The sequence below is a fragment of the Mercurialis annua genome, linkage group LG8 (assembly GCF_937616625.2).
Source record: "Mercurialis annua linkage group LG8, ddMerAnnu1.2, whole genome shotgun sequence".
NCBI lineage: Eukaryota > Viridiplantae > Streptophyta > Magnoliopsida > Malpighiales > Euphorbiaceae > Mercurialis > Mercurialis annua.
Genome location: NC_065577.1, coordinates 33,402,826 through 33,547,004, shown reverse-complemented (window position 1 = coordinate 33,547,004; position 144,179 = coordinate 33,402,826). Strand labels below are relative to the sequence as shown.

General features: G+C 33.7%; 10 protein-coding genes across 15 annotated transcripts; 7 read left to right on the top strand and 3 right to left on the bottom strand.

Annotated features, from left to right (window-relative positions):
- Nucleotides 1–7,186: 7,186 nt before the first annotated feature.
- LOC126659843 (desmethyl-deoxy-podophyllotoxin synthase-like) lies at nucleotides 7,187–9,747 on the bottom strand. Its single transcript, XM_050353166.2, has 2 exons — nucleotides 8,727–9,747; nucleotides 7,187–7,874 (listed from the first exon to the last, which is right to left on the bottom strand). Exons 1-2 carry the CDS (start codon nucleotides 9,639–9,641, stop codon nucleotides 7,260–7,262), a joined length of 1,530 nt encoding a protein of 509 aa, XP_050209123.1. The 5' UTR covers nucleotides 9,642–9,747; the 3' UTR covers nucleotides 7,187–7,259.
- A 7,988-nt stretch (nucleotides 9,748–17,735) lies between these two features.
- Nucleotides 17,736–20,729, top strand: LOC126662353 (SHUGOSHIN 1). 3 transcript variants are annotated; one of them, XM_050356313.2, is made up of 12 exons: nucleotides 17,736–17,983; nucleotides 18,344–18,498; nucleotides 18,610–18,647; nucleotides 18,733–18,841; nucleotides 18,948–18,971; nucleotides 19,069–19,137; nucleotides 19,237–19,251; nucleotides 19,361–19,457; nucleotides 19,541–19,598; nucleotides 19,712–19,834; nucleotides 19,944–20,081; nucleotides 20,195–20,729. In XM_050356313.2, the coding sequence occupies exons 1-12, from the start codon at nucleotides 17,929–17,931 to the stop codon at nucleotides 20,484–20,486; spliced, it is 1,173 nt and encodes a 390-aa protein (XP_050212270.1). In that variant the 5' UTR covers nucleotides 17,736–17,928; the 3' UTR covers nucleotides 20,487–20,729. The 3 variants fall into 3 exon arrangements, with proteins under 3 accessions (XP_050212270.1, XP_050212269.1, XP_050212272.1); XM_050356312.2 differs by having other exon boundaries at nucleotides 17,738–17,983; nucleotides 18,335–18,498; XM_050356315.2 differs by lacking the exon at nucleotides 19,237–19,251 and having other exon boundaries at nucleotides 17,740–17,983; nucleotides 18,335–18,498.
- A 27,813-nt stretch (nucleotides 20,730–48,542) lies between these two features.
- Nucleotides 48,543–50,423, top strand: LOC126660824 (uncharacterized). The gene is made up of 3 exons (XM_050354515.2): nucleotides 48,543–48,756; nucleotides 48,956–49,315; nucleotides 49,834–50,423. The coding sequence occupies exons 1-3, from the start codon at nucleotides 48,706–48,708 to the stop codon at nucleotides 50,209–50,211; spliced, it is 789 nt and encodes a 262-aa protein (XP_050210472.1). The 5' UTR covers nucleotides 48,543–48,705; the 3' UTR covers nucleotides 50,212–50,423.
- A 7,856-nt stretch (nucleotides 50,424–58,279) lies between these two features.
- Nucleotides 58,280–77,222, top strand: LOC126660417 (pullulanase 1, chloroplastic). The gene is made up of 28 exons (XM_050353911.2): nucleotides 58,280–58,566; nucleotides 59,385–59,514; nucleotides 59,916–59,968; nucleotides 60,147–60,255; nucleotides 60,818–60,954; nucleotides 61,049–61,248; nucleotides 61,425–61,574; nucleotides 61,764–61,824; nucleotides 62,719–62,839; nucleotides 65,265–65,355; nucleotides 65,437–65,530; nucleotides 65,644–65,739; nucleotides 65,909–66,049; nucleotides 66,299–66,349; nucleotides 66,710–66,780; nucleotides 67,887–67,979; nucleotides 68,484–68,574; nucleotides 69,727–69,798; nucleotides 70,888–70,944; nucleotides 71,619–71,687; nucleotides 73,745–73,801; nucleotides 73,953–74,027; nucleotides 74,666–74,754; nucleotides 74,929–75,006; nucleotides 75,235–75,373; nucleotides 76,160–76,269; nucleotides 76,353–76,452; nucleotides 76,878–77,222. The coding sequence occupies exons 1-28, from the start codon at nucleotides 58,342–58,344 to the stop codon at nucleotides 76,980–76,982; spliced, it is 2,865 nt and encodes a 954-aa protein (XP_050209868.1). The 5' UTR covers nucleotides 58,280–58,341; the 3' UTR covers nucleotides 76,983–77,222.
- A 1,068-nt stretch (nucleotides 77,223–78,290) lies between these two features.
- On the bottom strand, nucleotides 78,291–82,970 carry LOC126660159 (PP2A regulatory subunit TAP46). Its single transcript, XM_050353508.2, has 9 exons — nucleotides 82,719–82,970; nucleotides 82,497–82,619; nucleotides 82,293–82,379; nucleotides 81,994–82,098; nucleotides 81,728–81,889; nucleotides 80,208–80,243; nucleotides 80,041–80,112; nucleotides 79,229–79,509; nucleotides 78,291–78,821 (listed from the first exon to the last, which is right to left on the bottom strand). The coding sequence occupies exons 1-9, from the start codon at nucleotides 82,797–82,799 to the stop codon at nucleotides 78,566–78,568; spliced, it is 1,203 nt and encodes a 400-aa protein (XP_050209465.1). The 5' UTR covers nucleotides 82,800–82,970; the 3' UTR covers nucleotides 78,291–78,565.
- Nucleotides 82,971–83,676: 706 nt separating this feature from the next.
- Nucleotides 83,677–84,120, top strand: LOC126661937 (uncharacterized). Its single transcript, XM_050355819.1, has one exon. The coding sequence runs from the start codon at nucleotides 83,677–83,679 to the stop codon at nucleotides 84,118–84,120; it is 444 nt and encodes a 147-aa protein (XP_050211776.1).
- Nucleotides 84,121–84,764: 644 nt separating this feature from the next.
- Nucleotides 84,765–88,108, bottom strand: LOC126660158 (putative pentatricopeptide repeat-containing protein At4g17915). Of its 4 annotated transcripts, XM_050353503.2 has the most exons (4): nucleotides 87,862–88,105; nucleotides 86,058–87,681; nucleotides 85,529–85,583; nucleotides 84,765–85,408 (listed from the first exon to the last, which is right to left on the bottom strand). In XM_050353503.2, exon 2 carries the CDS (start codon nucleotides 87,618–87,620, stop codon nucleotides 86,241–86,243), a length of 1,380 nt encoding a protein of 459 aa, XP_050209460.1. In that variant the 5' UTR covers nucleotides 87,621–87,681; nucleotides 87,862–88,105; the 3' UTR covers nucleotides 84,765–85,408; nucleotides 85,529–85,583; nucleotides 86,058–86,240. The 4 variants fall into 4 exon arrangements, with proteins under 4 accessions (XP_050209460.1, XP_050209463.1, XP_050209462.1 ...); XM_050353506.2 differs by having other exon boundaries at nucleotides 84,765–85,376; nucleotides 86,058–88,105; XM_050353505.2 differs by having other exon boundaries at nucleotides 84,765–85,356; nucleotides 86,058–88,105.
- A 13,421-nt stretch (nucleotides 88,109–101,529) lies between these two features.
- Nucleotides 101,530–104,826, top strand: LOC126661936 (uncharacterized). The gene is made up of 5 exons (XM_050355818.1): nucleotides 101,530–103,522; nucleotides 103,632–103,828; nucleotides 103,937–104,099; nucleotides 104,193–104,337; nucleotides 104,385–104,826. The coding sequence occupies exons 1-5, from the start codon at nucleotides 101,530–101,532 to the stop codon at nucleotides 104,824–104,826; spliced, it is 2,940 nt and encodes a 979-aa protein (XP_050211775.1).
- Nucleotides 104,827–123,870: 19,044 nt separating this feature from the next.
- Nucleotides 123,871–125,380, top strand: LOC126661935 (uncharacterized). The gene is made up of 4 exons (XM_050355817.1): nucleotides 123,871–123,896; nucleotides 123,962–124,609; nucleotides 124,659–125,186; nucleotides 125,344–125,380. The coding sequence occupies exons 1-4, from the start codon at nucleotides 123,871–123,873 to the stop codon at nucleotides 125,378–125,380; spliced, it is 1,239 nt and encodes a 412-aa protein (XP_050211774.1).
- Nucleotides 125,381–135,049: 9,669 nt separating this feature from the next.
- LOC126659963 (protein DOWNY MILDEW RESISTANCE 6-like) lies at nucleotides 135,050–143,521 on the top strand. Its single transcript, XM_050353296.2, has 3 exons — nucleotides 135,050–135,354; nucleotides 135,446–135,693; nucleotides 142,755–143,521. Exons 1-3 carry the CDS (start codon nucleotides 135,157–135,159, stop codon nucleotides 143,320–143,322), a joined length of 1,014 nt encoding a protein of 337 aa, XP_050209253.1. The 5' UTR covers nucleotides 135,050–135,156; the 3' UTR covers nucleotides 143,323–143,521.
- The last annotated feature ends 658 nt before the right edge of the window (nucleotides 143,522–144,179 follow it).

Sequence of the window (144,179 nt, the reverse complement as noted above, 5' to 3'; positions counted from 1 at the left end):
GACTTTTAGAACGTGTCAATTCAGGACATCACATTTCGTTTCTTTTCAAAAACAACATGCGCACGTTTTTAGATAAAATTTTGCTGACTTGGACACACTATAAGAAATTCTGTATTTGGCAGCAAATTTTTTTACAGCTAATTTTTTTTTTGCTGCTAAAAAACATTTTGCAGCATTAATTTCGAAAGCCGCTGCCATTAGTTAAGTTATAGCAGTATTTTACAGTAAATTTTGTTACCAATTACTTAAGGCAACGTTTTATTAGCAGCAACATGGCACAATTTGTTTTTGTTGCTATATGTTAATAGTAACAATTTTAGCACTATTAGCAGCAAAAATATTTGCTGCGAATTCTAGTATTTCTTGTACACCCGATGGGAACGCCACGAGTCATGCCACGTCAGCAAAAATGTCACTAAAAATATTTCGTGTTATTTTTTAAAAAGAAATGAAAAATGGTACCCTGAATTATCGCGTTTTAAAGGTCGTGTTAATTTTGCAATTTCGTGTAAAGGTGGTGATTTTATATATAATTAATCCAATTTTAAATGATGTCTTCTTCGTATTAAGTAACATTTGTTCGATGTAACGATAGATTATATTTCTCGTAGTGCACATAAGCTATAATTCGCCAAAAGTTGTTGAGTTATAACCTCTTGTTTTTGAGAAAATAGAAATTGCATTACTAAAATGAGATGAATAAAAAGATAACAATAAACGTTTAAAACCTTATAGCAGTAGCCGTAAAAACATTCAACCCCCAATAGTGCAACATAATGGACCACTAAATAATCAAAAGAATAATGCCATATAGTGTAGGCCAGCTTGCTCATAATTCATGCAGACAAAATCATATAAATATTGTGCCAAAAGATCAATAAATGTTCAAAAGTTTTTAGAAGTAGAGTTAATATCACACAAAAATTGTCTAGTTTTTCAAAACCCAAAAATAAAAGTTAACTACCCTCTGATTTGGATTTTTATCTTTATATTTTGGCTTAATTACTCATAACCCCCGATCTTCAATCCCTTTTCTAATTATACTCTGACGTATGAATTTTTTCAATTTTACTTTAATTTAAGTTTTTATGTTATAATTATATCTCAAAGTATTAAATTGGCCTCTTTTTATTTAAAAATGTTTAAAATGATCCTTCATTTTTTATATTATTAATAACATTAAGGTATAATAATATAGGATAAAAATAAAAATTATTTTATTTTATTTTTTAATAAAAAGATGTCAATTTAATATTTTGGGAACAATTAAAACACAAAAAGGCAAATTAGAGTAAAATTGAAAAAAATCGTATGTCAGGGTGCAATTGCAAAAAGGATTAAAGGTGAGGGATTTATGAGTGATTAGGCCTTATATTTTTATCTCTATATAATAAGTTAAAATTGTCGTATTTTATATCCAAGTGGAAAGCCTAGTAGCTGAAATAATTGTATTTCAATTAAAATATTCACATAACGGAAAGAACTCGATGACCTATTTTCCACTACTAAAAAAGAAAATTGTTTAATGGTATATCGCGATTTCAAATCTATATTGATGAAAGAAAAATTGTATCTATTAACAATTGTAATTTTATGTTATGTAACGAAAATTTATAGTTTAGTACCCTTTTTTCCTCTAAAAAAAATTTGATTTCTCTAGTCCTATTATATCAAGTTGTAGTGCTTTGACAATAGTATCAAGACATGGCAATATATGTTTATTGCTTACCATCATTTTTAGTTTGGCTATAAATTTCAGAAGAAACTTGCAAAAAAAATCTAATTTAGGTATAAATTGTCTATTAGTTAGGCTTAGTCTCATCAATTACATGATGCTTGCACCAGCTCCTCTTGTCGCAACTCATCACATGAACCCAATACCAATATCAGCAGTCCAGCCGACAAACTGAGGCTCAGTTCGTCATCCTTTATCAGCTAAGGTTCTTTACTTCGAGAACTACCCAGAATAATGGTTTTATTCGGGTCCACATAGGGCTTTTGCTAAGTATCATATGTGGAAGGGTAACTACTGCTCGTAAGAAGAATCGTTCGAACAAACGATTTGGCTTTCTCCATCTTGATCTGGAACAAGATTCAGGGGATTCTCTCTATAGATTGAACAATGTTTTTATTGGTTAAATGAGAATTAGGGCTTATATCTCCAAATTTCTGACCCCTAAACCTCATCCCATGCAACAAATTGTTTCTTCAGAACCTGCTCATGTCAGAAAGCAGGATTACTTTCCTTCTTTGAGAGATACGCGATCTTATGTCCAGGTGGTTAACAAGAGTCCGATTGTGTTTGAACCATCGATGTAATCGAATTGTAGTCATTCATCTACTGTCACGCTGAAGTTATTTTCAGATTTATTCAACGTTGCTTCTTACCTTAAGAATCATGGTGTCCTCTACGATACTTTTTCTCTACTTGGTGAAAAGTTTATTTTGCTGAATTTCTAAATGAGGAGGATAAGGTGCATTTCCAGAATTTGTTTCCTACACTTTCTGATTTTTTTGTTGACCTCAAACCATGAGAGGGAACGTTTAATTCGAGTGAGAGATCTTCTTGGATAAATATTTATAGAGTTCCACTGTTTGCTTGGGAAGGTTGTTTCTTCAGTTTATTGGCGATAAGGTTGGAAATGTTGTTTCAATTCATCCTTTACTAGCTTGCAAAGATCGCATGGACTCATGTTCAGTCCTTATTTTGACAACATCAGGATGCATCGATTGTGATTATTCCATTACAATCAAAAATCAGATTTTTAACATTCATGTTATAGAATATGACATTCCAGTTCTTAGGGACAACAATTTGGATGATACGTCTTCCTCAGACTCAGAAACAGAAGATTTACCTATGGAAAAAGATGCTAATATTATTAGTCCGGCCACTAACAATAATTCCCAAGGATCAGCTGCTTATTGCAACATCATAGCTGATAATACAGTTCACCATGACTCTCCAGATTTTGCTGCAAACCACAACATCAATATTGGTATTTCAGACCATCTCATGAATAGCCACGCAGTAGAAGATCCTTCTTCTAACAGTCCTCGATGAACTATATAAACTCTCGAGCTACATTTCCAAATCCGGACTCTTTTTTAATCATACAAAGGAAGAAAATTAAGTAAATACTCCTACAGGAATCCTATAATCTTGTTCTCAAAATTCAACCACGGTTGAATCTGATGGTTTGATCAAAGATTACAACTCTAAGCTTAATTATTAGTCTGAAGCAAAAAAAAACTTGGGACATTCGCATGCAATTGGGACTCTTTATAGCTAAAAATCAAGATGAAATCCTACGGTTTTTAACTCAAGTCTTGGACAAAGAGGTACCCTTAAGTTGATCTTTTTAGATTTGTTGTTAAGGTTTTTTTTTTCTTTTTAATGATGACTCATTTTAATAGCGTCACTTGAAATTGTCGTGGGGGTTTAACGTTTGCTAGAAAACAGCGTATTATCAGATCCTTGGTGTCTAAAAATAGTCTCTCTATCATTGGTTTGATTGAAACCAAGAAGGAATTAATTGATGATTTTCTTATTAATCATTTGTGGCCGACAAATGATTATGGCTTCTGCTTCTCTCCTTCTAATGGAGCTTCTAGAGGACTTCTTTGTATATGGGATTGAAATTCTCTATCCCCAACTCATATTGTTACGCAACCTCGCTGGATTCACATTGATTTTGAGCTTTCTTCAATTCAATTCAGATTTATTTTGGTTTATAGCAATACTACCTATGTTGACAGGTCTACTTTGTGGGATGATGTTAAACAGGAACTTTAGTCATATAGATTATGTTTTTTGCTTGGGGACTTCAACGAGATTATGCATCCAGAGGAGAGATGGAATTTTTTGGGTTATACAACTGGAATGCGGGATTTATAAAGTTTGTTCAGAATTCTAATTTGACGGAAGTTGAATTACATAGTCGCTATTCTACTTGGCAGAACAATATTTCGAGATCAAAGATTGATATGTGCACAAAATTTTACTTGATATTTTTACTATTTGGCCAAATTTATCGTTGAAAGCTCTTCCCAAAAGTTTTTCAGATAACATTCAACTATTGTTCTTATGCTACAGACTGGGGTCTGAAACCTTTTAAATTGATTAATACTTGGTGGAGTGATGCCTTTTTTTCTAATTTGATTAAAAATTCTTGGAGTGCTATTAACGTTAACCATCTGGGAGCTGATTTGGTTTTAAAGTTACGGGAACTTCGCAAGATTATCAAGGACTCGAACAAAAACTCTTATGTTAATTTAAATACCATGTTTGATTCTCTTTAGAATGAGATTGATACTTAGAATCGGAAATAGATCTCAATCCAAATTCAGATATGGATATGGTTAGATGGGCTGCTCTAAACGAAGAATTCTTTATGGTTTAGAAAAAAATAAGTATCTTTAGCATCAGAAATCTAGGACGGATTGGAACTTATATGCGATACTAGAGTTCGAAGACAGACACGATGCTGAACTCGGTGGAATTATCTCAGGACCTGTGTCTAAAGAGTCGAACTCGGTGGAACTATCCGGGGACTCACATCAACTAGTACGGACATAAGAAATGGTACGAGTTTGACTCGGTGGAATTATCTCGGGACTGTACCATATGGCTATGGTTAAACTCGGTTGAATTATCCTGGGACCAAACCATAAGGAACAAGTACAAGCGACTTATCAGAAGTGTAACTCGACATGCACGTATTAGGATAATACGATCCAAAGCACAAAACGTCCGTCGAAAAGTAAAGAAACAAAACGAGTAAAGACAAACACCAAACCATAAGGAACAAGTACAAACGACTTATCAGAAGTGCAACTCGACATGGAAGTGTTAGGATAATATGATCCAAAACTCAAAACATCCGTCGAAAACTAAAGAAACAAAACGAGAAAAGACAAACACCAAACCATAAAGAACGAATACAAGCGACTTATCAGAAGTGCAACTCGACAAGGACGGATTAGGATAATACAATCCAAAGATCAAAACGTCTGTCGAAAACAAAAAAAACAAAACAAGAAAAGACAAACACCAAACCATAAAACGAAACAAGAGATGTCAAATATAAAAATGACATAAATATATGGCTTATGAAAAATATATATTATGGTAAGTATATACGAACCTCAAAAGATATAAAAGATGAAAGTAAGTAAAAAATATATATAGTATGATTTAAGAAAAGCAATACTTTCTATATAAAGTGGTTTTTAAACGTTTTTGCCCTTTATTTGATATTACTTGTAATTTGGTGAACTCAGTCCGTTTTATACTGATCTTGTTGCTCCTCCCATTTTACAGGAAGAGTGTACTATGATTTGGAAAGTTAAGCTTCAAGAGTTTTCTTTCTCGAAAGTCATTTGTACAAGACGTGAAAGAAAGCTTTCATTCTACCAGTCTGTAGTAGTCTAGAGTCTGTTAATTATACTTTTATATAATGCGTCTGACTCTGATATTTATTATAACTAGGGTTACATGTATTTTGATATATGAAATACGCTTGAATAAGCAAAAAATTTATAAGTGTTTTCAAGGTTTGTTACGGGTTTCAGAGCTAATACTCCTATTGCCTAGCGTCGGTCTCGGCTTAATAATTTGGGTTGTGACAATTAGGTTGAATAGATTGATGATCTGCATTGCTGTCAGTAGAAGTTATTTGTTTTTTGAAGTCCATTTTTCAATTTTTAGTTTCAATTGAAGTCATTTTTAAAATTGGAGTGAAAAAAACTCAATAGACCTTTCATATTGCTTCCTATTTGAAATTTTTTATAATAAAAATTCAAATTAAAACAATATAAAGCAATATAACAGGCGTATTTGAAATTTTTCCTCTCCAATTTACACAAATGATTATAACTAACACTTAAAATTAAAAATAGGCTAAATTTAAAATTTTGAAAATCAGAATCATAAACGAAAAATGTCAAAAAGTGATATTTTTGGATGATTAACCTTATATATATATCTATAAATACTATATATAAAAGCATAGGGGGGACATGCATATTTATGTTATTGTCCTTAATACTTTATAAAATATAACTACTAATTAAAAATTATTAAAATAGTTATTATAGTTAGTACTATTAAAATAGTTATTATAGTACTTAGAATACTAACTATAATAAACTATTTATAATACTATATTAATTAAATAACTGTCCAGAATAATAACAAAAAATGACTACTTTAAATACTTAATTACTATAATTTTAATTATTATGTAATCATCTAAAATTCTAAGTAAGATAAACTATTTTTAATAAATTACTAATTAATTATCATTTATTTATTTTTTTACTTATTTTATCTAAAATAAGATAAACTATTAACAATTAACTATTATTTTAATTATTGTTTGATATTTTATACTTAAATATAATTTGTAATTGTAGAAAAAATTATTAATTAAATATAAATATAATTAACCTAATCTATAATAAATATAATTATCATTATTTGACGAGTCATATTACAGCTACACGTAAAGTGACGACACTAATATGGTTAAAAGTTTAAATGCTATCGAATCTTTTAATAATTATTTCAAGTCAAAACTCCAAAATGAATTACATGAAAAAATTATCAAATCTTAGAAAATCCACCAATAACTTTGATCGATCAACTCTTATTTTAAATTACAACATAAAAGAAAAAGGTCTAATCACTTAAAAACCCCTCACCTTTAAACTTTTTTTCAATTCCATCCCGACGTTGAAAATTTATCAATTTTACCCACTTTTAAATTTTCCGTTTTCAATTGTGCCCCAATATTTTAATTTTTGTTAATTTTTTTACTTAAATGATGAAATCATTCAATTAATTAAGTTTAAACATGAAATTAAATTCTTTTTTATTCAAAAAAGTACAAATAAGTCCTTTATTTTTAAAAACTAACTAAAAACTATAATCAAATTAACACTAATTTAAATTCTTAATTAATTTAACTAAATTTAAATAAATTTTAAAAATATACAATTAATATATGCGAGACATGGAGAATGTTTTAAACAAATTTCCAAACGCAAAATACGTTAATTTAATTTTTCAGGGTACAATTGAAACACAAAAATGCAAAATAGGGTAAAATTGACATTTTTTCAACGTCAGGGTATGATTGAAAAGGGGCTAAAAGGTCGGGGGTTTTTAAGACATTAGGCCAAAGAAAAAAGAACACACCATTATTAACCATGAAGTAATATATTTTTCTAGCTAAGATCAAGCTTACGTAGAACTTCTACATGCTGTTATGGTATGAGATTGGAACTAGGTATAGATCATTTTTTCTTTTACCAATTATGCCAAATTTCTCCATCATATCCAGTTCTTTTTTCTTCTTATTATCATCCGAGAGTTTCCAATCAAATTGGTATAATAATCGGGCGACTGTATGTTCTACAGTCGCCATGCCAAATACCATACCCGGACATATCCTTCTTCCACTACCGAACGGCAAATATTCAAAACTAACTCCTTTATAGTCAATTTGATTGTCAATAAATCTCTCTGGAATAAACTTTTCCGGTTCCGACCAGTAATTAGGATCTCTTCCGAGCGCCCAAAAGTTTATAAGGATTCTTGTCTCTGCCGGTATGTCGTAGCCATTGATTTGGCAATGATGGGCAGCTTGTCTCGCAGGTTGTAATGGAACAGGAGGATGTAATCTTAATGTTTCTTTGATAATTAACTTCATGTACTTTAATTTATCAAAATCTGCTTCATCAACTTTTGCACTAAAAACTTGCCTGACTTCTTCTTGCACTTTTTGCATCCATTTTGGATTTTTTATCATTTCTGACATTACCCATTCTATTAGTGCAGCTGTCGTATCTATCCCTCCGAATAGCATATCCTTCATAATTAATGTAAATGTATGAACTTTAGAACACAAAAAATAAAATGATAAAATGCTTAATTGACAAAATTTTAAAAATTCAATTTTTATTTTAAAACATATTTCAAACTTTTCAAAATATGGTCTCCCTTGATTGGGGGTAAATTCGCTCAATAAATACAACATTCCGGAAAGTAGCATCAATTTTTTATTTGGTTCATTTATTTGGTTCATTCTATTTATCTAAAAATTGAGGGTTAATAAACTTTCTTTTAATTAGGAAAACGACTTTTTTATAAAAAGTTGTATAAGTTTTACTTCCTTAATTAAATTGATATAAAATATAATTATGTTTCTAAATTTAATTAGCTTAACTGGTTATAATTATTGTTTTTAAAATTTAATTAATTTAAAGTAAAGTATAACTTTATGGTAAGTTGGTAAGTAAACAAAGTAAAGTGATAATTTATTTCACACATACCAACTTTCTGGACAATTAATTTTCGAAAAATATACTTTCCAAAAAAGTGTATAGTTTTGATACAAGGAGACATATGTTGCTATCCAAATCACCCATTAAATAACAAATGCTATGATGAGACATATGTTGAAAATATGAAGAAAAAAAAGTAGATAGGCTCTGAACTCATGGATAAAATCTATCACGTTATGACACGTTATTTAAATAATGGCATTATTATAATATTATTATCAAAAAACATAAAAAAATAATAAACAAAATTAAAATAGTGACACTATTTTAATAACATGTCATAATATAATATACTAGTTCACGGATGACGTAAATCTCTCTGAAAATATATAATTTTATAGAAGACCAAACAAATAGTGCATGTTGGAACAAATTACCAGGATAACCCCTTTGATATTGTCGGTGGTGAGCGGAAGTTCAAGGTTTCCTTGCTCTTGAAGATTCAGTAAAACATGAACAATGTCTTTTCCCTCCATATTTATCCCTGACGCAGCCCTGGAAACCTTATGTTTATTGACTATGTTCTGAAGAACAGAATCAATTTTTTTATGCAGTTTCATGAGTCTATACCGTATTCCAGTAAAAAAATGAAGGATTTTGGAAGAAGGGAAGAGGTCAGAGATGCAAATGCCTGTGGCCATTTTCAAAACTTCTTCCGCAATGGGGATAATCTCTTCCTGGTCCTCGCATTCGTCGCCGAACGTTGCTCTTGAAATGACAGTACATGCTAACGAGTGCAACATTTTGCTAAGGTTTACGGGAGATCCTTCGCGGGATGAGATGGAGCTGACGAGCTTCGTTACTGCTTCTTCCCGTACTGATCTGAGTGATTTTACACGACTCGGAGATAGCAGTTCTGTCATGCAAATTCTCCGCAGCTGCTTCCACAGGTCGCCGTAGGGTGTGAAGGCTATATCCGCCCCCTTATAGAAGATGATATCCGAGACTATGAGGGGAGGCCTTATTGCAAAGACGAGGTCATGAGTTGTCAGAACCTGTTTTGCAGTTTCTGGAGTAGAAATAATAACTACTGGAACTTGTCCTAACTGAATTTGCATGATGGCTCCGTATTTCTTTGCCCAACCCGCGAGTCTCCGATACGGTAGAGCTCCATTAATCATGAACTGGTGTAAGTTTCCTATTACGGGCAACTGCCGTGGTCCAGGCGGTAGGTTTAGAGGCTTGCTACTGTATAATCTGAATATCTTCCATATTATGGCCCAGAGGATGAAGGCCAAGAAAAGAGAAAAAGTTAGCATTGGATCGAATGAATGGGTGATTTGTAAACTCATTGGAGAGTGTTTGCAGGTAACTAAGCAGATTGTTTGGTTATAAATTTATAATGGAGGGCCTAGGTCCTGTTCAGGATTTTAAATGCATTTATGTGGCCATTTGTTTTATTGAGCTTGTATACAAAATTCCATTTATAATGGAATTAATTAATTTTTTTGATAATTTGGAGATGGTAGAGAGTTTGTGGGTGTTAGATTCCATCTTAAAATCAATTGGTATTAAGTGGAGGTGCCCAACTAATATTTAAACATATGTCAATTCACACACACAACCAATGTGAGATTTCCCACTTCAACACTCCCCCTCACGCACAGCGTGTCCGGGCCGAGCAACCAATCCCCCCTCACGCGCAACTCACGTAGACCGGGCCTATTCAAATTGTATGAATGGACAAGGCTTTGATACCATATTAGATTCCATCTTAAAACCAATTGATATTAAGTGGAGGTGTCCAACTAATATTTAAACACATGTCCATTTACACACACAACTAATGTGGGATTTCCCACTTCAACAGTGGAAAAAATCGAACCCACAATCTAGCAGTTTACTGCTTAACGCTTATACCATTTGAGATATAATTCATTCGTAATTGAATTCATTATTGTAAAAGTGAACTCTATTGATAGTGACATATTTCAGCAATAAGGACACTGTTATGAGAAATTAAACACCCAGCAATAAGGTCACTGGGGTCACCGGCCATTATAAAAATCTCACTATATTTCATTTTGTGATAAAAGGTTGCAAAACTTAACATTTTGTTATAAGTCTAATGCTTTAATACACTCGACCTTTTAGCCCCTTTCAATCATATTATGTCGTTGAAAATTAGTTAATTTTACTCTGTTTCGCATTTTCTCATTTCAATTGTACCTTTAAGCATTAAATTGATATTCTTTTATTTAGAAAAAAGTTACAAAAATTTCTTTTGAAAAGGTCAATTTAATACAAAAAGATCAATTTAATGCAAAAATAATCAATTTAAAGAATTTTTTGAACTTTTTCCAAATGAAAAAAGATCTTTGGAAAAAGATCAAGTTTAAAGATAAAACTGAAACAAGAAAATGCGAAATAGAGTAAAATTGACAAATTTTCAACGTTAAGGTAGGATTGGAAAGAGGTTAAAAGGTTGGGTGTTTTTAATACATTAGGCATTTGTTATAACGGGTAGCCACTTGTATAAAATTCAACGATTTTTGCACTAAAATACATCGTTTTTACTTACGTGGCAAACTGTAATTACAAAAAGGGATATAATTTAGTGATTTTTTTGTAATTCACGATAAATTCGATAAATTTTTTGTAACAAAATTGAGCTGAATCTGCCACAATTAAAACACAAAAAGGCAAAATAGGGTAAACTAAAAAAATTACAACGTCAGGGTATAATTGCAAAAGGAACTAAATGTCACGACCCAAAACTATTGAGCCGCAACCGGCGCTAGGGAACGGGAGTGGTAGCTCCGGAACCCGTAGCAAGCCTAAAATCACAATTAATTTTTCGCAAATATAATATAAACAAACAATATCCAACAACAGGAGCAAATATACATATATAACATGTAATCATACATTTACACCAACTGTTTCAAAACCTCGCGGGCTCTAGTTACCGTACCCTGTACGAACTGGCCTCGCGGTACTATATACATCAGTTAGTGCTTCCAACATCTCACCGGCATCTGGAGCCGTGGATCATATACTAAACACGTAGCCTATCAAAATGCATATAAAACAATAACAGCAGTTAATATATGTAATACCCCAAAATATTTTAAGGTAATTAAGTCGTGCCACGTGTCGGGATTTCCGATAAATTAAATTAAGGAGAATTTAATTTAATTATATCGGGAATTTAGAATAATTTTTATTAAGTGGATTTACGTGATTTAAGGATATAACTTCGAAAATTAATATAAAATAAATTATAAATCCCGTAATGGATTTTATTTCGCCAAAGTCCGCGAAATAATTTATAGTATTTGTGGTAAAAGTTTCGAGTCGATCGGAGAACGTTTAAAATTTGGACGCGGATAGGTTATGGACTAAATTGAAACTTTTGAAAAGTTTCAAGGACCAAAGTGCAAATTAGTCAGGTTATATATTATAACCTTCAGATGAAGGAATGAAGAATCCAGAGTCTTCATTCTTCATCTCTTTCTCATTTCTCTCGCTCGTTTTATACGGTTCCGACGCTCGATTCCGTTTCTCGTCCGTTTCCGACGTTCTATAACTCCAAACGATCGTATTTCGACGGGTAATCGCGGTAAGCTTGACGTTTTACCGTTTCGTTGATTATATTTTGAGTTATATCGATTTAAAGTTTTAGGCCACGAAACGAATATATCGTTTTAATCGATATTAGGATTGAATTATAGTGTTTTGGAGTTAGATTAAGCGTTTGGGGTGTGATTAAGCGTTTTTGGATCGAAAGCACGTCGGAAAAGCCGAAAAATTGGTTTCCGGGGCGAGGTGTGCGGCACGCCCGCATAGGCGGGCGATGCGCCCGCATAGGCGGGCGATGCGCCCGCATAGACGGGCGACGCGCCCGCATACGCGAGGCGTGCGTCCGCATAGGCGGGCGACGCGCCCGCATATGCGGGGCGTGCGTCCGCAGCCCGCGTGAGTCGGCGACTCGCCCGCACCGTAAATTCGCCGATCGACCTAGTTTCGAGAAATTTGATGTACGCGCATATCGAGACTTGAGATTTATTAATATTCGATTAGTTATCGATTAATTTGAAACGTTAACCTAACGAGGTTAAACGAGAATTGAACTAGAAGTGATATTTTATCCATAAACGAGTTTGATACCGTTTATTGGGATAATCACGTGAGAAGCACGATGGTTAATAAAGTGTGTCGAGTCTCGAGTCTAGAGTCAATCTTAGAATAGGATTCTAATACAAGTCAAATATTTTAAAATCTGTTTTAGATCCGGCGAGGCAAGAAGCAGCTGGACCAGGAGCTCGGGAAGCTTGACGTTTCTAAAGCCCCGACGTATTTTTGGATAAGCGTTTTCTGTGAGTTTATACGATTTGCTTTTAAAGTATTTAATTAAGCAATTATTTTATATTGCTTTATATTTGAATTGCATGATTTATATATTAAATCTTTAAGTGAGTTGCACATATGCTTGATTTGAAACCAGTATTGATCCGATGGAACGTGCTACCTATTGAGCGGCAATAGGACTGTGTGATCACCAGTTTTGATTTGATACAGCTGTGAATATGATTAAGTATATGAGTTCTGAAGGTAGATGTATGATTGTGATACGAGAGTGAACTCGGTTACAGTGTAACCTGAGCCCCGTATCTAGTGGGTTAGACCCACCACTGGGATTAAGAGAAGTGTCGCGACTGACGTGGTAGAGTGTGAATACTCCCGGGTCGGACTATTGGATAAGTTTTCCTCTGAATATATACGGTTAACATATTTGAGGATTAGGGTTTCAATCGGATCCTGTACTTGGCTGCATACGATTGATTACGATTTTATGTTTTATTTGAATACTTATTAGTAAATGTATGAACTCACTCAGTATATCCCCATATACTGACCCCTCACAGATTTCCTTTCAGGATAAAGACGCTTTGAAGCAACGGACTTCTATCCTACTCCCAGAAGTCTGTATTTTTGAGTATGTAAAGAAACAGTACTTTACTCTTAGAGCTGCAGTAGATAAGTATTTTGTCAGTCAGCTTGTAATATATAGTTTTCTGTAAATATAACTTTAACGTTTTAAAGTTTTAAACGCTTTACGCCTGCTGCGTTATTTATATTGTGATTGCCAGAGGATATGTGTGCCTGGCATGTGTGCTCCTGCATGACACGTGTTTATTTACGTCATGCATGACATTTATATTTGCGAAAAATTATTTTACGTTTTTAGGCTTGCTACGGGTTTCGGAGCAACCACTCCCATTCCCTAGCGCCGGTCTCGGCTCTGAAATTGGGTCGTGACAATATATATAATCAAAATAAACTGCTGACTAGGCTACTATACTATCGACACAGGACCACTACTGCAGCATTCACAGAAGTCATAAACTATCCTGTACAGATGACTTCTGCACTCCAAAATTAGCTTCTAGCTAGGTCCACAAGCTAAGCACCTGAAAGACATCAAAGGTGAGGGGTCAGTATTTGGGGAAATACTGAGTGAGTTGACATTTACTAACAGTATTAATATAAAAACATAGCATCGCATCTCAGGAAAAATATTAATATAAATATATAAACATGTATTTGATCCGTACGAAACTAATATCCTAGCATGCGACACATCTCTCGAATAATCATATATCATTTAATCCAATCGTAAATATCAATTGCGAGTCCAACTCGCTGGTGGCCCAGCCACTAGATACGGGGACTTCCAGGCTACACCGTAGCCGAGTTCACTCTCGTATCGAAATCATATACCCAATCGTAAATTTCATATTCATCAACAACTCCCAACTGTGTCAAGTCATTTCTCAATGCAAACATACTAGACTGACTCGATACTGGTGATCACACAGCCTATTGACACCCAATAGGTAGCTAGTTTCTTCGGATCGCATACTAGTTCTCGCATATAGAAATTAAATAACATATAACATCCAATCAATTGTGTATAATGCGATGCGTAAAAACAATGTATATAATTTCATAAAATAATTTCAATATATATAATACATGAAAGTAAAAGTACAACTCACAGTGACCGCAATCCAAGAAATGATATGATCGATCTGATAATACGCTCTCGCTAGTCCGCCTCTATTGAATTCACTACTTGTTGACACGTCTGATAGATCGTTAATAGTTAGACGTGATTCTCGCATTCTTATACGTATAATACTTTTAAGTTTTATGATTTAGTTTCATTTTATACTTGTTTACGTATTCAATAACTTTAGTCGTATAAACGACTTAGCGAATACTATTTCTCATAATTGAGAATTGCTTAACGTCCTTGACGTTTTCCATTATTGTTATTTATCTAAAACGTCGAGCTAATCTCGAGATTAATGATTCTCAAAGTCCGAAACCCGTCCTTTAGAGTCAAATTACCCAAAACGTCAAATGCCTAGATCAATTTCGGTTTGCATACGTGTGGAGGCGAGTTGGGGTGCACGGGTGTGCGTTTTGGTGGGTGCACGATCGTGCAACTGAGTACACGTTCGTGCACCTCAGGGGTACACGTTCGTGTACTTATTGTACACGTTCGTGCACCATGAAAAGTGCACGTTCGTGTACTTCAGTACACGATCGTGTACCTTGCTAGGTGCACGTTCGTGTACTTCAGTACACGTTCGTGCACCCGTGGTACACGGTCATGTACCACGTGCACAGCCCCGGAAATCAGATTTTCCGGGGTTTCTCCACAATCCCGACGTGCTAAACATACCCACGCTCAATACCCATATCTCGGTTTCATCGAAAACGCCATAATAACCTCAAAAACATCAAAATTCAACCCAAAATCATACTCCTATCCAAATCAGCCAATAAATCACGTTTTTGAACCAATTCTCGAGATATTTACCTCGAAATGAAGCTTAGGATCGATAGAGGACAAGATTCTGAAGAGATTGCCGCTTGAATCGCTTGAATCGGACGTCGAACGGTGAAACGGCGGCGAAATAACGTAATCGGCGATAATCTCTCAATTCTCTCGATGGTTCTCTCTGCTTCCTTCATTTCATATTTTCTTTCTTATATTGTTTGGCTAAAAGGCCACTTTGATCCTTGTTCTTTTTGTTTCTTATCATTTATCCTTTAAACTTCTCTTTTACACGATTTAGTCCATAACTAAATCGTTAAATTCTTTTATTACGACTTATACGTATTATTTATATCCTATAAATAATACAAAACCTGATATTAACACTTTCCCGTCAAAATCTAATATTTCTATTTTCGACATAAAGTGGCTAAATTACCACTTTGGTCCCTATCCCTTATTTTGGACTTTTCTCGCCATTTTCCCATTTAATTCCAATTCTAACTTTTATAATTGAAACATAATATAAATTTTCTCCGTAATAATCCTTTCTAAAACCGACCTGCTAAAACTTATTTATCGGAAAACTTTCCAATATCGCCACTTCCGCGACTCAAAACTGGACACGTGGTCCAATTAGCTAATTGATTATTTTGGGGTATTACACTAAAGGTGTAGGGCTTTGAGTGATTAAGCCAAAAAAATTAAGGTATTTTTTTACAGGACTTAGATAATAATTTACCTTCTAAATGTATATGATTAAAATTAATAACACAATTATTTTTTGAATTTAATTTAATCTTCTTAATAATTAATATTGATAAAAGTTGGTTATTGTTTTAATTGAAATATAAAAACAAAAATTTAATTAAAATAATGTTACTAAATTAATTAAAGTTAAATTTTATGTTGGTTATAAATAAAAGGCTTAATGTCTTTAAAAAACCCGACTTTTGATCTCCTTTTTAATCAGACCCTGACGTTGAAAATTTGTCAATTTTACCCCATTTTGTATTTTTCATTTTAATTGTACCCTAAAACATAAAATTGACCTTTATTCATTTGACAAAAGTTCAAAAAAATTCTTTAAAAATGGACAATTTAATATAAAAAGTTAATCTAATGCAAAAATGATCAATTTAGAGAATTTTTACCAAATAAAAAAAGGTCAATTTTATGTTTTATGGTAAAATTAAAATGAAAAAAATACAAAATAGGATAAAAATTGACTGATTTGCAACGTCAGGGTATGATTGAAAAGGGGATAAAAGGTCAGAATTTTTTAAAATACTAGTTTCGCATTACGTGCTATGCACGTGGCTCGTAACGTAACTCGTCAATGATAAATTTATTATACTTATATCAATTATTTATTTATAATTAATATTAAATTAGTTAAAAAAATTTACAAAAGTAAATATGATATATTCGGTTATTAAATATTTTTCCATACTAAATTTATTCTTTGGTTTTATAATAATCATAATTAAATAATTAATTTTATTTTATTAATAATATCTTTAAAAATAATAAGATAGAAATTCAAAATAATAATATATTGCTAAATATGGTATTTTAATTTTGTAGTTCAATCAAATTAAAAGATAGGTATTCCTACTAATTTGGAGACAATTTAGTTAACTTTTACATACAAAAACTAAATTGGAGATAATTTAGCTAACTATTCTAATTAGGACTTTAATTACAATAATGATAATTAAATAACTAATTAGTTAATGACTATAAAACCTTTATTTAGTATTAAACTGAAAAGGATTATTTAGTAAATTTGCCTGTCCCCCCCCCCCAATCCGTGCTTTTATATATAGTATAGATTAGACTTAAATAAAGTAAATTGGTATAATTATAATAAATCTAATTAATACTTAAATTAATAAGTTATGCTACGAGTAGGGCTGGCAATTCGTGTCATCGTGTCATAAACGTGTCGTGTACCTATTTATTAATAGACAGATTTCTCAAACCCGAACACGACCCGTTTAACTAATTGTGTCAAAATGTCAAACCCTAACTCGACACGCTTAATAAACGGGTTAACACGTTTAGACTTGTTTAACCCGTTTAGTAAAACAGGTCATAACAGATCACATATTTAATCTGTTTAACACGTTTATTAATAACCCATTTAACACAATTTCTTAATTAAATGAGTATAATCAAATAACAAACCTCTAAAATAATCATAAATCTTAATACAACAAATAACAATTAATAAATTATATGTATCATATGAGTAATATTTGGTCATATATAATTTAATTAATTAATAATATTAATATATAGATTTAAACGTGTCTTAGGCGGGTTTAACCTGTTTAACCCGCTATTTAACCGTGTCATAAACGGGTTGACCCGTTTATGACCCAAACCCATATAAACTTAACCCGAACCCGCTTAATTTCGTGTCGGGTTTACAGATCGTGTGCACAATTGCCAGCCCTAGCCACGAGCCACGTGTATAAAACTAGTCAATTTTAAAATTGAACAAATTAGTTACGTACAAAAAATAAACTCATTTGTAAGATTGTAAAAAGGAGAGAAATAATAAAAGAGAAATTCAAAAATCAGGTTCGGTCGGATGTCTTTGCTTCGGAAAGTCGTTGATCTATAAACACACTTCCATTTGTAAAAACCGTACATTTACCATTTTACCCTTCATATTCTTCATCCTTTTATTTTTCCCTCCTTCACACCCAAATTCAAATCCCATAGATGAACAAAACCCTCAATTTCGCCGGAGTCTGAGAGATTTATGATATTGCTCCGCCATGGACGGCGGCGAAGTTTCTCTTCTTAAAGAAAACCACAATGTTAATAATAAAGGTAAATATATTTTTTCCCTTCTTTTCAAATTCCAATTCATGCCAAAAAAAATTAATTTTTTCTTTCATGATTTATCCGTTAGGGTTTTGTGAAATTATTACTAGGAAGCAATAATTTAGGTTTATTTAATGCTTTTTTTTTTCTCATTTTGTTCAGTAAGTTGAATTAGGTTGTTCTTGTGTGTTTGATTAATTAATTAAAGTAAAATGGAAGTTGCAAAAATGTAATTCAATTGAAATAACCTAAGCTATTGTTGAGCATTTTTTTAAGATGGTTTGTTTTCGGAATTTAGGTTTGGTTTTAAAATTGGCATTTGTGTAGAGACTGAGTATAAATTATTGATTTTGGTAGGTGATAAAGTGAAAGGACAAGAAATAGCTAAGGCATCTACGGTTGTTGGAGATTTACCGAGGAAAACGCTAGGCGATATTAGTAACTTGCCCCAGAAAAACCAGGATATGAAACCTCCATCTGTTTCAGTTAATGCTAAAGATTATATTCATAAGCTCCATCAGGTAAATTTCTGTGTTTTTCTATGAAAAAATAAACTAAATACAATGTTTTTGTATCTGTTGCTAGTTCATTTTGATGATTATTATCTTTGTTTTATGAATGTTTTTGTCCAGGAAAATTTGACATTAGTGAAGCTACTTACGGAGAGAAAGTATCCTTTGTGATTGAATTTTATACCGATTGTTGTAATTTCATTTGGTATTCAATTGGGTGCCTTTTCTTAACCTGCTCAACAGTAAAATCATTCAATCACATGCATTTGAGTTGCAGAAACTGAAAACACAATGCCAACACGTCCAGCAAAAGAATCTGGAGCTCGCCCAATCAAACAGCCAGATAATGGCGGTAATCTCATGAAATTCCTAGGAACTCATTTTTTGATAAATTTGACGACTTCAGGCTCAATAGATTGCTGTACCAGACTATTGACCCAGTGCTTTAAATATTGCAGGAACTTAATACAAATAAAGATAGGGTGAGTTTCCAAATAATAGACATGCCTTAATTTGATTTACTCAGTTTGTTACTTTCTTTAGCCTTTTTAAGTAACAACACACTTTGTTATTTTTCAGCTCAGGGTGCTTCAACATGAGTTGGGATGCAAAAACAGCTTGCTTAAAGTGTCGAAATTGCAATATGAGGTAAGCTTATTCAGTGTGCTGCTTTCCTTGTTAGTTGTATATGCATACTCATCAGATTATTAAATATTTTTGTGACAAATAATCTCTTTGCTTCATAAGGAAAACGATAATACGGTAAGATGCCAATGCAATGTATATGATGTACTAAAGTAAGCCATTGTATATAATTTCTCTTTTTAGTGGTACCCTGTGCAAATTTACCCTTGTTTTATCACTGCTTTAGGGTGATACCATCAGACCTAGTGAGGTTGATAAGGTTTCTGAAGCGGAAAACAGGGACAATGAACTTAGCAATAAAAGGAGGAAGCAGCAGTCTAAATGTAATTACCATCCCAGCATGTTATTCAAAGTGATAGTAACTTTTTTCTGGAACTGACCCTCATGCTCTTATGATCTTGTGCAGCTTTGGACCTTACTACTTTAAAGCCAGTCGAAGCTAAAGAGAAAACTGATAAGCGTAGGTATGATCAACTTTTTCATGCAAATGGATCTCAAAACTGATACTTCCAATTTTTTTCTTTAGTAGAAAATTTGTCTGAACTCGCCTTTTTCATGAAATGCTTTGCATATGAAGGAAATGTGCTAAGTTGAAAGGTCGGAAACACGATTCAACTGATGATGCATTTGAGATAACGAAATCTTTGGACCTTCATATGGATGAACCTATTGAAGCTGAAAAGAAGGTTGATGTGAAGAGGTCTGTATCCATAGTATACTGCCGAGTGTTTAAGATCTTAAATAGCTTTATATTTTCTGGTAACTTTCACCAAGGCTTTAGAGAAATTTTGAAATGCTTGTGACGACAGGCTTTCTTTGAGAAGGCAATCTTCTAGGTTCATAGCCAGTGAGCAAGCCACAGCTGATGATTCATTTCAGATAAATGATGCTTTGGATCCTACTACGGTCACACCTCATCAAGCTGAAAATAAGGCTGATAATAAGAGGTTTGTTTGTTGTCAATATCTATGCTGTATTGAACTTCACTTTGTAGATGGTTTTTAATTTTCCGGCGCTCTCAAGCAAATATGGACACATGAAGAAATGTTTGTTTCAACAGGCTTTGTTCGAGAAGGCAGTCTGCTAGACTTAGAAGTCGAGAAGTTCAAGAATTAACTGAAGATACATTTCAGATAGATGATGATAAATTTCCAGTTTCTCCCCTGAATAAAAGTGATGCCCCAACATCTGTATCAGCAGTCAAAAGTGAACCTGAAGTAGGACAGAGTACCTCTGGATCTGAAGCCCCGGAACTAGGAAGGTTGTCTTTCCGACCTAAGCGTCAAGTGGCTGAAAAGGTTCAATCCTACAAGGAAACTTCATTAAATGTCAAGATGCGCAGACCTACGTGAGTTAGAAATCTTTCTCAAACTAACCTTACATTGGGCAGAGCAGGGGAGACCATTTTTTGGCATTCTTGATGGTAAGGTTTGAAAGAATTTCTTATTGATACCTGCTGCTAGTCAAATGCAAATGTTAAAGCTAGTATATTTTGTTCTATTATCATCTACGCTCGATGATTTAGCACCCAAAATCAATCTAGGTCTTAGGTGATTGTCCAGATTAATTGAAAAAATTGCTTGTTTCTCAGTTTACTGCTCTCTCACTCTCCTCTTTTTATTAGTTTGTATAAAATGGAGGGAACTTCTTCTGTCTTTCTGATATAAACAAATGGAGGGCATATAGCAGTTTGTTTATCAAACTTGTCTAGTAAATAAAATTACTTTAAGGAAGGTTAGCTGCTTGTTTATCAAACTTGTCTAGTAAATAAAATTACTTTAAGGAAGGTTAGCTGCTTGTTTATCACAATTACTCAGTTAGTAAATTGTGGATGTGGATTATGTGATAATCAAAGGAGAATCTTCGAATTGTTGATAAACTTGAGGTTGTAGGTGTCAACATTTTTGTACGAACTAGTGTTTGCCAAGAGTAGATTGGGGTAGGAAGACTGAATTGGCATTAGCAGAATCCTGAGATTCAAGAAATTACCATAAATAGTAACAATAATCTTTTGCAGTAACTGCATAACTCGAGTTGCTGTAAGTTCTGAGTCTTTAGATTATGGAACAAGGAGTAAAGATCTTGACCACTTCTTCATAACGTCGAGTTGCCCTTTGTTTCCTCAATTGTCCACCAGCCTGCATTTCATATTTTCAAACCTGGGTGTAACATGACAAAATAATAGTTTTTACCTAAGCATGTGATTTGACTGCTGTGTTGGATATATGGTATCAGATCAAATAGTGGAAAATCCCGAGTTTCATTCGAAGAATACTGACATTGAAACAATGCTGGCTGCATGTTATTTGCTGTAATGTCAAAGGTTATGTTTATAAAAAAGAAAAAACTGGCTGCAGACGTTTTGTTGAACTGTGAGATAAATACACTCTTGATTTCTGTTATCTTCGTGTTGATATTATTCCTGAATTTAGTTGCGGTTGGAGTGAATTTGATGATAAATCACCTAATCAATATTTGTTGATGAAAATTAGGCGATTTCGATTGGAGATGGCCTAATTAAAAAATGACACCGAAAATGTTTTTTTCTTTATTTTTTTTAATAATTAATATTATTGACATTTGGTTATTCAGTTAATTGAAATGAGCAACCGAACCAAATGATTATTTTGGTTTGGTTACAATTTGGCTCTATGTAATTCAGTTGTGGTTACAAAAAGATTAGAAAAATTTGGTTACTGTTACAAAAATGAGAAAATTTCAGTTAGGGTCATTTCGGTTCAGCGATCGAACCGATTGGTGCCCACCCGTAGCTGCTACTTTTATATACTGCTCTATGAACAAATATTTTGATAGTACAGATACATAATAATGTATTATATAATATACTATACAAAATCATGATAATAATTAAAATCAATGTATTTTTTGTTTTCCATTTCCTTTTCACTTTTATGCTTTTTGAATATGATGGATTGGGTTGAACGTTGTCTATACATATTCCAATTATTTTGCCAGTGCACAGTTCATACAGTAAAGTATAAACCTCCATTCTTTTAGTCACTTCATTTTGGGATGAGAATTCAATCTCTTTGAAATTACAGGCTGCGGTGCATAAATTCAGTCTAAAGATGGGATATTGCTAATTTGCTATATTCTCAAATTTATATGATGGGACATTAGGGGTATATTCAAGCCGCTGTCGTTACCAAGTTATGTCCACCTCGAGCTCAAACTCGATGGAATTTTACAAGCTCGAGTTCGAGCTGGAATGAAGTTAAATTCTCAAGTTTGTCTATGGATGACATTTAAACTACATTTGAGGTTACATGCATTTGAAAATTTTATTATAATATATAAGATTCAACCAATTAAAATGAGATATATCGAAAACTAAAAATATAGAAAATCGATAAATTAAGATATTTATATATTTATGTATGTAAGAGGTTTGCGAGCTTCACGAACCTCTTCAATTTTACTGAACTCAATTTGAAATTGAACTCAAGTAGCTCGAATTACAGCTCTATTCAAAATTTTGAGTTGAATTGACTTCGACTAATTCGTAATCACACCCATATATGACTATCAGATACCATAAGCATTTAAATTTTGGTGCTGCAGTTAGCTCCTTTACAAATAATATTTTCTTGAAAATACTTAACAAATTTTAGTGGAAAAAAGCAAATAATGACCATGGATCCTGACTTTTAGAACCTCCTTACAAGAAACTCCATGATATTTAAAATTGATCAAAGAACCTTCTAAAATTTATGGCGCTACTCAAGAAATTCCTTAAGCCAAAAAAATATTTAATGCTGTCTATTTTTTTGAGCGATCTAAAAAACAAATATGGTGGCGCCACGTCAGCCAACAAGTCATCAAAATATTTTAAAACACCCAAAACACCCCTAAAACTATTAAAATTTAATTAAAAAAAATAAAAATTTAACCCAACCAAACCTAACCAAACTCGAACCACCCCTCCACCATCGAGCACTCACCGCCGCCGCTAGGTCGTATTCTCACATGAGAAGACGAGCAGAGAAGACGATCACTACTCGTCTTCTTAAACCAGAGACAGCGAGCAGCGGTCGTTTTCTCAGATCTGGTCTGAGAAGACGAGCTTCTCATACCAGATCTGAGAAGTCGAGATGGTCGTCTTCTCAGGTGAGAAGATGACCAGCTAGGTCTTTGTCTTCTCACCTGAGAAAACGACATGCGACGGGCGGTAGGTGTTGCGGCGGTGGTTAGAAAGTTGAGTGGGTGGATGTGTTAGGCTGGGTTCAATTTTTTATTTTTAATTAAATTTAATAGTTTTAGGGGTATTTTAGGTATGGAAGTTGCTAGTCTCTAGCGGGCTTGGACTTCAGAGCCCTTATGACGTGGCAGACCAACAAATCTGATGTGGCAGATTGATGCTGAATTAGATAGGTTGATTACAATACATAATAATTTTCTACAACTAATTACAAATTTGTGCACTTTAACGGGGCCCAATTCCGAGTTCAAATGAGTCTGAAAATACAAAAACACTACTAGAATTAATCGAAACAGTTTTGGAATGGTTTCAAAGAACATAGCGCCAAAGAGGTGGCGGTGGCGCAACTTTGAATGGCGGTGGCGCCAACTTACTGTGGCGGCAGGGCCACAGTATGGCTGCAGTGGCGCCATCATTTCTTAATTCCGGGGGCATTTTCTGAATATGGGGTTTACATGCAAAAACGACAAAAAACGACCAAAATGCATAAAAAAAAACACTAAAACATTCTCGAATTGAAATATGATGATTGAAACTAGTTAAAACACCCTAAACACATGTTTCTAGGTTGATTTCATGGCAATCATGGCAAAAACAGCAGTTATAGCAATTATGCCGGTTTATGGCTAAATATGCTATTCTAATGACAAAATTTAGGCCAAACACATATTTGGATTCCTACACTATCACCTTTTACCAACTTGAACCTGTAATGAAAAATGTTAAAAATATGTCCTGCATTTTTAGAAACATCTATTTTAAGTCCTTATAGTTATGGGAGTTAATAGAATGTGGATGGCATTAATAACTAACAAATGCAAAATGCATAATTGGGCCCGCGTACTATAATTTTATTTCAAATTGAATCCCCCACTAAAAGATGTTCAAATTGAGTCCTTCTATCACATAATTTATTTTATTTTTAATTAGGGGTGTGTAAAAACCGAAAAACCAAACCGAACCAAAAATATAAGTTCGGTTTTAGGAAATTTCGGTTCGGTTTTTGTTTTGGGAAATTCGGATAAACCGAACCGACCGAAATTATGTATTATTTATTTTACTAATAATACAAATAATTGTTGTAGTTCAGTCGTAACATGTGTGTTCGGAATTGTTCAGGTCCTAATTTTGAGTCCCCTTACTTTCTTTTCTTTCTTTTTCTCTTTAATTAAAAGAAGAATAAAAATATACAATCTTCATAATGGAATCTGGGACCATTCGCATAGCAGCAGCACGCAGATCCACCAAGCCAAATTGATTATTTGAGATATATTAACAAAACTACTTTACCTACTGAACCGAACCAAAAAATTTTAATTCGGTTTTCCATCCGCCAAAAAACCGATCGATTCTTATATTTTGGTCGGTTTGAAAACCGAACCGACTGATGCACAACTCTATTTTAATGTTATTAATTGTTTTTAGCATTTTTGATATTGAAACCGTCTCTGACTACTAACAATTTTTTAAAATCTTAATTATTTTAATTTATTAATTTAATTAAATCAAAATAAATATTTTTAAATATACAATTAATCTTTATTTAAAAAAAATTAAATATATTAAAAACAGTTCGTCTTCCTCGAAATCCAATTTTAATTGGTTTGGATAAAAACAAACCATATTTAGTTCACACTAACCAGATCTGGTTCGTTCATCTTCCTCCCATAAAAGTCGTACCAGAGCGTTCGTCTTCCATGGAAGGAAGACAGCTGATTTGTCTCCTCCCATGAAAGACGAGCCAGAGAGTTCGTTTTCCATGGGAAGAAGACAAGCTAGAGTGTTCGTCTTCCTTCCATTGAAGACGAACGTTTTCGTTCGTCTTCCATCAGAGAGTTTGCCTTCCATGAGAGGAGGGCGAACCAGAGCACGTTCGTCTTTCTCCTATGGAAGACGAACCAATGCGCTCGTCTTCCACGAGAGGGAAGACGACATACTCGTCTTCCTTCCATGGAAGACGAACCAGATCTGGTTCGTGTGAACCAGATCTGATTCGTCTTCTTCGGGACGAATCAAGTTCGGTCTCGAGAAAGACAAACAATTTTAATAAATATTATTTTTTAAAAAAGTTAATTATATTTTTAATAATATTTAATTTGATTTAATTTAATCATTTAATTATAATTTAATAAATTTCGAATAATAAAAATTTTAATTTAGATTTATAGTGTAGGACTCTATTGGTAAACAATTATAGTATAAGGAACTAATTTGCAAAATTCTATAGTATAAACACCACTAGTCTAAAAATAAGTGTGTGTCTCACTCTCCAACGGAAGGAGACGGACGGAATTACATCATAGACTTATGAAAGCACAGAACATATATTTAACATATTTTCTAGCGATCTGAAATAAAAATCTAGTTAAGGATTGATAAATGTCAATACGTTATTAAATAAATCAAAGCATAGAAGTTGTGTTTTTTGAATGGTGTGTGCACACTATATGGTTCAGCCTCGGTGTTCTATTTTCTAGGTTTTATGTGTTTTTCTTTTATGATTATCTCTAAGATTTATAACAGTATTATTTATAGAAGTAAGGTTAGAGTTAGGATTTCTAGCATGAGTTAGGTTAGAACTGTGTTTTTCTTTTTTTTTAGTTAAAAGTCTATTTTAAACATTCAATTAATTAAATTTATATTTATCTATGTCTGCTATACAAAATATAGTAAAAAGATTGTTTGGTACTTAGAAGTATTAAAAATAGCTTTTAAAATTATAATAATTTGAATATGATCAATTTAGTACATTAAAATTATAATTTATTTATAAATTTTTAAGAGATTCTAATTAGTCCAATTTCTTGGATCTTATGCTTATTTTTAAACATTTTAAATTTTTTTTTCCTCTCCCCTCTCTCTCAAATATAAAACCCTAGCCGTCAAGCGTTTCTCCTTTTGTTTTTCGTTTCGGCTGTCGTCAATGGTTTATTTTTGCCGTTGCGGTAGCCATTTTTTTTTTATTGTTTTAGAATAAAATAAATAACCGACTCTTTTTCATCTTTTTTATTTTGGTTGATAAATCAATCGACGAGGCGCATCAATTTCAATATATATACAAATAAAATTCAGAGATGGATTAAGACCTTTCAAAATTGAAGATGAAATCGTTATACGTTATATTAGTTTTTTTTATAACTATTTTATAGCGATTATTTTTTAAAAAAAAGTTTTGCTGTTCTTTTTATATGAAAGATTTGTTGTTTTTTATGAAGAGTTTGTGAATCTTCTTTTAGACAAAAAAGGATTGAATTTTATTGTATTAGAGCAGTTATGTGATTTTGATTTTATTTTGTAAGGTAATCTGTGAATAAAGGTTTATATCTTATTTCATGTCAGGTTATTAAAAATAGTTATATCCTTTTTAAATGTTTACACCTGTAACTGTTTTTTATTATTAATGAAAGATTATTCGATTATCAAAAAATTAAATCAACGCAACACCATTCCAAAGGTGAAATGCGGGTCCTGCTGGTATGAGCTTCTCACATGCAAAGGTGAACAAGTTTGCTGACATATAGGAGCCACCGTTTTCCATCACCACCAAACCGCGTTTTTGCACGAAGATTTAATATGATAAATAAATATTCCCATTAAATTAATAAATGCCACTAACAATAAAATATTTAAAAAGAATGTCTTAGTAGAAAAATAATTTATTATAGTCCAAAATAAAAAGCTATATTGAAGCGAATATAGTTCGATTTAAGAATAAAAATAAAAATATATTTACATAGTAAGACCTTTTGCTCTAATTTGATTTTTTTTTTCTTCTACAAAATCAATTATGTATGTAGCTTATCTTTTATTACCTTTCACGAGACATTTTGTTTAAATTTAATTAATATCATGTTTAATTAAATTTCATTTATTTTTTTTATTAACAATTGATGGAAGACATTCTTCACAAAATTCAATTAATATTTGGATGTAAATGAATCTTTTTTTTATCAGACATAGAGAAAATTAAAAATAGTTATTATTTTTAATATATTATTCAGCTTTTAATTATTATTTTTAAAACCAGTCAAAATGACAAAATGGAGAGTGTCGAGATTGAACCCGCAACCTCGTGCACATAGAAGAAATTGGCCATTTAGACTAACCCCTTAAGTGCTATGTTAAAGAATTCACTCGTAAGAATTTCCTCCTTCTAGTGTAAATCGGATACCTGAACGCATAAATATTCATTAATATTTTTTTTATTTAGATGATATTTAATGTGGTAATTTTTTAAAATATATATTTCAGTAATACACTTTTATATGTCAGTTTTTGATTTTTCTTTTTTGATTTTTTTTATTTACGAAAAATACTTGTTTTTATTTAATTTCATAAATACCTTTTTTTGGTTTTAAGTTTTCACTCAATTTTGGTTTTCGTTTTTTTTAGTTCAGTTGACCGAACCGATCGATTGCACAATCCTTCAGTATTAAATAATTTATTCTCTTTTTATAATTTTTTTTCTTGAAAATTTTTTATTTGTTTATCGTGTTTTTATATATATATAGTGTTTTTATAGTGTAATAATAGTGTATATATAATGTATTTATGGCATTTATGTAGTGTTTTTATGGTCTATACCATAAAAACACTGCAAATATACAATAAACACTGCAAATACACTGCAAATGCACCATATATATACTAAAAAAAAGGTAGAAATACACCAAAAAACATAGATATCCCGAAAAACACCAGAAATACACATTAAATATATCAAAAATACACTATAACATAAATATATTATAAAATCACTACAAATACACCATAAATCATTTTGTTCTTTACAAAATCAGCAGCAATAAATAATCTATGAATAAGAGGAAGATAAAATAATTGTATGAATAATAAACAATTTTATAAACAAAAAAATTATAGACCTATAATAATTTATTTACAAAATGTTTAAATCATCACAAAAAATATAAAAAAATTACACAAATCTAAAAACGATGTCGAGAAATTCATAGTGCGAATGGAAGAGACGAACGGACTAGCGCGAACGGAAGAGATGAACGGAAAAACTACCGGAAACGACAAGAAATCTATTGGAAGTAGACGAACGGAAAAGCGAACAGAAAAGACGAACAAAAAAGCAACCGGAAGAGATAAACTGAAAATTAAAAGTAAAAGAAGAAGAAAAGAAGAGAGAAATTTGCGAGAGGAGAGAAAAAAGAGTGGTTATGTAAAAATTTAACCTAAAATGAGATAAGACTACTATATATAATGGATACTTTTGTAAATAAGTTGTAAAAATAGGTTGCGTAGGAAATAAGAGAAAGATGACAAAAAAATGGTGTAAATATTTTAGAAAAACAGATATTCCACAAATAATTCATATTTTAATCTCTTTACCTTAATTTCATTATTAATTTATATATTTTGAATAATTAATAAATGATCATATACGTTTATTTTTGAACAGGTTTAATAAGTATTATATCTTACAATTTTTTCGATGTAAATAAATTAAATCAAATATTTAATCTTTGAAGGAAGAAATCAAACTAAGTTAATCCCAACTCGTGATGGATAAATCCTATTAATTTCTTAAAACATGGATTCAATGTATTTGAGAGTTTAGTCCAATTGCTAAGTTTCTCATTATGAGATTGAAAGTTCGACCTTAATTTTCTATAGCCTATTGTTTTGCTTGGTATACAAAATGAACAATAACCACGTGTAACATCACTAACAACCAATCTAGTTTAGGTCCATCTCTAATATATAAAAAAATATAAAAAATTAAAATATAAATTGACCTTTTTAAAAAAAATATATTTTTTATTAGTAAAATTTACTTGAAACGCCTGCATATATTTGGTCTAGTTGTTTAAATTTCAGCCATCTGAGCGCCAAAAGTCGTAGTAGTTAAGGTTGGGTTGCTGGCTATTATAACCCGGAATTATCAGATATGTGAGTTTGCGGAAGGTTCCTATTTCAAAATTTAATATTGAATTTCGAATCACTATAGTGAGTTCTCAATCGAAAAAAAAAAGTACTTTAAACTCAGACAATTTTTCTATAATTTCTTACAAAAATAAGCAAACAAACAAAAGAAAGCTATCATGAATGAAACATGCAGCTGGTTGTATGCATGCTATGATGCTTACACGACTGTGATGTGTCGGATTACGATTGGACCAAAAATGACAAAAGTTACAACATGTGAGTGAAACTGTGGAAGAAGGTCCAAACGTGTTCCATAACATTGTTAAGAACCCCTCCCACCAATTTAGTTATTTAACCGATTCAATTAATTTAATCACTAATTAAATCGTCCAATATTTATATTATACATGAAACTCTTTTCAAATACTAAAGTTAATTATTAGATTTTAAAAAATAAAAATAACTAAATTATGTTTTTTATTTTTTTTAAAACAACTGACCAATTTTACAGTTCAATCAAAACCAACTCATACAATTTTTTTTTTTGATTTAAAGTAGTCAAATTTTATTTTTAATTTTTAAGAAAAAGTTAACTATTCAGCATCAATTCATTGTCGAATCTCACTTGTTTCTATTTTATGCATTTTATTTTTTATTTTTTTCCACTTTATTTCTAAGCATTTTTTATTTTTTATTTAATTCTTATAAAACAACAGTTTTATAAAGTCCTATTTCTTTACTTATTTTTTTTACTTTCGAAAGCAGTTTTACTTTATTTCTGAGAGTACACTGCACTTACGCATTTTTGTTAATATAAAAATTTGAACAAAGGATCAATTCACCCCCTCAACTTGGCACGAAATATCAAATAAATCATTTTTACCGTTTTTAGATAAAAACAGACCCGCAACTTGCGTTTTTGGGTCAAATCAGCCCTTTTTCTTCTCGCCCACTCTCAACTCCGTGTTTGAAACACACACTCTCTTGGTTTAAAGTCTGAAATAGTCCTTATCATTTTTAAAAATTACAATAAAAAAATATTTTTTTTATTATATGAGGAGGAGCAACTGCTGCTCCTCAACTCCTCGTCAGTGGAGGAGCACTGCTCCTACGGCGAGGAGCAGCCCTGCTCCTCACCTGAGGAGCACTGCTCCTCGTCGGAGGAGCAGTGGAGCAGACCCATATGAGGTTCTCCTCTTCACATTCAAGAGCAGACCCGGATGGGTTTGTTCTTAAATGTGAAGAACAGGCCCATCTGGGTCTGCTCTTCGCCGGAGCAGATCCAGATGGGTCTACTCCGCCGTTGAAGCAGCAGATGTAGATGGGTCTGCTTCTTCAACAAAAAAAATAAAAAAATTCCAGTTCCGGTGAAAAAAAATATTCCGACAGTGGTTTCCGGTGGAATTTGAGCGGTTTCCAGTGTGAGTGGAGGGTTAAATTGATATGGTTTTACATAGTTTAATGGTGGTGATAACCACTCTCTTTGGGTGTTTTTGATACAAAAACGCAAGTTGCGGGTTAGTTTGACCCAAAAACAATAGAAATGACTCTTTTGATATTTCGTGCCAAGTTGAGGGGGTGAATTGATCCTTTGTTCATAAAAATTTCATAAAACTATTTTCGAAAGTGTAAGAACTGAATAAAGAAAAAAAACTCTTAGGGACGAAATAAATAAAAGTTAATTCTATATTCAAGGACGAAACCATAATTGTTTTTTGGAGGGATAAATTTTTTTATATCATTCATAAACTATTATAGAAAATAAAAAAATTTAAATTAAATTTTACTAATAAAAATAATTTGAATCTAATTCAACAAAAAAAATATTAATTATCAGTCGCAAAATTGAACGTCTATTTTCATATCATAAAATTCATCGATAATTGAATTAATACTGTATATTTTTATAATTTTCTTTAATTTAAGTGATCAAGTAATCTGCAAGATACTTCCATTTTATTATGTAATTTCGTCTTTATAATACTCATAACTGAAAATAAGCGGTCCGTTGTTGCAGTAATCATAGAAAGAGTCAAAATGAGTCGAATTAACCTATCAACTAAAGGAATTGATTCCACCATTTAAAGATAAAACAATTTGATTACACAATACACTAGACTTAATGATTCTTTTTATTTGCTGAGGGTGCCAGTGCCGCTGCATGTCCCCGTGTATCTCCGTCCTTGTTCATATTAAATCACTTCTTTTATATTATTATTAATTTAGTCACGATTTTTAAAAGTTATCATGTAAAACCAGCATTTTTCAAAAAAAAAAATCAAATCTATCACCGGTTTCAATTCGGCGAATTTCAAATGAAAATTTATGATAGATTTGAAACTTTTTTAAAAGGTTGTGATAAAATTAAAAAAAGAACGTTTTCCGTGGTGATTTAATAATGTGATTAACTCTTATAATAATTTTATGCCACATCATATTCTATTAGCCTAGTTAGCAAAAGTTCGACGAATTTTAAACAGGTGATAGATTTGAAAAATTAAAAGGTGGTGATTTTATATGATAAATTTTAAAAATTGTGATTAAAATGAAAAAAAATTGTGAAGGTGGTAATTTAATATGGAATTAACCCAAAAATAAAAAATACATAAAGTTTAGGATATGTTTTGCCATAATTAAAATAGGAATAAGGTTAGGACTAGGTTTAGAGGTATTAAAAAAGCAAAATACTACTACGCTTGGGATTAAGATGATATAAAATTGATATTTATAGAGGCTCAAAGAGGTACTTTAAAAATAACACTACCAGTGGATAAAAGTAAATGATAGATGGAGATGCTACATTGAAATTAATATATGGATATGAAGTTGAAGTTGAAGTTGAAGTTGAGGTAGATGATAATTATTGATGGAGTCTGCCTTCTGAACTGGTGAGTAAGACCTGCAAAACAGGGTAGAAGCTAACCGGACGGTGGTTGTCCGATTAACTCTCCGATGCTAAAGTCAGTTTAGAGCTTTGAGCAGCGTTTTGTGTATATGAATGTAATTGTGATTATAGGCATAGCTCGTGCTCCTTTTATAGTAGTCGAATATACCTAGTAGAGTTGTATTAGGCAGGTGAATCCTACTTTGCAGGGATTCGGCGATATCGTAGGGATTCTCCTGATTTGTCGTGATCTACCTTAATCTGATAAGAGTCCTATTTAGGAACGTCTTCCTAAATAGTCTTATCTTCCTAAAGTAGAGCTTATCCTTCCATATATAGTGTTTGTGTCCGAATAGGACAATACTTCAATTCTTAGTCGATTACCCGAATCCCGGACCTAACGCGCTTTGCGCGGATCATGTGGGATTCGGTCTTCATTAGCATATCACCGAATCTTAAGGGATTCGGCGTCTCTTCCATATCTTCGGATCTTCAGGGAGAGTCCGGTATCATCTGAGAGTGGATCTCCTGTGACTCGGCTCCATTATATTTACTGTAGGATTCGGTATCCATCATTAGCCCCCCCGCAAGTGAGCTGAAGTAATTGGTATTCATGCCTTAGTGGATTTTAGCTCTTTTGGAGCTGAGTCCTATTATACGGGCGAGTCGCTTTGTATTCCGGGCGAGTCGTTTCATATGTTTGTGGGTGACGTTTCTTCTTTAGTAAGATTCTGCGTTGCCACGTGTTGTCTATCAGTAGAGGGTTGTGACTGGATGAATGACAAGTGTCTTCGTGTGCTATTAGTTGGTCCTTATTTGTAATTATGGGATCTCGTCTTTTCAGTTTCTTCGGTTTAGGCTATATAATTGCTCATTTTCTTTCATTTTCCTTCTTCTTCTATCTTTGCTCTTTCTGCAACTGTCAAAAACAAATTTCTTCAAGCTTTCTGTGGGTTTCCTCCTTCTGCTTTCAAGATTCCTCGTTTTCAAGTTGCTCCTTATCTTTCTTTCGATCCTGCGTATTTGCTTGCGAGGTATTTTACCTTTTCGCTAATTTGGTTTCTTGGTAGTTCTTTGCAGTTTTGATTTTGTTCCTCTTGTTCTTCTTGTTCTTCGTCTTTTCCTTTCTTTTGATCTTTTAGAATTTTAATTTCACCATCACTCCGTGTTTCCCCCCTATTTTAAAATTTTTAAAATGTCAGAAGTTACCGAGGGGGCGAAGGGTGCTCGTGACGAGCTAGAATATACCCGGAGCTCCTTGTCAAGAGAACAGATACTTGGTTTATGCCGAGGAATTTGGTTTTCCTGGGTCATATGTTATTCTGAGGCCTGGAAAATTGTATCGGGCGAATCATAGCACCGATTCGCCTTCCAAGATAGTAATTTTTCATGAGCAGCTTTTAGCGGGTCTTAGGTTTCCCTTAGAGTCTTTAATCGTAGAGGTCTGTCATAATTTAGGTGTTCCTTTGGGTCAACTTCATCCGAACGTGATTCGCCTTCTTTGTTCTTTTATGGAATCGTGTAGGGTTCGGATGCAGGAGCCTTCGCTTGCTCTTTTTAATTATTTTTATGTTTTCTCCCGCCGAAAGGGTGAGGAATTTATTTTTGCGGGTGGTCGACCGAATCGGTCTCTTTTTAGTCTTCCGTCTTCTTTGAAGGGTTGGACCCCTAAGTTTTTCTTGGTTCAACATTTCTCTTTTTCTTCTTTTTCGCGGAGTTTTACTTCTAGTAAGGTTTCGCTTACTGATGTACCTGATCTGACTGATGGGGAGAGGGACTTCGCCTTGTCTTTGTTGTCGGATTGTCGTTTTGATAAGCCCAAGTACAGCGTTCTTTTAGAACGATATTTAAGTCGCCGTGAAATACTTTTGGCGGGTCTTCCCTTAGAAGGTATTTTTCTAACTTTTGTTGTTATGTTTTTGTTTTGTAGGATGTCGACTTCTCTTGAACATTTGCTTGACAATTTTCATGTCGATATGACTGTAGATATGGGCGAGGTCATTAGCGGCGTTCCTAATCCTTCTACGATCGCCGTGCCGAATCCGTCGCCTGATTCGATGGGTCTTGATCCTGCTTCTGGCGATCAAGTTCCTGCTGCGACTTCTGAGTCGCCTCTGCTTCCTTCGAAGGAATCAGTTCCTTCTCTGAAGGAGTTGCCTACCGCCGGCAAGAAGCGTCCTGCTGAGGACCAAGCTGGAGCTTCTTCCAAGCGTCCCAAGAAGAAGAAATCTTCTGGGGTGTCTGTCGAGGAGGCACCTCGGTTTGCAGCTTGGGCGGACGCACAAAATCCGCCTCGACTTTCAAACGTCGCCATTCTTCATGCTTGCATGGAGAATATTATGATAAAAGAGGACATTGAGTCCATTGATCGCGAACATGGCGATAGTTTGGCTGAGTTCGCCTGTCTCGGCGGTTTTTCGTTATGCTTTTCTTCTTTTATTTAATATTATGATTTGCTTCTATATTTTTCTTATTTGTTGCTTTCTTTCGCAGGTGGTCCAGTCCATCGCTGTTTTGGAGCGCCGCCGAAGGGATGCGGTGGATCAATTGAAGAAGCTTCAGAAGGATTCTGAATCCTGGCTCTCCGAAAAACAAAAGATGGAGGAGGAGGCTGGCGAGGCGACTGGTCTGATCCAACAGCTAGGTCCTCCGTATCCGCCAAGACTCGGGAGATTTCCGCCTTAGAGGCTCGGGTTCGAACTTTGTCCGATGAAGTCGAGTCTCTAAAGTCTTCTTCAGATGCTCTCACTAAGGAGAGGGATGATCTGAAGAAAGAAGAGGGGCGTCTCCGCCGGCGTTTGGGTGACTCTGGGAGCTTTTATTCCCAAGTCATGACTCAATACCGGTTGGCGATCGGGGCAAAGCTGCGGGAGCAGAATCCTGGCGTCGATCTTTCTGGAGTCAATCAGTTGGATCCTGCTTCTTTGGCGAAGGAGGTGAAGGCGAAGCTTGATAAGCAGAAACAAGACGCTCTGAAGAAAGCTTAATTTTTATTTTCTTCTTTTTGTATTTTTTGCTTTTTTGTATTTTTTTTTGTATCGGATCGTAGGCGGATCCTTTGTAATTTTGCTCTGTGAATATAATGATCTTTTGACCATTGCTTTTCTTTAGTTGTAGAGTTAATCTAAACTCGTTTGTTATTTTGAGAAGTTAATCTAAACTTCTGTTGGTGTGATTTATTTGTAGGTCCGAACGGATCCTTTTATTTATTTGACTCAGACGAGTCTAAATTGTTTTTTAACTAAGATTCGAACGATTCTTGTTAAATTGTATATATTAGGTCTCGAGCGAGCCTATAAAATTTGCTTCTTATCGCCAAATCGCCTTTTTATTTCAAAAATGGAAATAAGTACATGCCATGAATTAATCTATTGATAATACTTTCTCAGGTGCTCTACATTCCAATATCTGGGTACCATGGACCCCGTTATTGTCTTTAGTTTATATGCGCCCTTGCCAGTAGCTTCTTCTACAATGTAGGGGCCTTCCCAATTAGCCTGCATTTTCTTTACTCCTGCGTTTCCTCTGCCAACTTCCGCGTTTCGTAAGACCAGATCGCCTTTTTGAAATTCTCTTGAATTCATTCTCTTGTTATGGTATCTCGCAGCTTGCTTCTTGTATGTGGCGGCTCGGATTGCCGCTTCATCCCTCCTTTCCTCTAGTAGGTCTAGACATAGCCTTGTTCTAGCCTCGTTAGTTTCTTCTTCTAGATAGTTTACTCTGATACTGGGTATGCCAATTTCTACCGGAATTACAGCTTCAGTACCGTAGGCGAGCCAGAAGGGTGTTTCGCCAGTTTCTTTTCTAGGAGTTGTTCTGTATGCCCACAGAACGCTGTATAACTCTTCTGTCCAGTTCTCCTTATACTGAGAAAGCCTCTTTTTTATTCCTTGTGCTATGGTTCGGTTGGTGACTTCTGTCATTCCGTTTGTTTGAGGGTGCGCCACCGAAGTAAATTTCAAATTGATCATCAGTCCTTTGCAAAATTCCTTGAACCGCTTGCAGTTGAACTGTTTGCCGTTGTCTGCTATTACAGTGTGGGGTATGCCAAATCGGCATATTACTTCGTTCTTGAAGAATTCCTCTACTTTGGCTGCAGTGATGGTTGCGACTGGCGCTACCTCTACCCATTTTGTGAAGTGCTCTATTGCGACGATTAGGAATTTCAATTGATGTTTTCCCGTTTCAAACGGTCCAACTATGTCAATCCCCCATGTGGCGAACGGCCAAGGGCTCTCCATTGATCCTTGAGGTACTGCTGGTACACGACTGATGTTGTCGTGTCTTTGGCATTTATCACATTTCTTGACTAATGTTTTCGCGTCTTCTTTGATGGTCGGCCAGTAGTATCCTTGGAGTATTGTTTTTCTTGCTATGGTGACTGCTCCTTCGTGTGCTCCGCATATTCCTTCGTGGATTTCTTTTAAGATGGATTCTCCTGTCTGGGGTGAGACGCACCTAGACCATGGATGAGTCAAGGAGGTTCGGTAAAGAACTCCGTTGTGAAATGAGTAGTTGGCAGATTTCCTGATGGTGCGGATGGCTTCGACTTTGTCTGTTGGTAACTCGCCGTGGTCTAGATATTTGATCAATGGGGTCATCCAGGAGTCGGCCTCTTCGATTGCCATGACTTCTGTTTTTTTGGTGCTTGGTGATTCAAGAATTTCCTTTAACTGCATTTTAGTGAATAGATCTCCGAGTTCCGATGCTGATTTGGCGATGGCGTCGGCTTCGGTGTTTTCCTCTCTCGGGATTTGAATGATTTCCCATTGTCCTCGTTGTGCTTCCAGCTGTTGGAGCTGTGTTCTGACTTGTCCCAGATATTTGATCATCCCTGTTTCTTTGGCTTGATACTCTCCCTTGACTTGATTTACCACCAGCTGGGAGTCGCTATAGATCTTTAGGATTTCCGTTCTTATTTCTAATGCGAGGCCGAGGCCTGCGATTAGGGCTTCGTACTCAGCTACATTGTTGCTGGCGGTGAATTGGATGTTTACTCCATATTCGATTCTGATTTTTTCGGGTCCTTTGAGGATGGCTCCTGCTCCAGCTCCTTTTTCATTCGATGCTCCATCTACGTGAAGTTCCCATACCAAGGCTGGTTTGGGCTGACCAGTCTCGGTTGGAGTTATTTCTGCTACAAAGTCTGCCAAAGCTTGTGCTTTTAGAGTCGGGCGAGGTTCGTATCTTATGTCGTGTTCGCTGAGTTGGATGGACCAGTGGACTAATCTTCCGGACGTTTCTGGTCGTTGGATTGCTTTTCGCAATGGTTGATTTGTTCTTACTACAACGTTGTGACTTTGGAAGTAGTATCTCAGCTTTTTGGCTGTGGTTAATACGGCCAGTGCCATTTTTTTGATCTCGGGGTATCGTGTCTCCGCGCCTTTCAGGACTCGACTAATGTAGTAGATTGGCTTCATCTCGTTGTCTTCTTCCCTCACCAGTATTGTTCCGATAGTCTCGTATGTGGTGCTGATGTATAGATATAGCGTCTCCCCTTTCAGCGGTCTGCTGAGCAATGGAGGGGCGACGAGGAACTTCTTTAATTCTTCAAACGCGTTCTCACAGTCTTCATTCCATTTAAATTTTTGTTTTCCTTTGAGGGCTTTGAAGAAAGGCAAGCATCTTTTTGCTGAGCAAGACATGAATCTACCGAGTGCTGTGATTCGCCCATTGAGTTTTTGAACTTCGTTTATGTTTCTTGGTGCCTTCATGTCCATAATTGCTTTGATTTTCTCGGGGTTCGCCTCTATTCCTCTTTGAGATATCATAAATCCCAGGAATTTCCCGCCTTGTACACCGAACGTGCATTTGTCAGGGTTCAGCTTCATTTCGAATTTATTCAGTATGTTGAATGTTTCTTCAAGATCTTTTGCATGGGTTTCCTCATTCTCGCTTTTGATGATTAGGTCGTCTACATACACCTGGACTCGTTTTCCTATCTCGTCTTTGAACATGAAATTCATAAGCCTTTGGTACGTCGCTCCCGCGTTTTTCAAACCGAAAGGCATCGCCGTGTAGCAGTAAGTTCCTCCCTCCGTGATGAATGAAGTTTTTTCCTGGTCTTGCTCCTTCATCTGAATTTGGTGGTAGCCTTGAGCTGCGTCAGCTAGGCTATACATCGCGTGTCCAGCATTAGAGTCCACGAGTTGATCGATGTCTGGGAGAGGGTAGCTATCTTTAGGACACGCTTTGTTTAGATCGGTGTAATTTACACACATTCTATTTTTTCCGTTGGCTTTCTTTACGATAACTACGTTAGCTACCCATTCGGGGTAGTGGACTTCTCGTATGAATCCCGCTTTCTCCAATTTTTCTACTTCTTCAGCGATTATTTTCTGTTTTTCTTCCGAGAACTTCCTTTTCTTTTGCTTCACAGGGTTCGCCGCTTCCGCTACATTTAGATCATGAGTAATGACTTGGGGATCTATCCCGACTATTTCTGACGCGTTAGCAGCGAAGGTTTTGACGTTCTTTTTCAGCATGGCCGTGATTTCGTTTTCGATCTTTGGGTTCATGGTTGCGCCGAGATTTACTCTTTTCTCCTTGTCGAGTTGGAGTTTCTTTGTTTCGCCTTCGGGTGCTGTTTCTTTTTCTTCGATGTCGTGATTAAGGATTTCTTCTATCGCCATTGTTTCGCCTGATTCTTTTATTGCTCGTTCGTAGCACTTCTTCGCCTCGGCTCGGTTTCCTTGTATCGTGATAATTCCTTGTTTCGTTGGTATCTTCATGGTCAATGCCTTTATGCTCGTCACGGCGGCTGAGTCGTGGAGGAAAGGTCTTCCCAGTATCACGTTGTATGGCAAGTTGATTTCTACGACACTAAACCATGTAGGTAATTCCTCGCTTTTCCTCGTTCTTCCTAGCTTGACATCGAGTGTAATTGTTCCATCTGGCTTAATTGGCGAGCCCCCAAATCCTACCACAGGTGTGGCATTTCTTTTCAGTTCTGCTAGTTCTCTTCCTAGGCTTTCGTAAGCCTTTCTTGTTATTAGGTTTATTGCGCTTCCTTCATCGATCAGGATTCTCTCAACGTTCCAGTGTTCGATGATCATGGCTACCACTAGAGCTTCGTTATGTTCTTCAGCTATTCTCCCGAAATCTTCCCCGTCAAAAGTTACTGGAGGGGGAGTTGAGAGTTCTGTTGCTTTCCGTTTTCTCTGTGACGTTTGATTCTTCAGGTTTACTCTTTCAGAAGTCATCTTCTTCAATGAGATTTGTTTTTTGAGTTCAGAAAAGCTCCTTCTTTTTGAAGTTTAGTTAAGCCTTTCCCACAGACGGCGCCAATTGATGGAGTCTGCCTTCTGAACCGGTGAGTAAGACCTACAAAACAGGGTAGAAGCTAACCGGACGGTGGTTGTCCGATTAACTCTCCGATGCTAAAGTCAGTTTAGAGCTTTGAGCAACGTTTTGTGTATATGAATGTAATTGTGATTCTAGGCATACCTCGTGCTCCTTTTATAGTAGTCGAATATACCTAGTAGAGTTGTATTAGGCAGGTGAATCCTACTTTGCAGGGATTCGGCGATATCGTAGGGATTCTCCTGATTTGTCGTGATCTACCTTAATCTGATAAGAGTCCTATTTAGGAACGTCTTCCTAAATAGTCTTATCTTCCTAAAGTAGAGCTTATCCTTCCATATATAGTGTTTGTGTCCGAATAGGACAATACTTCCATTCTTAGTCGATTACCCGAATCCCGGACCTAACGCGCTTTGCGCGGATCATGTGGGATTCGGTCTTCATTAGCATATCACCGAATCTTAAGGGATTCGGCGTCTCTTCCATATCTTCGGATCTTCAGGGAGAGTCCGGTATCATCTGAGAGTGGATCTCCTGTGACTCGGCTCCATTATATTTACTGTAGGATTCGGTATCCATCAATTATGAAGATAAGAATGAAATTGAGGAGGATAGTGATTTCAAATACTCTGAATATAACTCTGATCATAACTAAAATAGAGATAAGGATTTGTGAAAAGATGAAAATAAATTTATTAAAAGTGCCATGACTGGAAGTGAAGGTACAAATCGGGATATGAATGAGATTTATTTCAAAATATAATTTTCATGATATTCCGGGTTTAACGTTTTTGTATGTTTTCCGAATTGAGTTTATCAAATGTATTTTTGTTGTAATTCTATAGATTTTGAAAAGATGTTATATGAAATTATGAAAACATAGTTTTTATTTGAATGATTTAATATGGCGGATTAACTAATCGGATGGAAACGGGGAATTATCGTTTCTCCTGTAAAAAGTGGAACTTGCGTTTTGAATCGTTGAATTTGGCCGAGTTGGACATTTTCTAAAACTAATTTACAAATGACTTTGAATTACTTATTGAAAAAAGAATTTAAGAATTTATAATTGATTTTATTAGTGGAGCATAAAAACGAAGGCATTGTTGGTTCCAAGGTATATATATTTGTGGGAGTTGTTTATGTATAGCGATTAATGTTCAAGAGTTAGGTGTAGTTATATTTTATATTCTAATTCTTGTTTGTCTTTAGATCCGTCTACTTCTCGTGTAGTTATATATTTGTGGGAGTTGAAATATGTGTCGTCATTCAATGAATTTACATTATATTTATATTATTAATTAACTCGTATGATTTTTAACATGTTAAATGTTTTAGTACTATTTGGAACTGTTTAATTATCGTTGTTGAAATATTAGAACGTGCTACCAATTGGACATCAATAGGACTGTGTGCACACCAATTTTAGGTATGTGATCACATATGTGAATATGGATATGGATATGGTATTTGTTGTGATGTACTAGGTGGAGTTTCGGGCTCCCAGATTTACGATCTTTGGAATTATTAATCTACTGATATATAAATTCCAACAAACCTTTCAAACTAGTACTTTTTGTAATCGACTCTATAGCTTCTTCAATAAACGCTAGTTCTTCGACCAAGTTTTGAATGACTTTCTAGTCAGATCCTTCCTGCGTTTCGGATATAAAGTCTCATTCGAAACTTTAGACAAAGGTGATATTGATATATTGGACCCTTATAGTATCTCGTACACATTCCGACGATTGGCGAATGATAAAGCACAATCAAAAATCCGAGAATCCGAAAGAGGACTTACTTCTTTTCAATGGAAATAGGGGAAATAGAGCCTGACATGCCCGCCCATCAGGACTTGTTCTAACGAATGAGAGCGAAAAGGATCCCCAATCACTTTATCCAGGGTATCAACATTCAGAAGGGGAGGGAATCAGACCTATTACTAGTTTGGGAAAGGGAAGTCGAGCCCCTTATATTCGTCGATCTACGCTTTCACTTTAAGGTAAAGAAAGAATCGCGGAAGACATATTCTTTTTATTGGTTGAGTAAGGGCAAATTGCTCGTCTAAAAGCTTCTTCAATAGCCGTAAAAAAGTCACGCAGAATGCTTGGGGTTCCATTTGTTTCCGTTATGATTAAAACTTTAATACTTAATCGATTTTAAAGGTTTAGCTAAATAACTAATATGATATGAACTCACTTAGTTTTGACTGATCTCGTTGTTTTTTTCACTTTCAGATTTCCGTTATCTTTTGTGGAGCGTCCCTTCCAAAGTCTGCTTCTCGGAAATTCTTTCTTCAAGCGTATTTTATAATATTTCAAATTATATACCGCAGTAGTCATTACACTGTTTTTGTGGTTATCTCGGACTTGTCCGATTTTAGAATGTTTGTTGTATCATATTCGAATTTTTATGAAATTGCATTATGTTTAAATTGCATTTTTGATTTTTGGAGTCTAAATGTAGATTCAAGTATTTAATTTAATATTAGATAAGGTGGGAATCTTGATATGCGTTGAATGTGATTTTATCTAATATTGCGTATTGTGTGATTTTATCTAATATTGCCCTTAGGCATTGGTTCATGTCTGATTTATCTTGTTGTGGTTTATTTTGTCTTTTTCTATTAGGCTTCCTACGAGTTTTGAAGCAATAACCCCCATTCTCCAGCGCTAGTAATGTATCTGTGAAATTGGGTCGTAACAAGTTTGATTTCACAAACTAATATTCCTAGTTCATTTAAATAGAAGATTTGCAATTTACGATTCAATCTCTTAAATTTAGTGCTATGCACATGTATAATCCTCTGAATCCTTCAAATGGATCAATATAGCTCGTCACCTTGACATATTTTTAATAAAATCATCAATGAATATGCTTCATCTCATTATCTTTTCCGTTGTTAAGAAAAAGGCGTTTACGCCTATAAGTAAAATATAGTATTTTTGATAATGTGACTTCCGTTATATCGTTTTGCTTATATGGATGACCAAAATTAAATAATAAGTGTTTTTCTTATATAATTTTATAAAAAATCAGTAACCTAAATTGTTTAGCATCCGCAATTTAGTAGTTTGTTTTATTGGATTGGTCAAATTAGAAGCCGTTATACTTTATGTTTTGCATCTAAAGGGTAACATTATTTTCCAAAAAGAAAACAAATGCATGAAGAGTTAATGACCCTACAATTATCTTTTTTTTTTCTTTTAATTTTTTTTATTCAGCTCCTTTCTCTGACTCAAGGTTCAGGGATATGCGTCTACATGCACACGCCGTTTTTTCAAGTGCAATGGGAAAACAAAACAAAATGATAGAGATATAACTTTAGTGTTTTTTTTCAAAAATTAAAATTTCTATTAATAATAACGAAAATCACATGAACGATTTCTCAACATATTAAGTAAATTATTTTAAAAAAAATAATAAAAATAATAAAAATACAGTCATCGAATAAGATTAAACTAACCACTGAAAATCACCTAAATAGATAAGTTAAAATAATTAAATTAAAAAATTAAATCTAGTTAAAACACAATAATAACTTATAAATCTAAATAATTACAACAAGAAAAGTCATAAATCTAAAATTTAAGAAACAATAATCAAATTGAAAAAAATTTAAATTTGTAAGTTAAATCTTAAATTTGCAAGTCAAATTTAAATTAGTCTTTGTTTAAGATATAGATTTTAGCATGTTTGGTTGGAAGGTTGGACATTAAAAATACGTTGGAAAATTGATTAAATATTTAAATAACATTTTGAAAAATGTTTTAAAAGAGTTATTGTCAATGATTTGATTTTATCTAATATTTTTTACAACTAGCAAGACTCGAATCAAAAATGCTCTTTTATTTTTTTGTCGAGTCAATATATAAAATAATTTTTGGTTTGTTTACTTCTTCGTTACTAATATTTTCTAAATTAAATTAAAATTTATTTGATTTAATATTTTAATTGTATTTAAGTTCTATTTTAAATCTTAGTTATCTATATCTAAATATTAAGAGATGAAAACTGTGGATCAATTAAATTTTAAAAAATAGCACTTTATTCTTAATTCATAAATCACTAGTAATTTTTTTGTAGATGCAATTTTATTTTTCAAGATTATTCAATTTAGTTTAATGATGCCTTGGCTTTTTGATTTTTTAAAATCTGTTTAAATCTTTCAAAAATAATAAATCTATTTCAAATTTGATCAATTCGCTAAAAATTATCCAATTTTTCATAGTCTATTTGATATCTTCAAAATTATTTATCTAAATTATGTGGCATCTTATTTTTTAAGTTTTTTTTTAAATACACATTCAATTGCTATGAGGGTACAGTTAAATCGATTTCGGAAAATCAGACATACTCTTAGCAAATTGATTGAATTGGAATAAATTTATAATTTTTTTAAAAAAATTGTATAAACTTTTAAAAACATTAAAGATTTGGCATTCTTGGCACAATTAAACCATAAATTCTTGTAATGGATAGAAGCCATATAACAATATTTTCAGTTTCTTTCTTGTTTCTTTCAGTTTATTTGTTTATAAGGTTTTAATTTGTTACTTTCTACTTTATTATAGTTAGGCTAGATATAGGTTATCTTAATTGAATTGAATTTTTTAAGTCAAAGGTAATGATACTTTTTCCATCCAGTGTTAAAAAAGGAAGAAGCAAACATCATATGCATATGGATTGCAAAAATTAATCTTCTTTAAATATTTTTTTTTTATTATTATTTAAAATCTATGATTGAAACTATAAATAAATAAATATACAATTATTAAATATTTAATAAATTTCTCTCTAATAAATTTTAATATATCTTTATCTACCTCTTCCCAATATTTAATTAGAGAAAGTTGTTTTCAAGTATTATAAGAAATTAACCCATTTTTAATAGTCTTCTCCCAATAAAAAAAATTCTTAATAGTCTATAAATACATAAAAGAGAAGGGAGAGCCTTTGTTTTCTAGAATGTTCAAATCCTTGTTTTGACAAAGCATTGCTACAAAATAATATTAATTGATTAGTGCACCAAACTAAGAGTCAAAAAGAGAACAAATTGGCATATACAATAAAAATGAAAGGTGTTAAGATAGCTTTAATCATTCCTAATATTGGGATAGCCCTTCCTTTATCTTGATCAAAAGGATCCCTTCGCACACTTGTAAATTATTTTCAAAATTGCTATTTGGACTCCTAAGATAATTAAGTAATTTTTTATAACCATCTACTAATAAAAACTGTTAATAAAGAAAAACAAAATAGAGAGATAACTTATTAGGGCAATTGTGATAATATTTATTGATTAAAGAGATAGTATTTACAATACCATTGCAAAAGAAATTATAGCTAATAATAGAGACTACTAAATAGGAAGTATAGTAGAGATTAGTATTGAGAAAATATGAGAAATTAATTTTTTATAACATTCCTCTTCAAGAGAAAATATAAGAAATTAATTTTTTATAAAATTCCTCCTCAAGATGCTGCTGCGGAAGAAACATCAATTTTGTTATAGATTTGGAAAAGACAAGGTCGTGGCAGTGGCTTTGTTATAACATCTGTCAACTGATTACCAGATGAAACGTGAACCATTCAGAAAGAAGAAGTTTATCCAAGATCTCGAATAAAGTGATAGTCTATAGCTAAGTGTATTATGAGAGAATGAAATGTTGGATTATCATAAAGATATGTAACTCCAAGATTATTAGAATATATGCAGATGGCAGAATACGTAGCTGATGAAGTAATGACTTGATCCACTGAATTTATGCAGCTATAGAAGCACTAGCACGATACTCTACTTTGGTAGAAGAGCAGATAACAATGTGTTGTTATGTAGAACTCCAAAAAATGAATTAGAGCTCAAGAACATATATAATATAAGCCCCAACGGAGATATGGTCAGCAGGGTTGTCAGCCCAATCTGCATCTAAGTACCAATGCAAAGTAAGTGGTGAAGATGATAGAAGGCGAATTCCAACTGTCCGAGTTCTCTTAAGATACCGCAACAAACTTTTTATCACCCTCTAGTGATTAACTGATGGCTGATGTATAAACTGTGACAGCCTATCAACCGTAAATGATATATCTGATCTTGTCATACGAAGATGCTGAAGGCCATCCAGAACTTGTCGATACATAGTAGCATTGACCGCAGAGGTTCCATCATGAAGAGTGAGTGTTACTCGTGTTGCAAGAGGTGTAGATACTGGTTTTTAATCAATCATATTATATTTATGCAATAAATCAACAAGACACTTGTGTTTAGACACGATAACACCATCGACAGTTAAACAGACCTTAACACCATAAAAGAGCTTTAGCAGTTAACAACCTCATAGTCATTTCCTGTAATGAGAAGATCATTAACATATACTAGAAAATAGATAATGGTTGAGTGATAGAGAGAATAAACAATGAAGTATATGCATGAGACGTGATAAAATCAAGTGTAACACGAAAAGGTTCTTGGAGACGTGTTTTAAAGCATATATAGCTTTCTACTGACGACAAACATAATTCTTAAACCTAGGAACTTTCGTGCCTTTAGGTTGGGCCATGTAAACTTCCTCACTTAAATGCCCATTGAGAAAAGCATTATGCACTTCAAGTCGTCGAATTATTTTTGTTATGCAAGGCAATATTAAGAACATTACGAACAGTGACAATTTTGGATCTTTGGTAAATAATTATTAATTAAGTTCCGTGCAAATGCACGAGCTTACACTTAGTATTTATATAATTGAGAGGACCAATGGAACTCTCTTATTCATTCTCACTAAATATAATTTTCTCTTTAATTCTCAGCAAATAGAGTATTCTCATTAGTTTTTATTTTTTTTAAATCACTTTTTAAAATTATATTTATTTTAGTGAGTGTTCTAATTTATATTGACTTCTAATATTTACATATCATAATATCATAATGTTCTAATATATATTAACTTTTAATTTCTATAAATCAATTATTTATTCAATATTAATCTTCAAGAATAAAATTAATCTAAAATTTTGACAAACTCACATTTTATATAAAAAATTTATTTAAGAATATTAATATTAGAGATAGTAAATATTTTTAAAATTATTTATTTAGTTTATAATTATTTGAATAAGTGTTCTTGTCTATATTAACTTCTAATCTCTACATATCATAGTGTTCTAATATAAATTAATTTCTTATCTCTACGAATTATTTACTTTATTGAATATTAATCATTAAAAAAAAAATTAATTTAAAATTTTGACAAGCTCACTTTTTATATAAAATATTTATTTAATTTTTATTATTTTTATTATATAATATATTTAATTTTTATCTAATATAAAAGTTATTATTAACGTAGTATAAAAGTTATAGATAGTCAATATTTTTCAAATAATTTATTATTAATATATTATAGATAAATTAATATATGTGGTTCTAGTAATATCCGTACCGAACCGTACTGAACCATTAGGATCGAAATCCCATACTGAACCGTATCGAAAAATAAAATCTCCGAACTGAATCGAATCGATTATTGGTACCGATCCGGAGATTCTATTTTCACAACCCCCGGTTTTTGATTTTGTCCTGGAGATTCGCCGATCTCCGGACTTCCCTGAGCAGTGCTCACCCCAACTTCTGATTAGGCTTGGTAATACAGTTCTTGAGCCTTGTTCGCATGGAATTAGTATCAGTCACTACTTCAGAAGTGGTAGAGACTAGATGATTGCAAGTTGCCGAGGTGGTTATGTCTAGTGAAGAGCAAGAGACGGGATCTGTTTGGCTGCTTTTCAAGTCGTGCACGACAGTAGGCTGTTGTAATAATACAGTAGAGGGTGATGCAGAATCGTTAAGAACATTAAGAGCATGAGATGACAGTTGAGACAACCAAGACGAAGCAGTGACCAACGGTTCATGTGGTGAGAGTTGAAGGAGGTAGTAGAGGTGTGATGAAAGACATTTCAACAAATTTAACATGGCGAGAGATAAAAAATTTATGAGTGGCTAATTCAAGTGCTCCTCTCCCCTCTCTCTTCATCAAACCAGCCGCAGACTTTATTCACCTCCCACCCCCATTAATCCAGATTTGTAGTTTTTATATAGTTCCCTTTTGATGTCATCATAGTTTTATTCAAGTTTTTCAGTTTATTTAGTTTAATTTTCTGACCATTTTGGTCTAATTCTAGAATTTGTTTCTAGTTTTGTGTCTTAACTAGGTTAGATCTACTCTAATCTAGTTTGAGATTTGTATTTCTTCATCTTAAGGAGTTGAGATGCGAGTTTTTATGGTTCGAGATAATCGGATCTCTGCAATTCAAGTCACCATTTTCATCAGAGATTCTTTCAAAGTTCAAACAGTTGAGTATCGATGAATCTTGGATATTTCTACCCTTTAGTGGATACTTCTTTCGGGTCTCACAATGAGCCTGATTCATTTGACATCTCTCAATTATTTAAGTAGGCTATGAAATTACAGTGTTTACTCTTAATTGTAATTTTTTTTACCTGTATTTTCTGCTTTGTATTCTCTCCCTTTGGAAATTGTACTGTTGGCTTTTGCCTATTATAAATGAAATTTTCATTTTTGATAAAAGAACAAATGTATGCACTTTAAGTTAATGAATAGCCTAAGAAGATATATATTGACTAGAATGAGGGTTAAGCTTATGCTCAATGTATGGACAAGGCCTACAGTAGAAGACTACCATTGAGATAATTTGAGAGATTTTTTCTAACATAATTGTTTGTTTTTATTACAATAGAGAGAAGAATCTAACCTATAACTCTCAAGTCTAATTACAGTCTCTCTATTAGTTAGGCTATTCTTATTGATTTATGGTTTATTCAATTTAGTCCAAAGCCCTATAAAGTCCCCCTAAAATTGGAAAATACCCTATTTAAAATTCAAATACACTCTAAAAAAAACTAAATTTTAAAACATGACTCATTTGGATAAAGCTCAAGTTTGAGCTAACATCTTAATGGCCTACATTTCATATGAATGGGATTCAGCAGCCAATTGCCTTCCAAATTCACATTCCCTTCTTAAAATAAATACTAAATAGTGTTAGTACATAAAATATTATTGCATAAAAGATTTACACAACTTTACAACTTTTTTCTTTTAGACTTTAGTGTATTTGTCTCCTCCTTTATATCCCATCCCCATGATAACAAAAAAAAAATGATTTCATTTCCTATAAAAAAGTTGAAATTCAACAAAATAAAATTTATCCATAATTCTCTCTAATTCCTCACTCTTTTTTCTCTCTCAATACGAAAATGGAGGATCATTGTACTCCTCTAAGCTTGGCATACTTCTATCAAGATGAGGTAACTATTTTTACATTCTCGTAAATCTTACGATACAACTCGATATTATAATTCACTCAACGTTTTAACATTTCGAAAATATTTCCAAAAAGTATATTATAATTCAAACACTCGTAAAAATACCATTTTGCGAGTCTCCCGTGATTCCGTTTATGATTTAATAATGTTATTTGTCATTTTATTTTGTCGGATTCGACAGGGAATCGAAGAATTAAGGCATTGTTTGGTGTACATAACAGAGCTAGAGGCAACAGTATTTTCAGCAAAAGAAGAGATTAAAAAAAGAGAAATTGAGATAATTAATCTCAAAGATGTTTTAAATAAGACAATCAAACAAAGAAATGAAGCTCAGCAAGAATCTCAAAACTTAATTCTTGACAAACTTGTCCTTCAACAGCAGCTTAAAGAAGAGCAGCAGCAGCAGCAAGATACTCTTAATCCTCCAATTTCTGGCACTTGTAGCAGTGAGGAGGAAAGTGACTTCAACAATCACATTACTATCTCCTCTTCAAAATTCAATAATCCGCTTTTAGCGGCGGAACCGGAAATTTTTCGTAAGGTGGGTAATAATATAAAATAATATATATATGAAGTTTAATTACTCAAATGTACTCACTTTTTAGATATTTTTTGTTTATATATTAAATTTTCACAATTGTCAATATTTTGCTATTTTTCAATTTACAGGTTTAATTAATTGTATCTATTCTTTTAAAATTGGGGTTTTTCCGCTTGAGAAAGGTTCAAATATGTCTTTTATAATTATATTAGACACATAGTCTCAATTTTGAATATTTTTTAAAACATTAAGCGCTTATTTGGATTACGTGTCAAATATATATGAACTTTTTTTCATAGTAAAAAGATTTTTGTTTAGAAAAATGTGTATGATTAAAATTAAAAAAATTGAGAAACAAAGTAAAATTGACGATTTTGAAATTTTAGAATATAAAAATCGAAAGCCTTTATTAATATGATAAAGGCGGGCACAATTATATTATTAATTTATATATTAATGGTATTATTTAAATTTAAATTAAATTTATAAGATGAACAATCGTCTACGTTTCTATGTAGGTCCCACATTGTCGGATTTTTAATCGGCAACAATCCGGTGAGCTAGATGATGATGAAGTGATGGTAAAGTTAGCAGCAGATAGAGAATTACCAAAAAATGGTAAATTCTTACAGGCAGTGAAAGAAGCTGGACCACTTCTACAAACCCTTTTGCTTGCCGGACCTCTTCCACAGTGGCAACATCCTCCTCCGCAGCTAGACTCCGTCGAGATTCCACCGGTCACCATTTCTGCTCCGGCCACCGCGAACCATCGTCTGATTCACCAAGATTCTTTTAATAGTTATAGTACTCCTTGTCTGAGCAAGAAAAGGGGTGAAAGGAGTCCTGATTCTTGTTATTCTCCCATTAGCAAGTATCAAAAAATTAGTCTTCATTGATTTTTTTACGAGTACTCACTCCCCGGGTCGAAGTCCAAAATCATTGTTAAATCTCGGGATGTGGACAGACCGGTCTTCATTGATTTTGAAGTTAATTTAGACATAATTTTCTACTATATATTTTTAATATTTTTCATACTGTATTAAGGTGATCAGGATGAAATGTATGACTAGTTTAGTTTCATGTTCTTAGTCTGAAAATTTGTTTTGTTTTTTAGTCTCATATACTAATACTAAGATCTTAACTTCTGTAGCTTATGATATTATAGAGGCTTAATATTGTAAAATGTTATTTAATTTATAATCTTTATTTCTAAGAATCTAAATCTCAATAAGAACCAAGTTATAACTTCCTCAGTTTTTAAGAGGTGTCGTGTTCGAGTCTCATTTCCCGTCTTTAATTATATAAAAAAAGTTATTGATTTAAAGAAATTTATTTGTTTATAATTAGATAATATTCTTATATTTTCAAATGACTTTTATAATTATAATTTTTATTACTCTTTCTTATATAATTATTGCATTAAATATATAATTCAATTTACAAAATTAAACTCATTACTAGTAAATTTAATTAATATTAGTTGTATTAAATTCAATATTTTTTTTTAAATTAAAAAAGAAACACTTTCTGTTACTTTAGTGCGACAACCAACAAAGCATTATTTTTAGTTTTTATAATTATCATTCTAAAATAAAATAGTATATGTGTGTGCACGCGTGTGTGTGAGCGAAACTAGAGGAGCGGACTATCGGCTATCCCTTACCTCCTCTTGTATTTATTCTACCATTTGATGTTTGGATGTTTTTATTTAGTTCTCAAATAGTCACACCTTTTCCTTTTATATTTTATGTTAAAGTAATTGCAATAATTGTTATCGATAAATTATAATTGAAATATTATAAACGCTAAACAATAAATTATTAGGTTGTGGATTCAAATTTTTCCACCAACATTTCCCTCTTTTTAATTATATAAAAAAATATTGCAATAATTGTTAAGTATGACCATGCAAAGCAATGATAAATCTGGCCAGAAAATTTTCCGTTTATATGAAGCACACCTACCATTCTCATGGTGAGTGTCTGCAATTATTACTCCATCTAATTACATATGCCACTATCATGCCTAAATTTTGAGCTAAACCAATCACATATCCCATCAATTATATGATTAATAACACCTTCTTTTATGACATTCTTTTTAACTATTCCCAACTCTCATTCTTCCATTGTGCAGTTTCAGAACAATCTCCTAATCGATTTTTACGGAATAAATTAGGGGCTTTTACAATTAATTTAGGCTTATTTTCTTAAAAAAAAACCCATCTTTCATTTTTTCTTCGTTTATACTCTAACTTTATAAAAATACCATTTGTACCCAATTTTGGATTTTATATCTCATTACTACCCAAAAGCATTAAATTGTACTCTTTTCATTTGGAAAAGAATTTAAAACATACTTTTTCTATTTTAAAAAACACAAACAAATCCTTAAACTTAAAAAATAATCAAATATATCTAAATAATTAATTAATTTTTTTAATTTTATAAATAATTAAATAAATTAAAAAAATCCGGAACCAACGAGGAGCCGCGGCTGCTCCTTTTCCAATTTGGAGAAGGAGCGGCTGCTCCTTTTTCAAATTGGAGAAGGAGCGAGCTGCTCCTTAAAAAATTTTAAAAAATTATTATTATTTTTAATTTTTTTAAACAAGATGACATTTTTATACTATTAATAACATTAATATCTAATTAGTATATATGTTAAAAATGAAAGATTGTTTTAAACTCTTTTTTAAATGAAAAGAGTACAATTTAATACTTTTGGGTAGAGATGAAACATAAAAACTCAAAATTGGGTTCAAATGGTGTTTTTACAAGATTAGGATATAAACGGAAAAAAATGCAAGGTGAGGGTTTTTTAAGGAATTAAACTATTAATTTACTGTTTGTAAAATTCATATTACTTTATCCACTTATCACAAATAAATGAATTATTATCACCCTTATTCAATTATGAATTAAATTGATAATATAGACTAAAAATAAAATTATTGTAGAAAAAACTTCAGATAATATATTCCTATCATTAAATTAAATTGATGAATATGAAATTTAATATTCACCCAATAGAACTAGGTTACTGAATAATTTCCCATTTGAATATTTTATAAAATGAACAAAAATACAAGATAATATTTATCATTCTTTTATAAAAATAAATAAATTGAAATTTAATGTAGATAAAATTATGTTATCAATTTTAAATTAATGATTTTATTTAAAAATTGATATTCACAATGTAAAAAGTTGTTTATCGTATTTTTATGTAGGTCTGTCAAATATGTTTAAAGAACTTTTTACATACACTTTATTTATAATGAATCACTTCTATACAAGTGATCTTCACAATTTTTATGAAATTGCTTTTTATAAAGACTCGACTCGGATTAAAAAAAATTAGGATCAGATCCTTAAACTATACATGTTTCGTTTATCTGATCTTTAAACTATTTTTTGTCCTTATCTGGTACTTCAACTTAGAAAAAAATTATTTTTCAGTTTTTAATTGACAAAAACTACGCCGTTTAGAGTATCAATTTGCATTTTTACAAATAACGAAATAATGTCGCTTTTATTATTTAGGGACTTGAAAATGCGTTTTCACTAATTTTAAGGATCAAATAAGAATAAAAGATAGTTTAAGGATCAGACAAACAACACAGATATAGTTTAGGAATCTAAAAATGAATTATTCCAAAAAAATTATTATGTCACAAAGTATGACATGAGATCAAAAATAAATGCCACAAAACTACAGTTTGTTCACATGGAAATAGAGAGGAGGTCAAGGTCATTGGTTTTGCATGAGACCAAAAATTGTACAAGTCAATGAAAATCTATGAGCTAATTAACAAAAAGCATAATGGTTTGTTTATTTTCTCAATGACTAGTCCATTGCACATGCTTGTGTAGTTGTGTGTGTCAAATTCACCAATATTTGGACCCACACGCTATGCAATTAACAAAAAGATTAGCAAATAATTATCCTTTTCTCTCGCAAATTAAAGCTAAGATTGTATTATTTAACATTTGGGGTGTGTACGTACAGTAAGACAAATTATACCCACTTGATTTGATGTAAGAAGTATCCATTATGTCTCATAATAGGCAGACCAACTTAATCTTTCATCAAGATTTTGGATTATGACATTTGCTTAATTAGGATGACAAATAAGATTGGGGCTGGGCAAAAAGCGAATCAGACCAAAAAAATCGAATCAATCTGAACCGATGTTCATCGTTTGCAGTTATTCGCTCAAAATGATTTGATTCGATGTTAAATAGGTAAAAATTCAGAGATTGGTGTTTGGTTCGATTTGGTTTGAAGCTGCTATAAATTGAATTCTAACCAAAGAATTGACAACACTGAACCTTGCGAAACAACGTCGTTTTGACGTACACGTGCCATATGAAAGTCAAAATTCTAAGTGATCCAGTGCCATCTGGTTTTGATATATAAACCATTTTATATACTCTTTAACCCTAAACCTAATTTATTTGGCTCTCTTTCTCTCTCTTTTTCATATGCGCGCACACTCTTTTTCTCCAAAAAATTTCGTTTCTCTTCATTACAAATTATAAATTTCTTACTTTGTTGAAAAATTTGCTAACTCAAAAAAAATTATATTAATTTTGTGCTAAGATGATTTTGTATTATTTCCGTAACTTTCATTGATAGTTGTTTCCTTTATTTGAAATATATTCATTCAAGAAACAAGTTCTTGAAATTTCAAGTTACATTAAGATCTTAGATAAAATTTTAGTTTTATTGCGATTATATATGAGATTTTTAAGTTATATTGAAATTACTGTAGACACCACTTTTTCGGACATCGAAAAAATATAAGAAACTGAAGCTTTCAATGATATTTTCTAGAGAAATACGTCCGGGTGACAAGTTATTGATCTGTTTGAAGAAATTTAAAGGACTATATCGACGTATAACGACATATTTAAGGGATTGAAGTGTAATTGTCATAAATAATCCATAAAGGTTCAGAAACATTGCGGATATAAGATTTAAAAATCAAAATAATCCCGAACTTTTAAAAGTTTATGGGTCAATTTGATGAATTGCATGGTTTGCAGAATATTATGCATGAAAATTACAATTTTATAGTCATAAAAGTCTTTTCTGACATTTTCAAGGACTAAATTGATACTTTTACCGCTATTTCATTATCACATATAGATAATCTCAAAATGTATTGAGATTGTTTGAGAGACATGGTCGAAGCCCTTAATTTATAAAAACTTAAAATTATCTATTTGAACTCCTAAAACAAACCTTAAACACACCTTGTACAAACCATATTAACCCATAATTAAAATGAGGAGGAAATTAAATAATAAAAACATTAATTATTGATATCAAATCCTAAAATATCAACCACTAAATCAGCTTAAAATTAGCCCCCAAATTATTGAATTCAATCAAGAACAATCAAATCAATCAATTATCTACAAGTTACACGAAGATCATAACTGAATTCTTTGATAAAAAAAACATGAAAAGAGCCAAAGAATTAGAATGAAATTTCTGAGGATCCAATTACTTTTGAATACGTTTAAGTGATCTTTTTTTCATTATTTGTTGTGTTTTAGTAGTTATGCTTGTATTGCCTTTTTTGAGTTATTTCATATTTTTTATTCATAAATGATAGGATTACACTTTTGCATTAGATTCTTCTCAGTCAGAAAATTATGTTTTATGTTGTTTATATAGCTTAATAAATGTTCAAATTTTTGACTAATAATCACCCACCTCCTCCACCTTTACCCTAAACTTTCTAAACCCTCTATACTTTTAAAAATTTCCCTAAACCCCCTAGATTTTATGACGGCGCTCATTCACAGCCCTTATGGACGAAAATACCCCTTAGCACCATCTTTTTTTGGCGGCTGCAGTTCTTCAAAAAAAAATGGCACCATGTGTCATCTGACACGTGGAAAAATATCTAAAAAGAATTTGAAACACCCAAAACACCCCTACAACCATTAAAATTTAATTAAAAATAAAAATAAAAAACCAAACTAAATCAACCCATTCAAACCACCAAATTATCCAAACCAAACCGCCGCCTCCGGTCATCTTCTCAAGTGAAAAAACGACCAAGCTCGTCGTCTTTTCACCTGAGAAGACGACCGTCTTCTCATATCTGAAAAGACAGGAACAACTCGTCTTCTCACCTGAGAAGACGAGCTGATGCTCGTCTTCTCTATTTCTGAGAAGACGAGCTGCTTCTCGTCTTCTCTATTTCTGAAAAGACGAGCTGCTGCTTGTTTTCTCCACATCTGTTCTTGGAGAACAGATTTCAGATATGTTCTCCAAGAACAGATCGGTTTGGTCGGTGGCGGGTGGCGGTGAGCGGTTCGGGGTTGGCGGGCGGTGGTAAATAGGTTGAACGGTGGGTTGGGTTTGATTAAGTGTGGTTGAATTTGATTTGGTTTAATCTTTTAGGGGGTATTTTAGGTGTTTCAATTTTTTTGACATTAAATGACGTGTCAATTGACATGTAATGCCAACATTTATTTTTTCAAAAAAAAGACAGCCACCAAAAACGAAAGGGTAGTTTTGTCTATAAGGGTCGTGGGTGGCGCCGCCATAAAATCTTGGGGGTTTAGGAAAACTTTTGAAAGTATAAGGAGTTTAGAGAAGTTTAGGGTAAAGATCGAGGGGGGTGGGTGATTATTAGCCTAATTTTTTTTTTATATTGTTTTCCTCCGAGGGCGTTTCTCGGCGGCTGAGATTTAAAAAAAATTAATAATATTTGAAAATGTAAAGAAAAGTAAAATTGAACGTTTACCTTAGGTTTCTATCAAATATCTCGATCCCTTTCTGACATTTTCACTGAATAATCACAATTCTCTTTCGTTGGAGTTTGAATTGGTTGATAGTAATTGTTTTTTGTTTTTGAAATAAAAATAGAGTAAAGGGTGTTTAAGTAATAATAGGGACAATATTTTGTAATCCACTTAATATTTGATTTTATTCTATTTACTATTACCAGTTTTTATATTTTGTTGAGCTGACTCATTTCTATCTAACGTGGTGAAACGCGTGTATTCAAATATTTTGAAGCGTGTGAATGATATCTAAAAATACATAATCTAACCTCCAAAATATAGTAGTTTGACCTATAACACCTAGAACTATTGTTTTTCATATTATACAATCTAAACTTTTAATTTTTTTTCCATTTTTTCTCTCATAAATGCAAGTATTTAATTTTTGTCTAACGTGACTGTTTAGAAGCATGTAAAATGAATTTATACATGCTAACATGGAATATTTAAAAAAATATTAAATTGGAACTTTGATAATATTTTTATTATTTATTGGAGACGGTAAAAATTAGAAATAAATAGTAGAAATAAATGAAAAATATTTAAATTAATCAAGTAATTACATGATATTACTTTTATTTTTTACATTTCAATAATAATAAAAGAGTTTATCTACTTTTTCTAACGATGTTTATGAATTTTCAAGTCAAATAATACATAAAAGACATTACTCTTTACTTTAAACACGAGGAGTATATTAATACCTTTTCTAACATTAATACATTGTGTGAGAAATTAAATGGGAGAAAAATAGAAGTTTAAATGTGAAATAGAAAAAAGATAGTTAAAAGTTAAATAAAATAAAATGGGATAGTCTAACGGTCAAATTTTGACATATATTTCAACGCTAGCGCATATGTTATTCACGAACGATTTGATAGAATAAAGTGGTATAGATTTGGGGCTAAACGATTGAAATTCACAAGCCCTTTTTTAGTTAATAAGACAATGGCTCTATGCATGTCCGCACCTCCATCTGATTGTGCTCTCTCTTCCCTTTTAAATTTGCTAATCTTTAGTCCTCCTCCAATGCAGAGACCAGAAACTCCTTCCCCCATCCTCAACTTCTCCACCACTCCTCCTGTCGCGGAATCAAGATTGGTACAAGATGTAGAGCTGCGAGCATCGCTTTCTACCGCCTCGGACTTACCGACATCATTCGAATGACATTGCTTCAGTAATGAAAGTTTTTTCAAGAGGTTATAGCCTCTTCTAGTCTTGGCGTAGATTCGCCATCGCAACCATAAATGAGTGACATCAACTCGTCGGTATAAAAAGTGTTTACAATACAACTAGATAGCGACTCCATTTCAATTCAAATGGCCAAACAACCATACGTCTAAGCAAAATTGAGCATATCAGATTCACATAAAATCACTACTCTTTCGACCGAATATGATGAAGCCTAAACAATAGAATAGTTGTTTTTAAAATCAATAAAGAAAATATTATTTTAAAAAACAATTCACATTGTATATGATAATCGAATTTGCTATTTATAAATATTATCAATTTACTAGTTATACACACATAATTGAATTATATTTCTAATTCTATAGGGTTAAATAAAATAAAAAAATTGATTTATAATTTAATATAACTGCTATGCTTAGTGTGTGACTCGTTGGTTTTTTAGGGTCAGAATTAAAACAAAGAACTGACTTATATTATGAACGATTAAGTATAAATATATAACTAATAACCAACTCATCCCTTTGCATTATATGTATCCAAATAAACATTTAAGATATAGGCTTAATGGCGTAAAAAATCACAAATTTTAGCGTGTTTTGCAAATTTAACATAAATTTTTAATTTTGACAAATTAATACACAAACTTTTGAATTTTTGCAATTTTAGCACCGAACAATTTCCTTCAAAAAAATAGAGAAAAATGCTGATGTGTACACCGGAATAACCACTATTCCGGTGTCCACATCAGCATTTTTTTTACGGAAAATTGATCGGTGTTGAAATTGAAAAAAATTAAAACTTTGTGTATTAATTTGCCAAAATTGAAAGTTTATGTTAAATTTGCAAAACACGTTAAAATTTGTGATTTTTTACGCAATTAAGACTAAGATATATTGTTCATACAATTTTTTTTGTTTTAAATCAATTTTATTTTGACAGATTACAAACTCTAAACTATATACACAAATAGACTAACAGATTTGCTATTTGTGTTTGTTGTAAAAGCAAGAAACAAAATCATCAATGGCTATGATTCTCTCTTTACACTCTCTTCCACTTCTCTCATCACAATCTCTCATTACTCCATATTCTTCTTCTTCCTCACTATCACCACTACGGCACCGTTTCAATCCAAAGAAAATCAAGAATCAGCCACTCCTCAATTTTCCCTCCAATTCTTTCAAATACTCAATCCGCTGCTGTTCCTCTTCAATGCCTTTGCAACACTCCTCCACTTCTATTTCTCAGGTCAATAATCACTTCAATTGGGTATCTTTAGCTTTACATCATGTATATTAATTATGTCTTATTAAGCGTTATTTGCATATTAAATCCTAATGTTTTATTGTTTTAGCGATTTAATTCCATTCTTTAATGTTTGCAGTGCACATTCTAACTTTTTAATTTTTTTTTTGGCATTCTATAGTCTGTAGTCGTTTTCGCCAAATATAAATGCATAAAATGTATACAAAATGGTTGGGTTTTGTATAAAACGATCATTAAAAACGGCTACGGACTACAGAATGCCAAAATATTGAAAGATTTGAATGTGCAATAAATTTTTAAAAAAATGGGATTAAATTTTCTAAAATAGTGAAATAGTGAAATTTAATACAAAAAACTCTTTTTATTAGACATCTTTGAAGAGATTAATAAACTTTTGGTATCTGAACTTTTATAAAAATGACAATATAGTGTTTAACAAAAATTTATGTCAAACCGCTAAGTGAATTTATTGAATAATTACAAGTTAGTTGTTCCAGACAATTTATGTCCGAAAAAGATTACATGGCGTATGACGTGGCTGAAAAATACAAGTGACTAACGGGGTGTTTTACCTAATACCGAAACGAAACCGGCTAGAACAGCTAATTTGTAATTATTTAACAAGTTCACACACCATATTGATATAAATTTTTGTTGAGAATCATATTGGTATTTTTTAAAAATTCAGACACCAAAAGTTTATAATCCCTTTGAAATATTAATCATTTCTTATTTCTATGGTTATTTCAAGTTTTTTCACATTTGCATTGTATTGAAAGTAATGTACTTTTTAATTTCAGGATAGCTTGTTGTACTCAAGAGCTTTCTGGGTATCAAAATCTATGATTGCTTGGAGTGTTGATAGTTGTTCTTGCTTTCTATATGCAAGTCATGCTGCTTCTCTATCTGTTTCTAGTGCTGGTGTTCAAGGTTTGAATTTCGCTCTCTATGTAACTAATACAACCTAAGTAGCACGGACACGGACATCGCGAAACGGGACACTTGGACATGGGCTCGGAAAAATGGTGACATTTTAAGGTTTACTACATAAAATTGAAGTTTCGTGTCCGAAACGTCAAGCGCCCAAAACGGGACACCTAGACTGAATGAAGTGTTCGTGCTACCTAGGATACAACTATGATTTCTGAGATTTGTCTTGTTTAGTATTCTAAAGGGTAGTTTGGAAATTAATATTTTTGTTTTGCTAATTATGTTTTTCTTTGAGGCCAGTATATTCTCGTTTCAGAATGTAGTATAGTTTTAGGGAGCTAAGTTTGGGATTTATTAAAGTGATTGTTATTGGTAGGTTGATGAGAATCTAATGCTTGCAGGCCATGATGTGGAGATTAAGCTTGAGAAAGATGATGGTGGGCTACCAGAGGATGTAAGATAACTAATCCTGTTCAAAACTAATGATAAATTTTAGATGCAAGTTCACGACTGTTCTTGGGGTCAATTTGGTTCACGAATTTGAATGTTTTATCTTTAATTGATTTAACATGTTATGGCTTAACAATGAGTTTGGAGGGATAGCTTATAATTGGTCAATTTAATATTTCTAGGTAGTTGCAAAATTTCCACATATTCGGGATTACACAGCTTTTAAATTGCCATCTACTCTTGATGCGGAATCTCTTCTCAAATGCCAATTAGCAGTTGCGTCATATGAGGGTAAGTTCTTTGTGGAACTCACTTAATTATACCAAGTTGTGTGAATTCATCTTATCTGGAGTTATATAGTCATGGTCCATTGATTTATTTGATGGGAGAAGCCTTGGACCTGCAACCACGAAGGTACAAGTTTGATTGTCAAGAGCTCTCATTTGAGTAGGAAAATTTCTGAAATTTCTTCCTAAGATCACTTTTTTGTAGGTCCAAAGTCATGCTAACCTACAAATAGGATCTATTACTTTAGTATCTCATTAGTGCATAAGCAAATGAAATTGATATTACAATTTTAGACTTTTTCTTCTATGTCAAGTTCCTTAAATTATATCATTAATAGCTCATTATGTGGTATTGCACTTTGTTTGTTGCTCTTAGCTTTGCTGATTATCATGCCAGTCATTTATAAGCTATCAGTACATGAGAATAATAAGTTGTGCTATATTTAGATATTCTTTCTGGTTAGGTGTATTTTCTGGATATATATGTACACTTCAATGGTTTGTTACTCTATGTTTTTCATTCAGTCACTTAGGCTAACTATTCATGTTCTTCCTCTTTTAAACAGCTGATGGAAAATGTAGCAGTGCTACTGGTCTGCAGCTACCTGGTATTTTGGATGAATTATTCTCATATGATGGTCCCCTTGGTGCACATTATCTGAAAGATGCTGTATCACTATATCTTTGGGCTCCCACTGCTCAAGTATGTTAAGGTCTACGACTCATAGTAACCTGTTCTGTTTTTGTGCTTCTGTTGTCCTGTAAATAAGTAAGTATGATCTTTGTCGTCATAATAGGCAGTTCGGGTTTGCATTTATAGGGATTCGTTCAGCAAGGATCCCCTTCAAATCAGTCAGCTTGAGGAGATTAATGGTGTTTGGAGCATTCAAGGACCAAAAGACTGGGAGGGTTGTTATTATGTATATGAAGTATCTGTCTACCATCCTAGCACATTACAAGTGGAAAATTGCTATGCAAATGATCCATATGCTAGAGGGTACACTGGCTTTCTCAGTTTGCCAATGATTTTGTGACAATAGTTTAGCTGTTACATACTCAGAATTTGTCAGCATTACAAATCAATAGAACATGTGTACATTTGTGTCTGATAAATCTATTAGTATTCGTTCAAGCAACCAGCTTGTCATGCTAACGTAAACAATTTGTTATCAGGCTCTCATCAGATGGGAAAAGGACATTATTGGTGAATCTATCTTCTGATACTTCGAAACCTGAAGGATGGGATAACTTAGCGAAGGAAAAACCCAGTTTACTTTCTTTCTGTGACATTAGTCTCTATGAGCTGCATGTAAGGGATTTTAGGTAAGTACTGGGTTGTTTTATATTCATCTTTTCATTGACATATCTTCATATTACATCAAAGAAAGAGGGATTTTTAAGCGTCTCTTCTCGGTTAGAGAAAAATACTTGGATGCTTGTATTATATCCTGTTTACTGTACATTACATTGGATAACTCTTGAATTCTGAAATTATTTTTATCTTCTATTTAGTGCCAATGATCGAACTGTGCGTCCTGACTTTCGAGGTGGTTATATGGCTTTTACTCTTGAGGTACTTCTTCTCTTTTACTAGTAAATAGTTTTGGAATCTTTTTCCTTTGAAAGAACATCAAGGTTTTTATATTAGATAACTTCATTCAACAAACATCATTGAGATGATGCAATTGCTTTTACCTTTGTTATTATTTGCAGTTTAAAATGTTATGACTGGAAGGCGTTGTTTTATCACCATGAAATCTCAAAAATGGGTAGCATGGTACTAACAAACTTCACCAATTTCAAAGGGATGTTACATATTTCAAACGGGCTGTTATTGTAATTAGCTCCTGTCACTTTATTCATATACCATGAATTCTACTTGATTTTACTTCAAACGATAGAGCCTCAAACTCAATGGAAAAAGTCGGAATACCCTTTTAGGAACTCTTATTGGTGGTTGGGTTATCTCTGCGATCTTGTTTTAGTTTTGTGCTGTCTTTAAGTTGATTAATATATCAGGAATTAATTGTCTTTAATTTATGCATTTATGCTCATAAGTTTACTGCAGTTCATGACGTTTAGTTATAATTCAATGTGAATTCATTTCACATAGCTTGCAAGTTGTATATAGAAATGGTTCCATGATAAATGCCTGTAGCAGCAACCTTCTTATTTAATTGTGCAGTAGCAGATTTAATATAAAGTGCAATTTTACTCATGGTGGGGGGTTTGAAAGTCAAGTAGCTCTTATATTCTGAACAACAGAATACTTATAGCTGCTACCACACAGAATTTCTTCACGATGACTTCCTCTGATGTATGATTCAGTGACTAAGACATTCAACCACGGTAGAAATAAGAGAAAACGCAGTTTTAGTTATAATCATTTCCGAACAGGATTAATAAATTTCAAATAACGGATGTAAAATGTATTATTTAATTCTGGTAAATTTTGTTCTGCTTGAAGGATTCAGCAGGTGTACGTCATCTAAAGAAATTATCAAATGCTGGAATTACTCATGTTCATCTGCTGCCAACTTTTCAATTCGGTGGTGTTGATGATGTGAAGGAGAATTGGATGAATGTGGGTAAGCATATTGTGTTACGATAGCTAGCTGTTATAATATATTCCTATATCTTAGCTTAAATATTTAGTTAGTAGATAAATATAAGTCTCAGACTTATTTAGGAAGTAGTTTTATTTATTTCTTATTTAGTAATAGTATATGTTTTATTATTAGAATAGGATTCTTTTAGAACGTATTCTAATTAGGACTCTTTTAGATTACCTATTGTAATCAGGAAAGGATTCTTCTCTATTTAAAGAGAAGGAATTTGGAATAATAAACCAATCAATAAATTCAATTATAGTTTGAAAAGAGAAAGTCTCTTTTTCATTAGTAATAGGTCGCTCGAAGAAAGGAGGAAACAAAGGAAATCTAGCAGATTTCCCGGCGAACCGACCCGTGACGAGATCCTATTTGCGGGACCATAACAATTTGGTATCAGAGCCGGTCGTCATGGCTGATCAGAACCAATTAGCAAGCAAAGTCGAAGATTTAGAAAAGAGAGTCAGTCAAGAGATTGGCGAATTACGCGAGAGTGTCAAGGCAATAGAACGGATGTTGGAGCTGCAATTTTCAGGCAAAGAAAAGGTATGCGATAACAAAGTTGTGTCAGAAAGTGATAGCCAAAACTTAGTCAGGCAGCCAGTAAAAGATTTTGGAACATCAGTTGTGCCAAGATTTTCTAAACTGGAGTTTCCCTCTTACAATGGGAAAGAGGACCCTCTAGGATGGTTATATCGCTGTGAACAATTCTTCTCCAACCAAAAAACTGATGAGGGAGAGAGAGTTGGTTTGGCAGCCTTCCACATGACAGGTGAAGCTCAATTGTGGTTTTACAGACTTGAGCAAGAGGAGCCAAGGATTGCATGGGAACAATTTAAATCTTATTGTCTTTTGAGGTTTGTACCTCCATTAAGTAGCAACCCGCTAGGAGAGCTAATCAATCTCAAACAAGTAGGAACGGTGGAAGAATATCAAAGTCAATTTCAAACCCTACTTGCAAGAGCAACCTCAGTTCGTTCAGACCAACAGGTAGATATGTTTACTGCAGGTTTGACAGAGGCATTGCGAGTCGATGTGGAAATGCAAAATCCTCCAAACTTGGTGACGGCAATGAACTATGCACGAGCTTTTGAGAGAAAAATACAAATTTATCGTGGAATAGGAGAAAAGAATTTTCCTATCTCATTGGCAGCCCCAAATCCATTCGAAATTGCTACATCTTCAGCAATTAGCCAAGAGCAGAAAATCCAACGCCAAGGCAATAATGTTATATCATCACCTAATATGGAAATAGGAGTAGTTGCACCCTCAATTAAGCGTTTGACCAGAGCTGAAATGTCAGAACGAAGGGCGAAAGGGCAATGTTTCAATTGTGATGAACTTTACTCAAATGGGCATAAATGCAAAAGACTTTTTTGCCTCTTGCTATACGACCCGGAGGAAGAGGAAACCACCTGGATTGGTTAGAGCAGAGCTTGAGGACAAGCTCTTAGTCGAGAAAGGGAGTAATGTTACGATAGCTAGCTGTTATAATATATTCCTATATCTTAGCTTAAATATTTAGTTAGTAGATAAATATAAGTCTCAGACTTATTTAGGAAGTAGTTTTATTTATTTCTTATTTAGTAATAGTATATGTTTTATTATTAGAATAGGATTCTTTTAGAACGTATTCTAATTAGGACTCTTTTAGATTACCTATTGTAATCAGGAAAGGATTCTTCTCTATTTAAAGAGAAGGAATTTGGAATAATAAACCAATCAATAAATTCAATTATAGTTTGAAAAGAGAAAGTCTCTTTTTCATTAGTAATAGGTCGCTCGAAGAAAGGAGGAAACAAAGGAAATCTAGCAGATTTCCCGGCGAACCGACCCGTGACGAGATCCTATTTGCGGGACCATAACATATTGCTTGTGCCAAATAAATGTATCAGTGAATTATACTCTGCTTTACTTAAAAATATATTAATATGCTTTTCTAAACTATATTCCTTTCCAGTAAGATTATCCAAGAATTCCAAGGCCCTATTCTGCACATTTTTTCAAAGTAGATATTTTGTTTTTTTTTTCCTCTTTTTTTTTTTGAATTTTGTTAGATTTTCTGAAAATAATTTTTCTTAGACTTCTATGACCCAGAAGCTTGTCTTGAAAAAGCAGATTCTGAAATGTCAAAATAGATTAAAAGAAAACGAAAGCTGATTTGGAAAAGATGTGCCTAACTGTCCGTCAATCAATTTCTTGAAAAGAAAAAAAAAACAGGGTTTAAATCATTTTCTTTATATTCTACTTTGCCACTGGCATATACTTCATTGAATTAGTTTTTATTCCCTTCTATGTTTTGTATTTTTATCTTCAAAGTGTTTGTATGCACTTCTAATGTAGAATATACTATGGTATCAGAATTTGGTGTATTAACTTATGTATGGCATTGAGGCGTTTGCAGATGACAAGATACTAGAAAGTTTACCACCAGATTCAGTGGAACAACAAGCTCAGATCATGGCTGTCCAAGATAAGGATGGGTATAATTGGGGGTATGTTGCACGAACTAATGTTGTGAGGTTTATTGCAAGTTAATATCATTACAAATTTTACTGTGTACTCACTTTGCGAAGGTACAATCCTGTTCTCTGGGGAGTCCCTAAAGGAAGTTATGCTAGTAATTCAAATGGTCCTTCTCGTATAATTGAGTTCAGAAAAATGGTTCAGGTCTTGGACTTTTATTTTTTTTATACTAACTGCTTCCACAGTTTCACTTTCTATAGAAAGTCAACTTGGTTAGTTCTCGAGATTTTTCTCGTAATTATTCTTACTGATCGCAGGCACTTAACCGAATTGGCCTTCGGGTTGTGTTGGATGTTGTCTACAATCATTTGCATGGAAGTGGGCCTTTTGATGAGTACTCTGTTCTTGATAAGGTTGATCTGTTATTCACATGTCGAATAATGCTTTTTTAAATTCCGATGTTACTTTAGCTTGCAGTTTTTGATTTTGGCTACATGTAATTTTAATTTTGCCTAGTGATACATTTACTATGCTAAAGGTTTTATACCCAACTTGTATTATGACCTGATGTATTCTCTTCAGATTGTTCCAGGTTATTATCTGAGAAGGAACAATGACGGATGTATTGAAAATAGTACATGTGTGAACAATACTGCTAGCGAGCATTATATGGTTGATCGCTTGGTCATTGATGATCTTTTGAACTGGGTTGTTAACTATAAGGTACTAAATGACAATTTGTTATTTTCAAATATTATATTTTGAGAAAGCAACTTTTGTCCTGTTTGAATGCCACTTTACTTATTTATTACAATTTGTAACAATAACATTGTAACTTTAGATTGTGATATTATTAGTCTGAGGAGCTTATCAATGTTGCACTTTTGTGGCTTTTTAATCTTTTGGGGATTTTAACAAGTGCTATTGTAATATAATAATGGATGATTGTTTGTCTTTTTATTTCTTTGTCAGGTTGATGGATTCCGCTTTGACCTTATGGGTCATATAATGAAAAGTACAATGGTATTGACTTTCATTATCTCCTTTTCTTTTTCATTTTTAACTTCATACATAGTTTCTATTGGCATTTAAGTGTCTGGATATAGTTTATAAGTTCAGTTTAGTAATCATATGAAGTTGCTGTGATTTTTTTTTTCTAGTGCATCACAAATAAAATCAGTTGATCATGTAAGTAAACTTGCAGTAGAAATGAATAGGTAATCGTTGGATTTTGTTTCCATCCTGCTTGAATTATTTAAATGATGCCATAGGCCAAAATGTAATAACAAGTGTTTGAGTAGCCGATGCTCACAAGCATTTAGGTGTGGTGGTATCATAATAAATGCTCTGAAACTTGCAACTAAAAATTTATTGTGTGCATAGGTAAAAGCTAAACATGCACTCCATAGCCTAACACTGGAAAGTGAAGGAGTTGATGGTTCAAGCATCTACATGTAAGTCCAGAGTCATGAAATATTTTGGGTTTTATCATCACTTTTGCGTTGAAAAAAATCATTTACAGATAATATGGTTTTTAATTATATTAATATTAGTAATATTGTCACTATCTATGCTGCACGAAAATGAAAATAGAAATAAAAACGGTGAAATGGATTTTTTTTAAATATAAGAAACGGAAATGTGGAAAAACGCATAAATAATAACAATATAGGTATATTTAAAAATAGGTTTAATCATCAAAAAAACCCTCACCTTTTACCCCTTTTTCAGTCTCACCTGACGTTGCAATTTTGTCTGATTCACCCAAATTCGCACTTTTGGGTTTCAAATCCACCCTCAAGTACTGAATTGATCTCTTCTCCATTCGGAAAAAATTTAAATAAGTCATTCATTTTTAACTTTTTGTGTGGAAAAGAGTTCAAATTAGTATTTTATAAGGGTTTTTATGAATTTTTTCCGAGTGGAAAAGAGTCTAATTTGATTTTGAGGTGGAATTGGAAACCAAAGGTGCGAATTTGGGTGAATTTGACAAAATTACAACGTCGGGGTGCAATTGAAAAGGGGCTGAAAGGCGGAGGGTTTTTTGGTAATTAAGCCAAAAAATATTAGAAGTTGTAAAATTTTACAAATAAATTTTATGGTTTATTTATAAAAAATAAATTATCATGCAAATAAATTATTATACATTTACGATAATTAATTAAAATAATCATTTGAATATAATCAAAATTCAAGGTCATAATAAATGATAAGAGGGATTTTAAAGATTATATATTTAGAAAGAAAGAAGAGTTTTTGTTCATGGAGTGTAGGTAACGTGAATAACAAGGTTTGTGGTAACCAACTATTTTTTTTAATTTATAAGTAATTCTTTAGGTTGTACTTTCTAGGAAACGGGTATTTAATATTATTATTTACAGAAACGACAATGAAACAGTTCTGAAATGGTGAACCGTTGGTTCCTTAAGGTTTTTGTGCATCAAAGATCATTTAGTAGTTTGGGGACCATGCTTTGGGGAAGTGGATGTGGATTGTTTGTTATGCTTTTGATGCACATAAGTATGGCTCAGTTTTGCGACATTAACATTTTTCTTTGTAGATATGGTGAAGGTTGGGACTTTGGTGAAGTTGCTAAAAATGGTCGCGGAATTAATGCTTCACAGTTTAATCTCTTTGGCAGTGGAATTGGGAGGTACTGGTTTTATTAGATAAATTTCTAATTCTAATATGTTATCTTTTGCTTCCTGTATCAAGAACCAAGGTTCAGAATTTAAAAGTGAGCTACATAATATTGCATAATCAACATTTTGAGAGTTGAAGGGATTGTACATCATAATCTGCTTCACAAAAAGCTTGAGAATTTTGTGCTTGTCCGAAAAATGTTAAGATATCACATGGTTTCAAAGTTGGAACCTTTTTCTGGTACAACAACGAATCTCAGTTGCAGATGCCTAGTATCATAACTTGCTCTTCTATGAAAAAAATTGAAATTTGTGCTTGTTTCAAAAACTTGTAGATCGTCATGTTCTAAAGTTAAACCTTTTTCTGGTTTAAGAGCTAATCCAGTAAAGATGCCTAAAATCATTTCTTGCTTTTGCGTGAAAAAGACTCATCTCCTTGCTTGAGTTATTCATTTGCTTATTAGTTCTTTTTAAAGAACTTTGTTTTGTTCAAGAATTTGGAAATGTATTTTCAGTTTTAATGATCGAATTCGGGATGCAATGCTGGGTGGATCTCCATTTGGTCACCCTCTTCAGCAAGGATTTGTGACGGGTCTATTGTTACAGGTAATTAATTTTTCATTGCAAGACATATGTATCAGGGTTATGATCTTTTGCAAGAATTTCTTAAAGCTAGATATAGGCAACTGAAGAATATTTGGTCACTTTCCAGTTGCTTTCCTCATGCCCTTTGAAATTTGATCACTTTGTTTCTGGAAGATTTGTTGCTTGGCTCAAAGTCAATTCCTTGCATGCAGTAATGACCAATGATTGATGGCCTTGTTTGTGTTTAAATATTGAGACTGTAGAAATGACTGATATGGACTTTGAGTGCTCTGAAAAATTTATGTATTTCTTGACAAGTGAAGTATCCAGGGATTTCATTTGAGAAAGGAAACTTGTAATATGAGAGGATGGGAATATTTGTCCAGAGGTAAAAACATAAAGTTTCATTGAAGAGGCAAGCTAGAGGGGAACTAGGTAACGGTTAGGTGGGTGGGTCTGATTAGTGTGGGGCAGAAGACCCACCATCATCTGTATTAGAAGTTGGAACTTAAATTAAATTGAACAAATTCAACTAACACGTTTTGTGCCCCTTTTGTGGGCAAATGGGGAACGGAAATTTTTACTGATAAGCTTTAACTACTGAGATCTGCTTCGAGACGGCTGTTCTTATTCAACTCAACTGAGGTATAGGTTATGTATAAATGTTCTTAATGGATAATGAAGTTGTTTTCTTGCAATTTTGCTGAAGAAACCATTGGTTTTTTATTTTCATATCTGTTTGTTATGCATTTAAGGTTCTAAAAGTCAAATTCCTGATTTAGTTTTTTTATTATCATATTTTAGTTGATCAACTTATTCGTAATATACAATCTTAGTAACATATTCATCCTTATGTTTCATAGCACCAAAAGACAAGTAAAAGATTTCCAATGCTTAGTCTCTCTGCACTTCTTTTTTCCAGGGATTTAAATGGCAGCAATGATTTCCACTAAAAAGGTTTAATATTGAGTCTTGCCCATTTTTGTTATATTTGTATTGCAACATTTGTTAGTAAACAGCCATAAATTCATTATTTGAAATTTGTTACATCTTTCATACATCACATTGAGCATGAGATCTCCATATCCTTTCCAGAATGTTCCTGAGAATGTAATTTGACAGATTTGATTCTGGTTGTTGAGGTCATTAAAGTTAATTAATTTTCTTATGTAGCCTAATGGTCATGACCATGGAGGAAAAGACGCTGAAGAACTCATGCTTACCACAGCAAAAGATCACATCCAGGTTAATCATGTTAATTCTCTCTCATATTTGATAATGTTGAATGCTTGAATGAATGAATGAATGGCATTAGATTCAGATATTGGTCTGGCTGCCTCTCTCAGTCAATGTGTTTGGAACATGCCAGCATTGCGAAGAATTTGTTATTTAGATTAATGATGCTTTCCTTGGACAATAAATGATGTTGAATTGTCATTCTCTCTTTTGGGTAAAGGGTAAGGGTAATTAAAGAAACACATAAAGTCAAGATTCATCTATATTCCTGTCATCATGGTGTTAGTATTAGGTGATAGAATTTTAGTACAAACTGAAAAGAAAGTAAAGAACATTGTACTATCTTTTCATAATATTCACACCTGTTAGGTGACAACCGGGCAAAGATGACATTATTTTTAAATTCTGACAACTGAACCCACTGCATTCTTGCATCAAATTGCATGTGATAGAGAAACCCTGCATTAGTAATTGGATTTCCTTGAATGCTACTTTTAAAGGGCTGGTCAGCCGATAAGTTTGAGCGTGTAATGAATTGTTGGTCTTGTTTGATTTGAAACCCACACACTACCTTTCTGGTAGCCTGCCTAAAGAGGTACGCTGTGCCTGCACGCAGAGGTATTTGGTGCTGAACTACGCATTTGCACCTTGTGCAGGAACAAGTAGAAAAAGAAGAGCATGTTACCAAACTCGGTTCCTTTAGACTGATTCTCAGTTTGAATCTTTGGTTATTAAGTTTTTGATGCATTCTTTATTTAATGGTCGGGGAAGGGATGAACATTATTAAGATATTAATCTATTTCACTGTTGTTTGGTAGTCTAGCACCAACAAATGTGAAAACTGATGCTTTGTAACTCTTATTTCTTACATTCTTATGAGTTCTAGAACCATTTAATTTTAAAAAATTCAGCATAATTAATAGCAATGAGAAGAAAAAAATGCCACTTATTTTTCTGTGCCACAGAAGCATTTTTTGTCACTCGCATCTTAGATTTTATATTAAACTTATTCTATACTTTCTATGACTTTTATTCAAATTATCATAGATTATCATTTCTCTCGTAGCTTAGGGCTTCTCTTTTTCTCACATGGATCAGGTTGGGATTGCTGGAAATTTGAGAGATTTTGTACTAATTAACAGTGAAGGGAAAGAGGTACCTTTTCTCCTTCTGGATCTCGCACTATATTATGATGTCTAATTTTTGATATTGTCCTTTATATCGGCATGACAGGGCATACTTTATAAAATAACTGAACCTTATGCGTTGTTTGTTTCAACAAGTTTTCAAACTACATTAGTTTTCATGTCTTGCTGTGATGTGTTTACCATTGAATTTTTTTTCATTATTTTTGGTCTGATCGTGTATTATGCTCCTTATGTCAACTAAAGATCTTTTACTGAATCACCTGGGGTGGTTGAGGATCTGCTTGTGGCTTGTATCTAATGTCTCAGCTTTTGCTACTTGGTGAGGTTAACTTATGTCAAGAAGCTCTTGCTGTTTTTTCAACATGATAATTCAACAAGGACTAAAATGCATAGCACCTCTTATATTTTCAATTAAGGAACAAATTGAAGCCGGACCTTCTTTCTAGTAATGCTAAAAAGATAAATAACTACTGCTTAATCGTTTACTTAACTTTTTCTAGTCAATGTGTATGCAAATGCAGACATGTAGCTTTAATACTTGAACACATTCCAACCACTTTTGTCAGAATCAAATTTTCTGCATTTTCTACCTTAGAACCTTTTTTTCCTTTTGTTGCATTTCTTTCTTTTCTTTCTTGATTCAAATGTATCTTCTTATTCGGGTTGGTTAATTTTTGTCAGGTAAAAGGATCAGATATATCAACCTATGGTGGAGATCCTGTTGCATATGCTTCTTGCCCCACAGAAACAGTAAGTGTCCTAATTGGTACTGGTAAATTTATTTCTTATCAGTTTCAAGCATTTGTTATGTTTCCAGAGTTTGTTGCATTTTGCATGTAAATGTCAGTTTTATGATGTCCTAGCGGACATTGTGAATTTTCTGTTTCAAACTAAGCATTTGGCAGCCGATACTCTGCACAAGCAAGAATGTCACAAGAATATATTTTATATTTTGGAGAAAACAAAGGTATTCATATGATGATAAATGGTCCTTTAGTTTTGATTTGGTCTACGTTGTCAATAAGTCATTAAATCAGATCAGTGTTAGGCAAGTTGTGGGGCTCACCATACATCACCGTTGCTCAATATGATGAGTTATTATTAATTGTTAAATGCAGGTTCTATTTCAAATGCAAAGTATTTTTCTCTGTCATTTGTGATTTAATTAAATAAATGTAGACATGCAGTTATCATTTATGAACTTGTGTTGTATTTGATCATATAACATGTGGTCATCAACATATCGACAACACACATACTCTGACATATAAATAGAAAATAATGGAACTAGCAGGAACCAATTGGTTTTCAGCAAGACGAGTTTTCAACCCCACTTATATGGACACTGCTGTGAGTTTAGTGCAAAACACTCTGGCCATGGATTTCTTTTACAAAATTAATTCAAAAATAGAATTAACTAAGAACTATTAGGAGCATAAACGGATATTCAAATTAGTGCTTTGCTCTGGTATGCTGTCATCTAGAATTAGTTTGCTTTTCCAGAAGTACATGAAACAGCTATGCAATAATTTGAGTAGATCTCAACTTTTAATTGTTTCATATTTGATGCAAACTTCAAGAAAGAAAATCTTGACACTTGAAATTAATACACAATTTAGAATAACAGATCATCTTTTATTCATATTTTGTTTGAAAACTCAAATCCTAGTCAAGCTATGCTGGTTAAAATTCAACTTCTAAAGATTGAATGTCTCGAGCTACCTCGATAGTTCGGTTATGGAAAAAAATCGTCACGATGAAAAAAAACTCAACTTATTGATCTGAATTACAGTAATGTTTACATAAGTTAGTCCTTATATAGGCATCAAAGAAACCCTAATAACAAAATGATAAGGAAATTCCATTAATCCTTGTCTAATAAACTAGGAAACTAATCAAAATATCATTGTTGTAGCCATGGCCGTGGTCCAAGCCATGGAACCTTCTATTACATTGAGCTCTCATCACCTTCATACATGGTTTGCGTTGTGGGCACGGCATAGTGTGTGGCGCCACATGATGCAGGCACAGAACCTTTAAAACGCGCTATCTTGAGCTACAAATATCCATATGTTTTTTTTTCATAATTAGTTGGAAAGCTCAAGGTGTCCGATAAAATTTAGTAGTTTTAACCATCTTGAAATTCTTCCATCTTCATGGTCCTTTATGGTCAAACATTTTACTGCTCCTTCACTCGCTTTCTAAGTCCTCTCTCTCAAGCATAGACAATGTTGACAAGTTTAGGACATAAATAATTACTTCATTTGAAAGTTTCTGTCTTGATTCTCCATGACTAAGTTGAGAAATGCATCCTTCATTCTCGTAGTCTTTGATCTTGTCATAGGAGTTCCAATCTGAATCTTGATAATGGCTGAAAATTGATGAAGTTTCCAAGTTTCTAGACTGGTCTCTATCAAATCTAATTGTAAATAAGTGATTGATGTACTAAGCATAAGTCTTAAATATATATTTTGATAATTTTCCTGGTTAGGCATATTATCATACTTTTCTGTGCATGATGCAGGATATGAATTCTTTAAATGAATTGGCATCTAATGTTGTACCTGATTTGCTGGCATCTATCATGTTCACATTTTTTTTATTTGAGTCCGAACATGCTACAGCATCTCCTATCTGCACTGCCCCTATGCAGTATTTCTCTGTTTAATTGCTAATCCTTACCATTGCTTTAAATATCTAACAGTACTATTACAGATAAATGTTGATTAGTTACATGGCTTTTGCAGACAGATAAGAAAAGAGTTTATCTTTTATTGAGAATTAATTTAAATATGTTGATTTTCCAGATCAATTATGTTTCTGCTCATGACAATGAAACCCTCTTTGACATTGTGAGCATGAAGGTTTGCCCTCTATATCTTCTTACAACAATCTATTATCTCATTTTAGTAATACTCCATTTCCACGTCAAATTTCTTATGGGGACTGAGTATCTGAGCTCATTGATAATATGACAGAAAATTGTCTTTCTTCTAACTCAGCCCTTGCTTGTAGACTCCAATGGAGATTTCTGTAGATGAGAGGTGCAGATTGAATCATCTCGCAACAAGTATAATTGCACTATCACAGGTTAGTTTGCTTCTTCCATTTATTGATCATTTAAATCTAACTGTCTTCATTCGTCTTCTTCTATCTTTCATTATAATACACTTAGTCATGGAGAATCAAGACAGAAACTTAGTGGGCTTTTCCTCAACTTTTGTTCATCTCCTTTGAGATTTTAGAATGTCATAAATGCACCTTGTGTTTCTATTCTTCCCAATTTGTATGTGTCATGCATCCATTTATGAGGCTTTTAACTTGTTTAAGATATTTTTTATTTATGTGTCAATATAGAAATTTGTTCTTCGCTGGGGCAATTTCATGTTTAATGTGTTAGTTCTTGCATAGTTGGACGAGTTTGTGAATTCTTTTTCACAAACCATGTTAACGGTTGTAAATTATTTATTAGTATATATTGTTTTGTGGGCTTCACTTAACACTGGTACAAGGAAATATCATTCGAAAGGGTAGGAAGGTTTCCTCTTCTTTTCTCAACTTTTTTTCAATTAATTGTAATAATCTTATGATTTGTCTTCTTTACTTTGGGTGGAGGATTTTGGGGAATGAGTTGCAACATGATACTTGAGTTTTCATGTTTCTGTTGCTTATTATGAATGTGCTTATGAAGATTTGACATACTGACTTTATCTTTCTCATCGTGTAAGGGCATACCATTTTTCCATGCTGGTGATGAGATACTCCGTTCAAAATCTCTTGATCGTGATTCATACAACTCTGGTGATTGGTTCAATAGGTATCCCAATGTTGAATGATTGTTACTTGGACAAATCATAACAAGTATCCCATATTTACTATCATAAATTTACAGATTAAGAAGTCTAGAGTAATTTTGAATCTCCATGCTTGTTATGATGATGTGACAAAAACAAGTTTACAAAAATATTAAAGTTCGCTTGTAAATTCACAGGCTAGACTTCTCTTACAATTCTAACAATTGGGGCGTTGGCCTTCCTCCAAAGCAGAAAAATGAAAACCACTGGCCACTGTAAGTTTTTGTTCTCCTCGCTTTATGATTCTTTTTAATAACACATTGATATTTGTTTCTTTTTTTATCCTTTTCGTTTGCTTCTTTTCCCATTTTTGGACCTATGATCACCATTGTTCAGTATATAGACATTATTTATAGCATGTGCATGTTTTCGGTTGAACCTTTGTTGCTGGTTATACATCTTGATTGACAATGGAGTTGTCTTTCTGACGTTACTCTGATTAGGATAAAACCAAGATTAGCAGATCCATCATTCAAACCTCAGAAGCATCATATCCTTGCTGCTGTTGAGAACTTTGTAGATGTATTACAAATTCGATACTCTTCACCGCTTTTCCGTTTGAAAACAGCTAATGCTATCCAGGTAAGAACTAATCATTCAGGTACATGTTGAACTACTGTTAAGGAAAAACCCATTAATAGCCTTTGTTTTCTTTTGTTGTGATTAAGTCCTGCATGAAGATCATATCTTCTGTTAATCCTTAAATTTTAATTTTTCTTTTAGTAGGCCCTATGACAAAACAAACAATTGTTCTCTTGAGTCTCTGAACTTTCAAATGTATTTTATCAAAGCCTTATTCAAATTCCCGACATGCTAATTGATTATGAACTGTATTATATTTTAATTTAGGAAGTATCAAACATATAATTATGGCCTTAAAAAAATGTAAATTTATCTACAACACAAATGGAAGCAATTCTGCATCAATTCACCATGGCTGCATAAAAACTTTGTAAATGAGTATCCGCTTATTTTTTTTTTTCATTCCGTTTCTTGAATCTTGGTATCTCTGTATTTCTTCTGTTATGGCTGAGCGCTTTTTTCAAGAACTCTTGATTTACAGCCACTATTTTACCCTTTTTCTATTTCTTAACTATTACATTTTTATCGTTATAATATATCTTTATACACTATAGCTGTTGTTGTGCACTCTAGTTAATTTGAATATATGTTTTTTTATATTGTTTACTTGTAAAATTACATCTGAAAAAGTGACGAAATCTTTAACTTTCCTGCTTTCTAGTAACGTGGTTGTCCCTCTATTGATTTTTCTCTAGCTATGAATACAATGGAACATTCTTCTTCAACACTGTTACTTTTACCTTCATTTAAATAATTATATTGGTAATGACACAACATGACAATCAGGAACGGGTCCGATTCCATAACACGGGGCCTTCATGGGTACCTGGAGTCATAGTAATGAGCATTCAAGATGATCATGAAAGTTTCCCCGGCCTAACTCCACTGGATCCCATGTGAGTAAATGAATACCTGCACATTATTTGCTTAAACCGCCAATATTGTCCTAAAATGTGAAATCTGTTTCTTACTGTGACAGCTACTCATTCATCGTAGTTATTTTCAACACTCGTCCAATGGAGGTGTCATTTACCAGCCCTGCTCTGCAAGCAAGAACCCTCCAGCTCCATCCTATCCAGGTAATTATTCCTCAGTAAATGTCTCGTCCCCAGAATTTATTTAGAATGAACTATCCTTGTCCAGATTCAATAATATAACTAATCATCCAAAAATTTAAATCTTATCCATTTTCAACAATTCTTGCTCAACCTTTTGATTTAATCAATTTAATCTGATTCAGATAATTACATGTCAATTATAGTCAAATGTCCTATTTGAATGAATAGTACATGACTTTTGTCGATATGTGATCACAAACGGAAAATTTAGTTATGATTAAAATACAGCTATCCAGGGAAAATTTAGTGCAGGACTTTTTTTATTTTCATAACCAAAAGGCCAATTTTTTTCATAAATTTGAACTAAATCAATCAAACCAAAGAAATCAATTTGGTTTTTTTGTTTGATTTGGTTCGGTTTCATCATTCTGGAAATCTTGGTGCAGGTGAGATCTGGTGATGAAGTTGTGAAGAACTCAACATATGAAGCATCGTCAGGGACCTTCACTGTTCCTGCAACGACAACATCTGTCTTTGTCGAGCTTAGATAAATTCTATAAATTTTTGTTTGTAACGTTCACTACGGAAATAATCTGAGAATAATCTGCTGAATTGCTGAGTTGGTTCTCAGCTTGAGGTGACTTCTCATCGAGGAAGAGAAGGTTCAAAGTGACTGATCACGTAATCTTTTTATATGTTAGAAATAAATTAAACAAGTATGATTACTCTTTGTTGATATGTGAACGCAATGTCTAAAGAAAATATAGTGAAGATTGAGGATTTAATTGCTACGACGAATTAGTTATGGCATTTTGCTATAAAATTTTGGTCTTTAAAATGAGTTGGATAACCTGTTCTAAATCTCTGCAGTTTGCACCATTAAATAGAAAGGCAAAATAAATTTATCTACTCATAATTTTTACGTATTTGTATAATATATCACGATCTATAAATCTTGCTTGCTTAATCCATTTTAAATTTTTGCCAAATATACTTGCAACTTATTTTAAGCCGATAGATGCCGCATAGGATAATTTTTGTACATGTAGAGGAACAACAACGTGCCCTGTCAGTTAAAAATGAATTATGGTATATTTGACGAAGATTTAAAAAATGATCAACCAAACCGACAGTTTACAAATAGCTGTATATTTATCAAAAAGCACTAAGAGTATGGGTAGAGAAAATTATTTTGCCAAAATAGAAACAATAAGTCGGATTTGAACATAATTTTAAAGCTCATTTACTTAACTTGCTTGCATACACTTCAGTTAGAAACTTTGATATACAACTTACCAGCTACGCTGTGTTTCACTCATCACCAAAATCAGCTGGAACAGGATAACTGGTCACATTTGCTAAAAGCATCATATATTATTAATGATGATCAATAGTTTCAAAGTCTGTAAATTAAGAATATCTTCATCTTTCTTAAGAAAAAACTTGTTTATATAGAACATTCAAGCAAACGAGATCTCTAGGTGATGGAGGACGGAATGAACCTGACCAGGAGTATTTCTTCAATGGTTTGGCCACACCAACCCTATCATAGTTAGGAATCAAATCCCGAAACCCTATATATCGCCGCTATAAGGTGGTCTGGATTGAAGAAGGTTTGGGAGACAAATCAAAAGATATAGCATTTCCAAGCATACTCTGCATAAATACCATTCTCTAAAAAAAGTTCATGCAGGTTGCAGCAGATCATCAAGTTTCATCAGTCTGAAACCACTAGTGTCTTTTTCTATAAGAGTGTCCCAAGAGCATTAAGCTATCAGCATTTAACTGGTTAACAACTCTTCACGTGCCTTACAAACCATTTTCACATTGATTCTCTAATGGATACAACACGAAAGACGGAATCACAAGGAAAAGCAAATTTGGACCCCATATGTATTTGCTAAGCATGGAAACATACAGAAAAAAAAAAGAATTACGTGTCCTGATGCTGGATTTAGTGAAAAGTATGCTAAAAAGCAGCTTCCTATAATATAAAACATGATATTGTTTAAATTAGAGGACATGACAGAGACAAAAAAATTTGTAAGCCAATATCTCTGCAGAAAGAATTTAGGAGAATGTAGCTGAAAATAAGTTAAATCGTGATCAACAGAAACCACCTGGTGCTATCTCTTTAACCACAGGGGGTAAGCTTCTTATTGCCAGCTCCCCGAGGATTATCATCTTTCCAGTCATCCCATGCTCTTGCTTTCAGTACAGCATCATCATCGTCATTATCTTCATCTTCTTCCTCCCCTGTTTTTGGCCTTTGATCATCCTTATACCATCCAGAGTTGGCTTCTGCCATGAGTTCAGCATTTCTCTCTTGAAATTTATTCATCATCTCCATTTCCTTTAACCCAGCTTCTTCTATACTCATTGTTGGCAACCTTCACCAGAATATTTGCACATTAAATCAAAAAAGTTGCTCTTAAAGTCTGAATGGCAAAAAACGATTGTGGTTTAGCGGAATAAAACTTTCAAAGTCACCCCTAAGGGTGTGCATCCCGTTCAAACTAATTTTAAATATTTCCAACCGACCCAAACCAAACAAGTTGTTCAGTTTGTTTTTTAGTTCGATTCAGTTTTCAGCTTTGTTTTGCACCAAAAATGAACTGAAATGTTTTATCTTAAAACCGGAAAACTGGTTGTTTTTTATAATTTTAAACTGAACTGAACCAAATTTATCGGCTTGGTTCGGTTGTTGAACCCTAATCTCCCCCTTGCCAGAAGAAAAAAGACGGAAAGATTACTGCCAGCTAACCATCATTAATCAGGCAAACAACATAATATTTACCTGAAGTTAGGTTGGAAGACCTGCGCCATCATTCTTTCCCTCTCAGTTGTTCTACTACCACCAACAAGACTTGCTGGTCCAAATAGCATAGGCTGGTGCTTATGGTCATGTTCCTGTGAAACTTGTGCTCTTCCTTCTAGAACATCTTGAGCGAAAGTAGCACAGGTGATGGGTGGTGCTGGCTTGGTATATTGTGATCTAGCAGCAGCACCACGATGCCAAGCTTCTGCCTTTTCAGTTCGTTCATCAAGAACTGTCTGAGAAAATTCTTTGTCCCCTTCCTGAAATGTGAAGCAAATTATATAAAATTTTCCAATTCTTGACACAACAAACTGATCAGATGGAACAGTTGACTCAAGAAGACATGAAAATTAAATATTGTGATTATGCTCAGTTCAAAATAAGTATAGTACTAATGTAATGACAGCTAGTCATTCCAAATAATGATACAATTTCATACAAAGCAATTCTAGCTTTCACCATGCTAGCTTGCCATCAGAAAAACTTCAACTTCAGATGCCACAAAACTAATGAATACCAGCTGAAGGTGCAACTTAACTTCAGTTGCCACAACTTTGATTCATAGTCGCATCTGAATTTAGCTTATAGTGCCATTTCAATTTGCCAGTAACATTCTCTTCAGCAGAATGACAAAATAGACTATATTACTCTCGCATGTCTTGTAGTTCTTGAAAGATAAAATACACTATTTTTTTTATAATAGTGCTAATGGACCATCTTCACCACATTAAGAAAATCCACAAAACAAAGACGCATAAATATAACAAGCAAGCATTGAAGTGTAGAAATACCTTTAGCCGTCTTTCTTTTACAGCAGAAAGCATTTCTTCCTCTTTTTTCAACATTTCAAGCAGGTCAAACGCCTGTAGTTTGGTCACATTGCAATCAGTTTTGTAAGATAAAGCATTAATGGTCCAAAAAAATAAATATAAAACATCGTATTGAAATGTAAGGCTACCTTACAGATGGCTAAAGAGATGGTAATAAGCCAGGCCTGCACAAGAAACAAAGTAATACTTCTAAGTTCAGCAAGACCCAAGGTTTTCAAAAACAAGGAAGCTAAACAAATCCTCTTAAAGTACACGACTGATCGACTCATTGTCAAGTCAGATATTTCCTGTTTCTGAAATGTTACATGCAGACTAAGTTCTTTCAAACAACTAGAGATTAAAATATTTCTATTAATCAAAGGAAGTGTTTGAACCATCACAAGATAAACTGAAAATCAAAGTGATGACCATCATCCAAACCATAATTGATGCAAAGGTAATTATTATACAAATTGCATTCCCATAATCATAAGCAAAGAAAAGAAGACACATGCCATGCACATTGTTAGTTAAAATAAACTGCAAGGTAATTATTATACAAATTGCATTCCCATAATCATAAGCAAAGAAAAGAAGACACATGCCATGCACATTGTTAGTTAAAATAAACTGCAAGGTAATTATTATACAAATTGCATTCCCATAATCATAAGCAAAGAAAAGAAGACACATGCCATGCACATTGTTAGTTAAAATAAACTGCAAGCAGATTAAGAATTAGGTGGCACTACATGGATATCAACAATCCAAATAAAATTCCACTACTAATGTTAAGCCAATAGTCAGCATACTACCGATAGACTTCGTATAAATTATGACTCCTACTGTTTCATGTACACTCGATAACCAGGGTGAATGTATATGAAATTACAAATGCATTCAAATTTACATAATTTTCTAGTGACATATGCACCTAGCCAATAGTAAAACTGTAGTAAATATATAGCTAAAAAATTTATCATAAAGAGATTCTGTGTTCATGACTTCATCTTGTGTCCATGACACGCCTCCAAACACTTCCATGGAATGACCGAGCACAGTGGGGGTTGGGGAGGGCCTTGGGCCCCCCTCAACTTTTAAAATTTGTTTAAATTAGTACCTACTTCTTTTGAATATTGCTCCTAATACAATAATCTTGGCTCTGTCACTGGTTCCATGGATATGCTCACTCACCAGAAACATATTCAAGAATATCAGCAAGGAGTTGAGTCAGGAAGTATTGATACATACTAATGATATCGTAATTACTCGCCAAAAAATAAAGTTTCCAGGAAATGATCATTTGGTCTTAACCCACAAATGAGTGAACAAGATGATTTGAAATTCAGGTAGCACCATGTGATCCAAATGAAACACCAAAAGAAGCAAAAACTTTGGTTTGATTGCCAATACACTAAATTAAACAGTTTTTTTTTTTTTGGTTTCTAAGGTTTCAAGGACATATCAAAGAATAAGAGACAAAGACTTCAGACTTGTAATTTTATCTGTGAGGTGACATATTATGAAAGAGGCAACTAAATTCATATTTTGAAGTCAAGGAGATAAGATAAACATAAATTTTACAAATGTATTGAAAATTTAAAACATCATCCTCAAAACCCTTAAGCTTTCATAAAAGCACCACACAACGAAACAATTAACAACTAACCTCCCTTTCTTCTTCTCCACCGTCATCCAACACATCCTCCTCTCCAGCCTCAACTGGAGTTGACAAGGCAGCTGCTCGAGTTGAACGGCCACGCCTCTCCTTACGCTCCTCTATTTCTAACAACTTAGCTTGAGCAGCTCTTTGACGATTGAACCGTGCAATCTAAAACAGCATTTAGAAAAGTCATATGATAAACAGGCAGTCAACAACTTCAGAAATTATTAAACTACAAAGCACCAGAAACAAAAAAAAAAGTCTAAAGCTACCTTCTGGGCTCTTTTTTCAGGAAAAGAATTCGAACTCCCTTGAGAAGATGCTAGCAACTCCTCTTCCGGCACAAGTTCCATCGCCTCACAAAAAGAAAGGAACTCCTACAACATGAATACGGCGCTTTTCCCATTAATATCCTTTAACAAATCGAAAAGCATGAGAATTAAGTTGAACTGAAACCCAACTTAAATCAATTCTCACATACAGAAACTCTATAGCTACCGCAATTCAGTACTTTCATCCAGACAACAAAAAAATAATCGATAAAAAAAACAACATAATAAAAGCAACCGACCTTTAGCTTAGCCTGCGAAGCTTTTAATACTGGTATTCTATCATCTTGTACAATTCTTTCAGTCAGTTCAGCAAGATAATAAGGTACCTAAGAAAACAGTTAAAAAAAACTAAATTAACTCCTCCTATAAAACATAAACAATTAAATTAAACAAAAAAAAAATTCATATTTTACACTTCAAAAAAGAAAATGAATAAAATTTACCAGAATGTATTTTAGAACAGAAGTGGAAATATCCTCCCTGGTCTCATTAGCTGAGAATAACCCTAATTTATTTATCATATCCTCGCATTTATGCAGTGCTTCACACCCTTTCTTAACCGTTTCCTATCAATTCAAATCCACCAAATTAACACAAATTAGGTCAGAAATTACTTTACAATTACTGCAAATTTAATTATTGTTAGAGAATTAGAGATTAAAAACCTGATCAGCACTGGACTCCGTGGCGGTTGTATGGATCTTTTGAGCTTGCTCGAACAGAGCTGGAAGAGGAAGCTCCTCCATGGAAACCCTAATTTCTGAATTGAATTGAAATTCTAGGGTTTTGTTTTGGGGGATTGAAATGAATTTGGGATTTGAAATTGAATTGGGAATCTTATGGAATTTTGAATTGGATAACTAACCAGAAGTGGTAAAAGAAAAGGAGTTTGAAGAAGATGGAGTTAACGATTGAGTATGGTCGGTTTTATAATATATTGAATGTGATCTCTGTCCAATACATTTTTTATTGGTTAGTTTAAAATTTAAAAAATTTAAGAAAAACCTATTTAAATATTTATTTTTAAATTGCAGGCAATATTAACTTTGTTTGAACTAATAAAAATAAAATAATTTTTTTCATTAGTTTATAAAAAAAAGTAAAAAATTGGTTGTAACAGTGAGTTTTTCTACAATGTATAACTGTTTGATTTAAAAAAGAAAATTAAAATGTTCAATTTTAGAAATATTACAATAATTTTTTTAAAATTTTTTTCTCTAATTATGTCAAAATAAATAGTGTAGAAAATTTTACTATTAATAAAAATAATGTGAAAAAATAATAATTTTTCCACAATAGATACGATGATTTGTATTATAAACATTCTAAGTTATATGTTTGTTTTTATTTTTTAAAAATAATTAAACAACTAAAATAGTTAGATATAAATATATGTAATTTTTTAATATGTATTTAAATAAAATGAGTTTTGTTTAATGGAAAAGCATATTAATAAATATTTTTTAAAATTAAAAATGAAATCATGTGATGTTTTTAAAATAGTAATACATTTCTTTTTTGTTTTAGGGAATAGAAATACAATTTTATTGGCTGACAGTTGAAAAAGGAAATTAGGAAGCAACTTGCTCAGGTTCACAATTTTAAAAGCATTCAAAAACAAAAATGGCCACGCTAGGCTTCAGATCGTTCAACCACACACAAATCCCATCAATTTCAAAACCAATTATTCATCTTCCTCTCAAAACCCAGCTCAAATTCCATAAAACCCAATCAAAATCTCTTCTCTACGCAACCAACAACGACCAAATCCAAGAACCCACTAACCCGGACCCGCAAACCACCGGGTCACCGGAGAATGGCGGCGACGAAGAGAATGATTTGAAAGGAAATAGAAAGGATCCGCTGTTTAATGTGAAGCTGGGTGATTTGTTTCTGGACCCGGATCCTGATAACATATTGGCCGTTGGATTGACGGGTATACTGGCTTGGGCGAGTGCTCAAGTTCTGTGGCAGCTTTTTATTGTTTCATTTGCTATTCTCACTGCTGCTCTTAAGTATTCTTTTATTGCTGCTCTTCTTGTTTTTATTCTTATTACTCTTCTTTAATCTATACATTTTCATTTTTTAAATGTTTATTTGAATTCCTCAAAATTCCTATTTTCAAGCGCTTTTTTAATTGTCCGAAACGTTGTGGGAGGAAATGAACCGACGATCTAGCAAAATAAGGTCCATCAAGTGCATTTGTTCAAATGAAGCCGGCCAGTATTGAAGTGTGATCTTTTGTGTTTTTAGCGATATAAGCATATTTTTTAAAATGTTGGATTACGTATTCGACATTTTTTAGCACATGCTGTTTTCTATGAAATTAGCAGCGTCGAAAAACGAGATGTGTTTAAAACGCCAAATTTAAAAAGAATTGGATGTCTGATGCAATTTAATTGATATTGTGTCTAAGTCGCTATAAACGCGAAAGGTTATAATTTAATATGCAAATAACCGTTCTTTTAAATCAAACAGTATATATTTTTCATTCAATTCAATTTGTATCAAAAGTGATTTGAAATTTCTTCTCCTGCAATCTAACCAAACTACAAAACTGATTATTTTTTTAACAAAATTCACACCGAAATTATTCAGTTTGATTCAATTGTTCTATTTGGTTATGTTCTTACACTCCTAAAAGCAGTAATTACCCACGGATGATCATTAGAGGCAATATATATACATGTTTCTAAAAAAATGAGAAAAAATTTATACCAAACAAAACTTTGTAATCTGATACAGTTAATTTGAATTGCAACATCTGGAAGATATTGTTCTATAAGATTTAATGATCGTATAAGAGTAGATTTAATTCCAACATTATTTCCCGGAGCTGACTGCCAATTTACATACCTAAAACACCAAACATATAGTCCCGTCTTGGAGATCTTTTAATGTTGTCTGTACAAATTTCATTAATTTGGCGGAGTTTGCGCAAGTACATTTTGCTGTTGTAAAACGAAGACAAGAAAGTTGTCTCCTCTACCATTTTGACTACTGCTTGTACCAACTCGGCCGGTGAGCGACTCTGAACTTCTGAGCCATTTTGCAGATTAAATTGTTAGCTAGCATAAATAGGGGTGTAAAATCGAGTAATGCCAACTGACTTCGACCAAGCCTGGAAAAAAGTCTAGATATATCTACCAATTTTTTTAGGTAAACATCAAAATACCATGCAGCTTGAATCATATAAAAAGTCGCAATTTCGACCACGAGGTAATGCAAAATGAGTCTTGCACAAGAACATTTCCAAATGTCAGATGGAAGCTTCAGCACCAACTTGAATTGTATTCTTCGTTTCTGCCGCCAAAACCAATAATCTTTAAAAGAATGGATTTCTAACATAAAATTCCTGTTATTATTCAAAAGTTTGATGAGACACTTGAGTTTTTGTTTAAACTGTAAAACCAAGCAATTATTATTTATAAGCACCGATTTATTATAATAAATACATCAGACAAGAGAAAGTTACCTGCAATTGGAGAAAAGTGGCCCACCGCAATTAAAAATTAGCCTTGGATAGGTTCCTGCAGATTTAAAACACCATGTTAAAATTATTTAGTGCAAACCATCAAAAAGGTCGAAGAGAGTAAACAGATGCATAGAGAGCATAAGGATTAAAAGAAAGGAGGACTACGGATGCTGCTAAAAAGATCAAGTTTAGGATTGAAATAACTTGAAACATTTTGATTCACACCAAATTGTACATGTGCCATCAAATGTCTAAAATCAGTTTGTCGATATAGAAATAGAAAAGAAAAGCTGAAAAATACAATGGCTTAAAAAAGTATAAAATACAAGTGCGACCATACTACTTTCACAAGGTAGTTTCTATGGTAATAACCTCCGGTAGGTATGTTCGTAAAATAAATAAATAAATAGAAACTTGAGCAGGTTCTATGTTAGTGAAATTATTGCAGAGTTCTCACATAGCAAATGATAAATAGTACCGTAAAATAACTAACAATACACAAAAAAATGATAAGTCAATTTTCATTAACCTGAGTCTTGTATCCTGAATTCGCATCGTGACAGAGCAGAAAACATCATGGTAGATAACAACATGGGGCGTTATATTTGGCACAGTGCTGGCAAGCTTCAAACCAAAAAGAACGATTACCAGATTTACTGAATTTCTCCAGCAAATTATTCTCCAGACTGCATCTAAGTGGCCAACAAAAAAATCATTGATGTACAATGAATTGCATTTCTGACTTAAGCTTCCTTGCTTCTTTATGAAAACCAGAATAACGAAGGCCATCAATAACAGCCCGTTTAGCTGATGGTAATATTCGCAAGCCCCTTTTTAAACAAGACAGCAAGAGTTTGGATGCACGACGGAAGCTTCTAGCCTTGCAAAGATTGTGAACCAAGGAGGTGTAAGTAAATGAATCCTTTGTTTTCATTGATTTAAACATCTCTAAAGCTTGATCGATCCTACCTTCTTTGCATAAAGCATCAACCATACAATTTGAAGCAACCAATGGTGAACTGAAACCTATCATGTTCATATGCTGCAAATGACGTTTTGCACCCGAAGTATTACCTGTCCTACACAGCCCATTTATCAAAATTGTGTGAGTATATTCATCACATTCTAGACCTTCTTTTTCCATTTCATCCAGCAATCGGTACGAACCATCCAAATTGCCTTCTCTACAATACATATTAATCAGAGTATTGTAAGATGCTAGATCATGTTGAATGCCCTTTTTTATCATCAACTCCATATATTCAGCTGCCTCTTTAGTCCTACCACTCTTGATTAAAGCACCAACAACTGTACAGTATGCAAAACCATCAAAAGTATAACCCTTTTCAAACATCTCTTCTAATATCTCAAATCCCTGTTCAAACCGTTTAAGCCTAAAACAACATTTCAAAACTGTAGTATAAGTTATAACATTTGGTACATATCCTGATGCCGCAAGCTCTTTAAATATTCTCCTTGCCGCACTTAATCTCCTAATTTTACACAACCCATTGATAAGAATATTGTAAGTGACTAATTGTGGAACAAAACCATATACTCTTTGTAAATTCCTGAACAGCATCAGTGCATGACTAGTATAACCATTTTTACAAAGACCATTAATCATAGTATTAATAGTAGTTGGACATGGGAATATATGATGAAGACTATTATCCATAATATACCCGAAAACCTGGTTTGCTTTTTCAGGATTTCCTAGCTTGAAGAAGCAATGCATCAAAGTATTAAAACTCCAAACATCAGGAGCGATACCCTTATCAAGCATTTCGTTAAACAAGTCAAGAGATTTCGACAACAAGCAGTTTCTAGCAGCACCCGCTATCAAACAATTATAAGTAACAACATCCGGTTTTATACCAGCTTCTCGCATTCTATGAATGAGCGAATACGCAGCATCAAAACCAATAAGACGAGAGTACGCATCAATGAGCGTATTATAAGTGACAACATCCGGAAGAACTCCTAACCTTATTCCATCGATAATAACCGACTCTGCTCTGTTCAATTGCTTAACCTTGCAAAGAGATGCTATATTTATGTTCAGTAATTTAGTCGATAACTTACCAACCATTCTACAGCATATACACCTGACTTGACGAAGCAATTGGGCAAGTCACTCAACATCATTCTTCCTTCAAACCATAATTTAAACTTACAGTAAGAATCATGGAGAAAGTGAATATTAATTGAGTGCTACGAGATACTAAGTAGGTAGCACAGGCATGAAAAACGAGATACTCGAACATGGACACGGCAAAACAGTGTTATAATAACTGCATATAATTAGGGTAAGAGAATTAGAGATTAAAAACCTGATCAGCACTGGACTCCGTGGCGGTTATATGGATCTTTTGAGCTTGCTCGAACAGAGCTGGAAGAGGAAGCTCCTCCATGGAAACCCTATTTTTTGAATTGAATTGAAATTCTAGGGTTTTGTTTTGGGGGGATTGAAATGAATTTGGGATGTAAAATTGAATTGGGAATTTTATGGAATTTTGAATTAGATAACTAACAAGAAGTGGTAAAAGAAAAGGAGTTTGAAGAAGATGGAGTTAACGATTGAGTATGGTCGGTTTTATAATATACTGAATGTGATCTCTGTCAAATAGTACATTTTTTATTGGTTAGTTTAAAACTAAAACTAAAAATGAAAAATTTCTTAATTGGTGAAACTACAACTAAAACTAAAAATGAAAAGTTTTAAAATGTATTTTTTTTACTATTAAATGATGGCAATATTAACTTGGGGTTTTTACATAAATACCGAAAAAAATAGAGAATATCTACAAAGATACTAACCAAAAACTCTCTCTACAAATAATAGTATCCTTTAAAAAATATTTACAAAAATGCTATTTTTTAAAACAAAAATACATTTTTTTTCATAAAAAATACAATATGTATAAATTTAAAATAAATTTTGTGTACAAATCAGATCATATATGTATACAATTTTATTGTATATAATTCGTATTATATACAATTTTTAAAAAAACAAGTTCGCATCTAAAATATCAGATATGATATTTCATATCTGATTTCATATTTGAACGAGAAGAAGGGGAGGATAGTCGCGGTGTGTACGGGCAGAGAAGGAGGGAGCGACGACAGCAGTAGGCGGAGCAGCGGCGACCACGACGAGTAGAGGGTAACAGCGGCGGCAAGTAAAGAGCAGCGGCGGGTGGTAGATCATGGTGGTAAGTTTGTAAGATGAATATTAATTTTAATGGTGGGTGTTAATGGAAGAAAAGAAAAAAAAAATTAGGGTTTTAAGAGAAATCGCCAAAGGATTTATTTTACCTTTAATTTGTATGGTGAATTTTACCTTTATTTTTTTTCAAATCTACCGGATTCCGGTGGCCACGTCAGCAAAAAATACACGGGAAATTGATTTTGATGATAGATTTGAAAAATAAAACGAAAGGTCATAGTTTTATATGAAAACTTTTAAAAATCGTGATTAAAATAATTTTTTGTGTAACGTTCGTATTTTTTTATGAAATTAACCCTTTTGTAAATTAAAAATTTTTGTTGGTATTGTTTGTAAATAAAAAAATGAGATGGTATTTTGATAAATATTTCACTCTTTTATAGTATAGAGTGTAAATTTTTCTATTAACTTTGAGCTCATAAAAAATGTACAACTCTATAGAAACAAATATTTTCAAAAATATAATTAATATTTTAAATTTTCATAAATTTGTTTTTATTTTATTAAGGCTTAAATGCGCCAAAAATCACTAACTTTTGCGTGTTTTTGGTATTTAATATAATCTTTTAATTTTGGCAAAAAAAGTACATGAACTTTCAAAAAATTTACAATTAAGAGCACGTGTGTGTTTCCTTTGAAAAATAGTGCAGTTTTACATCTAAAACGGCGCCGTTTTAATCTGAAACGGTGTCGTTTTAGATCCAAAATGGTGCTGGTGTCTTTAATTGTAAAATTTTAAAAATTCGTGTACTTTTTTGCCAAAATTAAAAGACTATGTTAAATACCAAAAACACGCAAAAGTTTATGATTTTTGATGCATTTAAGCCTTTTATTAAATACTATAATTAATTCAGTTTTTGAAAGAATGAAAATAACTAATGAATTTTAAGATAATATAAAAAATTAATTTAAAAAATTATAATTTATTAAAAATTGGGAGGTATTTAAGATAAAAAACATACAATTTATATTAAAATAAATAGAATACTAATTAATTTATACTATTCGTTGTTTTAGAACAATTATCTATTTTATCATTTTCACATAATTTAAAAAGATAGATTTTTTATATATTTATCTTCATTTTCTAGTATACCTTCAATAAATATCATATCAATTCATTTATTTGTAAAAATAATAATAAATAATAGAATAGAAATTGAGTTAGTGATAAAATTAATTTTTTATATTGTGATTTATTCAAATAAAAAATATTTAAGAGCAAAAATAAAGTGAAGTGTTATTTTAGAACGGAGAATAATTTCTTAATTTTACTACAAATTTAAAAATATAATATATATATATATATAATATATATATATATATATATATATATATATTATATATAATATTAAGAGGACCAACAGAGCTCTCATATTCAATCTCACCAAATAAAATTTTATCATAAGTTTCTACTTATCTCAAAGCTACTTATTTTAATTTGATTTTTATTAAAATTTAATTAAGAGAATTTGTAACCTACTTAAACTTCTAAACTATATGAAATAACTATGATGTTCTATTATCATTTTATTGAAAATTGGAAACTCAAAACAAATCATAGGATATTAAACTCCTTGAATCATTCAAGTCTTCTAAAATTACAAAAAAGTCACTAAAGTCAATTTTCTTACAAAAGTTTCACCAACGTTAACAACGTGATGTCATTGTCACGACCCAAATTATTAAGCCGAGACCGGCGCTAGGAAATGGAAGTGATAGCTCCGAAACCCGTAGTAAGCCTAAAACTACTAAAAAATTCGCAAATAAAAACATAATGTCATATATAAAATGTTTTCAGAAAACTCTTTTAGATAATACAATTATTAAAATATTATATTAAATTTTACATTCAAAATAAACTGTTTGAAATCAATTCACACATTTTATACTGACACCTACTGACTACTGCAGCTCTATGAACTCGTAGTCTGTACAAGTCAATCGACTTCTAGCACAACGAAAACGGTTTGTCTGATCCGACTCTGATTACCTGAAAAACATCAGAGTGAGGAGGTTTGTATTTTGGAAAATACTGAGTGAGTTTACGTTTACAGATGGTATTATCATCAAAATCATGTTAACATTTAACATACTTTTAAATACTCGAATAATCAATTCATAGATCAAATATCAAACAACACCCAAATATACGATCCGGCTGAAACCCTAATTTAAAGATCCGTAAGAAACCAACTATGGAATCTAATGAGTTTAATTATAGTAGCATCTGGACCCGGAACAAAGCCACCGTCGCCACAAATCTGCGTTGGGTCTCTGGGCCTGGAACAATGCCACCGTCGCCACAGCTTCCCTTTAAGTTCTGGCCGGGCACTAAGCCACCGTCTCCATCTGATTTAATACCTCATACGAAACTCTAGGACACAAGATTTTCTAACCTTAGTACTGGTGATCACACAGTCCTATTGACGCCCAATAGGTAGCACGTTTCCTCGGATCGTTAGAACATATTCATCACATCAAAGCATCACAAATCAGATTGTAAAACATACAGCGTTAAAGATAACGGAATAGGCAAAGCATATAATGTAATAGCAATAAAGCCTTCAACTCATATAAACAATACACAAAAGTAAATTGCAAACTCACTGAAACCGCTATTCCTTATATCCGAACGTAAGCTCCAGGAGACTGGCCCGTCATTCTTTGTCGAGCTCCTTGGTTCGTCATACTCGTAGCTCGATAGCCCGTCAAATCTATCATAAGATTCTATCGTTAAAACATATACTTAAAGAATCTATTCTGACGATTATTCTAGCCACCAAACATGACCAAAAACATAAAACATAAGTCGTCGCGTTCTAAACGTATCTTTCTTGATATCTATTACCAAATCTCATTCTTTTCTTATCAATTCTCGATACCACCTTGACTTTGTCTTTAGGTTTACATAAGTAAACCAACCATGATTATAACATTACTCTATTTCTTTATTCGAACACATTTCGTCAGCGTATCATGCTTATTTTTCGTCATCGGAGGCTATTTTTCGCTCACGGGAACCCCCAGAGGTCACGATTGAGGTAGGGCACGTCGTGCCTATCCATTTTTGGAAAGGGCACATTGTGCCCTTCACCTTGCACGTCGTGCACAGTGCTGGTGCACGACGTACTGAAATTCAGCACGTCGCGCCCCCCTTCGGTTGCGACTTAAACGGCGTTTCCAGACCATTTCTGATGCTCCAAAACACTCAAAATCCATACTAACACATACCCAAATCATTTGAACATATAATCCATCCTTTTACATTTCAAAAACATCGAAATAACGCGTTTTCTGAGTGTTCGATTCAACCGTATTAATATCGAACTAGAACAGCCCACAAACCTTTAAATTCAACAACCAAAACAATGATCTTACCTTAATTTGATGCTCGTGATTGATAGAGAATCAAATTCCGAGAAAATCGATATAAAGAACGCGCGATTTGGACGAGAAACGGCGAAACGACGGCGGATCGAACGTTTTCTTTCTCTTGCTCTCAAACTCTCTGGATCCTTCTGATCCTATATTCATTTCCTTATTCTTAAGGAAATGTATATATATCTTGGAAAACTTTCCACTTTAATCCTTCATTTCTTTAACTTAAACCAATTCTCTTTTAAATTTTTATTTTAACCAAACGGTTAATTATCCGCTTTAACTGGATTACATACGAATTATTTATATCCAAATAAATAATACTAGCCCAAAATTATTTTTTTCTGTCAATAATCTTCTAATTGCTATTCTCGAGGCTTAATTGGCTAATTTACACTTTGATCCTTGCAACTTTTCAAAAGTTACAATTTAGTCCAAAACGCATCCGCGTCCAAATTTTAAAAGGTCTCCGATCGACTCGAAACTTTAACCACAAATACTATAAAATATTTCGCGAACTTAGGCGAAATAATTTCCATCACGAGATTTGTATTTTATTTTATAATAATTTTCTAAACTTTTCCTTGAATTCCGCTAATATCGCTTAATAAAAATTATTCTAAATCCTCAATACTATTAAACTAAATCCACCTTAATTTAATTTATCGGAATTTCGACACGTGGCACGATTTAAGTATTTTAAATATTCGGGGTATTACAGTTATTCTCCCGTTTTTTACCCTTTTTTAAACAGAACTCTGCGTTTTATGCTTACCTGGCACGCCAGAATAGTCTAACAAACCTCTCCCCTCCATGTCAGCATAATTAGATGGTCACATCACATTAAACAGTAATTAAGAGTAAACAGTAATTCAAAATGCTCCTTTTATTCTATAAACACTAAAAATGAATTCCCTCTTTTCTCTGTTCTTCTGTAAACCTAGTTGATTTGCTCACTTAGTTCAGTCCTTTGTTTCTTCGCTGCTATACCCTAAAATTGATTTCCCTCTTTTCTCTTTGTTGCATCTTTTATTTTATCAAGTTGTCTCTTTAAGTGGAGACCCTGTCTGCAGAAAGGATGAACCGCGATTGGAGACCCCGTTGAGAAGGATCTCCAGGTCCAATTTATGGTAAGTTCTGGGTGAGAATCAAGTAGATTATAAAGATGTGGGTGAGGATGAGGGTGTAGAACCTGCTGAGGTTGCTGGTGCGAGTGAGAATCAAGCTGCACATGTTGGTGGTTTTTGTGAAATTGGAGAAGTATATGAGTAAATCGATTATCCATTTTGTTGTTTTGAAGCTTTGCCGTTTGATTTTACAAGTTGAGTTCTGTGGAAAAATAACGATTTCCAGAATTTAGGATTCTTTGTTGATAATATGAAGACTCAAACAAAACAATTAGAGAAGAATTGATTATAAGAATTACAAAAGAGATGCAGAGATTGAGTAAGCTAAGGAAGAACTAAAGACACAAAGAAATTAGGGAAGAATTGAAGACACGAAAAAATTAGAGAAGAAATGAAGAAATTAGGGTTCTTGCTGAGGAAATTATGTTTTTGGGGAAAATAGAGGTGAGTAATTTAATTTAGGAAATTGGATTTTTGAGGTAAAATAAGTGAGTAAATTGATGAATATTACGGTTGCAAGTTTTATTACCGTTATTAACACCACCAATTAAAGAGTGACTTAATGATGTGGCAAATGGGTTTTGGATGAGCTGGAATGAAAGCGCTTTGTTGGACAAACCCGGTCAGCCATCTCATCAAAAAAGGGAGAGTGGCACCCCGTTATAACAAAATGTTATCGTTGGTGACACTTTTGTATGAAAATTGACTTTAGTGACCTTTTTGTAATTTTGAAAGACTTGGGTGATCCAAGGAGTTTAATATCCACAAATCATACTTATGAAATTTATTATAGGACAGAGAAAAAAAACTTTCAAGCTAGCAACATTCATATATACATGTGATCTTATAATGAATACATCCAGTAATTGTCGTGGAACCCACTTTTGTTCCATAAACAAGGTAAATTGTCCCAACTACAAGTATAGCTTTAGGATTTTGAAAGTTTATCTTGAATCTTAATACTTATAGGTTTTTTTTGATATCTTATCTCTTTTCTTGATTTCAATTATAAGCATTATCTTCTCTTCTTAGTTTCTAATCGTTGTTCAATCACTTATTGTATGGATTGAACGTATGAATTATAATTCATATTGGATACCGGAGTTCGGTTGCATTTGATCGACCTATTGAAGAGAAATACACACACTCACACGCACACGCACATGTATATATATATATATATATATATATATATATATATATATATATATATATATATATATAAGCCGACATCTCTTAAGCAGTCAACCGTATTATTAGAGAATCATGGTTCATACAATCACTAATCTTATTCATGAAAATAATAGGGTTAATTACATATAAAATCACCACCTTTACACGAAATTGCAAAAATAACACGACTTTTAAAACGTGGCAATTCAGGGCACCACCTTTCATTTTTTTTCAAAAATAACACGGGCACATTTTTAGTGGCATTTTTGCTGACGTGGCGTGACACGTGGCACTCTCATCGGGTGTTCAAGTCAGCAAAATTTTATCAAAAAACGTGTCCATGTTGTTTTTGAAAAGAAATGAAAGGTGATGCCCTGAATTGACACCTTTTAAAGGTCGTGTTATTTTTGAAAATTCGTGTAAAGGTGGTGATTTTATATGTAATTAACCCAAAATAATATCATTAACACATTTTCTAATTATTTTTATATTAATTTTAGTTTTTTTATATATTTGGTGTAGCTTTGAATTTCTTTTGTGTTAGCACATCCATGGTTTGTGCTCTTGGAATTTCATCTTTATTTGAAAATTTTGAAACAAAAAGTTTTCAGTTTTTATAGATTTAGAAACGAAATAGCCAAAAACAATTACATGTTGTAGTTTCTTTATACATTTGAAATAGCCTTTAGTTTCTTTTGTGGTAGCATATTCATATTTTGTGTACGTGGCATTTCATTTTTATTTGAAAATTTTTGAAAGGAAACATTTTCAGTTTTCATAGATTTAGAAGCTATATAACCAAAAACGAATTGTATGTTGCAGAATTTGAATTACTCACTTTTTTTTATATGTTTAACTAATATCAAATGTTGTTTTTTTTATTTACATGTGTAAAATTTTAATATTATCTAATTGATTGCTTAAGGTTATTATAAGTTGCAGATTAATGAATATAACACTAAACAGAGAAAGAATTTAGATTTTAGCTGAAAAAATGAAACTCAATAGATGCGTTTTATTTTCAAAATTCAAAATAGAGAAAGAATTTAGATTTTAGCTAAAAAAAATATTATATGTTGATAGAGTCGATCTCCATTAAATCATATGACAATTATGATTATTTTAAAAAAATATGTAATTTTTTGTTATTCTTAGCAAATAAAATTCTCTTAAGTTTACACCTTTTTAAATCACCTATTTAATATATTATTTTTAAATGGAATTTCAATTAAAAAAATTATAATGTTTTTACTAAATGGATAAGTTTTCTAACAACAACAACCATATAAAAACTAAAGCTGTATCTTCATAACAGTGGTTGAGTCGCAATGGAATATAACATTACCACTATATAAATAAGGGTTAATCCGTATAAAATACCAAACGTTTATGAGTTTTGTCAGTTATAACCAAACCTTTCAAAATTGTCTAGTTTAACCCATTTTGGAATATTTAGAACCTTTTCTATCCATTCGCGGAAAAAATTAAAAAAATTGACATTTGTGAACAGGCGAAACTAGCCGATTTTGATTGATTTCGCTAGAAAATGTTTCAAACATCTCATATCAATCAAAATCGGCTAGTTTAGCCCATTCACTAATGACAATTTTTTCGATTTTTTTCGCAAATGGCTAGAAAAGGTTCTAGATATCCCAAAATGGGCTATACTAGACAATTTTGAAAGGTTTGGTTATAACTGACAAAACCCGCAAACATTCAAATCGAATGGGTATGTCAAAATGCACAACATCATTCTAGATGCTGTTTTGTCTATCGCATCTACAGAGAAACACACATTTATATGTCCAAGCAGTGATATATTGACAGAATTGCGAAACAATAATTGCACTCAAATTTCTTTGCCATTCTGTGATTTCAGAATTTTACCGGATCTCGTTTAGAAACTTTCAAGTTTAAATGTCAAAATGCAGAGCTGTTGCTGCTCTGAACTGAAGATATTTCTTTCAAAGTCTCTGATTCATTTTTTGAGGGAGTTACGAAGCTCAAAGTGTTGGATCTTACTAGAATGCATTTTAGGTGTCTTCCTTCATCCATCAAACTCCTAACAGACATGCAAACCTTGTGTTTATATCGTTGTCATTTGGATGAGTTATCTATCATTGGATAGCTTAAGCAACTCAAGGTCCTGAGTTTTGTTGACACTTATATGGTTGAGCTTCCCAAAGAAATAAAGCAATTGACTCAGCTCAAGATTCTAGATTTAAGCAATTGCTTCAAATTGAAGGTTATTCATGCGAATATATTTCTCAAAGCTGATTATGTTAGAAGAGTTGTATATGAGCAATTTTACGCATTAGGAGGTCGACGGTAATGCAAGCCTTGAAGACTTGGAGCATTTATCTCACCTTACAACTTTGGAAATGCAGGTTTTAGACCTCGAGATGATACCAAAGTATTTCTTCTTCAATTTCAAAGGATTGTAGAATTATAGAATAGCCATAGGGGGTGTTTGGGGCCCGAGAGTGAATACTAATAGTGAATGCTCAAGAATATTCGAGCTCAAGTTCAAGACGAGCATTTATTCAAAGCAAGGGGTACTAAAATTATTGAAGGAAAGTGATGATCGACACTTTTGATGAAGTGTGGGGAATTGAAAGTATGTTGTATGATCTTGATGGGGATGACTTTCGGCATTTGAAATATCTTGGTGTCCAAATGATCTTAGGATTCAACATATTGTGTAGCACCTGACTAATTGCTAATTTTTTTTATTTGCAGGTTTCTCTTCCTAAGTTGGAGAATCTTTCAGTAACATCAGTTGGTTGTACAAACATATGGCAAAACCACCTCTCCATAACATCTTCAAATTTAACAAGCTTGATTGTTAAGAGCTGCCATGATTTGCGACATTTATTTACATCTGCAATGGTTAAAAGTCTTTTGTAACTCCTAAAAATTAAGATACAAGATTGTGAGCTCATGGAAGAGATAATTCTCGAAGAGGACTTAGAGGCGAAGATATGTTTCCTTAAGCTGGAAAGCTTGTGGCTTACGAGTCTTCCGAGGTTAAGTAGATTTTGCACTGGGCATCCAATTGAATTTCGGTCTCTTAAATAATTGCTTATTAGGAATTTCTATCGTTTGACTACCTTCGTTGCCGGTACCCAACAAGTTAACTCAGATGCAAACAACATTCTCTTTAATGGAATGGTGATGCTATCTCTTTGTCTTTCATAGTCTTTGTTTTTCGTCTTTATCATTATTTTTTGTAGGGTTAATTACATATAAAATCATGACTTTTTTGCATCAAGTTTCAAAAATAGCATGACCTTTAAAAAGTGTTAATCACAGACTCCACCTGTGGTGTTTAATATCCGCTTTTTGTCTTTATCATTATTATTTGTACTAACTCGAATCAGCATTTCAGGTTGGGTTTCCTGAGTTTGAGAAATTGGATCTTTCCTACATGAATAACTTGGCAAATATATGGCACAGTGAGCTCATGCCTAATTCCTTCTGCAAACTAAAAGCCTTGGATATTGATTCTTGTTATAAGCTTTTAATGGTTTTTCTTTTTCCACCTAATGACTTGCCCACATTCCAACCACTTGAGAGTTTGCACATTTCGTATTGTGATTCCCCGTAAGAAATATATCAATTCCAAGAACTGAATGCTGCAGAAGACACAAATGTTACAGTAGAATTTAAGCTCACAGAATTGAATATCTTCGTACTTAATAAACTGAAGATGATATGGTAAGGATCCACCAACAGTTTTTAGTTTTCAAGAACCGAAGTCGGTGGAAGTTAGGCACTGTGACGATCTGAAAAATATATTTCCAACATCCAAAGCTACATGCCTTTCTCAGCTTCAAAGTTTAGAAATCAAAAGATGTGATGGAATAGAGGAAATTGGAGCAAAAAGTGAAAGCTTAGGATCAGATCCTTATTTTAAGCTCCCTCAACTCACTTCTCTTACACTTAATTGTCTATATGAATTGAAGTGTCTGTATCCGGGGAGGTATAGAGCCGCGGAGTGGCCAAAGTTGAAATATCTGAAGTTGATTGAATGTGGCAGCGCAATGATGTTTGGTTCGGAAGAAAAAGCACAAGGTGATGAAGAAGGTGACAATGTCTCATTTCAACCCCTTTTTATGTTTGATAAGGTAATCATTTCTTTTTTACATATATGACTGTTTAGAAATAAACTAATATTTTAGAAATATATTTCTTTTAAAATTTTGATATTTTGGCTCGTGCAGCTCAATCACGACTTGGAGATATTAACACTACGCCGCATTGATTTGATGAGAATAGAGATTGATCAATCTCTCGTCAACTGCTTTTCCAAAGTAAAAGTACTTCGACTGGAAGTCTTAATGCACGAATCAGTCACCGCTCTGTTTGGTTTCCTCATATTAAAAATATTATTTTGATTAATTGGTAGGAGTAATTAATTATAGATTGGTGAGAATGTAACAATCCACATGCTTAAAGGATGTGCTTAGCTTCAACCATGACCTCATAACTAGAAATAGTTAATAGGTGGTTGAACCTTCACACTTATTAACTCATTTATATTTGTTCTCCTAAATAATGTGGGATTAGCTTTAACACTCTCCCTCAAGTGCAATCGGGACTGGACATCCGGTTGTCACTTAAAATTGGAACTCTCTCTGAAACTGTAATTGTGATTTAATATGCAGTCGCAACACCGGATCGGGCCGCTGGACTAGACATCCAGACAAACAACCGGCAAATTAAGAACCTGGGCCAGACCCGCTATGATACCATATTAGAAATATTATTTTGATTAATTGGTAGGAGTAATTAATTATAAATTGGTGAGAATGTAACAACACACATGCTTAAAGGAGGTGTTTAGGTTTAACCATGACCCAATTTCATGGATCGTGACCGGCGATAGGGTATAGGTATGGTCGAACCGAAACTCGTAACAAGCCTCGCGGATAACCTTATATACAAATAAACCTGCAAGAAAACCACTGCTAGGGGAAACCGATACTCCAACCTAAGTCTAGCAGTTTATACAACAGTTCTAATATCATAAGTTGATAATAATTCGAAACTACGAAACATGCCTCATGTATGTATAAATAATCGAATGTAACATGCCAAGGTATAATAACATAAAAGTCGTACCATTACGACAAACCAAGGTATATCAGACAAACAATACTAGTTCTACTGCGGTCTAAGAGTAAAACAGTTGACTAGTCTAATAACATAAAAAGACCTCCGAGGAATCAAAGGATCAGAGATGACCAACGCTTCGAAAATCAAAAACTTGGAAAAATTGGGAAAACAACGGGGTCAGATATACTGAGATGAGTTCATAATGCTATTTACATTTATTAAGTTTAAAACCCTTAAAACAAATCCTTTTATACTAATATATATTTGATTATGGAAAACAGTATTGAAATAAAATTCCAGAGTAATATCCCAAAGTATTATCCAAAGTAGATGGGAACAAATCCTCATCGATTCCTGATAACGTAGCACATCTAATAGGGGCAAAGCAACCTCGCCAAGAACAGAAATCGCTAAGTCAAGCATTTCACCGACCTGATGACAACCTCCGACCTTCTCCTAAATCACAGATCACACGACTTGGGGGGTCACCGGATCGATGGGCATTCGAACATCATCCGAGGCATTTGTTTTCGATAAGGTCGGATCGAAGATCCTGTCCGGGCTTCGAGATATACCCAACTCAGAAGCTAGAAACAGACGAGTGGGATCCGAACATTCCGAGCTTCAGACCGTGACCGAGCTTCGAGACGAGAGACGTAAAAGCTCGGATCATACGACCCGAGCTTCGAGATACTCTCAAGCGCGAGAACTAGAATCATGTGAGTTTGGTCCCAAGAAATCCGGGCTCCAGGGCCTCCGGTAGTGGTGCTGGTTTTGTGCCTTTGTATGGATTAGAAAACTATCCTAGGGCGAACCCTTTCACCTCAGATGCTAGCCACACAAACTTGTCCACCCCAGGAGCCACCGTGCCTCAGAGTTTCCTGCACAATACGTTGCCTCCCACTCAACTCAGCTTTCCGGTAGACGCTACGCTGGTGACTACGGGAACAGGAACAACTTCTGGGCAAGATGTACCTCCGGCGGTCTTACAAGCTCAAGAATATTTAGAATACATGGCTCTCCAACTACATCAGGCCCAACAAATGCATTTTGCAGTTATGGCCCAGTATTACCCAGGATACAACCCCACGGCGATCCCTGTTCCTCCACCTCCTCGAGCTGAGTTTCGGGACGATCGTCCTCCGAGAGAAGAAGGTCGGAACGACCACCCTCGACCAAGACCAAGGGGCCAGACAGAGCATCAAGCGCCGAGAGGCGAAGATCACCGTGATGCTAATTTGCCGAGAGACGAAGGTCGGCATGACCGCCCTTTTCCGAGAGACGAAGGTCGGAATGATCCTCCTCCTCCTCGAAGGGAGGGGGTGCAAGATGAGAATCCGCCACCGGGGACACAGCGCGGAGACGCTGGCTTGGGGAGGGGAGACCCAGACCCAGAGGTAGATCCTCTGCGGACCGCGAGAGCAGGAGTTCCACCGGTCAGGAGAAATGGGGCTGAGAGTGTTCACAGCTCGGGGGCAGCGTCACAACATCAGAAAACATTGTGTGACGAAGTCACTCGCCTTGTTCAGGCCGAGCTAGATAAGCATAAAGGGCACAAGGCAGAATCTCGACCTTTCACTACTTGTGGCATTGCTAGCCCGTTGTCAAAGGCTATATGGGACGACCCATTCCCAGATAAGTTTAAATATCCACCTATTGACAGATATAACGGTAAATCCGACCCGATGACTCATTTAAGTTGTTTCCAAATTGCCATGGGAGTACAAAGTGTTTCAGATGCGACGGTTTGCAAAGTGTTCCCTTCAACATTGAGTGATGCCGCGCAAAAATGGTACCAGAACCTCAAGGAGGGCTCTATCAACAGTTTTAGGGAGCTGGCTATGGCCTTTAAAACTCATTTTGCTCCGAGCATCGAGCGAAAGAAAAGATCCAGTGATTTGAAGAAATGCTTTCAAAAGCAGGGAGAAAGTTTGAAAGCTTATATTGCTCGGTTCAATGCCGAGGTTATCATGATAGAAGATTTGAACGATGATACTGCCATTGATGCTATGAAAGACAACACCAGCATGCAGGTCTTCCGAGATAGCTTGATCACCAATCCGGTTGACACTTACACCGAGTTGATGAACAGGGCTTGGAATTATATCAACCTCGATGAGGAGAGACAAAGGAAAGTTTATGGGATGGCTAGCTCGGTTCCCAGTAAACCGCAGAGCACTCCGAGATCTAACCGTAGTCAAGATCGGTACCGACCTCTGAACGAGACTTCGGGATACAGGGGAAGCAAGTCATTTAATGCTCAACTCAGTCCGCCTAGCACGGGACCTGGTACAAAGCCGAGTTTCAGCATTGGGGGAGGTACGGAAGGATACGTGGACCGAGCAGGGGTACCCAGACAATATGTACCGCTCAATACTCCGAGGGAGCAAATTTTATCTTGGATCAAGCACAATAACGAGGAGATTCGTTATCCCCCGAGGCTGGTGAAGGACGGAGATCGGTCCAAGTTCTGTGAATTCCATGATGGCTATGGCCATGAAACAGAAGAATGTGGGCGCTTGCGAAGTGAGATAGACAAGCTGGTTTGCCAGGGACGATTACAACACTTCGTGGTTGCCAAGGAGGGTCAAGACCGAGGAAACACGAGGGTCAACTCGGTCAGGTCGGAGCCCGGAGGAAGCAGGGAAGCCCAACCCCCATCGAAGAAAACACAAGTCACAGGGGTGATTAACACAATCTCAGGAGGAACCTTGGAATCTGAGTATAGCCGAAAACGCAGAAAGAAAAAACAAATGATGGTCATGTCAGTGTCTACAGGATCGCCATGGCCTAGCATTGTTTTCGGGCCAGAGGATGCGAAGGGGGTAGAATTTCCCCACGAAGACGCTTTGATTGTATCAGCTATTGTTGGATCGAAATGGGTAAAACGACTGCTGGTGGATGATGGTAGCTCAGTTAACTTATTGACTTTGTCAGTATTTTTGACGCTGGGAGGATCCAAAAATGATCTTAAACCAGTGAACATCCCCCTCCTGGGGCTGGGTGGAGCTTCGGTCTGCCCAGAAGGCAAGGTCGAGCTAGACTTGGAGCTCGGAGTCGAAATACCTCAGGAGGATGGAACAGAGGGTATCCTGGCGGAACCAACACGGAAGGTACATTCACTTTTTATGATAGTTGACATGCCTTTAGCGTACAATGGTATTCTTGGTAGACCTATGTTGTATAGCACAGGTGCAGTGACTAGTATACGTTACTTAATGATGAAAATCCCAGTGGAAAATGAGGTCATAACTATTAGGGGAAATCAAACCCTATCTCGGCAATGTTACATGGCAACGATGGGCAGCACGGTGGAAACGATGAACATCGATACACCGGAGCTGCTCCTCAGAGAGAAAAAGGCTCAGAAACCCCGGGAAAACTTAGAAACAATTGAACTAATAGAGGGCTCTGAGATGTGTGTGAAGCTGGGAGTAGATTGGCCAACCGAGCACCGAGAAGCTATCATAGCTCGGATAAAACAGTACGTGGAAGAGTTTACCAACAAGCCAGAGGATATCGGGGGGGGGGGGGTAGTCCCGAAGATAATCTCGCACAAGTTAAACGTGGATGCTAAGTGCAAGCCTGTCAAGCAAAAGAAAAGAACTTTCTCTCTAGAGAAACATATTGCTATCCGAGATGAAGTGGAGAAGCTTTTGAAAGCCGGGTTCATCAGGAAAGTGGATTACCCGGAGTGGCTGGCCAATGTGGTTTTAATCAAGAAATCTAATGGCAGATGGAGGCTTTGTATAGTTTTCACTGATCTAAACAATGCCTGCCCGAAAGACAGTTTCCCTCTGCCGAACATCGACCAACTGGTAGATGCAACGTGTAGTTTCGCAGTCTATGCATTCTTAGATGCTTCTCAGGGATACCACCAAATCCCGATGAACAAGGATGACGAGGAAAAGACAGCATTCACCACAGATCTGGGGACATATTGCTACAAGAAGATGCCTTTTGGTTTGAAAAATGCTGGGGCAACCTATCAAAGACTCATGAATCACGTTTTCAAAGATAAACTGGGCAAGAACGTCGAGGTTTATGTAGACGACATAGTCGTGAAATCCAGAGGGATCGAGGATCATGCGGGGGGACCTGGCAGAAACTTTTGAAAAGCTGAAGAAGTTCAACCTTAAGCTGAACCCGGAGAAGTGTGTTTTCGCAGTACGGTCTGGGAAGTTTCTTGGGCACCTCATCTCAGAGAAAGGTATCGAGGCAAACCCTGAGAAAATCAAGGCAGTAATGAACATGAAAGCCCCTAACTCGGTAAAAGAAGTACAAAAGTTGAATGGAAGAGTCACGGCGCTGGGAAGGTTCATGAGTTGTTCGGCCAAACGATGTTTGCCATTTTTCAAAATCCTGAAAAATACAAAGAATTTCAAGTGGACGGAGGAGTGCAACGCAGCTTTTGAAGAGCTGAAGGTTTACCTCAGCACACCCCCGGTGCTAGGTAGACCAGAGCCAGGAGAAATCTTGTACTTATATCTCTCGGTGAATGATGAGACAGCATCGGCAGTCCTGGTCAAGGAAGATAAAGGTGTGCAAACCCCAGTTTACTATCTCAGCAGAGTCCTGAAAGGCCCGGAGGTCAGATACCCAAAGATTGAAAAATTTGCTTTGGCATTGAAAGTGGCAGCAGAAAAGCTAAGGAGATATTTTGAAGCTCACATTATAGTAGTACGGACAAACCAACCTCTGAGAAAGGCATTGCAGAGGCCAGAAATGTCAGGACGACTGGTCAGCTGGTCGGTCCAGTTGGGAGGATACGACATCCGGTATGAACCGAGACCTGCTCTGATTTTATAGCCGAGACCACGGCCAGTGATCAAACTGAGGAAGCTGATGAACAACTTCTAAAGTGGGTCCTAGAAGTCGATGGAGCAGCGAATCTGGAAGGATCTGGAGCAGGCGTGGTCCTGAGAGGGCCTCACGGAGTTACACTCCGGAGCTCGGTAAAATTCGATTTCCCGGCGTCCAACAACGCCGCGGAATATGAGGCTCTGCTAATCGGATTGAGAATGGTAAATGTGGTCAAAGCCGAGCATGTAACGATAAGGAGCGATTCTCAGTTGGTCGTTTGTCAAATTCCGGGTACTTTTGAAGCTCGGGATCCAGAGATGCGAAGATACGTTGACAGAGTCAAGTTCTTCTTGAACAAGATTCAGGAGCTCGGGGGAAAATGGGTGATAGAGCAAGTTCCCCGCTTGGAAAACCAAGAAGCCAACGTACTGGCCAAAGCAGCAACAGGGGATGAAAAGATATAAGGGGTCCATTTCTCGGTTCAAAAGCATTCCAGCATCGACAATCATGAAACCATCTTCCTGACCCAGCCTTTGGAAAATTGGATGCAAGGCATAGCCCATTACCTGATGGACGGGACTCTGCCGGAAGACAGAGACAAAGCATACAAAATCCTGCGACAAGCCCCGTACTATGCTTTTCTTGACGGAGTCTTGTACAGGAAGTCATTCACCCATCCGTGGTCGAGATGCCTAACGACAAAGTAGGCAAGACATTGGTTAGCCAATCCCAAAGTACTTACCGGTGCACACAGTCTCGATACAAGCCTATCGAGTAGCTCGTTCCAATTCAGATCCATAATCCTTAAAACAGTTCATAAACATTTGATATACTAAAATAACTTGTGGTACTTAATAAAACGGTAAATAACACTACAAACTCTCTGCTTGCTTATCCACGTGAAATCCTGGCAAACAGCTAACTCTGCGTAGACTCCGAAGCACGAGCAGTGACGGGTCTAAAACATTATATAAGTTAATATCCGAACAACCCCTAACTCTAAGAATACTAGACACCACATAGGACTAGCATCTCAAAACACAACCAAAGTACAACCAAGGTAACCGAAGTACAACCAATATATATCCAAAGCATTCCATTCAAACCAAATAACAAAGTTAGGAAATTTAAGCTTAGGTGAGTTCTTAGCTTTGAAAACGAAACCACTGTCTTAAATACTTAAATAGTTTTTTCAAAACAATTACAGTTCCCATAGTAGTGTGTTAGCTTTAACTGCAGTATAGCTCAACACAACATGTCGGGCGACACAAGTCTAACCCGACCCAACCTTAAACCAAAGTAAAAAGCCAGAGTTTAAAACCAATCCTTAAATAGAAACCAAAGTCATTTGAAATAAGAACTCATTCCTTAACTTAATAATGCCAAAAACATAATAAGCAATTTAGCCCAAATAGCTCGCCAACACTTGGCAAGTAACACCCAAGGTATATACACTTAAATACATCATTTAAATGGAATCAATAAGATTCAAACCTTTCAAGATTCATCTTGAAACGAAAATAACTTAGCTAAACATATCAAAACCATATAGCACCTTACATGCCTTATATACCATTTAACCAATGTTAACCACAACCTAAGATAGAGCTATAATCTATTACAAGTTAAAACCATCATTTTAAAATACTTTTACAGCCCTTAGTAACTTGATTAAACCCCACCCTAAGTAAGCCACATAACTAGACAAATAACAATCCAAGTCATTGAATAGATTAACCAACAATTAACACCCAATGTAATTGTCTTAGTTCCTTAAAAACAATCTTTTGAAAACATTTCTAGCCACTCAAAAAGATTCGAAAACAGTGAATTGAACTTGTTAGAACCACAATTGTTATAGTACTTTAATATAACCAAATCCTCTAATATACCCAAGGTACAATTTGCATCTAATCAACCTAAGATCAAGTTTTGTAAAGTTTCCAGATTTTATTAAAGTTCAAAACAGAGTTTTCAATCCAAAAACATCACCCAATTGATATACTTAATCGTTAAAACAATTATCTCAATTCACCCAATGTATAAGTGCAATCATAAGCCATTTATAACTACAAATCATGATTTTCAGAATATATAAATCATGGAAAACAGAAAATAGATTACATAGAACCCAAAGTATGAATCTACCACAACAATCATCAAATTCCTAAAGCAAAGCATAAGGGAAAGATTACATACCTCATAAATGGGCTAAGAACAATCAGAAGAGAAAACCCAGAAAATATAATATCCAAATCAGCCTATAATACCATAAGACGAAGAAAAATGAATGGAAAATTCGATAGAGCAAGATTAAAGGATTTAAACCATGAAACAATTGATGAAAACACTAACCAAGGATCCAAAATATGCTAAGGAATGAAGGAGAATAGTTTTCAGAGTGATATTGGTCGTTTAGGGTTTTTAGAATTTGAAGGAAAAGTTTTTAGGTCGAATTAAGGGGTCTTTAAATAGAAAACGCGATCTGCACAGTCCCTACGTCGCGGCCGCTACAGCCAGTATCGCGCCCGCGATACCTGTCGCGCTCGCGACACTCCTCCCATCACGCCCGCTAAACGCAACTGCCTCCGATGAAAAATTCGATTTTTAAAAACGAGCTCGGAACCGCTCCAAACTCCGAGGCCACACCCAAGACACTTCAAAAAATAAAAAGGTTTGGAACCTTCGAACCACGATTCTAAGTGGTCAAACCACTCAAACAAACCCAAAGTACCCTTTAGGCTTAACAGAACTAGATGGAAAAAATACGGGGTGTTACATAACTGGAACTAGTTAATAGGTGGTTGAACCTTCACACTTATAAACTCATTTATATTTATTCTCCTAAACAATGTGGGATTATCTTTAACACCTCAAAACACTATACAGTCTGGAGGAACTTGTTGTTTACTATTGTCATTTAAAAGAGCTATTCTCAAATGAGGATGCAGTTTATATGCCGCTGAAACGTTTGACCATTGTCAGCGCTCATGATTTAAAGCATATATGGAAGTGTGATGCCAAATTGAAACCAGTTACTCAATATCATGAGAGTCTGACAATTGAGAGTTGTTCCGGGTTAAGCCAAAGAGTGCAATTAGCATCATCCTTCCAAAATTTAGCGATTCTAAAATTGGAATCTTGTGATAGTTTGAAAAGCTTGTTAACTGTCTCGACAGAAAAAACGATGGTAAACCTCAATGAAATGCGCCTAAATTATTGTAGTACAATGACTGAAGTGGTGGAAAACGATGGGGATCAGAATGAGGATGAGGTGGTTTTAAAAAATTGAAAACTATACTTCATAATTTATGGAGCCTCTCTAGGTTTGCCCCGGGGAATCATGCCTTTAGTTTCCCATTATTAGAAGAAGTATTAGTTGATGGATGCCGTCAGATGGAGATTTTCTCTACCGGAGTCTTGAGCACACCAAAGCTACATTCAGTTAGAGATTCCATCTCTACAGATAATCAAGTTTGGGAGGGAAGCCTTAACGCCACAATCTCTCTGTAATACCCCGTATTTTATAAGCTACGTGCAGTAAAGGTTTTATTAGCCGGGAATATGTAAATTAAATTTAAGCGTAAATTTAATTTATAAGTATCCCTAAAATTATATCGTAATAATAGGAGTTTAAAATTTAAATCGAGGATTTAAATTTTAATAAAGTGATATGAACGGGATTGATAGAACAGAAAATACGACTGGAGTCGTAAGATAAAAATATATTGATAATTAATATATCAATATACCAGTCTAATTGGAGAGTTTAATATTTCGGATAAAATCCCGAAATTAAAATGTCGAAACTCGGAAGTCTCGACGTGTTATTAATGAATATAAGTTTATATATATATATATATATATATATATGTGTATATATATATAAATTAAAAAAAGAGATAAGAAGATGTGAGCGGTGAGAAGTGGAGGCCAAGGTTAGAAAAAGGGCAATTTTAATCCCTAAACTTTTATTTCAATTAATTTTAATTATAAACTAATTAAGTATTATTCGTTAGTTCAAATTAAAATAAAATAATTTATAAGTCCCGAGCGAATAATTTTGGTGTCATTATTCGCGAAATAATTTGACGAAGCTATCGTCAAAGTTTCATGAAATTTGGACGTAGAAAGTTTAATCAAGTGGAACTGATTTGGACTTAATAAATCTTCTGGGATTTATTAAAGATAAAATATAAGTCGGATGAGAATAAAAATTATATTTTTATTCTTATTATATTTTATTAGATTTTTGGGTAAAATTTCACGAAATTTGAAAGTCGTTTCCGTTTGAATTACGGAGGATCAATTAAGAATTTGAGTTAAAGTGATAATTTGGCCAAATCTTATATAAATAACATTTCAAATGAAATGTTGGCCATCAGATGCCATTTCTTTCATGAAAGATATGGAGAGCTACTTAGCTCTCTGTGTGTGCGCAGAAACTTAGGGTTTCGTGCGATCCGACCGTTTCTCAATTCTAACTCTGTTTTTTCAACGATTACTCGAGTAATCGAGGTATTAATCCTGTATTAAACGTTTATTTTAATATATTTTGATATATATCGAATATATATACGTTTATAAACGGTTACCGTATCGAATCGAACGTATACCTATTATTTTTACGTTTCAAGTGTGAATTTGGATAGATTGGATTTTGTATACGTGTTAGGAGCGGAAAAACGAGGTTAAAAGCACGTCGGAATGGCCCGAGGATCGATTTTCGCGGGGATGGCCTGCTGTGCGCCCGCACAGCAGTAGCTGTGCGAACGCACAGCAGTGGCGTGCGGACGCACATCAGTGGCGTGCGGACACACAGTGACTTAGCGGGACGTGTGCGTAGGGACTTTTCCGGACTTTTTCGGCGGACTTTCGAGGGGCGATTCCGAGATATTTTTGCCTAGTAACTCGACGTGTTGTCTGACCGAAACTAAAATATTTTAAATATATATTTTTAAACCTAAGTCAAAGACTTTTAAAATGAGATTTTAAAAGTAAAATTAAACGTTTAAAAAGGACTTTAAAAGAGTTAAAGTCGGCGTTTAACCAGTTTAAAAGATTTAGCAAACGATGTTGCTAAATAATTAGTATACGACTATGAATTGTTTTGGCAATCAAGTCTATACAATTAAATGATTTAATTAGATATTGTTATACCTAAAAGGACTTATAGAGTAAAGTCTAAATGTTTTCTTGAGATGAAAACAGTTTAAATAATTTTAAAAAGAACGAGAACATAAGTGTTAAGTGTTATATATTTGTGTGATTTGTCTGGACCTAGGTTTCAGGACCTAGATGCTTATACCAGAATTGGGTATTGATGTATTGTCTTGTGTGTTTTGTATGTTTGATCCGACTAGCTGTCCAGCAGTCAGACCAGGACTCAGGGGAGTCTGTCACACATATGGCGGTGCTAAGTCGTAACTTAGCAGTACTGTGAGTTTACGTGTTTACTTTTGAATATCAGTATTCAATTATTTTAAATCCATAAATCGCAGTAGTATAAACTAGCCAAGAGAGGTCCATTGGAACGAGCTACCTATTGGGCGGCAATAGGGTTGCGTGATCACCAACACCGATTTTTAGATGTACTTCTGTCGAGGTATAGAGGTATGCATGTCGTGTAAGTCATTGGGAAAGTAGATGCCCTGACTTCACGGGTAAACCCTGAAACGACAGTAATACAGCTACGGTCGCGGAATAAACCGCGAAGGCAGTTTCTGATTACGGTCCAGGTACCAGAGATACAGAATTGGACGGCAGTGATTCAGTTAACAGTCTTTATTTTGTTGTCTATAGGCTCGTGAGATGAGTGTGTCTGTTAGAACAATTGTGGACTAGGGTTTCAGATGGATCGATAAATTGATAATATTTTATATATATAACTGTTTTATATATATGATGCGATTTTGGTATTTATCTGTAAACTGTTTACTCACTCAGAAATATTTATATTTCTGACTCCATTGTTGTTTCCCCATTTTTCAGGAAACGAGTTTTGAGATCAGTCGAGCTTACACATCCCTTCTTCAGGAATGCTCTTCTCTGTTATTGTACATATGATTTTGTACTCTTAGTATGCCGCAATAGTATAAATGTAATGTGCTAGAAGCCGTGCCACTAATCCTTGTTTAGATACTCTGATAGGATCTAGTGCACTTGTGTATACCTAGTGGGTGGCTGCTTAGTGGCATATTGTATCTAGTTACCGAGTCGGCCTCGTGTGTTTTTGTGAGGGTCAAAAACAGTATGCTTTATATACGCCGGCTATGTGTAACCGGTCCGCTGTGTATTTTAATATGTTTAATACCACCGTTGCAAGACGCAAGGTGTCCGCTTATTTTATTAAACATATTAACAGTGGCGTGTGGCTGGAAATAGGGCTGCCTGTGTGTTAAGGCAAGCGAAAGATAAGTCCCTGGTTTCCGTAATCACCACGCCAGGTTTTCAGAAGAAAGCGAGGGTTGAGATAACAAGGTTATCAAACCAGTACTTCTGAAACCATGTTTTGCTTATATGTTTATTTCAAAAATGTGTTTGCGTTAAACGAGAAAGGTTTTAACGGTGTTTTCTGAAAACGGATCGTACGCGAGGTACGATCCACTAATAATATTTGCAAAAAAATTCTAGAGGTTCTAGACTTGCTTTCGGAACAACCATTCCCATTCCCTAGCGCCGGTCGTGACTTGAGTTAGGGTGGAATTCGGGTCGTGACAATTTCATATCTGTTTGCGGGGCGTCTCCTATCATAAGGGTGTATATTTGTTTCTAATCTCTTTAATTTAAATGTGTTTGAAATATGCATTTACTCAGACTGTGTCATTGTTACTTTTGTAACTCGAAGAGGTACATTTGAAAATCATCGTAGTATATAAGGAATAATTGAAAATGAGGTACATTTCTTTCTCCCTCTCTATTATTCATTCCTGTCTTTGTCTACTATATGACTAAATATATACATTCGTAACATGAGGTGTTAGACTATTCATTATTTTAAGACGATGGGGACATTAGTGAAACTTTTCGGATGTTAAGAGTTCACTTAGTCCTGTTAATTCTTAGAGCATAGATGATCGATTTTTCTTTATAAATAATTTGGTCATATCACTATAAAAAATCATCGAATTGTTTGTTTTTTTTTTAAATATTTCTAACTTTAGATATTTTTTGCCAAAACTAAAATAACGATAAAATGATATGTTGTTTGTCCAAATAGAAAAAAAAAACTAAAATTGTTATTTTGTAGTTAGAGTTTTAATTCTAGTAATGTATATGTATATACTGTTTTTCGCTATTGTTCGGTGGGATGCAGAAAAATTGATCGAAACTTAAAAAATAGATCAATAAATTTAATTCGATGAAGTTTAATTTATAAAAACAAGAATTTTTGTTTGTTTTAATTATAAACATAAAAAAATCAATTGAATTTTAATATAAAACTAATTAAAATAACAAATCAAATTGATCGGTTGGATCTGGTTCAAAGTTTCTTTTTTTGTGTTTAATCTGAAGTAAATATACACGCAAATTGCCCGCACGGGTTTGGTCTAATGGTCCAAATCTCAGCCATCTGGGCGCCAAAGGTTGCGGGTTCGAACTCCGGCTACGTCCTCTTTTAATATGGAATGGTTGAGGTTGGATTGCTGGCCATTATAGCCCGGAATTATCAGGTATGTGGGTTTGCGGGCGGTTCACGTCCCGTGATTTGACAATGATATTGAGTTTCGGCTCATTAGAGTGAGTTCTCGTCACCAAAAAAAAAAATATACACGTAACCGTTGCGTTATATCATATGTGTTATAAACTAATAATATGTTCGTTATGTGTAATTTTTAATGATTCAAAAAATAAATACTAATAATTAAACGATGTTTTGTCGCTAATGTTTATTAATTTGTTGTAGATATAACATGACATAATATGAGATAAATGTGAACAATGTTTATTATATGAGATAAATATGAACAATTTTCAGCAGTCGACTAAGAACCACAATCACCGATTTCATATCCATAAGGACTGCCTCACCTTTCTTTCCCTGGACCATATTAGTTAGCATCTGATATACGTTGAACCTTCATTCACGTTGGACCTTGATGTGACCAAGTAGATATAGTTTGCAGATTATTTAAAATTAGACCTAATCATTTATAAATCTAATTTTTTTATTTTGTTTATTAATTATAATTAAGTTTTTTCACTTTAATAACTATATTTAATTTTAAAGTTTTATTTTAATTATGATTAAAATTAAAAAAATTATTTTTTAAATCCAAACGTTTGCATTTTTTTAACAAATTATGAAAATTATCTAATTTCTAAAATTTAATATAAATATTTGATCACAATTGATAAAAAAATTGAAAAATTTAGTTTAGAAAAAAGAATTTAAAATTTTGAACATATTTATAAAAATATTTAAATTGGACATAAATATAAAAATAATCAGAAAGTTTGGTTGAAGTTTACAAAAACAACATAAACATATGAATTTTGAAAAAGATCAACTCTTAAAATTACTTTAATTTGATTTAATCCTAACTGGCTCAGTTGAAATCACTAAAATAAACAATACCGGATTGTTCAAATATAAAGATTCTCGACTTTGCAAAATATAGACTCTCAAGAACAAACAAAATTTGGTGGTTTGTTTATTTTCTTTTAAAATTATATATCGCCATAATGATAGTTTTATTTTTTAGGTTAGGTTACTTTTAAAATTTAAACACTTGCGTATTGTATCAATTGCGATTAAATTAATACTATATTCTATAATTATATTCAAATTTGAAAAATTTAGCCATTTTATCTATACTTTTAAGTTCAATTTTTTAAAATCAAAATATTTGCGAAAAGTGATTGGAAATTTTTATCTCCCGTTTTGTGGGGTTTTCTCTCTCCTATTCTAGGGTTTCCTAGGATTAGGGTTTTATCTTCTTTACTGAAGCTTTTCCTTCGGTTTTTCCGAGTTTGTTACGTCTGTGTACGTGTTCAGGGTATTCAAAGTCAGATAGGGTCTGTTACTGGTTAATACTGAGATGGAGGAGGGACTGGTTGAGGCTTGTGCTCAGCTCAGGCTAACAGATGAGGAGCAAACGGCCATAAACCTCGAAGACGTGGTTGATGATATTACAGAGGAGAAGTCAGAATTCTGCGTGGTGGGGAAACTTCTGACGAAGAAACCCTATAACCTGAATCATATGAAAAACGCTCTTGCCAGCGCTTGGCGTCTTGCTAAGGATTTAATCTCAGGGATGTTGGAGACAATCTGTTTATATGCGAATTTTTCTCGAGGGTGGATAAGGTGAGAATTCTTCGTGAAGGTCCATGGCACTTCGACAAACAATTGATTTTGTTCGAACCTTTAAATGGGAATATGCAACCAAATAATCTGATGTTGATAACGTGTCCGGTGTGGGTTCGCATCTATGATTTACCACTTAATTTTAAGGGCAAAGTTGCAGTGGGGAAAATAGGTACGAAAATTGAGAGGATTGTGGAAAGGGAAGAAGAAGAGGGGAAAGGGTGGAGCCGGTATAGTAGAGTACGTGTAGCTATTGATACTACAAAACCCCTTATGAGAGGCATGAAAGTTATTAATCCGTTAGGCGAACAATGTTGGATCTCGTTCAAATATGAGCGACTTCAAAACTTTTGCTATTGGTGCGGAATGCTTGATCATACGGAAGCGGAATGTGAAGTTAAACCGGAGCAGATTGAGGTATCGGAATGGCCATATGGACACGGTTTGCGTGGTACTCCTCGCAAAAGGAAGTTGATGGGGAGTAGATCATCGGGTTTTGGAAGCAGAAACTATGATGGAAATTCAAGTTCAGCATTGTTTAATTGTCCTATGAGGGAAACTGTTAGACGTAATCTGATCTTTGAGGAGGAAACACAAGGGGAGGGGAGGGAAGCCACTGATATCCAATTGCCCAAGAATGGAGCTGAGTTACTGCATGGGACTGTTGCTGCCCATGACACCCATGCAAAAGTTACTGATTTAGAAGGGGTAATGGAGGGATTTGTTGAAGTTAATATTAGCCAAGGTCACGTTGACATGGCTATGGAGAAAAAACCAAGTAACAGCAACAAGATCCAAGAGGGTAATCAGCCGGTTAGTAGTGGCAAGAAAAAGACATGGAACCGAAACAAATCTTCTCGAAAGGGGGAGAAAGTGGGGAATGATGGAGATGGGACAATGGTTTCTACCAAACGGAGCCACGTTTTGATTCAGGATGCACTAGATACGGTTAATCTTTTCTCAAAGAGAGTCAGAGATGGGTTATCGGATCAGTTTGGACAATTCGAGATATCGGCGGAGACTGGTGAGCAGTCTCGCCGGACGCAATGAAAATACTAAGTTGGAACCTCCAAGGTGTGGGGAATCCTTGGACGGTACGGGCGCTCAAATTTATAATTCAAACTAAGTCCCCAAATATTTTCTTTTTGATGGAAACTAAACTTACTCGTTGTGAGTTCGATGCTATTTGTAGAAGTTTTATGTTTTTTAACTCTTTTATTGTTGATTCGAATGGGAGAAGAGGCAGTCTCGCTTTATTTTGGAATAAATCGTTAGATGTCACTATTAATGATTTTTCTGACAACCATATTGATTTTTATGTTCATGATCTGGCCTTGGACCTGAAATGGAAGGGCCTGGGTATTTATGGGTGGCCTGAGGGGAATAAAAAACACCTTACTTACGAGCTAATGAAGCAGTTATGTGATGATAGAAGCTACCCTACTCTTTTGTTTGGGGATTTCAATCTTTTTCTGTATAACAATGAGAAGCAAGGTGGTAGAATCAGAGACCAAAGGGAGTTAGTTGAATTTCGATCTGCTATTGACGACTGTGGTGTAGCGGATTTGGGTTTTGAAGGGCACACTTTTACCTGGACGAACAGGAGGGCCGGAGAGCAACTGATCCAAATTAGGCTGGACAGGTTTTTCGCCAATGCTAAATGGCAGGATATGTTTTTGGAATGGCAGGTGTCTCATCTTGCAAGACACCAATCGGACCACTGCCTTATTTTGCTCTCTTCCAAATCAGAAGGTCAAAAAACTGCTACCAAACCGTTTCGGTTCGAACAATTTTGGATGCGCCACGATGGGTTCGATGAATGTGTTGTGCAAGCTTTGGGGAGATGAGGGATGTCGTGGTCGCAGTTTTATGGACAAACTCCGAGATTGTGGTTCTAGTTTGAAAGATTGGGCCTATCATAAAATTGGTAGCGTGAGGAGAAAGGTTAAGGAGAAATTCGACGAGCTAAAAGACCTGCAGGAAAGGAACGGTGACGAGATTCATGATGGAGATGTCGATGTTCTTCAGGCTGAAATTAATGAGATGTTACTTCATGAGGAGATAATGTGGAAACAGCGTTCCAGAGCGGACTGGTTACAAAGCGGTGATAGAAATACCAAATTTTTTCACCAAAAAGCTTCAAACCGAAAGAAAATAATCAGATTCTCCGTATCAAAGACGAAGCGAATTGTTGACAGAGCGGTGTAGGCGTGAATCGTGTTGCTGTTTCCTATTTTCAGCAGCCTTTTCAAACTTCTAGTCCTTCCAATCAAGATGTGGTCATCAGGTGTATAAATTCGGCCATTTCTAATGAACAGGCTGCTGATATTGCAAGGCCGTATGATGTAGGAGAGATCTCCCAAGCTCTTCAGCAAATGGGACCGTCCAAGGCCCCGGGTCCGGATGGAATGTCGGAAATGTTTTATAAATCTTATTGGAATGTTGTAGGCCACGATGTTGTCAAGTGTGTGCAAAGTTTTTTGGAGAGTGGGGTTATGCCTGACAGAATGAACCATACAAACATTGTACTAATCCCTAAAATTGCGAAACCAGAGTCTATGAAAGACTTTCGGCCAATTATTGTGTGTAATGTCATTTACAAACTAATCTCCAAGACCTTAGCCAACAGACTAACGCAGGTTCTTTCTACTGTTATTCATGAGTCACAAAGTGCATTTGTCCCAAGTCGTCTTATTACGGACAATGCGCTCGTGGCTTTTGAAATGTTTCACACAATGGCGAAGAGATCGAGAAGTAAAAAGGGTTCAGTCGTGATTAAACTTGATATGAGCAAAGCTTACGACAGAGTGGAATGGTCCTTCGTGGAGGCTGGCATGAGGAAAATGAAGTTCCCTGAGCACTTTGTTCGATTAATAATGGTGTGTATTCAATCGGTGTCGTTTTTAGTCATAGTTAACGGACAAGCTCATGGGCTGATTCATCCTACTCGTGGTCTGAGGCAAGTAGACCCGCTCTCTCCGTATCTATTCCTTTTGTGCACTGAAGGTTTTTCGGCGTTATTGAGGAAGGGAGTGGAAGATGGCGAGCTGACAGGAGGGAAAGTGTGTAGAGGTGGTCCGACGATCAATCACTTATTTTTTTGCGGATGATAGCATTCTTTTTGCTAAGGCCAACATCCATGAAAGTAGGTACATAAAAGAGGTTATTAGCAGATATGAAAGGGCCTCGGGTCAGATGGTTAATTTTGACAAGACCAAGATGATGTTTAGTTCGGGGGTTCAACAACAGACGCGAGATGCGATTGGGAATATCCTTGCTGTGAGAGAAGTGAGATGTTTCCAGAAGTACCTTGGCATGCCGACGATGATAGGAAGATCAAGAAAGCCAATTTTCGCCTTTCTTCGGGATAGACTTCATAAAAGTATGGCGGGTTGGAAAAAGAATATCTTATCGAAAGGTGGACGAGAAGTGTTGATAAAGTCTATCGTTCAATCCATTCCGACCTACATGATGAGTGTTTAGCTCTACCCGTCTCATTTTGTAACGATATGCAAAGTTCTACTGCGAGATTTTATTGGAGTGGTACGGAGGACAAAGGGAAGATTCCATGGGTTAGTTGGGACAAGGTGTGTAGAGCAAAAAAGCAAGGGGGGCTCGGCTTCAGAAATTTACGGGCTTTCAACCTTGCGATGTTAGCGAAGCAAGTTTGGCGACTGTATCAGTTACCAGACTCATTATGTGGTAGAGTTTTTCGGGCGAAGTATTATCCGGGGTCTGATGTTCTTGCTGCAAATGTTGGTCGCAGATCTAGTTACGTGTGGCAAAGTTTCGTTGAAGGTAGGAGAGTGTTGTCGTCGGGGCTCGCTTGGCGTATTGGTAATGGGCGGTCGGTTTTGGCAAAAAGTGACAACTGGATTTCAAATGCCAGTTACATGAAACCGATAGAAGCAACTGAATTGTTAGATGACTGCCGCGTGAGTACTTTCATTGATGAAGTAAACAAATGCTGGAATTTTGATAAGGTTAAGCAGGTGTTTACTGAAGAGGATGCAGTTAATATTTTGCAGATTCCCATTAGCAGTAGGTTGCCTCCAGACAGGCTTTTTTGGCCTCACAACAAGATGGGAACGTTTACTGTTAAATCAGCCTATTATTTGGCTGTCAACATGGCTAGGAGAGATGAAGCGGGTTCGTCCAATGTGAATGATAATGCAGCTATATGGAATAATATCTGGAAAGTTTCAATTCCCCCAAAGGTTAAACACTTTCTTTGGCGTCTGGGCCACAATTCGCTAGCATGCAATTCGAATTTGGTGAACAAGAAAGTTCAGGTTTCAGTTTTATGTCTGAGATGTCACACAGAAGAAGAAACGGCCATTCACTGCTTAAAGGAGTGTGATATTGTCAGGGGTTTGTGGCTGTCGTCGCCTTTCAACCTGAGAGTTGATTGTTTTCCGAGCAAGACCTTGCCGGAATGGTTATCGCTCATGTTCAGTACTTTGAAGCAAGAGCAGCTGCAGTTTTTTATCATGTCTTTGTGGTTGATTTGGAGTGATCGAAACAATATAGTGTTCGAAAACCAGCGGATGCCCACATCAGCGTTGTTCAATTGTATTCCTTCCATGCTATCGACTAGAGGCAGTGCCAAGTTGAGGAAGGATTCGATTAATGCTGAGAATCAATCCTGGTTCCCTCCGAAAGGTTTGTGCTTGAAGATAAACTCGGATGCAGCAATTTCAACGGAGAAAAGAATCTCAGTCTTGAGTGCAGTAGGTAGAGATTCTGTTGGTGTTGTGGTTCGCTGTGGGGTTTCAGTTTTACATGGATGTACAAACGCTGAAATTGCTGAAGCGAAAGTTGTAAGTTTTGGCTTGCGTATTGCTAGAGACCTGAGCTTTAATAGTGTTGTGTGTGAGATGGATGTGCTTAATGTTGCTAATAGACTTCGATATCCATGCGGAGCTGCTGATTACTTGCAGAGCATGGTTGATGATTGTCTAATTGAGAGTGAGGGGCGAGCGGTGAGTTTTCAGTTTGTGAATCGCTCTTGTAACCAAGTGGCTCATGCTTTAGCCAAATGGGGTTTGTTCTATGGTAGGGATTGCGTTATTGATGGAAATGTCCCTTTTCCGGTTAACGAACTTGTAACCGTTGTTTGTTAATTAATAAAACGCAACATTGATTCTCAAAAAAAAAATCAAAATATTTGCATTTTTATCAATTGCTGCCAAATTCTAAAAATAACTTTTAGTTTCTAAAGAGGATTTCTAACAAAGTCTGCTTAGAATTGATAAATAAAGCAAATTCTTAAACTCAAAAAATGAAACTTTCGCAGAAGGGTAGGGGTTCGACCCTCCCTCTATCTGCCCGTGGGCTGTTTATTAACATAAATTAACCACGCTCTTTGACAAAAAAATATAAAACCTTAAGATACAATTATAAAAATCTTTTTAAATTTTGCATAATCATGAAATTTTAAAATTTGATTGCAACTAATAATAGTACAAAAATCAAATTTTAAAACTCATTAGACCTTATTTTTATATTAACATTTCATATTAAATTTAGATTAGATTACGACATAATTTAGTCGATCCAATTAACAAATTATTATAAAGTTATATAAAAAAATGATTTAAGATTAATTCAGTAGTTATTGAAGACCCAACCGCCTCTCAGATCAAATTGAATTTTGACTGATTCATTTATTTTCTCTTGTAGTTACATATACCTATACTAATATATAATCTTTATTTTTATACAAATATTTAAGATTGATTCATCATACATCAAATCGAGTTCGAACTGAAATAAATAAATTGAATCAAATTCAATGTTCAATTCAACAAACTCTCGGGTCTAATTGAATCAAACTCACACTCGACTGTATTGCAATTCGATTCGACTAAATAGCATCAATATTTTAGAATAATAAAAGTAATTAGTAACTACTCGATGAAGTAATAAGCCAACTATTATGTTCCTCCCAACGCTATGTGAAGATTGTGATGGTTTTGATGGTACACATATGAGTGTTGCTCACTCTAGTAAAATCATTGTATTTTTTAAGTGACCCATTTAATAGTTTGAAAAGCATTAATCAATAACCGTAATTACAACCATATTTGCAGATTTCATTACCATTTTAGAATAGTTTTTTCAGTTTTTTTAAAAACCGTTCATTTATTGTATTTTTTTATTATTATTAATAAAAATTTTAGTCTATAATAAAAAAAATTAAATTTATAATTATATGTCAAAATTTTGTTTAAGACACTCTTAATTTTGACTCAGTCTCGCCATTAGATCAAATTGCTGACATTTACACCACTCTCTGAGTGTCATTTTTCCCCAATTTTCAAGACTTAGTCACCCAAGTCAAGTTGGCATTATATATGCTCTCTATAGCTACGAATAAGCACATTTTTTATTTTGTACTTCCTAAATTATAGGTTAAGTTTCTGTTTTAGTTTGATAAATTTAATTGAAGTGTCAAATTTATCATTTATTAATCACTTTTATCGACATAGTAAGAATTAATTAGTGAACCTCATTTTACAAGAATTGTTTTTGATCAAAAATTATAGTGATTACTGTTTTCAATATAATTTTTATTTTATTTTTAATTTATACGCTACGGCTTTTGATTATTACTAAAACACTCCAACGTTCTAATATATATCACTATGAAACAAAAAATTGCGTGATTGTTTATAAGAAATTACTGTCACTATTAGTTTGTTCTAAAACAAAATTAAATCTCAATTATACATAGTCATGATCCATTTTCAATTTGGAAATAATTTGTAACACTTTTATAAAAAAAGGTCTAATGTTCAATTAAATCCAAAACTTTACAAGTTATTACAATTTTATTTTAAAAATTTTATTTTTATAATAATAGCCTAATTTTAACATTTGGTTGTAATTTTAACCAGTTTTTCAATTAATTTAATTTCTCAATTTTTTTACCTCAATACAATACCTATTAGTTTCATTTGACTTTTCAGTTATTTTTAGCTTCAAATTCTTTTTTTTTTCCTTCAATTATTAAAAAAATAAAAGAATTTATAATTAGATTTTAACATTATCTCTTCTAATGATAAAAGTTAAATTTTAAGATTTTTAAAAATGGATTTTGCTAATAACAAAGTTAATTATAAAAATTGGAACAATTAAATTAATTGAAAAGAATTTGCTTAAACTTGTAATGAAATGTCAAAATTAGACAATTAGTATAAAAATTAAAAGTTTTGAATAAAATTACAACAGCTCGTAAAGGTTTAAGTTTATTTTATCATCAGCCCTATAATCAACTACGACTAATTTTAGTTAGTTTTAGGTTTTGCCGCATTCTTATCATTATTAAAATGCTTTGGAAAAATAAAAGCAATTGTTAGTTTCAAAACTCTTTATTGTTAACATCAAATGACTTAAAGGATTAATTTAATTAATGGAGTCTGCATTCTGATCCGATAATTAAATCTGCAAAACATGATAAATAGTTAACCGAACGGTAATTGTTCAATTAACTTTCTGATACCAAAGTCAGAATTAAGTTTTAAGCAGCGTGTTCGCGTATGTAATTTTATTTTTCGGCATATCTCAAACTCTTTATATTGGGCAACAATATGACTGTGTGATCACCGGTGTTATCAAATCACTGCATTGTATTGCATATTGGTTGGGGTCCTTTGGCCAAATGCTTGCAAAGCGGCCTAGACCTAACAGGTTATCCTGGGGAGCCAGTAATTTAATTTACGGCCCAACAAAACTTACACAGAGTTAAGATGACTGTGATAGCATGAGTTCACAGTTCTTCCTGTGTTAAAAAAGTGAGCATGAACTGTGGTATTAACCATAGTTAACCGAATGCGTTTCTCTTAAAATTTTATTTGGATCGGTTATTTAGATGTACAAAGTGACTTACATGCGATTCTACTTTTATTAATATGCTTAAGTAACTATGTGAATTCACTCATATTTGACCCCAGTTGATTTCCCTTTCACAGGTAAATGACACTTTGACGTGGCAAGACCTCCAGTTCTTTCTCCGGAAGTCGTAAATAGATAAAGGTCACTCTAGAGCTGCAATGTAGTTGTAATATCCCACAGTAGTTCATTTGTAATTGTTTTAACTCTGATGTGAAACTACTGTCAGTATCATTTTTGGAGAAAGACATGTTTTATACAAAAAGGGCTTTTGCCAAATATTTATAAAGAAATCTGGTTTTGATAAAAACTTTATGATTGTTTGTTAAACATGCTTAAATCGGTTATTTGATGTGATAACTGGTTTGCACCGCTGGCATTATTTTCGGACAGCTATGTTAGGATACCTGCTGTGTACACATACTGCCCGAGTCCAGAAATACAATCGCACGGTTTTGATTACACGTTTATTTAAATGTTTTCAAATACTTGCAAAAAGAGATTGAGACCTTTTATGTTTTCAAAACGCGAATTGTTTTTACTGTTTTTCCTAGACTTGCTACGGGTTTCAGAACCATCATTCTCATTCCCTAGCGCCGGTCTCGGAACGAGTTTCTGGGCGGAAATCGGGTCGTGACAAGTTCGGTAGGTTCAATTTGAAATTTTTCAAAACCAACCAATTAAAGTTTGGAAAATTTTCAAACTGAACCGAATTTTTAATTTGAAAGCAAAAAATTTAAACCGTACCGAATCAATTTTGATTCAGTATGGTTCGGTTCAGTTAAAATCAAATTTAATTAACTTTAATATTTTCTATATTAAAATTAATTTAAATATTAAATAATTAGAGTCTAATATTTTATATATGTTGTATAAAAATTAATAATTTTATATATCAATAATAACTAAGAAATAAAGACAAAAAGTATATAAAAATATAAATATGTATGTTTATGTATTTTATTTTTTAAAATATGTTTTATGTTAAAGTTCGCTTCATTGAGTATTTTGGTTTTCCAAACACCTAAACAAACTGAACACCGAACCTCGAATTTTACCTAAAATAAAAACCGAATCAAACCATTTTCATTGAAAAATCGAAATAAATAACTAAGTTTGGTTAGGTTTGGTTTGGTTTTCTAATCTGATTCGGTTTTTGCTCAGCTCACTATTATTATTATTATTATTATTATTATTATTATTATTATTATTATTATTATTATTGTATGTAATAGATAGAAAACCTCTAATTCATGACTTTGTTCTTTAAGAGTCATGACCTCTTATACACCACATTATGTGTACTATTTTTTATGTGAATGTTTTAAGGAATTTTTTTGCCACATCTTATCGTTTTAATATGCATATTATTCGTAAAAAAAACTCTTTAAAATTACAATTTTATTTTAATCTTCATCCTTTTAATTTTTTTATATAAATTCATTTAAATATGTTATTTTAATTTTTATTAAATATTGTTACTAATTTGTTTTTCAGAATAACAAACAAATAATAAAATTTACATATAAACAATTTAATATTAATGTTTAATGTCATAAAAATTCACCAACTTTTCATGTTCTCATTTTAATCACGCAGTTTAAATTTTCTCATTTTCATGCACGAACTACCACGTTTTCTCAAATTCATGCACGGTGCTGAGGTGCCACGACTCCATTGGTGTAATTCGATGATGTGGATGTCATTTTAAACCAATGAATGAGTTCCACTTCAGTACCGTGCATGAATTTGAGAAAAAGTGGTAGTTCGTGCATGAAAATAAAAAAATTTAAACTGCGTGATTAAAATGAGAAGACGTGTGAAGTTTGACTTTTTTTGTGACATTAACGTTAAAATTAATTGTAATATTTTTATGTTTATCAAACTCAATTCGTATAAAGACCACCCGGTTATTATTACAATTTTAATAAGGACGTTGTTTGAATTTTATCTTAAAAATATATAATCTATTAAAAAGGAAAAAACTGCTGTTAAATTAACAGAACTAGTAAATTCATCTATTAAAGTATACACGGACAATTATAGGACGCAATCGTTGCGTCATGTTATTCGTATAAATAACTAATAATGCGATAGTATGTAAAATATTTAATGACTAAAAAAGTAAATAATTATTAAAAAATTCTTTATCGCAAATGGTAATTGGCTTATAGTAAATATGACATGTCACAACCATTGCATATGATAAACACTCTAGTATTGTAAACCCGCATATTTACGCAGAATCAAATTATATTTATTTAAATAGTAATATATGTAAAAGGATGACCTAATTAAGGGCTTTGCTATGGCGGCTATTTTTCATGGAGTCCTGTATTCATAGGTAACTTTTTGATCCCTGTGTTTTCTTTTCTTATCTTCATTATGGATTATTATAGCCATAAAGACATGTTCTCTTTCTCTACAACACCTTCAACAAAATCATCTTACTCGGCTACAAGTATTCAATTAGTATCAGCTTGTGATGATTCTATTCCTGTGAATAAAGGAGGCTTTATTGATATTAAAATTGATCAAAAAGTTTATGACCAACAGATTGCAATGTGTCAGAATGCTCTTATTGCTCGTATAATTCTCTCTAAAGGAGAATCCCCTTGGAAACTTATAGACCTCAAAAAAAAATTAACAGATATATGGAGAATTACTTCTAATTGGAAATTGATTTCTCTGGGAAGGGGTTATTACCATGTGATCTTAAATTCTATCTCGGAAAAGAATTCAGTTTGGAGTAATGGTGTTATTATGCTGAAACCAGGAATTCTTCGTCTTCAGCATTGGAGTCCGGATTTTGATCCTTCATCTCAAAAATCTACAAACACTCAGGCATGGGTTAGATTATATAAACTATCTTGGGAATATTGGCATCCAAAGATTTTATCATCAATTGCTAAAGGTATTGGTGTCCCCTTGAAGATTGACAACGCGACGAATGCCGCGGAATTTGGTTATTATGCCAGAGTCTTAATTGACGTCGATCTTTCTTCAACTGTTCCAGAAAAGTCTTCTTATAGAAAGGGTAGGCAAAAGTTTTTTTATTGAAGTGATTTATGAAAATCTCCCATCTTTTTGTACAAGTTGTTCTAATATTGGCCATCATCCTCGAGATTGTCGATTGAATAAAAAGCTGGATCAACATGTTTCTATTGATAAACCTGCAGTTCAAGAAAAGATCTGGAAACAGAGACATCAAAAAAATGAGGATATTCCTATTGATAATGTCTTCAAACATTTACGGAATGATCTTGCTTTTGAAGTTGCCCAAGTTAATTCTGTTTTAGAGCCATACAAGGAGACACCAATAGAGAATGCAGAAAATGTCTCTGTAATTGAACATCAGAATAAGGCAGGAAAGCCCTCGACTGATGATACTAGCATTGAAATATCAAACGAAATTTCTGCTCATGTAGGTACTTTATTTCCTCAGAGATGGGAAAATTTGGTTGACTCGGATTCTTCAAAGGACACTTCAAATAATATAAATGCAAATAGTGAGAAATGTTTTGAAACAGTTGGTTTTCAGAATTGGTCAAATAACATACAAGAAGAACAAGAATATTGGACTATGGTTCAAAGGAAAAACAAGACGCATCAAAAAAAATTCAGGTAAATCTTTCTAAAAGAATTTCTGAAAAACCGGTAAAGCTGAACTTATGAAGAGCGAGAAGATTCAAGCAAAATGAGCGGATGATGAGATATTCTTTAGTTTTAGTTCTTTTCATTGTTGAATTGTTTGGTTTTTATTTTTAATAATATTTGGCAGCAAGAAATCTGATTTCTCAACTCCAGCCTTTTACTAAAAAAAACATATGTAAAAAATATAAAAACAAATCATATGCAAATTTTTTTATTTAAAAATTTATTTTAATATTAGTGATGGATACCGAATCCTATTGTAAGTATAATGGAGCCGAGTTACAGGAGATCCACTCTCAGGTGATACCGGACTCCCCCTGAAGATCCGAAGATGTGAAGGAAATGCTGAATCTCTTAAGATTCAGTGACATGCTAATAAAGACCGAATCCCACATGATCCGCCGAATACGCGTCAGGTCCGGGATTCGGATAATCGACTAATTATGGAAGTGTTGTCCTATTCGGACACAAACACTACATATGGAAGGATAAGCTCTACTTTAGGAAGATAAGACTATTTAGGAAGACGTTCCTAAATAGGACTTATCAGATTAAGGTAGATCCCGACAAATCAGGAGAATCTCTACGATATGGCTGAATCCCTATAAAGTAGGATTCACTTGCCTAATACAACTCTACTAGGTATATTCGACTACTATAAAAGGAGCACGAGGTATGCCTAGAATGACAATTACATTCATATACTCAAAACGCTGCTCAAAGCTCTAGACTGACTTTAGCATCGGAGAGTTAATCGGACAACCACCGTCCGGTTAGCTTCTACCCTGTTTTGCAGGTTCACTCACCGGTTCAGAAGGCAGACTCCATCAATTGGCGCCGTCTGTGGGAAAAGCTTAACTAAACTTCAAAAGAAGGAGCTTTTCTGAACTCAAATACAAATCTCATTGAAGAAGATGACTTCTGAAAGAGTAAACCTGAAAGACAAACAACCAATGGACCCAAAAAGCACTCCGGAGATAATCAACGTGACGGAAGACGGGCTTCACAACTCCGGGGAAAAAAGCAACACCGGAGGGCCCTCTTTCTCAACACCCCAGTACCAAACTAATCCGATAAGGGGAAGCATCCCAATTGCTTTCAATCTAGGCACTGAAGAACAAGCACCAAATGCAGCAGCACAAGATTTACACAACGAAATGCTGAAGAAGATACTGGAATCTGTACAGGCAAATCTTGACAGATTGGCTAGCGAAGCCAAAAGAACAAACGACAGGCACGAAGAAACTATGAAAATCCTAAGGGAAAACTTCAGCCCTACAGCTCCCAGAAGAAGAGAAAGAACAGAAAATGCAAACCCAGGCCGACGAGAGGCAAGAGCAGAAAACAATAAAAGCAAGGAACCCCGAACCAGAGGGAACGGAGAAAGAAACGAAGCAAGAAACCAGCGAGAAAATAGAACCAGCGACGAGGAAAGTCCGAACAGAGACAAATCTAACGAGGAATCACCGGAGACACCCAGGAATGAGCACAACCAGGAGGACGCCCGGAGCGGTCTGAATTCAAAGAGAGACGAACGAAGGGAGAAGGAAAAAGAAGACGCCCCGCCAAGGAGTAAGCGACAGGAAAGAGATGCAGGGAAAGAGCAAACTAAGAAAAAACACCAAGAAGGAGAGGGCGAATCGTCAGAGACACCCCAAAAAAGCAAAGCCACATATGTGGTGGAAGAAGATTTGGAAGAGAAGATCGCCAAAGCGCTCAAAAAACTAAAATCTGAAGAATTGGATATAGACGACCTCAGGTTGAAAGGATCACCCCTCTCGCCCGAGATCATGGAGGAAACTATCCCGCACAGCATGAAGTTGCCGATCCTGCCAATTTTCAATGGGGAAGGAGACCCCCGAGACCATACTTCTAGGTTCACAGCGACCATGGGGCTACTCAGCGTATCAGACGCCATTCTTTGCAGGGTTTTCCCCACCACACTCACGGGCACGGCCCAGAGATGGTATAACAAATTAAAACCAGGCTCGATCAAAAGCTTCGCTTCGCTCTCAACAGAGTTCCTTAATAGATATCTCACAAATATCCCAGCTAAAACCACTACCAGTATCCTGAGAGCCTGCATCCAAGAAGAAGGAGAAACCCTGCGAAGCTACATCGAACGATTCAACAAGCAAGCTATGAAGATAGACAACCTGAACGTCGACATGGCGACAGAAGCATTGCGAGAAGGGACGCGATTCGGAAAGCTGGTGGACAAGTTGCTAGTCAATAAACCCACAACTTTCTCGAACCTAATGGGCATAGCCCAGAAATACTTCGAGTTAGACGAAGGGCGAAGGGCGATTCGCGGAAAGGAAGCAAAAGGAAAAGAATCGAAAGAGAGATCCAGAGAAAAAACCAAGTCCAAACCTGATGACAGGAGAGGAAGACCCGAAGAAAGCAGACGATTCGCCCCCCAGACAAGATATGAATCGAGATACGATCCCAGAGATGACGAGAATAACTTCACTCCGCTAAACACCAGCCGAACTAATGTCCTCATGTGGATCAAAGAAAACGTCAAAAACGTGGTATGGCCACCAAAGATGAAAGCAGAGATAAGAGACACTAGAAAGTACTGCAAATTTCACGACGATTACGGACATGAAACGGATACCTGCAGGGACTTGAAGGTCGAGATCGAAAGAATGATCGACACAGGCGAGCTGAGGAAATTTGTGGCCCGAAAAGAGAAGAGCAATGACAAGGGAGAAAAAAGAAACAGAGAAGACAAGCCGAAAGAAAAGGAAGACGAGCGCCCATCCAAAATTCTGGGAACCATACACATGATTAACGGTGGAGGACATAGCAGCTCCACGATCAGGAGGAAGCAGAGGAAGGAAGTAATGAACATACGAGAAACTCACATGCCGCCAGTGATCTTCGATGTAGAAGACTATGAACACGTCAAAGCACCCCACAACGATGCTTTGGTAGTGACTACTATCATTGAAAATTGGAACATGGAGCGGATCCTAATCGACGAAGGAAGCGCGGTAAACCTGATGACAAACGCAGCATACAAAATGCTGGGAGGAACAGCGTCGAGGCTACGCCGAGTCCCAATTCCGCTATCAGGACTCGGCGGCCCCTCCATCACTCCACTGGGAGCAGTCACCTTGGAAGTAATAATCGGCCCAGAAAGAGGAATAAATAAGAAAATCATGTCACTATTTAACATAGTGGACATGGAACTGACATACAATGCCATCCTAGGAAGGCCTTTCCTCCATGATTCGGCAGCAGTAACCAGCATAAGAGCGTTTGCAATGAAAGTACCAACCGAAAAGGGAGTAGTGACGCTGAGAGGAGACCAAGGAATAGCCAAGAAGTGCTATGACGAGTCAGTGGTGGATCTCCAAGAAAACAAGACCGAAAAGAAGGAAGAATAGGAACGGAAAATGACCCATCATCGGTAACGACTTTCCGTCTTACCAGATGGCGTCAAATCTATCTTTAATATTTTGTATGCCATCTTTTTATCAATAAAAATTCAATTTTGCCACCATCTGATTAGCCAGACGAACCAATAAAGAAATAAAAATCAAGAACAGCCACGAATGGCTAAATCAAAGACGAAAGAAGAAAAAATAAATTCAAGATCAAATTCAAGAAAAGCTAAAAGCCAAGAAAATGAGTTTAAATTAACTCAAAGCAAAATCGCCGAACTAGGCAAATCGCCACAAAAGGCTAAGAGCCAAGAAAATGAGTTTAAATTAACTCAAAGCAAAATCGCCGAACCAGGCAAATCACCAGAAAAGGCTAAAAATGAGTTTAAATTAACTCAGAAAAGGCAAATCGCCAACAAAGAGTTTAGATTAACTCGAAACAAAAACAAAAATAAAAAGAGTTTAGATTAACTCTATAAAAAGCAACGCCAAGAACAGGGTTTAGAATAACCCTCGAGGCAAGACAAGTACATAAAAATAAGGCGAAAGCACATTTCGAAGAAACACGAAGAAAATATATTCATAAATTGTGAATTACAAAAAGCAAAATTAATACATCAGCAAATACAATCAAAAGAAAAACTACTAGACGCGGTCTTTAGACATCTTGACGAGGAGATCACGGGCGATGGCCTGGGGATCCAACCCGTTAACCCCAGAAAGATCAATATTAGGATTCTGCTCTAGAAGCTTCTTCCCAATCGCAAGGCGATACTCGCTTATCAAAGCAGAGTAAAAAGCCTTCGTATCTAGCAGACGGATGTGAAGGACTTCAACCTCCGATCTTAGACTGTCCCTCTCCCCACCAACAAGGGAATTGATCCGAATGAGCTCCTCAATCTCTTGAGTCAAGTCATCGGTCTTTTTCTCGATCACTTTCACTTGGCGATCATTAATCGCATCCTGCGCCTTGAGCTGCGCCAGAAGGGAATCATGCTCTTCCAAAGAGGCCTTCAATTTCGCCCTTTCAGACTCGGAAGTCGCCAAAAGAGAAGACAGAGGCTCGACCTCCTCCTCGGCACACTGTCGGCGGTCGTTCAATACCAGAACAGATTGAAGAGCCTACACACACCAGAAATAAACAAATAAGAAAACAACTGAATACAAAAAACATATTATACTCAAGAAAGAAAGCACTTACAGAGAAACCATGAAAACAAGCTAGATCGGAAAGCTCCTGTCCCGGCCTACCACAGAACCACGTGACATCATCAGGAATCGCCAGAGTTCGAATATATTCCGCCAGCACTCTAGGATTCAGCAAACTAGCAGGATCCTGACCTTCGACCCACTGAACCAAATCTGGAGCAGAAGAAGAGTTTCCAGGAAAACTCTCCCTCGATGGAGAACCATCGCCAACTCGACGTCTTTTCCTAGACGGAGAATCCGGGTCTCGACCTAGAGAAATCTCTCCCGAATCACCAACAACCGGCCCCTCTGAAGCCACACCCCCAACTCCCCCCGAGACGGTAAATGATGCTAGAGGGGGAAGTAGTGACGGAACCGCCTCGTCACCTACCGGATCAGCCAAGTCATCATCATCATCTACAACAATAACCTCACCACCCACAGGGAACGTTATATCAACGGGAGCTAGGGGAATATCAACAGGAGCCACATCCACGTCAATGTCGCCAGGAATAATGTTGGCGATAGGAACATCAGGACCACCCATCGGAACGTCCAAATCTACTTGAAACCCGGAAAGGAAATCGTCAGAAGAAGAAGACATCCTACAAAAGAAACATCAAAAAGAACTTAAGCAAATTAATATACCTCGAACAAAAGAGTAGCAAAGATCCGCCAAGCCTCGAGGAGGATCCTCCAAAGGAAACCATCGACGCCGAAGATGACTATTGACCAAGACATCTAGAATGGGACGCGATACAACACTACAGGAAGATATGTCGAAAGCAAGTTTTGACTCGGATAAACTTAAAGGAGACGGACAGCTCCGAACTTGGTGAGAAGAAAAACCATCCGAGAAATGAAGAAAAGCAAATTTATGGTAAACGATAAAGAAACGCCTTCGCCAGCGACTGGTTAGGCAAGGAAGATAAATACGAGATCGCCCTTCTCTGCCAAGGGCGAAAACTAAGCAACCATCACACTTCCTAAAGTCTACAAAATAATACAACACTTTGAGAGAAGGGGCACAACCCCGAAGCCTACACGCCTCCGAAAAAGCAAGCACTACTTTAATCGTACCGGGATAAAGTTGTCCCAGAGCAACCTTTAAATCCCTACACACTTCTACTAAAAATGAATCTAAAGGAAACCTAAGACCAGCAGCAAATTGCTCTTCGAAGAGAACCGCCCTACAAGAAGATCCTGGAGAATCGGAAGCAGCCATATCGGCACCGGGTAATATTACCCTATAATCGAAAGGAAAGCTATACTTAAAATAGATATCTAAAACTTCATCCCTACGAAGCTTTGATCTGGTAAAAGCCATAGCAGCACATGCATCTTCCACTCGACTAAGAGGCATCCTAGAACAGGAAATCACAAACATAAATATAGAATAAAGATCAAACAAGAAATATATTGAAGAACACGTTGAAGAACATGTCGAAGAACACCAAGTACAGAAAGGGAATTTCCAGAACATAAATCATGGAGAACATATACAAAGAAGAAAACTGTATTAACATCCAAACGAAAAAAGAGAACATACCTGAAAAATCTGGAAGAAACAAGTCACGAATAGCCAAATAATCAAACAAAGAACGAAGAGGAAATAGCTGCAAGGAATAAGAATAAATTCGAAAAGCAAGTAAGAGGGAAAAGAAGAAATGCAAAGAGATTAAATACAAAGAGTTTTTGAATCATTAACCGTTGAATCACTAAATGCCGACACGTGGCAACTCAGAATCTTATTAAAGAAGAAACGTCACCCACAAACATACGAAACGACTCGCCCGGAATATAAAACGACTCGCCCGAATAAGAGAACTCAGCTCCAAAAGAGCTAAAATCCACTAAGGCATAAATGCCAAACTACTTCAGCTCACTTGCGGGGGGGCTAATGATGGATACCGAATCCTATTGTAAGTATAATGGAGCCGAGTTACAGGAGATTCACTCTCAGGTGATACCGAACTCCCCCTGAAGATCCGAAGATGTGAAGGAAATGCCGAATCTCTTAAGATTCGGTGACATGCTAATAAAGACCGAATCCCACATGATCCGCCGAATACGCGTCAGGTCCGGGATTCGGATAATCGACTAATTATGGAAGTGTTGTCCTATTCGGACACAAACACTACATATGGAAGGATAAGCTCTACTTTAGGAAGATAAGACTATTTAGGAAGACGTTCCTAAATAGGACTTATCAGATTAAGGTAGATCCCGACAAATCAGGAGAATCTCTACGATATGGCCGAATCCCTATAAAGTAGGATTCACTTGCCTAATACAACTCTACTAGGTATATTCGACTACTATAAAAGGAGCACGAGGTATGCCTAGAATGACAATTACATTCATATACTCAAAACGCTGCTCAAAGCTCTAGACTGACTTTAGCATCGGAGAGTTAATCGGACAACCACCGTCCGGTTAGCTTCTACCCTGTTTTGCAGGTTCACTCACCGGTTCAGAAGGCAGACTCCATCAATTAGCAACAAATTATTTAAAAGTATTTACAATCTCTAATATTAATGTTTTTTTTAAATAATTTGTATACTAGGTACGAATCAAATAAATTACAATATGAAAATAACAAAAAATTAAATAATTTTTGTTATATATAATTAATGTGAAATTTTTAAAACTATACATTAATTTTATTTCTAAAAATTAATATTTAATTAAATAACTTGTTTGTATAAATTAGAAGTTAACTTACATTAGAACATTATGTAAAACTTTAAAATTAATATAAATTATAATACTAACTAAAATAATTATAATATAAATAAGTGATTTAAAAAGTTTGTATTATCTCTATTATCGATATTCTTTTTTTCTTGATAAGTGGAAGGAATGGAGTGCATGTGAACTAAATTGATCTCATAACATATCAATTTGTTGTCCAACACTTATATTATTTGAGTTATAATTTGTTGATTATTAATATTTTTTGATAATAATTTTAATATAGGGTAAAAATATTAAAAATTAAATAATATTTTACATAAAATATGAACTTGTTAAAGTTTTAGATTAATTTTGTTTTTAAATATTGATACTTAATAAAATAAATAATTGATAGAACACTATGATTTTTAGAGGTCAAGAGTTAATATAGATTAAAATATTTACTATAACATATATATATATATATATATATATATATATATATATATATATATATATATATATATATATATATATATATATATATATATATATATATATATATATATATATATAAAAGTTAATAAGTGATTTAAAAAATAACAGTATTAAAATAAATAATTTAGAAAAAATAGAAACTTATAAACTAACTTATTTGATACTCTAAATTATATAAATATATAAATTTAAAAAAATTTACAACAAATATACTATTTTTAATTTATTTGCAAAAATATTGGATTTTTTTCTTATTTAAATAATTTTGTGTGTACCTCTAAATTTATTTAAAATTCATATTTTATCTTTATTTTAAAAATTAATTAAATTATGAGAATAAAAATATTTATGTCATGTGATTAAATGAAAAAATTTATATTAAGCTTAATTACTAATAAATACTTAATATTTGCGAGGTTTATCAGTTACATTTAAATTTTTAAAAATCGGTTCAAATAACCCATTTCAGCATGTTTAGTACCTTTTGTAAAAATCGGTTCGATTCAAAAAACTTGTTACAAAAGGTACCGAATATGCTGAAATGGGCTATATAGGCATAGTTTTTAAAATTTGAATATAACTGATAAAACTTACAAACGTTTGGTATTTTTTTGGTAATTGAGCCTTTATATTATAACTTTAGATAATTTTTTTTAAATATTTTTATAAATATAGTAGACCTTCTAATAGCTAATATTTAATAAATTAATAATTCTAATAATTAATAAAAATTGAGGAAACCAATTTCGTTCCACGTCGGATGTAGATATAGATTAAATAGGGAAAAGAGACTTGTTTTCAATTAAAAATTATATTATTTAATAATTAATAAACATTGAAATATCCAATAGGAATATTAATTATTTGAGAAATTTTTCTAAAGAAATGTAAAAAAATTGATGATTTATTTAGAACAACGCCGACTTTAATTTCTAAGGTGGAAGATGAAATATCATCAGATTGTGACTTTTTTGTTCGTTTGAGAAAATTCCAAAAGAAGTTATTTGATGAACATGTAAAAGGAAGTGAAACATATCTAGTACAAAAAGATATTAAAAATTAATTTATTCCATAAATACATCTTTTTAATAATTATTTTTTGATTCTATATCAAGTTGATATTTTTTAAAACTGAATATAAAGTTATTTTTTTTGGTATTGAGTGATTGTAAAGTGTATTTAGTTAGTATTTTTATAATATTAGATTTACAAATGTAGATGCTTTAAAATATATTTTATAATTTTTATAATTTTTTTATATAAATTCAGTAAATTAATAATTTTAATAATTACTCTTTCTGTTCTTTTTTATTTGACCATTTAGTTAAAATTGTACATATTAAAAACGTGGATCTTTAATCCCACGACGTAGATGAGTTGATAAGGCGCTCTTCTAGTTTAAATGAGGTCGTGGGTTCGAACTGTATTCATGTATGCAACCTTTTAAAATTTGGGGTCAAAGTTTGCCTCCCGGCTCCCGTAAGGGACCTACACGGTTCGAGTGGGGATTAGTCTGAATGTGGAAGGTTTAAAGGCACCATTTCATAGTTTAGACCCTTCCAGAAAACCTTATGGACCCCTATATCAAAAAAAATAGATCTTTTATTTTAAATTATAGAAGTAATTACTAATATAATCCTACTATATAATAAATATTTTATAATTTTTTTTATCAAAAATAGATATATTGAAGAATAAGATTAAAGTACAATAATGAAAGTTATATAACCACAAAAAATTTAAAACAGACACCTGATTATAAATAAATTTATTTAATTAAATAAACAACTAATAAAATAAAAAAAATAATATATTTGTAATACGTCGTATACATTAATTATTAAAAAGTCGACTGTATTTCATAAATTAATGGACGAATTCTGTAGGTCTACTACAGATTCTTAGCATGAATCTCTATTTTGTGTTACGTTAGTGAGGATGACATCCGACACCTTAACCCGTGTTGACGTAAGCAAAGTGAATCATGTGACACAGGGACAAACAAATTATTAGGGTGACGTGTCGCCTAATGGGCTTCATTGACTTGCATGTAAGTCGGACCATAAATAAGCCGGTGCGATTTATTTCTTTATTCTTGAACAGGTGCACTGCATAATTGTTCATCACTTCCATTGTAAATTTTAAGCTTCATTTCTTCTGCTGTTATTCTCTCACTCATCAAATCCATGGCAACAAAAGTTCTTTCATCCGGAACTGTCTATACAAACATCCCGGAAAGTTACGTTAGGCCGGAATCGGAACGTCCCAGGCTAACCGAAGTTTCAACATGCGACGATGTTCCGGTTATTGATTTGAGCTGCGAAAATCACGCTCAAATTGTTCGACAGATCGGACATGCATGCTCGAATTATGGATTTTTCCAGGTGAGTAAAATTAGTCGTTAATTGTGTCTATTTGAAATTCTTTGTATTTTGCTTTCGGCGGTAAAATATGAGAGTTATGAGTATGTTGCAGGTGGTCAATCATGCGGTGGCGGATGAAGCGGTGGCGGGTATGTTATCGGTGGCGAAAGAATTTTTTAATCTACCGCTCGAGGAAAAGCTGAAACTGTACTCGGATGATCCGTCGAAAACTATGAGATTATCGACAAGTTTTAATATGAATAAGGAAAAAGTTCACAACTGGAGAGACTATCTCAGACTCCATTGCTATCCTCTTGACGAGTATGTGCCTCAATGGCCTTCTAATCCTCCTCAATTCAAGTAAGTAATTATATACTTTTAAAATTTAAAAAAAATTAAAATATATTTATTAAAAGACAAATTATTCGATATTAAATTTTATTTATTTTTATTTATGATTGCATGTATTGTTATTTTTTATGTTGTTGGATATTTAATTTATTTGCTATTTAAATCAATACGAATTTTTATTTTTTTATTTTAGATATTGAATGTAGAATAGATTAAACATAATTATTTGGATTATGGTGATAACCGAAATTTATGATAAAACAAGCTAAATAAGTAAAATGAGTCAAGGTTCAAAAACTCCCCTGAATTTGGCACGAAGTATCAAATAAGCCCAACCTTGTAAAAGTGGATCAAACCACCCCATAATTATACAAAAACGTATCAAATACCCCCTTTCCCACTCTCACCCTAGAGAGTGAACACACTCTCCGGTTTTAAATGACTTTAGGTGGTTTTAGAAGGTTAAAAGATTAAAATAGTCCTTAATATTTAGATCATTCACAAAATTAACATTTAGTATATATTTATAACTTATTACATTTTAATATTTTAAAAATCAAATTGATTTCAAAATAAAATGTGAGGGATCTTTTTATGCTTTTTTTCAACTATCATCTTCTTCTCCAATCCACGACACTTTTATTATCCGCTTTAAAGGTAACCTTCTCAACTTCCAGACCAGATGCTTTAAAGGTCATCTTTCATTGGGAACTCTATTGAGACACTACTACTTCTAAAAACCCCATTTGAGTTGACTTTTACTCGCCCTTCCTCCGGGTCCCTGTTTGCTGTAACATAAAATGAAATACAAATATCAAACTATTCTTAATAATGTTAATTTATTTAGTGAAAATACAGAAAATGAGGCGGAAAAAGTATTATTCACAATTTTTACTTTAAAAATTAGAGAATGTTTACTTTAATAGAAGAAGGGTAAGAGAAGCATCTCAACAAAGTGTAAGAGTTTTACACGTAATTTACAAATCTTGATTTTTAGTCGAGTCACTTCACATCTTCAACCCATCATTTAAGCCGGTTCTTAGAGTAACCAACTACCCAATTATAATGAAGATTGAAGCCTAATCACGATTTCCCCTCCAATTTAGTAGCTACTCAAGTAAGACATGCCGTCTTGGAAATGCACTTTGCAAACACATTTTAAAAATTGAATCTATGGCCTGTGGCCAAAACAGTTGTGTCCATCGGTTTGAAGTTTAATAGAGTACTCACCGGTTTAATCATTCAAATAAAAATAAATATATTTATAACTTTTGAAAGTATATATAAGACGTTATTAAAAACAATATTAAATATAAATAGACTTTATATATGGAATTTTATAGTTTTAAAAAAGTAGTGTAAACCTTTTTCAGTTAAAGGGCGAGTATGATCTGTTCTTCAAAAACGAAGGACATATCCCAGGTGGGATCTGTTCTTCAAAAACGAAGAACAGATCCCACACCTGGGATCTGTTCTTCATTTGAAGAACAAAATGAAGAACAGATTCCAGGTGGATCTGTTCTTCATTTGATTATTCCGGAGGTGGGGCAGTGGCCGAAATTGATTCCGGAGGTGGTCGGCGGCCGGTTTAGTATTTTTGGTTTAGTAATTAGGGTTAATTTTAGTTGATAGTGATTAGAAAAAAGATAGAAAAAGCCCCCAATTGCATATTACTTAAATTTTAAATTAAATAAATCAATTAGTGTTTTAATTAAGATTAATCAGGGTTAATTTTTAAAATTAGTTTATTCCACTCTCTTTTTTGATTAAAAGGGTGAAACCGATCCGGTTTTGACAAGTTGTGGGGTGGTTTGATCCGATTTTGCGAGATTGGGCTTATTTGATACTTCGTGCCAAATTCAGGGGGTTCTTTGGATCTTCACTCTAAGTAAAATAGTGTAATGTCATTTTTAGCATTTTTTTTGTCAAAGGCTAAAATTTTCATTAATAATAACGAAAATTACATAAATGAACAGTTTTTCAACAAATTGAAAAACTGTTCTAAGATAATGATGAGTGCTATAAATACAGCTGTACATACAGTCATCAATAAGGGCTCTTCAAACCACCAAATGGGTCACCCAATACATTTATGGTTTAAATATTGAAATACGATCTTCAAACCTTGAAACTTCAAGCCCTTCAAGTCTATCTTCAATCATAAAATCAAAAATTAGATCTAATAAGAAACAAAACACAACATCTCTCAAATTTTAGATCTAGAAGAACGTGGATCTAAAATATTGAAAAAAGTTAAAGAATCTTAAGCGATTTAAAATTTCGGATCAAAGAGTTGCAAAAGACCTTAAAATTTATTCAACCAAATTAAAATCAAAACAAACAAACACCTTATAAGATTTATTGAAACAAGAGATCTATAAATAATAGTGCTATGGGCGAAAAGAAGAAGATTTTCCGGTTAACCGGAAAAAATCATCTTCGCCCATCATTGAGAAGATAGATAGTGTGTATCATTTAGTGTAGTCGTCGTAAATATTTTTCAGAATTATTTATGATGTAAAAAATAATGTCATTTAATGTATTCGTAAATATTTTTCAGACCATATAGAAAAATGAGATCTACTATCAGCATTAAACCATCTAAGGATGCATAAAAATTAAAAACATTGCTTGCTGATCTTTTATGAAAAGATAAATTATTAAGAAAAATTAGTCCATTGTTATGTTTATTCTTTATGGAGAGCATGTCAAAATGTTTGTCACATTACCAATGGGAGTTGGTCCAAGTGGTAAGCGGCTTGGTATCGCTTAAACAAGGTCTCGGGTTCGAGTCCTTGTGAATGCAGAAAATTCCCACTGGAAGACTCCCCCACCATGCCAGGTGCGCGACACGGGTCGAATCCGGATTAGTCAGGGCGAAGCCTTGGAAACCGGATGGGCTTACCCAAAAAAAAAAATGTTTGTCACATAAAATAAGAGAAACCCGTCTCTAAATAAGATAAATTTAATATTATGATAAAAAAATCGATCACCATCGATTAGCAGAATAATTTGCGATAAATTAATTTTCTTAATGAAGAAACAAAGAAGGTGCAAAATTATAATGTCTTTTTTAAAAAAATAGGTGCAAAATTATGATTGAAGTGTCTTAAGGTAAAAAATTATTATTTGAAGTGTCTTAAGGTGCAATATTAATTGAACCCTAACTTCATATTTTTCATTCATCAAAAACAAAATCATATTTTTCATTAAAATCTTTTTCTGAAGACTTTCGAACATATCCTAAATTTTTCTAGCAAATTCTTTTACGCATTTTCAATTTTTTGTTGATTGTTTTAGCCAACATTTAATTTTTTATTTATTTTCACACCTAACACAATACTTTTAATTTTAAAAAGATAACTATTTGATGTGACGCTACATGTAACATATATCTCAATAAAATAATTGTTCTTGTCATATTTCAAGTGACTGCTAATTTGGTGATTTTTTTAATTCAAATTGATTGAAGAAAGGGACATAATTGTCATGAAAAATGAGATCTGCCCTTTATTAGCATTGAATTGGCAATTAGGCCTCCAGTGTGCAGGGGGCAAAATATATTATTGTTTTATGGCAAAAAGATTGAAAAACTATTCATTTTTTTTTTCAATAGCACCCTGACCTTTTAATTTTTTCAATAGCATCCTATTTCGTATTTTTCGGTTTTAATAGCACCCTAAAACATCAAATTGAACTTTTTTCATTTGGTTAATATTCAAAAAAAATCCTTCATATATATCATAAGTTCTAAATATTCTACAATATTTTAAATTATACATAAATGCCATTTTCTTCATAAAATAAAAAAAATGAATAAATATTTAATTTTAAATTAAAAAAAACCCGCCCCGGACATGGAAGACCAGCAGATCTAGTCTTTCGTGGCGGAAGACCAGATCTGCTAGTCTCCCCCATGGAAGACCAGCAGATCTAGTCTTTCGTGGCGGAAGACCAGCAGCTCGCTGGTCTTCCTCCATGGAAGACCAGCTGCTGGTCTTCCATGAAGGAAGACGAGCGGAGCGGAGCGGGTTCGAGTTTTTTTTTTTTTGATTTAAAATTAAATTATTAATATATATTTATTTATTTTTTTGGATTTATTTGAAATTTTTAAGTGAAGGGACTTATTTGAATGTGTCCAAATAGGAAAAAGTATAAAATGACCCTTAGATTTAATTATTTTAAAAAGTTTAATCCTTATAATAATAAAATCATCTTTTTTTTAAAAAATTTAGGGTGCTATTGAAATCGAAAAATACGAAATAGGGTGCTATTGAAAAAATTACAAGGTGAGGGTGTTATTGAAAAAAATTAAAAGGTCGGTATTTTTCAGACCTTTTACCATGTTTTATATAATATCGAAAAGTTACAAGTATGATTTATTAAAATTACTAGGGTTAATGTATAATATTAATTTGTACAAATTAGAATTTAATTTTACATAAAAATTTGTAATTTTTGTAAGTTAAAGGGCAAATGCCGTCTTGTAATATATGTGGCTTGGCCACTGATCGTTTGGCTTCTAAAGACTCGTTTTTCTGAAGTTCATAGATGTATAAATAAATTTTTTCAATTATTCTTTTAAGTATATATTTTCAAAATTACAAATTTAATCATGTTTGTTATTAAACTAATTTTATAAAATAATTTAGAGATTTTTCAAATTAAACTCAAACTAATAAATTATTTACTCAGTATAGTTCTTACACGTCTAACCTCTCATAATGGTATATATTCATATTAAAATCATTATCACCGCTCAATATCAAATCATATTTATATAGCACGTATATAGCTTAATCATACATCTTATCCAACAAAATATGTTCATAGATAATTCCATCAAATTAATGCATTTCTATATACATAAGTATAAATTTAAAAGGAAAAAAATATCAAAAAAAAAAATCGAGGTATTTTAAAGTATAAATCAGCTTTTGAATTTTTTTTGAATATGAATAAGCCTTTTTTTAAAAAAAATTGAACAAAAAAGTTCCGTCATTTAGGAATTTTGTTTAGCATTTTTTCACTCTTTTGTTTCTAATTAATTCTAATTATTTAATTGTTCTATTAAAATAAATTAAAATCTAATTAATCTTAATTAAATGAATCAACCAATTAAACCTAATCAATCAAAATCTAATCAAACTTATCAAAATTCAATTAGACCTAATTAAACAAATTAAAAATCATTTGAATCTAATTAAACCAATTTAAATTTAAATAAATCAATTAAAAATTTAATTAAATCTAATTAAAACCAATTAAATATAACTAATTAAAACCTAATTAAACTTATCAAACTCAATTAAATCAATTAAAAATTAATTAAATCTATTTAAATCTAATTAAAAATTACTAAATTTTAATTTAAAAAATCAGATCACTGGCCGCCGTTCGCCGACAACAAACCATAGTCGGCCGAACATACAATGATTATCTAAGAACAGACGAAGGTCTAACAGCAGACCATTGTCTGTGGTTTGAGAACAAATATATGTCTGATTTCAAATCAAAAGGAGATAAATCTTTGTCTATTCCTCCAACGACCTCCACTCTCTAGAGGTCTTTTTTTAAAATGTTTATATTGTTTCAATCAATTTCTTAATTTAAATTGTTTATTAATAAAACATCTTTAAAGGATTAAATTGAGATATAGTGTAAATATTAAGGATATCATACTGCAGAAATGTTGAGGTGTAATTGATTTAGGCATTTGCCTCTTTTATTGAAACAAAAAAAAGGATATGTTTGAATTTTATTAAGGACATTTGATGTATTTAACGAAAGATTTATTTGTTTAATAAAATATTTTCAAGAGTTTATTTGTTCAAATTTAAAACTAACAGAGTTTAATTGTGCCTAAAAAAGTTTAAAAGCTAATCTGTATTTTTAAAAACTACGAGAGCTTTTTTGTATCTTTTGCCAATTTAAAATAAAATTTTATTTGTGAATTCAATTTTTATATTTAGATCAAATTTATATATGAATATTTTTTTTATATCTCTTCTTTCATAACTGAACTTAGTTAAAACAAAATAAGAACTACACTAAAATAGTCTTATTTCTTACATGCAAATGCTGAGTTAATATACATTTAATTCTTTTATATTTTATATTTAATAAATTTAAGAGAAACAAACTTTATTCCATACGGGATGATGTCTATTTAATGATTGATAAAATTTAGTAGTTAAGGTCTAAACATAATATTAATTTGATGTTCCATTTGACAAGTATTTTTTCTAATAGCTGTTCGCTCCGTCTCCCTAAAAAAAATTTAATGATGTTTAATAATTAAGAAATACTCCCCAATTTAAACTAGTTAGTTTTTTTCATTTTTGCATTATATTTTCATTTAATTATTTAAATATTATTGATTCTATATTTAAAAATATTTTCTTTTAATAAGTAATACTTTTGAAAACTAGATGTTCAACTAACTTTTTTTATTGAAAAATGATGATTAATAAATTTTAATAAAATTGGTTGAAATTAATAGAAAAATAAAAAATGGTATTTTAACTTAATTATATAAATTAAATTTGCCTATTCTTGAGTGTTTAAAATAATAAGTTTTAATCTCTCTAGAATATAGAGAACATTTATTAAATTTTATACCATGTCATAAATTATTGTTTGAATCTTATCATTGCAAGAGGAAACTAATAAATATAATATCATTAGATATCTATATTTTAGTTTGAATGCTATTAAATCCATCTATTTTAACCATCTTATTGTACTGTTATACGTGATATACATTCCTATCCAAAAGTATAATTTTTTTTCTTTAAATTAATCAACTCGTTTGTTGGCACGTCAGGTGGTTTAATAAGATGGGTCAAAATACGTGGATTAAATAGTATTACTCATTTCAGTATTGTCTTCTAAACATTGGAGAAGAACTAAAGATAAAACATATTTGTCTCGGTGTTTATCATTCTATCCTTTCATATTAGTTTCTCTTTCTAATCATGTCATTCCGTTTCATTCTTTTGTTATGAATTATTTATTTATTCTTTTATTTATATTCTTTGTCTAATGTAAAATTCAAATTATTTCTATAGGAAAATTGTGAGTAAATATTGTGCAGAAGTCCGGAAACTTGGATTTCGAATACAAGAACTAATTTCAGAGAGCTTAGGCCTTCCAAAAGATTACGTGAACGAGGTATTGAGTGAGCAAGGACAACATATGGCTGTGAACTACTATCCACCTTGTCCAGAGCCTGAGTTAACCTATGGATTGCCTGGACATACAGATCCTAATTCTCTCACAATTTTACTACAGGATCTACAAATAGCCGGTCTTCAAGTCCTTAAAGACGGCAAATGGCTCGCTGTTAAACCTCACCCCAACGCTTTTGTCATTAACATCGGTGATCAATTGCAGGCATTGAGTAACGGAAGATATAAGAGTATATGTCATAGAGCTGTGGTGAATGCTGATAAAGCTAGAACATCTGTTGCTTCATTTTTATGCCCATGTGATGATGCATTAATCAGCCCCGCCAAACCTCTCATCCAAAATAAATCCGGAGCGATATATAAGGATTTCACTTACGCTGAATATTACACAAAGTTTTGGAGCAGGAATCTAGATGAACAACATTGCTTGGAACTGTTTAAGAATTAGTACTATGTTCATCCTTTTTCAATAAATTAATGCTCTCTTTTTGTGTACAAGGAGAGTTGGTGTTAGTCTTTGGTAAAAGCATATGAAAAATGCATCGACAAAGACATCTAAAAAATTCAATGTATATTAGTATAAGCTGTGTTGTTATTGTTCAAACTTTATTTAACGTATTAAATTTATGTTCGGATATTAATGTTTATTGTTTTGTAATTTATTTTAATCCTTTTAATTATGTTTATTCGATGTGATTATTCAAACTTAAATATTATAAAAGAAACTTGTATTTAAACTGCTATGATATTCCTAACTTGCAATCTTCTATAGATTGTATTGCAAACTTTGTCACTAGACCGAATTAACCAACCTATTCCGCCGTTCCAGTTTTGAAATTTTTATCCTTTCTAATTTGGTCAATTCTGTTTTCAATAAAAATTTCTTATTCGGTCGGTTCAGTTTTGGATATTCGGTCGAATGGTTCATTCAGTAAGGTGTTGTAGGTTCGGTTTTGACTGAATCGACCGAATACTCACCCCTAATTCCAACACGTAAGTTTGAGAGTTGGGTTGACTCTTTGCTCACAGATATTTTTATCAATCTTCTTTACACTTTTTTTGAAAATTTCAATTCTCTTTAAAAGTTGAGGATAACTTCTATGCATATAAAAATTGTAATATACATGAAAACTTAAAAAAACTTTACAAAACCTTATGAAATTATACGAAGCATCATTGATGCACTTCATTCAATCAAAACTAAAAACTAAGAGTAACTAAAAACAAATTACAAATTTGTTAATTTATAAATAAATCAATAATAAATATAAAGTTAAGCTACAATATACACGTGAAATAATTACG

Coding starts and splice junctions, on each gene's coding strand:
- LOC126659843 (XM_050353166.2), bottom strand. CDS start 9,641: ATGAGTTTACAAATCACCCATTCATTCGATCCAATGCTAACTTTTTCT. Junction 7,875..8,726: donor ATATCAAAGGGGTTATCCTG/GTAATTTGTTCC, acceptor TTAATTATGAAG/GATATGCTATTCGGAGGGAT.
- LOC126662353 (XM_050356312.2), top strand. CDS start 17,929: ATGGACGGCGGCGAAGTTTCTCTTCTTAAAGAAAACCACAATGTTAAT. Junction 18,499..18,609: donor ATATTCATAAGCTCCATCAG/GTAAATTTCTGT, acceptor GTTTTTGTCCAG/GAAAATTTGACATTAGTGAA. Junction 18,842..18,947: donor CAAACAGCCAGATAATGGCG/GTAATCTCATGA, acceptor TAAATATTGCAG/GAACTTAATACAAATAAAGA.
- LOC126660824 (XM_050354515.2), top strand. CDS start 48,706: ATGGAGGATCATTGTACTCCTCTAAGCTTGGCATACTTCTATCAAGAT. Junction 48,757..48,955: donor CATACTTCTATCAAGATGAG/GTAACTATTTTT, acceptor CGGATTCGACAG/GGAATCGAAGAATTAAGGCA. Junction 49,316..49,833: donor AACCGGAAATTTTTCGTAAG/GTGGGTAATAAT, acceptor GTTTCTATGTAG/GTCCCACATTGTCGGATTTT.
- LOC126660417 (XM_050353911.2), top strand. CDS start 58,342: ATGGCTATGATTCTCTCTTTACACTCTCTTCCACTTCTCTCATCACAA. Junction 65,356..65,436: donor AAGGATGGGTATAATTGGGG/GTATGTTGCACG, acceptor CACTTTGCGAAG/GTACAATCCTGTTCTCTGGG. Junction 70,945..71,618: donor TTAACAGTGAAGGGAAAGAG/GTACCTTTTCTC, acceptor AATTTTTGTCAG/GTAAAAGGATCAGATATATC.
- LOC126660159 (XM_050353508.2), bottom strand. CDS start 82,799: ATGGAGGAGCTTCCTCTTCCAGCTCTGTTCGAGCAAGCTCAAAAGATC. Junction 81,890..81,993: donor CTGAAAAAAGAGCCCAGAAG/GTAGCTTTAGAC, acceptor ATGCTGTTTTAG/ATTGCACGGTTCAATCGTCA. Junction 80,113..80,207: donor TCTCTTTAGCCATCTGTAAG/GTAGCCTTACAT, acceptor ACCAAACTACAG/GCGTTTGACCTGCTTGAAAT.
- LOC126661937 (XM_050355819.1), top strand. CDS start 83,677: ATGGCCACGCTAGGCTTCAGATCGTTCAACCACACACAAATCCCATCA.
- LOC126660158 (XM_050353506.2), bottom strand. CDS start 87,620: ATGGTTGGTAAGTTATCGACTAAATTACTGAACATAAATATAGCATCT.
- LOC126661936 (XM_050355818.1), top strand. CDS start 101,530: ATGATAGAAGATTTGAACGATGATACTGCCATTGATGCTATGAAAGAC. Junction 104,100..104,192: donor CCTGGTCAAGGAAGATAAAG/GTGTGCAAACCC, acceptor TGGCATTGAAAG/TGGCAGCAGAAAAGCTAAGG. Junction 104,338..104,384: donor TTGGGAGGATACGACATCCG/GTATGAACCGAG, acceptor GACCACGGCCAG/TGATCAAACTGAGGAAGCTG.
- LOC126661935 (XM_050355817.1), top strand. CDS start 123,871: ATGGCGGCTATTTTTCATGGAGTCCT. Junction 123,897..123,961: donor GCTATTTTTCATGGAGTCCT/GTATTCATAGGT, acceptor GGATTATTATAG/CCATAAAGACATGTTCTCTT. Junction 125,187..125,343: donor ACGCATCAAAAAAAATTCAG/GTAAATCTTTCT, acceptor AATATTTGGCAG/CAAGAAATCTGATTTCTCAA.
- LOC126659963 (XM_050353296.2), top strand. CDS start 135,157: ATGGCAACAAAAGTTCTTTCATCCGGAACTGTCTATACAAACATCCCG. Junction 135,355..135,445: donor CGAATTATGGATTTTTCCAG/GTGAGTAAAATT, acceptor AGTATGTTGCAG/GTGGTCAATCATGCGGTGGC. Junction 135,694..142,754: donor TCTAATCCTCCTCAATTCAA/GTAAGTAATTAT, acceptor TTATTTCTATAG/GAAAATTGTGAGTAAATATT.